The 110,196-nt window shown below is 45.2% G+C and overlaps 2 protein-coding genes and 1 long non-coding RNA gene across 3 annotated transcripts; 1 reads left to right on the top strand and 2 right to left on the bottom strand.

The window, feature by feature from the left end:
• Nucleotides 1-6,130: 6,130 nt before the first annotated feature.
• sf3b5 (splicing factor 3b, subunit 5) lies at nt 6,131-6,496 on the bottom strand. Its single transcript, XM_078405481.1, has one exon. The coding sequence runs from the start codon at nt 6,409-6,411 to the stop codon at nt 6,151-6,153; it is 261 nt and encodes an 86-aa protein (XP_078261607.1). The 5' UTR covers nt 6,412-6,496; the 3' UTR covers nt 6,131-6,150.
• Nucleotides 6,497-18,527: 12,031 nt separating this feature from the next.
• Nucleotides 18,528-28,168, bottom strand: oprm1 (opioid receptor, mu 1). The gene is made up of 3 exons (XM_078405480.1): nt 27,730-28,168; nt 24,733-25,085; nt 18,528-22,973 (listed from the first exon to the last, which is right to left on the bottom strand). The coding sequence occupies exons 1-3, from the start codon at nt 27,966-27,968 to the stop codon at nt 22,447-22,449; spliced, it is 1,119 nt and encodes a 372-aa protein (XP_078261606.1). The 5' UTR covers nt 27,969-28,168; the 3' UTR covers nt 18,528-22,446.
• Nucleotides 27,978-94,452, top strand: LOC144596738 (uncharacterized). Its single transcript, XR_013547650.1, has 3 exons — nt 27,978-28,015; nt 86,764-86,842; nt 94,316-94,452. It is a non-coding gene; the product is annotated as an uncharacterized LOC144596738 (long non-coding RNA).
• Nucleotides 94,453-110,196: the final 15,744 nt, after the last annotated feature.

Below are 110,196 nucleotides of genomic sequence, written 5' to 3'. Positions count from 1 at the left end.
ACTCCAAGTTTGTAAGACACAAAACACCCATACCACTGCAGTCATGCTGATGATCCCTCATAAGTCAGTGCTTTTCCAGATGCGAGTAGATCCTATTCCTTAGCATCTTTTCTTTTAATTTCCCTACCACTGATGCAAGGCCTATAGTTCGTTTGACTGTCCCTATTGCCCTTCTGAAACAAAGGAAAAATATTGGCTACTTTCCAGTTTTCAGGAACTTCATTAATGTCTAGAGAGGATGCAGTGATCTTTGTCAATGCACCAGCAATCTCTTCTCTTGTCTATCTCAATAACCTGGGATACCATCATCCTGGGGATTTATCCATCTCAATGTTCTTCAGGAGACCCCCTTCAGCATGTCCTGCCACCATCTGTGATCATGACTGATCTGCCCCACGCCTCATCGCCTTTTCTGTGCCATTTTCCTATAGTGTTCAATTCCCGGATGTTTCAAAATTTTGTACACTTCCTCCATAAATCTCGAATGATTCAGCCCCTCCACCCTTCGGGAGTTGTTAAGGTCCAGATTGATTCGGGGACAAAGGCATTTTTGGTATTGCCCTTTGTTTATTGTCGTATGTTACAGGATACAGTGAGAAACCTTTGTTTTGTATGCTATCCAGACAAATACCATTCACCAATACAAAAAGAGAGGAAACAAAGTGCAGAATATAGTGTTGCAATCACTGAGAAATTGCAGATTTTAAAAAAAAGTACAAGGGCTGCAATGAGGTAGATTGGGAATGTGGGAATTCTCATCTTGAGACCCATTCAAGAACCTGATAACAGCAGGGAAGATGTGGTTCTTGAATCTGATATGTGTTTTGAACTCTTGTAAGTTTTAGTTTAGTTTATTGTCACATGTACTGAGGTACAGTGAAAAGTTTTTGTTGCGTGGTATCTGCTATCCACTATACCGGCAATTTTGCTGTCATCTGCACACCCATCCAAATCATTAATGTAGATGATAGACAGCAGTGGAGCCAGCACTGATCCCTATTGCACAGTTGGTCACAGGCCTCCAATCTAAATAACAAGCCTCTATTACCACCCTCTGACTCCTTCCACCTACCCAAGTTATATCAAACCGGTTAGTTCCCCCTAAATCCTTGTGATCTCACCTTCCCGATCATTTTACCATGTGTTTAGTTTAGTTTATTGTCGAGTGCACAGAGTTACAATGAAAAGCTTTTGTTGCGTGTGAATCAGCTGAAAGACAATACATTATTAAAATCAAGCCATTCAGTGTACAGATACATGATAAGGGTATAATGTTTAGTGCAAGATAAAGCCAGTAAAGTCTGAGGGGCCCCAAATGAGGTGGATAATATATCAGGACTGCTCTCTAGTTGTAGTGGTATGGTTCAATTGTCTGATAACAGCTGGGAAGAATCTGGAGGTGTGCGTTTTCACACTTCTATACCTTTTGTCCGATGGGAGGGGAGAAGGAGTGGCCAGGATGCGACTCTGGTGTATCTGTAGAAGTTGGTAAGTCATTAGAGACATTCCAAATTTCCTTAACCTTCTTGGCTGTCGTAGCGATATTGTTGGATCAGGTGAAATTGTCGATACCAAAGGAATGTCTGAAGAGAATTGAGGAAAATTTCAGAGTTGGAACAGTTTGGTGTTCTCATTTCAGTTTACAGAGGGTTTATAGGCTGCATGTTGAGCGACTGATTCAATGGGTAGGATAGTTCATTTAGAACTTGGGGTCATGGGCTCCCAATAAAGGATCGCTCATTAAGAGAAGAGATATTTCTAACTTTGTTAATCTTTGAAATTCAGAATGCTATGGTTAATAATAATAATATATTCCTTTATTCGTCCCACACCGGGGAAATTGACAGTTGTTGAGAATATTCAAGAACGAGTTTATTCAAGAGTGAGTTTGAATATGAGATTTTAGTTTGTTGGTAATCAGAGGGGCAAAAGGATGACATAAGAATGAAGATGAGATAGATTAGTTATGAGTTACAGAGAGACTTGGGGTGCTAGTACAGTTTGCTGAAAGTGGCAATACAGGTAGACAGGGTGGTGAAGGTGGTGTACGGCCCACTCACCTTGAGTACCTTTTGTCCGATGGGAGGGAAGGAGGAGTGGCCAGGGTGCGACTCTGGTGTATCTGTAGAAGTTGGTAAGTCATTAGAGACATGCCAAATTTCCTTAACCTTGCAGAGGTAGAAGCATTGGTGTGCATGCTTGGCTGTAGTAGCGATATTGTTGGATCAGGTGAAATTTGGTGCATACCCACAAAATTCAGGATATCACAGAGCATTTATAATGTAATGAGTCATTATGGTCAGAACTACCAAGGTTATGAAATTAATTCTAACCAAATTTCAGGGTAAATATGCTGCTATTCCCTTGCACTCTAATTTCATGAACAGATTCTTGGATTAAATGCCAAGAAATCCCAATTAACAGATGTTAATAAGATTTGAGTGATATGGGGATAGTTACTTTCGGAGTGTGGACTGGAGTCCCGTACTCCAAAGGTATTGGCTGTGCAAGAAGTATACAAAGTTTCATGAGGTGTATAGGTTAGACAGTCAGAAGCTTTTTCCCCCAGGGTGGAAATGTCAGACTAGAAGACAGCATGAAGGTGAGAAGATCAAAGTATAAAGATGTGTGGGCAAGTTTCTTTAACACAGAGAGTAGTTGGTTGCCTGGAACTGCCAGGTGTGGTGATACGAGCAGATTAGAGATATTTAAGGTTTTAGAAAGGTACATGGATATGAAGAGAATTGAGGATCCTTCTAAACCTTTCCTATCCACGTACCTGTCCAAATGCCGTTATTGAACTGCTTCAACCACGTCCTGACAGCTCGTTCCATATATCCACTACCCCCTGTGTAAAAACGTTCCTTTTTTTTTCCTTCTCACCTTAAGAGGTGTAGGTGAGAATCAGACATAAGTATCAGGACATCATTTGGGAACAGAACAAAGGCAGAATTAGCTGCTGATAGGAATTAGCTGCTGGTAGGAAGACATGATAATTATTTATAGTTGCTCGTTTTGGCAATATCAGCCGGCATTTATTACCCGTAGTCAGGATCTAGGGAGTTAAGATTAAACCCCATCTGTGGGTTAGGATTTACGGAACCCAAATTGTGTAGAGTCGCTCCCCAAAGGTGAAACTGTTGGTCTTCAGACTTGCCCTCATTGATACAAAGTTTTTATTCTAGATTTGATCACCTGAATTTAAATTCTCCAGTTGTCGTGGTGAGATTCAGATATACATCAACCCGTCCAACTTCTGCATGCATCCAGTAGCAACCACTGTTCTATCTTTTTCCGCCTATCATTATGGGAGCATAATTACTCCAATGATCATTGTGCTTCAAGGAAGGACTTCTTGGAACAAGGAAAGTTTGTCCTGCCTTCAGAGAAGCAAGATAGACATCAGAATGAAGTATGTTTAGGTTTAAAAATAACTTCCTAACCCTTGTTTAAAAATGCATCAAGCGCAGGCAAAGCACAAAGTGCTGGAGGAACTCGGCAGGTTAGCCAGCATCTGCACAGCGGTAGAGTTGCTGCCTTACAGTGTCAGAGACTCGGGTTCGATCCTGACTACAGGTGCTTGTCTGTATGGAATTTGTATGTTCTCCCCGTGACCTGCATGGGTTTTGTTCGGTTTCCTCCCATACTCCAAAGACGTACAGGTTTGTAGGCTAATTGGCTAAGTATAATTGTAAATTGTCCTTACTGTGTGTAGGATAGTGCAATTGTGCAGGGATTGCTGGTTGGCATGGACTCGGTGGGCCGAAGGGCCTGTTTCCGTGCTGTATCTCTAAACAAAGCTAAACTTGTGGAGGGAATAGAAAAGCAACGTTTTAGTTCAGGATCCTTCTTCTGACCCAAAGCATCGTCTATCCATTTCCTCCATATATGCTGCTTGACCCACTGTGTTCCTCCAGGACTTTGTTTTCATCTGTACCATTTGTTGTAATCATTTCATTGTATAAAGGACATTGATAGATTATAGGGCACCATGATGAGAAATATTCTTGGAGTGCATACAATTGAATTTGCATATTTGACAGAGAAAGGATCGAAAATGCAGGATAGAAATTGTGTGCATAAAAGTTTCATTTTTCCTGTCGATTTTAAGTACTTATTTGGTACTCTCTCTTTGAACTCAAAAATATTTGTCAGACAGGACCAATTTAAATTTAGGGGTTGCTATCTGTACCTAAACTTTCCAACTAGTCTACCTCTGCCTTCTTCCCCCATATATTAACCCACTTTGCTTTTGAAAGATGTTCCCACTATTGAATGATTGTCAAAATAATTGAAAACCATTTATTATGCCAGAGAAAAACATTGGAGCAGTCTACATTTTCACATGTTTCTGCAGCTTCATCGCAAAAATAAATCCACAACTGCAATTAAAAAAAGTTTAAACTGGAGCTGATGCTTGAATCTTGAATGTATCAGCAATGGGTTAATCATTTGGCAAGCAGTCAACACAAATAGCCCTGGAATCCTGACTGCTGAATGGTAAGCCAGCACTGACGCAATGGGCTGACTGGCCTCCTGTGTTGCAGCAAATGAATGGACAGGATTCCTCACCATCCCAGGCATGGTCACTGATGTTCCAAAGTCAGTCAATCAACCAGAGGGAATCTCTGACGAAACACAACGTACTCCAGAAGAGGCCTCTCTGCAGACAAACTGATGGATATTTGAGACCGAAAATTGTTTTCCATTTGCAAAAGTTCAATTATTTTCCACTCACGTTCCACTCAATTAATCCACGTGACATGCCATGTCTCTTTTCCCCAGGCCTTCTGCATCCTACTGGAGTTGTGTATTTAAATCGGGCTTATCAAGCTGAAGGGGGTCTGGTAGAGTTTATTTGCTGAAAAGGGATCTTCTACAGTTTTGCATTCCCCCTCTGATTCATCTACTCACAGAAATCATTTATTCCCAGTTTGCCATCAGGTGATTCTCATCGTGGTCTCTATCAAGGTCTTCGTTCCAGTATCAGGTTTAGATATCAATACATAATCCAATTGGGTAATCTTCCATACTTGAAAAGATTATTTCTGAAAATTAAAATTTCTTATTAAAAGATCCAGTTGCAACATTTCATTATCCTTACAAGCAGCAGATGCGAGATTTTCTTTGTTGGATGCAGTTGTGGGGTTAGCTTGCTGAAATTACAGTAGTGATTCCAATTCTCTGGACAAGAGGCACTGTGGAATATCTTATCAAAATTTAAAGCGGGCAGTCTTTATCCTTGAACAAGTCTACCAATGCTGCCCCTTGCGACACTCCTGTTCTTATAATTTGATGATTGTCTGGTTTTGTCTCTGGGTTAGCTGTGTTTGTGAAAATTACTAAGTCCAGCAAAGAAAATCCATTTGATTTGCTGACCTCATTGTGGTATTTCCGATATTGCAACAAACTGAATCAAGACAAGCTTTCTGTGTGATGGCCCAGAGGAAATAGGAGACCCAGGCAGTAAGAGGCGACTTGGCAGACTCCTTTGCTAGTTGGTTGTGGTTCTGGGGGAAAGAAAGTGGCAGGTAAATCAGTCTAAGGTAGACACAAAATGCCGGAGTAACTCAGCGGGACAGGCAGCATCTTCTGGAGAAGGAATAGGTGTCTATGTTTCTATGTGACATTTCGGGTCCTTCGATTTAAACCAGCATATGCAGTTCTTTCCAACACAGGTACATCAGTCTATTGCCTCACTATAACCAATTACTTGTTAGGTTAGGGCAGGGAATGACTGATAACGTGGAAAATTATAATAATTTAAATCTTTTGATTCTGGTCACTGAGGGAAGGTGAGGAGCAGAATCTTGTCAACAATGGTGGGAAGAAATAGATGGGGAAAGCACTGGGGGAGGAGGTTCAAGTCGCTGGTTGTGGGGTGGGCATCTGTGATCGAGCTACAGTGTCAGAGGTCTCTTGGGGTTTTTCGGCCGATTGGAAGATTTTTGGGGAGTAGATGGTCTGTGACAGAACTGGCTGCTCCCGTCCCTTAAATTTGAAGCCACATTTCCCGGCCTTTGACCCTCACTTGAGTGATTTTCTCACCCCTCAGGCATCGACCGTGTTTCTGCCTCTCCCCCCAACGCCGGGGCCTTTTCACCCTCCCCCTCACTCCTGGGCCTCTCACCCGCCAGGGCGCTCCACGTCTCAGGCGTCATCGGGCTTGTCGGGCGGTGGCCCGCACGGCTGCAGCATCTTCTCCATGAGGTTGAAGCGGACCCGGGCCTTGGTCTCGTTCTCAGCCACGGCGAAGTAGTTGAGCAGGTCGAAATGGCCCATGTAGGAGGCGTACGAGTCGCGGTGCTGGTTGACCAGCCACTCCCACTTGGTGGTGTCGGCGTGGCCCGTCCCGATGTACTTGGACTGCAGGTGCTCCAACTGGCTGTGGATGTTGTAGCGGTCCGTCATGGCGCCGACTGCCGCTCCGCGCTTTCCCTTGAACTGGGCCTGAAGCCGCAGGCCGGAAAAGGCAAGATGGCCGCCGTTACCATGGCCACCGTCGGCCTGCTTCTGGTTCTTTCTTTTTTAAACGCCTGACAAACTGGAATTGTTCCCATCAAATACAGATCGGCATCCAGTTCACTTTAGCAGTAAAACATAATTATCAGTAAATAAGGCTGTTTAAAAAAAAGAAAAGGATGAATTTTAAGAGCATGCGTATTGGGAACGGACCGCGCTCGTTTGCTCTTGGCTGCCCCCTCGGCTGGAAGACCGGCGAGGTGCGGAACTGCAAGGATCCTTCTCAATACCAACAAGGCACAAAGTGCTGAAGTAACTCAGCGAGTCGGTAGCATCTATCTATCTATCGATCTATCTATCTATATAATACTAAAACTCTGCGTTCGTATGTAGGGATGTATGTGTGTATGTACGGAAGTTTAACTTACAAACCCTACTCCTCCAAGACGGTACACCAAAGCGCTACGATTTTTGTACCGCCGTATTCACAATTAACCTGGGCAACTATTGTAAGTACTTTCGTTCAAATTGAAGCTACCTTTTTAAAGCTAGAGAGATATTAAAGTTTAAATTTTCATTTCTAACCCTTTTCTTCAAGGGGCTACATTTGTTTCCAAAAGTTTCCAGAAAAGGATTTAGTTTTCAGCAAGGATTTAGTTTTCAGCTTGTGACGGCTACATTGTTTCGAAAAGCTTCCAAGAAGTCTTTTTTGTTATTGCAAGTCAAGTCAAGTCAAGTCAAGTCACTTTTATTTGTATAGCACATTTAAAAACAACCCACGTTGACCAAAGTACTGCACATCTGATTAGGAAAAAAAATAAACATCTTGGAGAGTAAGAGTGGGGCTGGGGGAGGAGAGAATGGGGGGTGTGGGGACGGGCCCAACGGGCCCTCCCCAACGGGCACACTTGGAGAGTAAGGGTGGGGCTGGGGGAGGAGAGAATGGGGGGTGTGGGGACGGGCCCAACGGGCCCTCTTTTCTAGTATATTACTAAAACTCAGATCTTGTGAATATATCTGTTTCTATATACGTAACAGTGATTACGGCAAAACGGTGAACCGTCGCGCCATAATTTTTGCACCGCCTTAACCGACAATCTCGCGCTCGCTCGGCCGTGATATTTTCATTTAATTTGGTCGCGTGTTTTTTAAGTTACAGAGGATTTAAAGCGCTGCCCCCCCCCTTTTTCAGGGGGGCGCTGCGGTGCAGATTTAGTTTTCAGCTTGTGGCTTGTGACGGCTACATTGTTTCGAAAAGTTTCCAGAAAAGGATTTAGTTTTCAGCTTGTGACGGCTACATTGTTTCGAAAAGTTTCCAGAAAAGCACTGATTGTTTTGTTATTGCAAGTCAAGTCAAGTCAAGTCAATTATATTTGTATAGCACATTTAAAAACAACCCATGTTGACCAAAGTGCTGCACATCTGATTAGGAAAAAAAAAAAAAAGAAGGTTATAGTGGTCACTTGACATACACAGATCAGGAGGACGGCCCCAACGGGCACACTTGGAGAGTAAGAGTGGGGCTGGGGGAGGAGAGAATGGGGGGTGTGGGGACGGGCCCAACGGGCCCGCTTTGAACGGGCACACTTGTTCTAGTATACTATTAAAACTCAGATCTTGTTTATATATATTTTTTGGGTTTGACCTGAATTATTTGATATATTTATTTGTTCGTATCAGCGATTGCAGCAAAACGGTGAACAGTAGCGCGACGGTTTTCGCACCGCCTTAATCGCCAACCTCCCAAACGACCGGCCGTGATATTTTCATTTGATTTAGTCGCATGTTTTTTAAGTTACAGAGGTTTTAAAGCGCTGCCCCCCCCCCCTTTCAGGGGTGCGCTGCGGTGCGGATTAATCTTCAGCTTGTGATGTCACAATGCCCCTGTGAGATGAGCTCGAGCTGCCCCCCCTTCAGCGTGTGATGTCACAATGGACAAGCAGCTGCTATTGGGTGTCTACTCTTTACAAATTTACATCTTTTTATTTTTAACCTTTTTTTCCAAGGTCTGCAGCTTGTGACGTCACAATGCTTGTGTGAGATGGGTTCTACATTGTTGCGAAAAGCAGCTGATTGTTTTTTAAAGTTGTGTTTTTTATTGCAAGTCACTTAACATACACAGGGGCCCCTATGCTCGTGGGCCACCGGGGCAAGTGTTTCGAAAAAAGAAAGGGGAGGTCCCCCTTCCCCCCTCAACCCCTTCCTAACCCACTCCTTCCCACCTCCATCCCCACTCCCTCCCCCCCTCCTCCCCAACTAACTCCCCATCCCTCCCCACCTCCCTCACCCCTCGGGGACGGGCCCAACGGGGAAAGAGGGGTACTGGGAAAAGGGGAGGTCCCCCTCCCTCCCCCCTCCCCCCTCCCCCTTCCCCCCTCCCCTCCCACCCCTTCCCCCTCCCCTCCCCCCTCCATCCGCCTCCCCTCCTCCCTCCCTCCCCCCTCCCTCCCCGCCTCCCGGTTACAATGGAAACCCTACGAGGACGGGCCCAACGGGGAAAGAGGGGTACTGGGAAAAGGGGAGGTCCCCCTCCCTCCCCCCTTCCCCCTCCTTCCACCTCCCCCCCTTCCCCCCTCCCCTCCACCTCCTTCCCTCCCCTCCTCTCTCCACACCTCCCTCCTCCCTCCCTCCCCGCCTCCCGGTTACAATGGAAACCCTACGAGGACAGGCCCAAAGGGGAAAGAGGGGTACTGGGAAAATGGGTGGTCCCCCTCCCTCACCCCTTCCCCCCTCCCTCCCCCATACCCCCTCCCCCCTCCCTCCCCCATACCCCCTCCCTCCCCTTCCCCCCTCCCCCCTCCCCTTCCCCCCTCCCCTCCCACCCCTTCCCCCTCCCCTCCCCCCTTCATCCGCCTCCCCTCCTCCCTCCCTCCCCCCTCCCTCCCCGCCTCCCGGTTACAATGGAAACCCTACGAGGACGGGCCCAACGGGGAAAGAGGGGTACTGGGAAAAGGGGAGGTCCCCCTCCCTCCCCCCTTCCCCCTCCTTCCACCTCCCCCCCTTCCCCCCTCCACTCCACCTCCTTCCCTCCCCTCCTCTCTCCACACCTCCCTCCTCCCTCCCTCCCCGCCTCCCGGTTACAATGGAAACCATACGAGGACAGGCCCAAAGGGGAAAGAGGGGTACTGGGAAAATGGGTGGTCCCCCTCCCTCACCCCTTCCCCCCTCCCTCCCCCATACCCCCTCCCCCCTCCCTCCCCCATACCCCCTCCCTCCCCTTCCCCCCCTCCCCCTACCCCCCTCCCTCCCCTCTCCCTCCCCCTCCCCTCCCCTCCCCTCCTCCCTCCACACCTCCCTCCTCCCTCCACACCTCCCTCCTTCCCCTCCTCCCGGTTACAATGGAAACACTACGAGGACGGTCCCAACAGGGAAAGAGGGGTACTTGGAAAAGGGGAGGTCCCCCTCCCTCCCCCCTTCCCCCATCCTATCCCCCTCCCTCCCCTCTCCCCCCTCCCCCCTTCCCCCCCTTCCCCCCCTCCCCTTCCCCCTCCCTCCCCTCCTCCCTCCACACCTCCCTCCTCCCTCCCTCCCCTTCCCTCCCTCCCATCCTCCCAATGCTTGTGTGAGATGGGTGCTACATTGTTTCGACAACCACCACTAACAGATCGCAGTGAGAAGCACTATGTGACTGCGAATGTTTCAAAACAAGCACTTAAAAAGCACTTATCTTTTTTTTACGTCTTTTTTTTTATTGCAAGTCACTTAACATACACAGATCAGCATTGGGCCTCTATGCTCATGGGCCACCGGGGCAAGTGTTTCGAAAAAAGCACTGAGAGTGTGTCTGGGGGAGAGAGAGAATGGGGGGGGTCTGAGAATGGGGACTGGGGAGGGGGACAACAGGGGTCGTTGCGGAGGGGGCTTGGTGGTGGAGGAAAGAGGGGTACTGGGAAAAGGGGAGGTCCCCCTTCACCCCCTTCCTCCCCCTCCTTCCCATCTCCATCCCCACTCCCTCCCCCATCCCTACTCCCTCCCCCATCCCTCTCCACCTCCCTCAACCCTCCCCCCCTCCCTCAACCCTCCCCCCCTAACTCCCCCCCCTCCCTCCTTCCCTCCATCCCTCCCTCCCCCACTCCCACCCCCCTCCCTCCACCCTTCCATCCCTCTCCTCCTCCCCCCTCCTTCCACCCTTCCTCCCCCCCTCCCGGTTACAATGGAAACCCTACGGGGACGGGCCCAACGGGGAAAGAGGGGTACTGGGAAAAGGGGAGGTCCCCCTCCCTCCCCCTCTTCCCCCCTCCACTCCACCCTCCCCTCCTCCCTCCACACCTCCCTCCTCCCTCCACACCTCCCTCCTCCCTCCCTCTTCCCTCCCTCCCATCCTCCCGGTTACAATGGAAACCCTACGAGGACGGGCCCAACGGGCACACTTGTGCTAGTCTCTAGATAAAATGGAAAGGACCTGTTACGGCAATAGGCGAATCACAGTGGTTCAAGATTGTCTGGGAGGCGAGAGCCAATATGTGTCATGACCATATTGGTGCTGGTCGAGATAGATTCTCGATTAGTACTGGTGTCAGAGGTTATGGGGAGAAGGTAGGAGAATGGGGTTAGAAGGGAGAGATAGATCAGCCATGATTGAATGGCGGAGTAGACTTGATGGGCCTAATTCTACTCCTATTCATCATGATCTTATGACCAGCTCGCGAAGCACTTTAAGAAGGTGGATGTCAGAGCCAACAGATAGTAGTCATTAAGGCATGAAAGAGCACAAAGTGCTGGAGTAACTCAGCAGGTCAGGTAGCATCTCTGGAGAATATAGATAAATGACAGTTCAGATTCTTCTTCAGACTGATTGTTGGGGTGAGAAGAAAGCTAGAAAAGAGGAGAAGGAGGACAAAGCGTGGCAGGCAATAGGATGATTTAGGCGAGGGGGGGGGGGGGGGGGGGGCAGAGGGAGGTTGATAAGCCGATGGTTGCAACAAAGGCCAGAGATAAGAAGCGAGGGAATGCTACTTGTTTTTTTCTTTGCAGCCAAATGACAGTGGTCTTCTTAAAGCAGGTAGGAAACATAGATTGGTGTCGGAAGATGTTTAAAGATGCAATTGAATACTCCTGCCAGCGGCTCTGCACAGGTTCAGAGGTTTGGATTGAACCTGGGCTCTTGGAGCTGTGTGACAGCAGCACTCTCTGTAGATCAGGGGGAATCGATGTGTAGATCAGGGGGACCAATGTCTGTGATGTATTTGCATTTTCAGAGACCTTTCATAAGACCGCACATGGGACGCTGATCAACATGTTTGGCATGCATATAGTTGATGAGGAGGAGTGGGTGAGGGTTGAAACCTACTAGCACGAATAGATAATTGTTCTACCCACAATGGCATCCCCCTCCCTCCCTCCCCCCCCCCCCCCCCCCATCACGAACCTCTGCCTGAAAAAATCTAAAATAACCTTGCATCTAACACCCTTTGGGTAGCACAGTGCTACAGTTAGTAGTCACTGCCTCAGAGCTCCAGCAACACTTGGGTTTGATCTTGATCCCAGGTGCTGTGTGTGTGGAATTAGCACGTTCTACTTGCGACTGTGTGGGTTTCTTCCAGGTGCTCCAGTTTCCTCCCACATCCCAAAGATATGCATATTGATAAGTTTATTGACACCTGTAAGTTTCCCCAAACGTGTGGGTGAGTGGTAGAATCTAGGGTGGATGGGATTTAAAGGGGATTAAGTAGAGGAATCGATGAGATTGATTTGATAATTGCCATAGATGATGGATATACTGTGGCAATGAAGGCGTACTTCATACACCCAACGGATACTCCTACATCAATAAACCACGCTCGGAAGGCCGAGGTGGTGGGATTGCCGTAATTCACCGACAGGACTTCAAGATCAACCTCATCTCCATCTCATCTGCTCCTTCATTTGAACACCTGGCTTTCAAACTCTCTGGCCACACACAATTAGCCATGGCAGTTTTCTACCGCCCTCCCAAACCACACCCATCATTCCTTTCTGACTTCTCTGACTTTCTGACCCAGTTCTGTTCTCTCTCCCCCTCAATCCTCCTCCTCGGTGATTTCAACATCCATATGGACTCCACTGACTCCACAATAACCGCTGACTTCACTGAAATACTCACCTGCTTTAACCTCACTCAACACATCAATTTTCCCACCCATAACCGTGGGCACATTCTGGACCTTGTCTGCTCCACTGGACTAAATCTACATCACCTCTCTGGCTCCGACCCCACCCTCTCTGATCACTTAGCCATCACCATGTCTGTCAACATTCCCACCCCAGCTCCAAAGCAAAAACGCAAAATCAACTTCCGTAAGCTGAACTCTGTTTCACCTACCTCGCTCTCATCCTCCCTCTCTGAAATAATGTCCGCCTCTCCACAGCCCCTCTGACCTCACTGACTACTACAACCGCACTCTCTCCTCCTGCCTCGACCAGCTTGCACCTATAAAAACCAAAACAGTTTCCTTCACCCACTCTGCTCCCTGGTTTACCCCTGAACTCCGCATGATGAAAACTCATGCCCGCCAACTTGAAAGACTCCGCAACAAAACAGGTCTCACAATTCACTCCCAAGCCTACAAAGACCACCTGCAGCACTACAAAGATGCCCTCTCCCGCGCCCACTCCACCTACTACTCTCAAATAATTCACTCTGGCTCCGGAAACCCCAAAACACTCTTCTCTACAATAAACAAACTCCTCAGCCCCCTGGACACCATCTCCCAATCATTCACAGTTGACAAATGCACCACTTTCCTTTCATTCTTCCAAAGCAAAATAGACAACATCTACAGCACCTTAACCACCAACGCACCTGCTCCCCCTCAAACCACCTGCCTCCCCTTATCCTGTCAACCCCTGCCTCAGTTCTCCCCAGTCTCCACCACAGACCTCTCTGACCTCTTCACAGGAATAAAAACTGCCACCTGCTCTCTGGACCCCATCCCCTCCAGCTTTGTCAAGGCCTGCCTTCCTGCTCTCTCTCCACTTATCACTGCAACAATAAACTCCTCCCTGTCCACTAGCATCGTCCCGCCATCCCTCAAAATCGCTGCTGTCACCCCCATTCTGAAAAAACCTGGTCTAAACCCTGACACCCCAAACAACTTCAGACCAATCTCCAACCTACCATTTCTGTCGAAAGTTTTGGAACGTGCTGTAGCTTCCCAACTCAAATACCACCTCTCTACCAATAACCTGTATGAAACTTTCCAATCCGGATTCCGCTCCAACCACTGTACTGAAACTGCGCTCCTCAAAATCACAAACGACATTCTCCTTTCCTCCGACGCTGGCAACCTCAACATCCTCATCCTACTTGAGCTCAGCGCTGCCTTTGACACCATAAATCATTCCATTCTCCTCACCCGACTTGAAACCTCCTTTAACATCACCGGCACAGCCCTATCCTGGTTCAAATCTTACCTCTCTGACAGACACCAGTTCATCTCCATTAACAACTGTAAATCCCCCACCGCTCCCCTCCCCCAAGGTGTCCCCCAAGGCTCAGTCCTTGGCCCCCTCCTCTTCATCCTCTACCTGTTCCCCCTTGGTCAATTAATCCGTCGTCATGGTCTCAACTTCCACTGCTTCGCCGATGATATCCAGCTCCTCATCTCCACCAAGTCAATCTCCCCCACCACACACTCTACACTGACAAACTGCATCACTGAAATAAAATCTTGGCTTCAATCAAATTTCCTCAAACTCAATTGCAACAAATCTGAAATCATCATCATTGGTCCAAAAACGCTCACCAAATCCACCCAAAACTTCATCCTCAACATTGATGGTCTCCCAGTATTCACCTCCCCTCACATCCGGAATCTTGGAATCATCTTTGATCAAACCCTCTCCTTCGACAAACACATCAAACACATCACAAAGACAGCCTTCTTCCACCTCAAAAACATTGCCCGTCTCCGTCCATCCCTCTCCTCCACAGCTGCAGAAACCCTCATCCACGCCTTCATCACCTCCAGTCTGGACTACTGCAACAGCCTCCTCTATGGCGCACCCTCAAAAATCATCAGTAAACTACAATACATTCAAAACTCCGCTGCCCGTCTACTCACCCACACCCCGATCCGTGACCATATCACCCCGTCCTTTACAAACTCCACTGGCTCCCCATCCCCCAGAGAATCCAGTACAAAATCCTCCTCATAACCTACAAAGCCCTCCATAACCTGGCCCCATCCTACCTGACCGACCTCCTCCACAGACACACTCCCACCTGCACCCTCCGCTCTGCTGCTGCCAATCTCCTATCCCCCCACATCCGGACCAAACTCAGATCCTGGGGGGACAGGGCTTTCTCCATCGCTGCTCCCACCCTATGGAACTCACTACCCCAAACCGTTAGAGACTCCTCCACACTCACCACATTCAAAACATCGCTGAAGTCTCACCTGTTCAGTACTGCCTTCAACCACTGAAGGTCATCTCACCTTCTGTCTCCTTTCTCTGTTCGTTTACTTATTTACTTATTTATCTATTTATTCATTTCCCTATGTTCTCTAAATCTCTGTAAAGCGTCTTTGAGTATATGAAAAGCGCTATATAAATGTAATGCATTATTATTATTATTATTATTATTATATGGCCCATTTGCTCAAGTTAGAATGGATAAGGGGGTGTCAGAATAATAAAGCTGGACGTGAGTGACAGCCAACCTTTTTAGTCAGAAACTTGTTAACAAGGAGAGCGCGTCAAGCTGCTCTGCCTTTACCAAGTAGCCCTTTGATACACTACTTGTTTATGACTTGGCTTCAGTGAGTCAGGCAACATATATCAGGCGTTACCTAGTTATCACATAATGTGATTAAACTACCTAGTTATCGCAATGTAATTAAACGACTTAGTATCACAATTCGATTACGCTACCTAGTTAGAATGTGATTACACTAACTAGTTATCACAATGTAATTACATTTCCTTTTTTCACAATGCGATTACTCCACCTAGTTATAACATAATGTGATTACACTACTTAGTTATCACATAATGTGATTGCACTACCTAGTTATCGCAGTGATTACAAGTGGCTAGGCATGTTTAATTTAATTTAGCAGAGATCTTTTACAGAGTCAGAGTTTTATTGCCACAGTTCTACGGTAAGTATAAGATTTGTGTAGTAAAGAGACTAAATCTGTAAACAGCAGTCGAGATACAGTCCCACAGGGGATTGATTGTATTTACAATTTCTTGAATCTTTCATAAGGCCCCACACAGGAGGTTGGTCAACATGGATACAGTGTATAGGATTTTGGGAGAGTGGGGTGATGGTGTAATATACTGGCATGGATTTTAAATTGTTTATTTTCAATGGAGAGAAAGCAAAGAGCAGGAATAAACAAGAGACACGCGAGACTGCCAACACTGAGGCCCGGAGCAACAATCAATCTGCTGGAGGAACTCCTTGGGTCGAGCAGCATCTGTGGGGAGAATGGAATTGTCCCCGTTTTGGCTCCAGAACCTGCATCAGTATTGCATACTGCTGCGGCACAGCGAACAGACCAGAGGTGCAGCCAGCAGAGCCACTGCCTCACAGCACTACAAATCTAGGTTTGATCCTGACCTCAGGCCCTGTCTGTGTGGAGTCTGCACCTTCTCTCTGTGACCAGGTGAGTTTCCACTGGGTGCTTTAGTTTCCTCCCACATAAAGGATTATGCGGGTTGGTAGGTTGATTGGTCATTATAAATTGGCCCCAGTGTGTGGTTTAATCTTGGGAGAGTTGAGAATTTGGGGAGACTGAAATGGATTGATAAAACAGGTGCGTGATGTATAGTGAAGACCCAGTGGGCCGATGGGCCTGTTTGCATGCTGTGTGTCTCTAACTGTGAGGTATGCATAAGGTATGGACCAATCAGTCAGGCAGACATTTCATCCTCTCGCAATGACATGACACTTTAAGGGTGTGACTACTGTGGACGCATGTGGAGATGCTTCTAATTGTGAACTGAGTACCCAGAAAGGATTACCTACAAGCACATGAAGTAGGTAGGAGTGGGCAACTCAGCCTCTTGAACTTGCTGCCCTATTTAATAGGATCATGGTGATCTGCATGTAATTTTTAACATCATTTCCATGTACCCTACCAATATTTCACCCGTCCCTCTGTTTATGAAGAATCTATCATCCTCGGTCTGAACCTGCTCCAAGGGCTTGATGTTGATCTTGACCTCAGGTTGGGTGGAGATGTAAAGTAAGATTTGATTGGAAAGCATACAAAGCTTTTCACTGTATCTTGGTGCATGTGACAATAATAAACCAATTCAATAGACTTGTCATGAAGTGGAATCTTCCTCTTCAGAAACATCCTTCTGTATCTAATGTCTCTCGCTCTTCAAATTGTAGCATCCACTCTCCGGTGCCTGGAAGAGTGTTACCTACATTGTAGTTAGTATATCTCTCTACAAGGCCAGCTGCAAAGTTTGCACCACCAAGGCCAGTTCTGTCAGTTCTGAGAAGTTGCTCTAGGGAACGCCGGATTGAAACCGACTCAGCTCCGTGTTACGCAAAGAACTCTGACTATGTTGTCCGCAAACCACATAACTGAGTTGTTGCTGTTTTAGGAATGGAAAGGGCATTGGGTGTGCCACACAAAGGACAGGAAAATATATTATTTGTGTTCAGTCTCGAAGCTGCATGAAAACTCTGGGGAGGTGCTACATTGTTTAAGTGCGTGTGTGTGCGCAAGTAAAACCAGAAGCTGCTTACATCATAGAAAGCGATCTCTATGTTTAAGCAACATTGTTGGGACAGAGATAGGATGCAGGATATCAAAGTCATGTAAGCAAAATAGAAACTGCTGGAAACACTCAGCAGGACAGACAGCATTTGTCGAGAAACAATCAATCTTATGGGTCTGTTATCCTTTGTTAGAACCCCAAGCATTGACCATTTCTCTCTCGACAGATGCTGCTTGACTTGCTAAGTGTTTCCAGGAATTTCTGTTTTTTGTTTCAGATTTCCAGCATCTGCAATTTGTTGGGGATTGTCCTATACAGTTGTGGGTTAGTGCAGTCTTGCAATTTGTGTTCGTATTCATTCAAGGGATGTGGACTTTGCAGCTGGAGCCAACATTTAACTGCCCATCCCTCATTGCCTTTGACGTGGTGGTGTGTTGCCTTCTTGAACCACTGCAGTCCTTGAGGTGCGCGTAAACCCGCAATGCTGTTAAGGGTGCAGATTGCAGAATTTTGATCCTATGGTGGTAAGTGAATGGTGATGGAATTTCCAAGTCAGGAGGGCAACTTCCCAGTGGAGGTGTTCCTAATGGCCTTTGCTGTCCTTGTCCTTCAAGCTGGTCATGGTGGCGGGTTTGACAGGTGCCTGTAGAAGCCTCAAAGAAGTCTTGGTGCGTTCCTATAGTGTATCTCACCATTCACTACCGGAATGCTATTTCTCCCATTCTCAACTTTTGTTTGAGAAACCTACAAGTGTGACACAATTTCTGTTAAGGCCAGCATCCTTTCTCTCTTGCATTCCATACCTTGCTTTGAAACTGCACATCTTTTCTTTACAATTGATGCAGACTTCCTCATGATGGTCTGTTGGACCATCTTCCCAATCTTGGTTTCTCACATTTTGAAAAACAGTGACTGAACAACGCAAGTATAATTAGTATGGCTTTGTGCAGGGGGAGGTCCTGTCTCACAAACGTGATTGAGTTTTTTGATGGTGAGGAAGGTGATTGATTAGGTGAGGGCAGTGGATGTCTTCTATATAGATCTTAGTAAAGCATTTGACTAGGTCCCACAAGGTAATGTATCCAGAATATTAAGTCACCTAGGATCCTTTGTGGATTGGTAAATTGCATATAAAATAGGCTTGGTCATATAAGACAAGGAGTAATGGCGGAGGGGCGTTTCTCTGACTGGAGGCCTGTGACCAGTGGTGTTTTGTAAGAATCGGTGCTGGCATCGTTGATTTTAATGATATATATGTCAATGGTTTTGATGAAAATGTAGGTGATCTGATGTCAGATTGCAAGGGACATGAAAATTTGAATTGTGGATAGTGACGAAGTTTGTCAAAGAATACAGCACAATATAAATCATTTGGAAAGTCGGGCAGAGAAATGGCTTATGGAGTTTATTTCAAACAAGTGTGACCACTTTGAGAGGTCAAATATAAGACAAAAGTTTATAGTAAATGACAGGACCCTTGAGACCATTTATATACAGAGAGATCTTGGGGTGCATGTCTAAAGCTCTCTGAAAATCTCAACACGTGGATATCGAGTAATAAAGAAGGCAAATGGCATGCTTGTCTTCTGCATTAAGTATTAACATTTGGATGTTATGCTGCAGCTATATAAAACTTTGATTAAGTCACATTTAGAATATTGTGTGCAGTTCAGGTTGCCTGTTCCAGAAAATATATTAAGGCTTCAGAGAGGATGCAGTAGAGATTTACCATTATGTTGTTTGGATGAGAAAGTATAAATTATAACAAGAGGTTGTTTTTTTTTTTGAGCATTAAAGGGCGAGCGAGGTTTGACCTGATAAAAGTATATAACATTATGAGAGGTATAGACAGGGCAGATATTCAGAGTATTTTTAACAGGGTGGAAATGTCAAATACTAGAAGACAGAAGCTTAAGTTTAAAGGGAGAAAGCTTATAGATTTATGAGGAAATTGTGCATTTCTAGTTGTATGAAGGATGTGATTGCACTGTGCTGAAGAGATTCACTAGGATGTTCCTCTTTTGACTGAGTTATAATCATTCATAGACTATACAGCATGGAAACAGCCCTTCAGCTCAACTCGCCCATGCTAATCAAGTTGCCTAACTGATGTTAGTTCCACTTACCTGCACCTGGACTATATCTCTCCAAACTTTTACTCTCCATGCATCTGTCAAAGTTTGAGTAAAAGTCGTGGTCGTACATTCATCACCACGGCAGCTCGTTCCATATATCTTCCACCCACTGTGTACAAACGTTGCCACAGATCCCATTTAAATCTTTCCCCTTTCATTTTAAACCCATACCCTTAAATTTTAGACTCGCCTATCCTGTGGAAAAAAACCCTCAGCTTATCTGTACCCCTAACGATTTTGTAATTTTACACAATATTTTATATAGAGAGCAGTAGGTGCCTGGAACAAGGAGAGTTGATCGAAGAAGATGAACTTGCAGAGAATAGTGGGATATTGATAGGCCATGGGGAGATAGGATTAGTTTGGATCGGCATCATGGTTGGCATTGACATGGTGGGCCAAAGGGCTTGTTTTTGTGCTGTAATGTTCCATGTTAACATGGCAAATTGATTGGCATGGGCAAGTTTGTCTGAAGGGCTGTTTTTATGACTGATTATGGCAGTCTCTCAATGTTAACTAAACTGAACTGAATATGTTCTCTGCTCAGGACTTGGGCATGAACCTTTTCCCCCTTGTTCAACATCTCATCTTTTCATTTCCAATTCAGTACCTATAAAATTTACACTTTCATTCTTGATAATCATTCATTACCACACTTGGGCTAATTTCTTGCCATAATGCCCCATCTAATGTCATCACAGGACAAACCTGGAGGAGGGTCCTTATTTCAGCAGATGATCTTGGACCCTGGAGCGCAATGTGAAGGCACCGTCGCACAATTCCACTGTACAGGAGACAACCTTTGCCCATGTTATGAGTGAATTGTAACAAGGGTACAGCTGTTACAATGGGAGGGAGGATTACACCAGAGGTGATAGCACTGACCCGGGGGTGAATAAATTCAGGTGAAGTGGTGGGCTTGGCAGAGCTGCGCCAGGAGAAGATGGCAGAGTTGAGAAGAACACAATCACGAAAACCAGAGACAATAGAACTACAAAACATTTAGATGCTTTCTTTCCCACGTGATGGTTTTGCGACTGGGAAAAAGATAATGTAACCCATTAATAGATAAGAACAAACTGACACTCTATCAATTCTACAAAAGGCCACATTAAAAATGTTTGAATAATACTCTAGGTGTTGTTTGAGAGCCTTTTCTGCCTATTTTACATGACTCAGATAACGTTGAAAGAACAAAGTGCTTGCTGACTATTTAACCCACACACACAGTGTCAAATCCCTTCACATTAGTTTAAGACAATACCAGAGGGCTGTGTCAGTTTGCAGGTAGCAGTAAACCTCTGCAACTCTTTTTTTCTAATTTTCTTTCCTTTCCAGAAAGTGCTATTTTAAAAAAATATTCATTCAATAGATGTGGGCTCCGCAGTCTGAACCAGTATTTAATTGCCCATCCCTCATTGAAAACGTGGTGGTCAGCTGCTTTCTGGATCTGCTAGTCCTTGAGATATGGCTACACCCACAAAGCTGTGTCGGAGAGAGTTCCAGGATTCTGATCCAGCGACGCTGAAGGAACAGCAATTTCTTTCCACGTCAGGATGGCGTGGGGCTTGGAGGGCAACTTCAATGTGGTACTGTTCCCATGCTTTTTTTGCCCTTGTTATTTCAGCAGGTAGAGGTGGTGGGTTTGGTTGTTGTCTAAGGAGTTGCTATCTAACGAGTCTTGGTGAGTTGCTGTACTTGTTGTAGTGTGGTACCAACTGCTGCGATTGTGCATTGGTGGCGGAGTAAGTGAATGGTTGTGGATGGGGTGCCTATCAAGTGGGCTGCTATGTCCTGCCTCGTATCGAGCTTCTTGAATGTGGTTGAGCTGGAGTCATCCAGATAAATGGAAACCACACCCATTCCTTCTATCCAGAGATGCTGCCTGTCCCGCTGAGTTACTCCAGCATTTTGTGTCTATCCTTTACCCAAATGTTGGCCTTTCACCCACTACCTCCTTTTGTGGTGAGAATTATTTTTGATAATAGTTTTCATATTTGATATCGACACGGAAGGAGGTAATTTGGTCGATCAAGTCAATGCCGGCCCAAAGAGCCCCTACTAATTTTCCCTCTCATCTGTTTTAACAACATTCCTGTCCCCCCCCCTTTTCAGATTCTACCACTCATCTATATTTTATGGGGAATTTAAAGTGATGATTAACATCAACCAACCAAATGTCCTTTGGGAAATGTTACTGTCAATAACACCATATATTGAAGTTGTCATTGGAGTTTGATCCCACATGACCTCTCATGCCCTCACCACGCTCCTTCTCATCTGGGGGCTACAGTCCAGAGGTTGTCCTGATCAGACGATGTTAGGAGATCAACTCACCAGTGCGGAACAGGTCATGGTGAAGGGACGCTGGTCAAATACTGTCCCACTATAACTCGTTCATCAGGAACTGCCTTCTTTATCCACCCCACACGCTCCTTAGCCCCAAACAAATCTTGTGACTCTTGTGACACTAGCTCTACCATCAGTGGCCATTTTCCCCACTTTTCAGGGAATGCAGCCCAACCATCACCTTGGGGGCCAGGGGTGACACGATGAGCTGCCCATCCAACTTAGTGTTAGGTGCTTGGCCAGAAGGCCTCTCACTGAGCAAGGTCTTCCAATGACTTCATTTTAAGGGTTTCCATTCTGTTCCATTCTCTCCTTAATGATCTTAAAGGAAATTTAGCCAACTCCCCATCCAATCCCTAGGGTCCCTCTGGTATTCTGGGACTCTGGCTCCTACTACAACAAGAGAAAGAAACGCCTTGTTTGTTAGAAAGAAACCAGCAGTGACCTATCCCTTCCCAGCGCCGGGTGCTGGGATGGTGATGGTGCACGATAGAATAGTCTGCTGCATTTGCAGTAATAGGAGAATGGGTATAGAGAAGGACAGGGTGTCAGAATGTGATTCCCACCCACAGCCTATCGTAGGGCTGATATGCGAGCGATTGGGATGGGATGAATGTGCCTCATATCTACAAACCATTCTCAAGAGTGTCGAGGTACAAACATGCCGCAAATACAATTGTTAAAGATGTGTTAATCGGCCAGTTCCAGAATGGACCACGCACCAGGCCTGGATCTCTGCTGACCAAGTTCCCTCCTCGCATTGTCACAGTCCTGTGGTGACCTGGGTGAGCTCCGAGTTGAGGTCATCTCCGGGCTGGGGCTCCACCTGCATTCCTAGTCATACCTGCTGGTTAGTCCTGTCGGCTGAGTGGAGGGTGGACAGGTGCTCGCGAGCCTGACTCCTCACCCGGTTGGAACCCTGGAAGGGCAGCGAGGATGCAGAGGGCAGGCAAAACTCTCGGAAGCACCTCTTGAAGTTCTCGTCCAGGTAGGCGTAGAGCACGGGGTTCAGGCAGCTGTTGGTGTAGCCGAGGGCGATGCAGAAGTGCCAGGCCACCGTATCCAGGACTGTGATTGGGATCTTCACCAGAGCCCTCAGGATAACATAGATGTGGATGGGCGTCCAACAGATGATGAAGACCACCACCACCACCAGCACCATCCTGGTGATCCGCCGAAGATTCCTGTCTTTCCCCTTGGAGCCGGACAGTATCCGGACGCTCTTCAGCCGCAGAATCATTAGCCCATAGCAAACTGTGATGATGAGGACAGGCATGATGAAGGCAAAGATGAAGACACAGATCTTCAAGAGGTTGTCCCAGTACCAGTAAGGATGTGGGAATTTCAGCGTGCATTCCAGCTCCCCTAAATGCAGAGAAGGGGGGTGGGGCAGGGATGTGAGAATAAAACAGAGAAGCTTATAGAGTGTTGATCAAATGTATTCACCCCACACACATAAGCTGGTAGACTATCCGACAAAGCATTGCTAATGACCATTGACCCCCCCAGTCTTGGAGTATTGTCAGGAAGGAACCCAAACCTGACCCCTCCTGTGCATTAAATCCGTTCCGACGTGACACCATCCCAATCCAACACAGTCTGTGTTCCCTGATCCTAGGAGCACCCATTTTTCCTGTTGAGTCTGGAGATGTGAAGAATTCAAAGATTAGATGGTGGTGGATGGGGGTCATGGCTGACTTGCAAAGAACCCTGTTCCAAGTGGAGGAGATTCAGCCATGAGGAGCTAACCTTGGATGAGCAACATAAGTAGGGAGCATGTCTGGAGGCCTGCACCAACAAGAAGACAAAATGGATGGGATGCAAGAGCTGCAGGGATACCGTCACCGTTCCAAAACTGGGCCCACAAATGCTGCTTAAGATAAGGCATTTGTCGTGGACTCCTAGCCCTAGGGCTCTCAGATCACCAGGAACAACACCCATTATCTGGACCATCCAATCTCTCACTTGACGGAAACGTGACAGGAGTTTTGGATGGGTGGGATTACATTTTCCAAAGTTTAGAGCAATGAGAGAGGAACTTATTAAAATGTATAAAATTATGACACGGCTGGATAGATGCTGGAGGGAGATTCCCAGTGGTGGAAATCCAGTACCACGAATCATAGCCTAATGATGTGGGGATGGGCTATTTAGTACTGAGATCAGGAGAAACCTCTTCACTCAGAGAGTGGTGAACCTGTAGAATTCTCCACAGAAGGTAGATGAAGCCAAATCATTGAATACAGGAGTTTGATTTAGTTAGAATAACATGTTGCAAACTATGAAAAACTTTGGTTGTATTCGGATCTATTGGTTATAAGGAGAGGTCGGGGACAAACCTGGATTGTTTTTTTATGGAGCTTTGGAGGTCAAGGGATGACCTAACAGAAATATATCAAATTATGTGAGGCATAAATAGGGTCGACAGAACATTTTTCTTTGGGCGGAAATACCAAATACTCGAGGCATTGCTTTAAGATAAAACAGAAGGTTGAAACACATTTTTTACACAGAGTGTTGTGTACCTGGAACACGTTACCAGGAGTGGTGGTGGAAGCAGATATGATATGAACATTTAAGGGGCATTTATACAGGTAGGCAATGGCAGGAAATTGAACCAATGGCGTCTAGTTTTAGCCTCCCCTGCTCTGGGAAAATGATTGTGACTCGACACTATGTCTGTACCCCTCATGGTTTTATAAATCTCTACAAGGTCACGCCTCAGCTTCCGACGCGGTGAAAACAATCCCAGCCTATCCAGTCTCTCCTTATATCTCAAGCACTCTAATCCCACAACATCCTGGTGAATCTTTTCTGTACCAGAAACCTCATCACTTTGAGGGCAGTGAATTTCTGGCATTGTCTCCACAAGGTGGACTGGAGATGTTTGATCATAAGGAACTGAGAACGAGAGGTTTATTGACACCACGCGAGTCAGGGATGGAAAGGAAAAACAAGGGGCAGGAGCAGACACTGATACCGGATGACGGAACTGGTTCAAGGGGCTGAGTGGCCTACTTCTACTTCTATTTCTTAAGATCTTGTGGGCAAGGAGCACCTCAATGACCTCAAATTTGCCCAGAAGATGCCTCACTTCCAAGGTTCCCTCTAGGAGGTCACTTACCATGGTTGAGCATTGTGGTGGCCATGATCATCACGGGCAGGCCAATAGCAGACGACAGGATCCAGATACAGACATTGATGATCTTGGCGTTGTGGAGAGTACGGAAGTCCAAGGCTTTGACCGGGTGGCAGACGGCGATGTAACGGTCCATGCTCATGGTAGTCAAGGTGAAGATGCTGGTGAACATGTTGTAGTAGTCGATGGACATGATAACCTTGCACAACAGCTTGCCAAAGGGCCAGGACCCCATCAGGTAGTTGATGTTCTGGAAAGGGAGGGTGCTTGTGGCCAAGGCATCAGCCAGGGCCAGGTTGAAGATGTAGATATTGGTGGCTGTCTTCATTTTGGTGTACCTGGAAATGAATGCAGATGCTGGTCAGTCCAGTAGGCATCAGTCGTCTAGGAGGGACTTGGGTGAATCCAGGAGGGAACAGGTCAATTCAGGAGGATGGAATGTTGGTTCAGGAGGGTCAGGTCAGTTCAGGAGGCACCAGTCAGCTCAGGAATAGATCCATTAATCCAACAGGGAACTGGCCATTAGAGCAGGCACCAGTCAGTGTAGGAGAAATCCATAAAATCAGCAGAGAATGGGTTAGTCTAGGAGAGTTAGGTTAGTCTCGGAGTAACAGATCAATCCAGGAGGGGCCAGTCAGTTTATGAGAGGCCATTCAGTCCAAGATCACTCCAGAGGGGTGAGTCAGCCCAAGAGCATTGGGTTAGTCCATGACGGATGGATCAGTTAAGGAGACTTGGGTCAGTCCTGGTGGGTCAGTCTAGGAAGAAATAGGTCAGTCTAAGAGGGCATGGGTCAATCCAGGAAATCAGTCCAGCAGGCACAAGTGAAGAGTCTCTTTGCCTCAGAATAACTTTTCTCCAGGGTCTCCCTGGACCCTCAAGATTTAATTAAGAGATTCACAGCATGGGCTGGGTCATATCAATGGTACCCACCCCTACACCGTTCCTCAAAACGATCCCAGCCTAGGGCAGGAACACCATGGATCAGACACAGAGTAAAGCTCTCATCACACTATCCCATCACTCACACCCAGGCAAGGAGATGGCACATGTCCTCTGAGTCAACAGCTTCCTCTGCCAGAATCAGCCAGGGGAAATGTTCAGACTTTTGGTGGTTCAATGGCAAGGGCACTGTCTGCCAGTAGAGATGAGGCATTTGTGTGGAGCGGTCAGTTGATGGTGTGGGTTTGCACCCAGGTAGCAGCTCTCGGCCATAGGACCCTGCAGAGATACCTGTAAGCTGAGCGTCCTCCCAGGTGGCACGTGCTGATGTATTTGCTTCGATGAAGTCACTGTTTCATGAAGTTATGTGACTACCCGTGACAGCCGCCAGCCATGTCTGGAACATGGTTGCTTCTGGCTGGGACTCCCCTCCACTGATGGAGAGCAATGGCCCAGCTGTGAGTGCGGCTGGCTCCTGTCCAATCCCATCAGGTGCCATTACATGGAGTGATTCCGACTGGGCAAAACCCCATGAGCCGGAATCTTCTTCCAAATTGCATAATCTCTGCGTGTGCATGGAGTGGGACCACGAAAAATTCTCTGGAGCTCTTCTTGGGTGGTCGGGCACCGGAGCATGTTCAAGGGCAAAGTTTACATTTAAGATTTGTTGTGCTATCGTGTACCGTTTTGGCTGCATTTCAGGTACGTACAATCAAACCAACAAAGCGACAAACAAACAAGATAAGAGCTTGAGTAATATATAGATAATAATGAAACGAACGGTCATGTATTCTGTTCCCAATGTTGGGGGAGTCCAGAACAAGGGGCCACCGTTTAAGAATAAGGGGTAGGCCATTTAGAACGGAGATGAGGAAGAACTTTTTCAGTCAGAGAGTGGTGAAGGTGTGGAATTCTCTGCCTCAGAAGGCAGTGGAGGCCAGTTCGTTGGATGCTTTCAAGAGAGAGCTGGATAGAGCTCTTAAGGATAGCGGAGTGAGGGGGTATGGGGAGAAGGCAGGAACGGGGTACTGATTGAGAGTGATCAGCCATGATCGCATTGAATGGCGGTGCTGGCTCGAAGGGCTAAATGCACCTATTGTCTATTGTCTATTGTCTAGAAGAGGGATAGGGTAAAGTAATAGGGCAGAGAGTGAAGGTCCTTTTGTATTCTGTAAAATAAATTCAAGACCTAACAGTATCCATTGCCCAGTTCGAGGCCTGGAGCTGTTTGGACACGAAGTAACTGGGAACGTGGTGTAAGAGAACAATAAGGATCTAGAGAAGCACTAGATACTGCAGGTGGGTATGAATGTGAAGGGCCGACCAGTCCGTTTCTATGCTGTACCGTACAGTACTATGATTCTTGAAACCTGAGGCAGCAACTCACACCCCTTCATAAGAATTAACGGCGGAGGTTGTCCAACAGGGTAAAGAGGTCGCAAAGTGCTGGAGTAACTCAGCGGAGCAGGCGACCGACCCGAAACGTCGCCCATCCTTGTTCTCCAGAAATGCTGCTTGACCCACCGAGTTCCTCCAGCACATTGTGTCTCTTGTTTTGTTTTGTTCCTTGTGCCTAGAGTAAAGAGGTTGGGCGGGACATCGAATGAGAGACCAGGGCGTGAGTCAACGAGACCCCAAGAGTTTGGAGAATAATAAAGATGCATCGTTAATGGGAATCGGTATCCCAAGAGTTTGGAGTCACTTCAGGCACTGCATTCCCGCGTTGGACGGCTAGATGGCGGTGCTTCAGCGCCCAATACGGGAGGTGAGCAATCCCAGCTCGGTGGCCTCCGGCGGCGCATTGAACACGGAGGGCAATCCGTTTAACAATCATGCAGCGGGCAGTGTGGAGATTACGCTTGCATTTCACACTTCGCATGAAATAAATGTTCTGGTCAAACTGAATGTCCGAACAACGGTAGGCGGAGAGAAAACTGCACATTCTGCAAACGAGATCATTGTGCAATAAAGTTATTAAAGAGCGAATCGGGGGGAGGGGGAGGGGGTTGGATGTGGGAAGCAGGTTGTCCGGTATCTTACCTGACGATTACAAACATGACGAGAACATTGCCGACCAGCCCCAGCACGCACACGATGGAGTAGAGAGTCGTGATGATGATGGAGCTGATGATTGAGGAGGGACCCTTGTTCAGGGGGCTGTTGTCTGTGCATGGGGCGGAGGAGTTGGCCAGGCTGGAGTTATCGGTGGGCACCGCGCCCTGGCCCAAGGGGGAGGTGTTGGCAGCCAGACCCAGGCAGGTTTGCAGGACAAGATCCATTGCAAATGCCTCTGAAGCAGGGTTACCGCTGGCGACGGCAGGAGCAGGTGGGTGCAGGGCTTGTCGGGGAAAGGGGGGTGCTGCTGGGTGCAGTCTCTACCCAACAACCCCCTAAACTGTGGGCGTGCGGCTATCGGAGCGGGGAATGGGAGCGTGAGCCGGGCAGGACGCGGACATAGCGGCCGCCACTCCACCCTGGGCAAGCGCAAGTTCCGCGCTCGCTGCTTGCACCTCGCTGTTATATTGGAGGGCGTGACGTCAGACCCCCCCCCCCCCCCTCCTTTCCTCGACAACTCTCCCCCCACCCTCACTGTGTGATGAGAGAGGAGGAGCCGGCATCTGGCCAGAGCAAAACGGGCAAAGACCGGGGGGTGGGCGGAGCTGGCCACGGTGCTGAAAGGGAAGCACAGCGCTGGGCGGGTATCACTGGACACAAGCTCTGGACACAAGCTCTGGACACAAGCTCTGGACACAAGCTCTGGACACAAGCTCTGGACACAAGCTCTGGACACAAGCTCTGGACACATGCTTGGGACAGATGAACTAGGCTGGTGCACTTCGTTGATGCGATGGGCTGATTCACTGGGCTGGTGCCCCGGGCTGATGCATTGGGGTGATTCACTGGGGTGGTGCTCTGGGCGTGTGCACTGGACTGGTGCAGTGGATTTGTGGCACTGGGCGGTGAACTGGGCTGGAGTAATGGGTGGTGAACTGGGCTGATGTACTGGGCTGGTGCACTGGCTGGTGATCTGGGCGGATGCACTGGTCTGGTGCATTGGGCGGGTGAAATGGTCTGGTGCAGTAGGTTGGCGTACTGGGCCAGTGCACTGGACTGGTACACTGGGATGGTGTAATGGGCTAGTGCACTAGCTGGTGGCACTGGGGTGGTGGCACCGGGATGATGCACTGGAATGGTGCACTGGCTGGTGGCACTGGGCTGGTAGCAGTGGCTCATGAATTGGGCTGATGTACTGGGCCTTTTGCACTGGACTGATGGACTGGACTGGTGCACTGGCTGGTGACACTGGGGTGGTGGCAGTGGCTCATGAACTGGGCTGATGTACTGGGCTGATGGACTGGGCTGGTGCACTAGATTGGTGCACTGGGCTGATGTACTGGGCTGGTGAACTGGGCTGATGGCACTGCTTTGTTCTTTAAACTGATCACTAGTTCATTGTATCTCACTCAGTAACAACAATGTCAAAGCATCTGCCTGCATTCCTGAGCTGTAATAGTGGAGCAATCTTCAGGACCCCTCACTATTGAATCTGTGCAAACGTAAAACTTTCACTGTGTCTTTTCCCTGGAGCAGCTAGCTGTGGAGTAATCGGATAGAGGTATGTGAGAGGGATAGATAGTCAGAGTCTTTTCCCCATGGTGGAGTTATCAAAAATAAGAGAGGATAAGTTTAAGGTGAAAGGAAGGAGTTTTAAAGGCGATCTAAGGAGAATGGTTTCTACACAGAAAGTGGTTAATATCTGAAACTCACTGCAGGAGGAGGTTGTAGAATTCAATACAATCACTACATTTAAGAGAGACAGAACTTAATATATAGGCACGGCATAGAAGGGAGACACAAAACCTGGAGTAACTCCAGCTTTTTGTGCCACTGAGTTACTCCAGCATGATTTAAACCAGCATCTGCAGTTCCTTCTTACACAAGGCATAGAAGGACATGGAGCTAATCCCAGTAAGTGTGTTGAGCATTGGTAGGCAAAAAGGTAGGCATGGATTTGATTTGATTATAGTAATTTGCAACTCTTTGGTTCTATGACTTTATAATGCAACTTCATTTGGCAGTCTTGAGAAACTTGTAAATGCCTTGATATGTTCCAAAAGACCCACGGAAATCCCCCTTCCATGCCCTTTCTTCAGAAGCCCATTCACAGGATTTGAACGTCGCAGGCATATCCAAAGTTATTGTCCACTACTAATTGGCTGCTGAATTGGCTAATTAATATCTTATTAGGCTGCTGTGGTGGGCAGATAATAGTAATCACAATGGTGGGCTGGCAGTCACATGTAGGGCACTCTTTGCAAGGCCAACATATTTCCTTATCTGGAGGATATTATTGAACTAGATTGACTTTATTACAACCATCCACAGTGCTCTGGTTTCCAGCACTAAAACTGGTTTTATAAACTGGATTTATTTTACTACTTGAATTTAAAATCCCCAGCTGTTCTGAGTGTGAGTCACACAAGACTCTTGATCCAGGATCCAGTTTAGCAATCTAACCGCTGTTGCCTGCAGCTCTTTATTAGTGAAAAAGTAGGTGGAAATTATGTGCATCCCGTTGTTATCTGCGGTTCACATTTATCCTGATTGAAACTTTGTCTTGTATCGGTTGGTTGGAGCCCAAGCTATGATTTGCCCACCTTCCTACCATTCAAATTCCTCCAAATCAACACCGTAAATGCTGGAAACGCTCAGCAGGCCAGGCAGCATCTGCGGAAAGAGAAACAGAATTAACCTTTCCAGTTGAAGACAAAGGTTCTGATGAAGAGTCTTCATCCTGAAAATAGACACAAAATGCTGGAGTAACTCAGCGGGTCAAAAGGAAAAGGTGACGTTTGGGTCGAGATCCTTCTTCAGATTTATTTATTTATTCGTGTCATCACACAACTGTTTGCCAATAACAAGCAAATTTTAGTGCCAGATTGAGAGTAAGTGGAGAGTGAAACTAGAGGTATGAAAAGATACAGAACAATTCAGAGCCGGCACCGATAGTCAAGGAGCCCACAATGATCCATTGTTGGCTGTGGAGGAGGTGATAACGAAGGTAGATGAACAGTGAAACTGGCAGAATGACCAGGCTCGGGGAGGGATGCAGAGAGAGGCAATGCAAGGGTTACTTGAAATTAGAGAAATCAATATTCATACCGCTGGGTTGTCAGATGCCCAAGCAAAATATGAGGTGAAACATTAATTCTGTTTATTTCCACACAGATGCTACCTGATCTGCTGAATGTTTCCAGCAGGCTGGACAGCATCTGTGTCGAGATAAGCAGAGTTTTTAAATGTTCTGTTTTATTTCAGATTTCTAACATCAACAGTTTTCTTCTTTTGATCTTTGTTATTTTTGTATCTTAGACATAGAGAGCCATACAGCATGGAAACAGGCCCTTTGGCCCATCTTGTCTATGCTGATCAAGTTGGCATTCTGGGCTAGTCCCATTTGCCTATTGTGAGAGAATTTAGGAAAGCCTTGGCCGAATGATTGAGCAATGTGTTTCTTTGTGCGTGATGTTGTCTGTTGTCTGCAAAACCAACAACACCTAAGTATGGGTCTGAGTGATGTAATTTTGGCAGTTTTAATCAAATCACACCTCCCCGACTAAGCTGTTTAAGGAACTCAGGCCTGGGCTAGTCTGCACATACACTTGTTTGTTCGGCGGTATATAAACCCGTGCCGTCTGTACTCTTGAGGAACTGTCTCCCAGGGCAGTTCCTCCGTGACATCACGTAATAAAGTCTCGCTCTCCATAAATCCGAGTCCCCGATTGATTTCTCTGACGATCTAAAATTAAGTAAAATTGATTCCTCTGACACCTATCTTTCTCTGAACCCTTCCTACCCACATGTATCTGCCCAAATGTATTTTAAAGCTTGAATGTATCCAGTTTTATAGCTTCCTCTGACAGCCACAAATTTCCCTTTGAGTGAAAAAGTTGCCACGAGGTCTCTCTTACATCTCTCTCCTCTTACCTTAAAGCGATGACCTCTAGTGTTAGAATTCTTTACGCTGTGAAAAGACAGTGAGTGTTCACAAGAAAATCCTAGCCTTTGCAGCTTCTCCCAACGTCAAGCCCATTTGCCCAGGTAACATTCTGCTGAACTTCTTCTGCACCCTTTCCAACTTAATATTTTGTCTCCCTCATATAGAAGGAGGCTGATGGAGTTGCTCTGTTGGGAGCCGATATAGATCTGATGGGCTGAATGGTCTTTTTCTAGTTCTTTTTAACCTCTGGAGCATAGGATGTTGAGGACGTAGAGGTATAGAAAATCACGAGGGGCATAGATAAAATGAATACACAGTCTTTTCCACAGGATAGGTGAGTCCGTCCCAATCTCTCTCTATAAATTAACCCATTTTCTCTCTTTCCCTGTTCTGATGAAAGATCTTTGACCTGAAAGATAGTCCTGTTTCTCTCTCCACAGGTGCAACTTGACCTGCTGAGTAGTTCTTACGTCCACTGTTCATCAGAGTCAGGGCTATGCTGCATGGAAACAGGCCCTTTGGCCCAACTTATCCAAGCCAAGCAAATTGGCTAACTGAGCTCATCCCACTTGCCTATGCCTGGATCATATCCCTCCAATCCTTTCCTATCCATTTACCTGTGCAAGTGTATTTTGAATGTCAAAATGTCCCTTTACTGCTTCCTCTGGTACTCTAGTTCCTCTGATCATGATACATGCCCACACCACCCTTTAAAATCTTCCCCTTCTCACCTTAAACCTTTGCTCAAGTTTTGGTCTCCCTTATCCTGGGGAAAAGACTGAGTATTCACTTTATCTATGCCCCTCATGATTGTATGTATCTCTACCTCCTCAACCTCCTATGGTCCAGGTGGAAAAAAGACCCAGCCTATTCAGCCTCAAATCTTCTAGTCCCATTATCATCCTCATTAATCTTTTTTACACCTTTTCCAGTTTAATGGCCTCTTTCCAATAGGCCAACCAGAACTCCAATGGTGACCTTTTCAATCAACTCCTTGCACAGCTGTAACAGGACGTCCCAAATCCTGAACTCAATACATTGATTGATGAAGACAAGAGTGCCAGATGCATTCTTCACAACCCTATCGACCAGCATTGCCACTTTTATGGAAGTATGTATCCGTTCCCCAAGGTTGCTTTGTTCTGCAATACTCCTTAGGGCCCTAGCATTTACTGGACAAGTCCTGGCCTGGTTCGACTTACCAAAATGCAATGGCCTGGATTTCTCAGAATTAAACTCCATCTGCCATTCCTTCGCCTTTTGGCACAGTTGATCAAAATCCAGTTGTAATCTTAGATAACCTTCTTTGCTGTCTGCTATACCACCAATTTTAGTGTCTTCTGCAAAAGTACTAACCATGCTACCTAAATTCATGTCCAAATTATTAACATAAATAACAAACAACAGTGGAACCAGCACTGATTTCTGTGACAAAGAACTCATTTCAGATCTCCTGTACCATATCTTCTTGCCAATTTTGTATCAATTGGCCTGCCTGGACCTCACATGATCTAATCTTTCAGACTAACCATGTGGTGCCTCTGTTAAACAAAGTTTCCTGCACTTCCCTCATCAATTTTTTGGTCATCTCTCCAAAAAACTCAATCCCTGTTTGAGACCATCTTTATCCGTCCTTGCCTTTCCAAATGCATGTGGATCCAGTCTCTCAAACTCCCCTCCAATAACTTACCCATCGCTGGTGTTTGCCTCACAAGTCTGTAGTTTCCAGGCTTTTCCTTGCAATTTTTCTTAAATAGAGACACAACATTACCCACCCTCCATTCTTCTCGGCCTTCAACTGTAGCTATCAGTTTTATCTCAGATTTCAAGTATTTAGTTTCCTGATTTTCAGTGACCTACTTGAAGTCCACCCTTGACCTTCGCCACAAGTCACCACCTTCCAGGTTTAGAGGGATATGGAGCAAACATGGGCTGCTAGGACTAGTATAGATGGGGCATCTTGGTCATCATGGGCCCAAGGGTCTATTTCCATGTTGTATTACTCTATGATTCAAACTTATTCAAGAAGAGATCATCACTCACCTTGGCTGAGGCACCAGGGAGAACTGCTCTGGTGAATCGCCATTGAAGGAGATACTCTGAAATCTTGTATGACTCCCTGAGAGAGAAGACAAACTTTAATGCCAATAGCACAGTGGAAGTTGGCCCTTCTCACAGTGCGGCTCACTCCCTCTCCAATGCATCTAATGTTAAGTGGGTAGATTCTGTACCAGGTGGAGCACAAAGGGACCAAATGATCCAGGAAACCAAGACCTCCTTTAGGAGATTGCACCAAATGGTGTTGCACTACTGGAATTTCCAGGGATTACAAATAACATGTGGAGTTAGGTCGGTGATTGAGCAATGATCTCTTGTTCTTATGGCTCTGTCATCTGTCCACAGAACCTTATACAGAAGATATACAGCAGAATCTAGTGTACAACTTTGCTTTAATTTATTCATGTTTAGAACTTTGCTACATTAGCTTTGGCACTGTTCTTTGTATAGCCGAGTATGTCATGCTACCTGCACAGGTTTTGTCATTGTATCTGTAACACTGGTTGCTAAGATACTTGTTTCCATGATAACAAGGTATGTATTCTTTCTTTCTTTCCTACTTTCCATCAGGACAGAATGACTATTCAAGGGAGGGAGAGAGCACTGGATTCGGCGAATAGATAAGTTGACACAGTCAACATCACATTCCCCTACACAGTCTTTTTCCCTGTGTAGGGGAATGTAAAACCAGAGGGCATAGATTTAAGGTGAGAGGGGAAAGATTTAAAGGTACAGAGGGGCAACCTTTTCGCTCAGAGGGCGGTGGCAAATGAAACGAGCTGCCAGAGGAAGTAGCAGAGACGGTTACAAAAACAATATTTGAAAGACATTTGGGCAGGTTCATGGATAGGAAAGGTTTAGAGGATTAAATGGCAAATGCAGGCAAATGCTGAGGTAGGCATATTGATCATCATGGGCAAGTTGGGCCAAAGGGTCTGTTTCTGTGCTGGGGAAATCCATGAATCTATTTTCATGTTAGGTTTCAGTCATCAATGTTCAGTTTCAGAAGTAGTGGGTTTTCATGCAATAGATTAAGGAAAGGGGTTATGTGCCTGTATGCAGTGCACGGATGTGTTACTTTCAGACTTCAGATGATTTTCACAGTGAATAGGAGGATACACAGCAAGAGTTGTGTCTCATCAAGGGTTTTGGTTATTTGTACAGTGATGAGGATGTTCTACAGCGAGGGCTGTGTCTCATTGAGTAGTCACGTGGTTGTGCAGTGTCAGGGATGTCTTACAGCAACGCTTCACATGGTTTAAGCACAAGGATTCACAGCATCTGACAGTCTCTGCAGCTTGCTGGTTTGAGTTCACATGTTCCACCAGTGAAGGTGAGGTCTCTTCAAACGTCTCCACTATACCTTGATATATTATGCCCCTCATATTAGTTTGGTTTATTGTCACATGTACCGAGGTACAGTGAAAAGCTTTTGTTGTGTGCTAACCACATATCTCTTCAATTCTCCACCCCCTACCCCTTCACTGAAACCAATGTCTATGTTCGAGCTTTGGTGTAATGTCCTTTAGAACTGGATTTTCAACCTAAAACTTTGAGCATGTTTTTCCCTCTCCCCAGACCCCTGCTGAGCATTCTCAGCTTTTATTTATTCTTCTTCTTCTCTGGCCAGTGTTGATCGTTGTTGGATGATGTTCAAGTAAAACACTTTGGGATTTTTTTCTGTGTTATGGAAATGCAACTTGTTGCTTTACACAGTGTTGTTTTAGCGCCATAGATACTGCACCAAAATAGGCCATTCAGCCCATATGTCAATACTTATCATCAAGTATCCATCAACGCCAATCCCATTTAACAGAACAAAATTCAGCATGTCCTCAATGAATCTTACAATTTCTACAGATGCATCACTGAAAGCACTCTATCAGGATGTATCACAGTTTGGTTTGGCAACTACTCTGCCCAAGACTGCACAAAACCACAGAAAGTCGTAGGCACACCCCAGCCCATCGCAAAGACTCCCCCACCTCCATTGTTTCCATCTACACTTCGCACTGCCTTGGGAAAGCAGCCAACATAATCAAGGTCCACTTACACCCCAGTCATTCCCTCTCCTCACCTCTCGTATCGGGCAGTAGATGCAAAAGCTGGAAAGTATAACACTAGTTTCAAGATTTCTTCCCCACTGTTATCAGACTCTTGAACGGACCTCACATATGCCAATGATCTATCTTACCTCATTGCACCCTTTGCACTTTTTATTTGTACTTTCCCTGTAGCTGTAATGCTATGTTCTGCACTCTGTTTCTTTTTTCTTTTTGCATTACCTGATGTATTCGTGAATGGTATGACCTGCCTGGATAGTACGCAAAACAAAGTTTTTTTATTAAGCTTTTCTCAGTACATCTAACAAGTAAAAATAATAATCCAATACATTTAATAAAGAAATGTTTGATTAAGGAGAACATCAGGGCTGCAGACCAAGATGAAATTACTGAAGGTTCATCAAGGGAGGCTTTATGGATGGAGCTCAGAAATAAGAAGGGGACGATCACCTTGTTGGGATTGTACTAAAGGCCCCCAAATAATCAACAGGAATTAAACAAACCAGTCCTAAGGTCAATATTGTGGTCACTGGTTAGTCCTGTGGTCTGGGTTCAGCCCAGAGTTCAGTCCAGTGGTCTATAGTCCACTCTAAGCTCTATTCACAGGATGTACTGTCTAGGAAGCCATGCTGGAGGTGTGGGGCTGGGATAAGGGGGTGGCTGTACGTTCCCCCATCTTCCCCAGCAGCCAGCTGCACAGCCCTGCAAGCAGCGGAAGCTACTTTGGCTCTACAGTGCCCAATATTGGGTCCTCTGGCCCAGGGGATGGGCCAGACAGGGCCCCTGGTCTCCAGTTTGACCCCCCCCCCCACACTCCTGCTTCCTTCTCCATTGTCTCATTACTGTTAAAATAATCAATTACTATAATCTCTTGGCCTCCCTAGTAACCAGCTGTGGTTCAGCATTATTACACACAAACCCTGAATTCATGCTTAATTATTTAAGAGCCCCATCACTGAAACAGACACAAAGTTCTCCCACACTCTTAAAACGCAATGAACCAGGCACATTGTTAATGGAATAAAACAAACATGTGCAGTGTGGATGAGAGATCTCCTGCAAAGGATGATGGTGTTTTAATATAATTTAACCTTAAGTTGGAAAGTGCTGTTGTATAATGCAAAAGAGTTTTTATTCTAAAATGAAGGCATAGGACAGATTGCCTCTGGCACATTGTGAAACCACATTACATTCAGTGGGTAGGCGATGGCTAGCATTTAAAGTAATAATGCATGCTCTTTAACAAATATCTCGTTTCCAGGCACAAAAACAGAACAAGAATGGGATTAGTGTAGACGGGCAAACAGATTGGCATGGATATGGTGGCCCCAAGGTCTAATTTCTATTCAGTATGATTCTTTGACTCTATAATTGTAGACGAAGCATCTACAGATTGAGAGATGATACTTTTTTAAAACATGCAATATCCTTAGAGATCTAGACAGCTCCGGAATGCTTTTCCTGGCCGAGGAGTCTCGCACGATGGAGCTCAAATTCAAAATAAGGGATAACTTGTTGCAGACTGAGAAGAGGGGAATTTTCTTCAGTAGAGGGTGGTGAATATTTGGAATTTTCCACAGCAGAGGGTTGTGAAGGCTTGGTCATTAACTAGCATCAGCACTGAACATGTTCCTGGTCACAGAATGATTTCAGTGGCCTGATTATTACCCCAGTGTTGCTCCATACTTAATATTTAGATATTTCCCATTCACTGTAGTCATATTCTCTGCACAAACAAGTATGTGAAAGTTATACACCATATTGGTGAGGCTGCATCTGGAGTATTGTGTTCCGTTTTGATCACCCTGCTATCAGAAAGATGCCATTAAATTGGAAAGAGTGCAGGCAAGATTTATGAGAATGTTGCCAGAACTTGAGGGACTGAGTTATAAGAAGAGGTTGGGTGGACGAGAAACTTTATTTCTTGAAGTGCAGGGGGTGATCACATGGAGGCATATAAAATCAAGGGCATGAACAGGATGAATGCATACAGCCTTTTTCCCAGCATAGGTGAATCAAGAACTAGAGGGTCTATGTTTGGGATGAGAGGGAAAAGATTTAATTGAAACCTGATGAGCAACTTGTTTAAACACAGGATGGTGTGTGTATGGAATGATCTACCAGAGGAAGTGGTTGCAGCAGGTTCAATAATACATTTAAAATTCATTAGCACAGGTATAAGGATAGGAAAGGTTTAGAGGGATATGGGTCTAAAGTGGACATATGGGATTAGTTTATGTCTGTATCTTGTTTGGCTTAGACTAGTTGGGCTAGTTTTAAAAACGTTATTACATCTGCTTCAACTACTTTCTCTGGCAGATCGTTCCATGTACCTACTACCCTCTGTGTGGTAGTTTCCCCTCAGGTTCCTATTAAATCTTTCCCCTTTCATTTTAAACCTATGCCATCTTCATCTTGATTCCCCAAGACTAGGAAAAAGACTACGTGTAATAAACTCCTAGCTTGACTAACTTCTCCCGATGACTCAGCCCCTCAAGTCCTGGCAACATCCTTGTGAATCTTTTCTGCACTCTTCCAGTTTAATGCCATTTTTCCCCTAGCTAGGTAACCAAAACAGGATACAATATTTCAAATGTGATCTCACCAATGTCTTGGATAAAATTACATCAAAATTTCTACACCCAGTGCCCTAAGAGATGAAGGCCATTGTGCCAAATGCCTTCTTCACCAAGCTGTCCACCTACGATGCCAGTTTCAAAGAACTACGTGTACTTGGAGTACATGTACAAGTACTACTACATGTGTGCGCAGGAAGGAACTGCAGATGCTGGTTTATACCGTAGATAGACTCAATGTGCTGGAGTAACTCAGTGGGTCAGGCAGCTTCTCCAGAGAAAAGGAACAGGTGACGCTGTGGGTTGGAACCCTTCAATTTAATGTACTTGTACACATATGTCTCTCTGCTCTACAACACACCCTAGGGCCCTATTATTCTCTATGAAGTTCCTGTCCTGATTTGACTTCCCAAAACACAACCCCTCACATTTATCAGAATTAAACTCCATTTGCCATTCCCTGGACCACCTGCCCAGATGATCAAGATCCCACTGCACTTCTCCACCATCTACGATATCATATGTTCCGATGTCATCTGCAAACTTACTAACCATGCCTTGCACATTCTCAACCAAATTGTTGATCTAGATGGAGGTAAACCATAACGTTGGAAATCCCAAATAAAGTCAGAAGATGCTGGAAACACTCAGCTGGTCAGGCAGCATCTGTGGAAAGAGAAACAAAATTACATTTTCAGATTGAACACCATTTATCGAATGATTTCTGTCTAATTTGCTGATCTTTGTTGCACCCATATCCTTAGACTGGAACCGTGTCTGAACAACATTGAGTTGATTCTTACCCCACCTTCACCAAGATCGATGGAGCCCAATTTTATGATTAGACAACTTACGATTCCTAACCCAACTAGTGTAGTTTCAATATCATTACACTGATTAGTAAGTTTGCGAATGACACCAAAATTGATGGGTAGTGAAGGTTGTCTAAAGTTACAACAGGATTTTGATCAACTGGGAAAGTAGCCCAAGCAATGGCAAATGGAATTTAACTCAAAGAAGCATGTGAAATAATGTATTTTCAGAAGTTAAACCAGGGCAGGACATACACACTGAATGGTCGGGTCATGGGGAATATTGTAGAAATGATATAGGGATTAATTATAGGGATACAAGCACATAGTTCCTCTTATAGTGGTGACACTGATAAACTAGATGGTGAAGAATACGTATGCTTGCCATCATTGGATGTGGCAAGTAGAAGAATTGGGACAACATGTCACAGCTGCACAAGACATTGGTGAGGCGCAGTTAAGGGCCTGTCCCACTTGGGCGATTTCAAGGTGACTGCCGGCGACTAGGTTGTCGTCGACAGTTCGCCGGGGTGTCGCGTGCATGATCGTGAGGAGTCTTCCAAGAATCATAGTGGATCTCAGCGCGTCGCTGAGAAATCAACCGGAGTGAAATTTCTCGGCGACAGCTGGTTTGTCGCCAGGTATCGTTGCTTATTGCGGGCGCTGTTGCATGCTGTCCCTAGGATTGGTAGGTTCTCTGAGATGCATTTAGAAGCAACATACTATTAAAATAAGTAAAGTCATTTGAAGATACCATAATATACTTTTGTTTAACCAATTTATTTACCGTCAGGACATTTGACAGGTAGATTGGAGGCGACAGTTTGACGGTCAGGTAAGCGTGGGAATTTTCGCGATGTTTATGGCCATCAGCGATTACATTCAAAGTAGGCTCCCAACCCAGATATGCAACCCAGAAACCAGATATGCATCTCCCGTACATTTTCAAAAATCCATTTAACAACCGGATTGGTTAAAGATGGAGAAAGAGGATTGTTTACCATTTGATATTGGTGCGATCCTCTTAGCTCCAATAAATTTAAATAAAAAAACATATGGAGGTAATCCCATTATACACAGTGTTATCCATACCTGGAAACAATTAAATCTTACGTTAAAATTGAGTAAATTATCTGTTTTCCTTCCTATTGCGAATAACCCTTCTTTTAAACCGTCTGTCTTAGATAGAGGATTTGCTCAATGGAAAAGTTATGGAATTAAAAGGGTGGGAGATCTTTATCATAAGGGAACTTTTCTTTCTTTTCAGGATTTACAGCAGAAGTACGGATTACATGTTAATAATTATTTTAGATATTTACAACTTAGAGATTATGTAAAATCACACATGCAAGAATATAAGTTTAGAGGTCCAGAAACACTTGATGTATGCCTGAATCGACATTATAATTCAAATAAATTAATATCCTTTATTTATAATACTCTCCTTGACACTGACATTCTGTCATCAGAATCTTATAGACGAGCATGGGAGGACGAATTGAATCAACTTATAATGCAAGATATATGGGATGAAAGTTTACAACATATACATCAATGTTCATTAAATACTAGACATTCCTTAATACAATTTAAAATAATACATAGATTACATTATTCGAAGATGAAATTAAATAGGATTTTTCCTAGTATCTCTCCTATTTGTGATAAATGTCAATTTCAAGAAGCTAATTTAACTCATATTTTCGTAACTTGTATAAAAATGCAAAACTTCTGGTTGGAGATTTTTAAAATAGTTTCTAAAGTTATTAACAAAAAAATTAGATATGGATCCAAAATTAATTATATTAGGATTATCAGAACATACTACAAATTTTACAGCAAGTCAGGTACATTTTCTTGATTACAGTCTAATAACTGCGAAAAAATTAATACTTAAATTTTGGAAAAAAACCAATAACCCCCACAATTAAAATGTGGACTACGGAAATGACAGAGACCCTGCATTTGGAAAAAATAAGATTTGCCTTAATCGACAAACCTGAGTTATTTTTTAAAATATGGTCTCCATTTATTGAATTTTTAGAAAAGTAAATGGGTTTGGCACAGGACTAAAATAAGAAATTTAAATTAAAAGTTGAAACTTGAGTTAGGGGTTGGATGTACAACTGTGGTTATTGCCTCCTGGATCTACTCCCTTTAATTTTTATAGTTAGATCCTTTTTTTTTTTTTAACCTTCTTATTCTCTCTCCCCAAGTTTATAGTTTTTTTAATTTTTACTTTCTCTCTTCAAAAATTTAAAAATTGAAGCTATGTAAGAACTCTGTAACAAATGTGTTTTTAAATTTCTATTTGAACATATGCTTTTCAAAAATTAAAATTAAAAAAAAAAAAAAATCCATTTAACCACTTTTAAAATTAAATTTCTTAATACTGCTATTAGTAAACTGGAAGTAAATCCAGTTTGTGCCTTGTTACCGTGAAGCTTGGTTTTCAAGTAACCCGGGCAAGATGTTATATTTCAAAACTCTCAAGTACTTACCGACTTGTCAGTGATTTCAGCGAAAATTAGGACGCCGGAGAAGCATTGACAGCGTGGGAATTTTCGCGATGTTTCCGAAGACAGTGTAATCTCGACCTGACTCGGCATTGTCATGGTCATTGTCGTCGGGTAAAAGAAAATTTTGGCGATCTGCTACGACTTTGACAGTCGCCGGCAGTCGCCTAAAAAATCGCCTAAGTGGGACAGGCCCTTTATGTTCACTAAACTATGTTTATGCGAGAGAGGGTGCAGAAATGATTAAGAAGAATGTTGCCAGGACTGGAAGCCTTGGAATAAAGGAGGCTGAGGAGTGACCTGATAGAAGTTTATAAAATCATGAGGGGCATGGATAAGGTGGAAGGTCACAGTCTTTTTCCTGGGTAGGAAAATCTAAAATGAGAGGGCCGAGATTTAAAGTGAGATGGGAAAAATGGGAAGGCGACCAAAGGGGAATCCTTCTCACACAGAGGAAGGTGGGCACATGGAAGGGGCTGGCAGAGGAAACAGTAGACGTGGAGGAGGGGGGAGGCATTTAAAATGTTTAGAAGACATTTGGAGAACTACATGGGTTGTAAACGTTTAGAATGTTATGGGGCATACACAGGAAAATGGGACTAGCTCGGAGTGGCACCTTGGTCGATCTGGACCAGCTGGGCCCAAGGGCCTGTTTCTATGCTGTGTAAGTTTGGGAGTCTGAATATTATCATCCCTCCTGCCACTTGTTGGCAGTTCAATTGTCATTCCATTGAGATCATCTTCACATGCTCTTTCTGTCTCTCAGACTGCCGAGCAGTCACACTGCGAAGATTATTTTCTCCCACGGTAGACAATTTCTTTTGAATGCGATTGCATTAATCCCAGACACCTGAGCCAGTCACTCTGACCTTTGAGCAGGTTCAGCCAGCGGTGGATACCCACAGGGGCTGCCTGGGAGACAAAGTATTTTCTGTTTTTATTGCAGTTTGATAAATTACCACTCGCAGGAAATGCTGGCATTTTGAAGCCGACTGGATTTTAGAGAGCAGCAGCAATGTGGATAAAAGAATGGAAGAAGGCAGCAGTGGAAAACAGTTTGTCTTTCCGAACAGAGGAACGTTTACAGTGGCGTTCCCCCAAAATCTATGTAAGAACCATTAGCCCACGCTATATATTACTAACCTGGATGAAGGTATTGGACACCAGTCAAAGGTTTTTGATAAAACACCACCCAACGTGCTAGTTTATCCATTAATTTCCCACTAATTCTTCCCCAGAGGGAAAGATTCTTTTTGCACTGCGTGAGGTTTTCAGTTACAGAGTGAAGGGAAGGGTAAGTTATGCTTTAAAGGTTGCTAAAAATAATGGAGGCACAAGAGACTGCAGATGCTGAAATCTTGAGCAACAAACAAACTGCTGGAGGAACACAGTGGGTCGGGCAACATTTGTAGAGAAACATTGGCAGACAATTCGGGTCGGGTCCCTTCTTCAGACTGACGAAGGAATGCAGCTTAAAATATTGTCTGTAGAAGTGTGCGAAAGGAACTGCAGATGCTGATTTTATCCCGAAGATAGACACAAAGTGCTGGAGTAACTGAAGGGATCAGGCAGCATCTCTGGAGAAAAAGGATGGGTGACGTTTCAGGTTGGAACCCTTCTTGCCTGTCCATTTCCCTCCACAAGTGCTGCCTATCCTGCTGTTTGTTTATTAGTGAAATATAAGTTGTATATTGGGGATTCATATGTTGGCACAAAAGTTGGAAATGTATGTGAAAGTTGGTGAGGCAAAGAATAGCAATGCAATGAGTTTACCCTGTGGAAGGGGTAGTTGGTAAAAGTTGAATGTGCAGGAGTGATACCAGGGAACCCTACAAAGGATGAAGGGCCAGGCCGGTGAAGCTGCAACACAGGACTGAATGCAGCTAAACTGCAACAACAACAGGCGATAGACTCACCGGCAGCGAATCAGACCAAGGCTATGTAATCTGACCTATTCCAGTTGTGAATGCAGCTGAACACTCAAAAAGCTGGCGGATAATAGTAGGTGGCTTCATCAAATCTTGTCCCCACAGACAGCGGGGACTAACACATTCAGCCAGATCCATCTCTGCTTCCTCCCGAGCCCCACAGACACAGAATCTCCCCCCAAGTCAACCCAAAAAGGTAACTATCCTTTTTCCTCCACAGATGCTGCTTGATTTGCTGAGTACTTAAAGTGGTTAGTTTTTTTGCTCCAGATTCCAGCATCGGTACTCTCTGTCTCCATTTTGTAATAAGTGCAAAGTTCTTAACCTGACCATAAAGGCCCATTGTCCTGGCGGCGTTGCCCTGAACACAGAACAGAACACAGAACAGTATTGCACAATAACAGTCCCTTCGGATCGCAAAGTCATAGAAACATACAAAATAGGTGCAGGAATAGACCATTCAGCCCTTCGAGCCAGCACCGCCATTCAATATGATCATGACTGATCATCCAAAATCAGTACCCCGTACCTTTTTTTTCCCCCATGTCCCTTGATTCCATTAGCCCAAAGAGCTATATCTAACTCCCTCTTGAAAACATCAAGTGAATTGGACTCCACTGCCTTCTGTGGCAGAGAATTCCACAGATTCGCAACTCTCTGGGTGAAAAAGTTTTTCCTCATCTCAGTTTTTAATAGCCTTCCCTTTATTCTTAAACTGTGATCCCTGGTCATGTGGAGGGCAAACATTGTTAAAACAGTCCTGTTCTTTCTCAGATGAAGGAGTAGAATCAGGGTGTTTCACGGTCGCCAATTCTGAAACGAACTTTTAATTCCGAATTTATTCAATCGATGTGAAGCAGGAGTTGGACGTAAACCTATTGTGCAGTTATCAGGACACAGGTTCCAGTACAGATCCTGGTGTTGTTTTCCTTTGGAAATGCAGACCCTTCCCTCTCTCTCTCGGACATTCTCCTAAAGTCGTTACTAAGTTCAGTCTTGTCACAGTGACCCACACAAGCAGGAACATCAAGTACAATCAGCTCAGAAGGTTACAGAGGGGAAATTAGCCTGGGGCGTCGCTGCACGGCAATAACACATCACTGGACCCCGGCTTTATTTCATTGAAGTTACCGCAATCTTGCAAATAACCTGGAACAAAAAGACAAAGTACTGGAATACAATGTTCTAAAGGAGATGATTTAACGGTGTAAGCTATTCACTGGAACTCATTTTTCCTTCTTACTTGCACTGGTTATGATACAGTTTCGTGAATGAGAAGCTTTTACATCAGTCTGAGAGGCAAAGTGGCATCTGGTTTAATAAATAGTTGTTTCCTTCTTTGGCTGAATACAGCCAGCACCTCATAAGAAGGAAGGTGTACTGGAGTAGGTCAGTGTGCCTGCCCTGTAATTTAGCCCAGCCACCCACCGCCAATGCTTGACCTCGTATCCCACCTCTAAGTCCCAACAATCCGAAAATCATTTGATCTCAACTATAGCTCTCCAAATGGCCTAGGGAAGGTGGGTAACAACAGCTTGGTAAAACATTCACAGCCTTCTGAGTGAAGAAATTAGGGTTAGGGAATTTAGCAGGTGACCTCCGAATCACCTTCTTCATTCACTTATCTCCTCTGAGATGCTGCTTTGGGACATTGGTTCAGAATAACCTGTTTAATTGCTCTGAGTTTTAATGGTAAATTTTTGTCCATTTATTCCATATTTGATGTCATGAGGTCATAAGGAATAGGAGTAGAATTAGGCCATTCGGTCCATCGTCTACTCTGCCACTCAATCATGGCTGATCTATCTCACCCTCCTAACCCCATTCTCCTGCCTTCTCCCCATAACCTCTGTGATACCTGTCCTAATCAAGAATAATGTCAACTATTTCTCGCTCTCCACAGACACTATTGAGGGTTTCCTGCACCAGAATCATAAAGTCAGAATCACAAGCAGAGAAACAGGCCCTTCGGCCCACCAAGCTGACTTTCTTGCCTATCAACAGTAATCCCATTTGCCCCGATATATGTATCCTCCTAGGCCTTGTCCGTTTCAGTATCCATCTAAATGCCTTTCAAACAGAGTGATTGTATCTGATTCCAGTAACTCATCTGGCAGCACGTTCCAGATATCAACCAAACAGTGTAAAAAAGCTTCCCTTCAGCTCCCCTTTTAAAACTCCTTCCTCTCACCTTAAATCTATGCACTTTTGTTTTAATATCCCACTACGAAAAAGATTCTGACTATCTGCCCTATCTACACTTCAAATGATTTAATATACTTCTACCAGGTCACCCCTCTGCCTCCTTTCAGGGAAATCAAGCTGGACTATCTAATCCCTGCTTTTATTTCAGGTTCCCAGCACTTTGAATTAATTTTAGTTTTAATTAATTTTATTTCCATATTGAGTGTTGTCTAATCTTTACTGTGCATGGACAAGATACTCTTCTCAAATGACTTTCTGCTGAAGCTGTTGAGTATTGGACTAGTCACTGTCAGTTACACAATTACCGTGACCACCTTAGCATGCCTGCAATCATCTGAGAAGGGAAGGTCAAGTGGACAGAGAAGTCTAAAGCTGACACTTCAAAATCTCGTTAGTGGAAACTATAGCTTGTCAGTTAAATATGTTAGACAGCTTGAATGGATGGAACAAGCAAACCAGCCCCAAGCAAAAGTGTATTTCATTGAAGGCAGTTAATTATTTCTGGGAGTTTCATGCCTTGATTACTAATGTGAATTTCACGGGGAGAACGTACAAAGTCTGTTCAGACAGCACCCGTAGTCGGGATCAAACCCGCCGGATATGCTGTTAGGCAGCAACTCTACCGCTGTGCCACTGTGCCACCCATGGTTCTTCCTGTGGTTCTTCCACAGTGCCACACCTTTCTTCCTTCTCTCACATTTTCTTGGCCAAGTACCTCTTTTATTCACCCTTGGTTGTGTTGCCAGACCACAGCTGCTTTTGGGAAGGCTGTGACAAGTCTCCTCCTCGAAATGGTGGCGATAATGATCATGACTCAGCTGATGTCTAGGTTTTGTCCTCAGTCAAAGAGTCCTGTAATCAAAGGGTTAACCCACCAAATCTATCTACATCCAGTTCCCTGCGCAAAGTCATCTTTGAAATATCGGATATTACAACTGATAGTTTTACTCACAGTTAATTAGCACCACTGGGATACAATACCTCGGGGACAGGGGATATAATTTCAACCTGATTACATTTACAGTTTTATTCATGTGACACATTTATTACTGAAAGTGGAATTTAATCCATCCACTGTTATCGCTTAGTGAGGAGAGGTTGCCATGGTGAAGCATTGATGGAAGATGCATCCTCTGTAGTCATTTTCTGTCATCTTTGGGCTCCTTCGGATACAGTTCATTTAGCATAGATCCAGGTCATTGGCACAACTCAAGGCAGGTACTATTAGCAGCAACGACCCATTTCAATCTTTCCGAAGGTTCAAAGCCGGAGTACGGCCAAAAGATACACATCGTCTGCTAGAAAGGGAAGGAGTTACTGTGGGTCATTGTGTAACGGAGGTGGAGGAAGTGACGGTGAATTGAATGGCCTGTCGGTGGCATGTTTTACACATCAAAAATCGCGGCTTGTTGAATGGCCATTCAGGCCTCCGAACTTGTTCTGCCATTCAATACTATCATGGTTATCTGAACACCACCTTTCCCCTCATTCCCCACATCCCTGATGTCTTTTGTGACTGGAAATCTAAGTCCTTGTTAAATGTATTCAGTGACCTGGCCTCTCCAGCCCTCTGCAGGAGAGAATTGATGGAGACATTTTTAAATGGACATATTTCTCATCTGAGTCCTTTGCCTTAACTCACACCCCGAGATTGTGACAACCCTGCCATAGATCCCAAGTCAGGAAAACATCCTCCCCCCGTCTGCAGATGCACCATGGAAACCATACTGTCGGGTAGCATCACAGCTTGGTTTGGGTAAAGCTCTACCCAAGATTGCAAGAAATTGCAGAGTGTGTGAATGCAGTCCAGTCATCACACAGGCCGGACCCTCCACCATTGACTCCATCTACACTTCATGCTGCCTTGGGAAAGCTGCCAACATAATCAAAGACTTGTCCCACCCCAGTCATTCATTCTTCTTCCCTTTCCCTTCGGCAGAAAATGCAGAAGCTTGAAAGTGTGCACCACCAGGCTCAGGAACAGTTTATTCCCCTCTGTTATCAGGCTTCTGAATGGTCCTTCCATAGGCTTGCGAACAGTTCCGACTTTCCAACGTAACTCATTGAGGACATTAGACTTTGTTCCGGAACTGTTACGTTACAATGCTGAGAGAGAACATTTTGCACTCTGGTATCTTCCCCTTTGTTCTATGTTTGTAGTTGTGTTTGGTTTGATTGTGTTCATGTACAGTATTTTCTGATTTCATTGGACAGCACGCAGACAAAAGCTTTTCACTGTACCTCAGTACATGTAACAATAATAACCTAAATCTTATCCATACAGTCTAAATCTTGAATGCTTCAATGAGATCCCCACATGCTCAACCCAATCTCTTCTCATTCAACAGTCCTGCCATCTCGGGAATCAATCTGGTGAACCTTGCACCAGGACAACCACTTGAATGGAGCTTCTTCCTTGGAGTGTGGAGAATTCCCAGAGTGGATTTTTTTTTTTAGATTTAGAGATACAGCGCGGAAACAGGCCCTTCGGCCCACCGAGTCCGCGCCGCCCAGCGATCCACGCACATTAACACTATCCTACACACACTAGGGACAATTTTTAAAAACATATTACCCAGTCAATTAACCTACAGACCTGTACGTCTTTGGAGTGTGGGAGAAAACCGAAGATCTCGGTGAAAACCCACGCAGGTCACGGGGAGAACGTACAAACTCCGTACAGACGGCGCCCGTAGTCAGGATCGAACCTGAGTCTCCGGCGCTGCATTCGCTGTAAGGCAGTAACTCTACCGCTGCGCCACCGTGCCGCCCCTATCATTGGATCTATCATTGTGTCCTCCCTCTTCTGAAGCACATTTATCTGGTTCACCTGAAGAAAGCAGGTTGACGAGATGGCTGAGGAGAGGAGGATTGTTGAAGTTTGCAAAATTATGAAAGGCCCGAACATTGTAAGCAGGAATGTCCCAGCCAACTCAGCTGAGAGTCAATACTTGGGGAGCACAGTTGCAAGGGAAGACGGCTGCAGGGGTTGGAGAGGGATTTCTAATGGAGTGGGTTATTGGGATCCAACTGAGCAATAAGCCAGAGCACCGCTTCTGTTTATTTAGTCAGTAGCTGGGTGAGCAGCTCCAGTAGTGTCTGGCAGCTTACTAGGCCAAGCCCTGCGGAGTGGAATCAAGTCTATTTGACCAGGAATAGATTTAATGGGCTGAACGGCCAATTCTATGCTGTAAATTGCTCAGAAGTTTTGACCATTGAGGACCTGGCGTGGTGGTGTGCCTCTTCCACCAGATGAGAGTGGGTAGAAGCAGTCAGATTCTCAGATCCTCAGGCTCTCGAAGAATTCCTCTCTCCACACTCCGTTCTGAAAAAATGACCGGGCCTTTCTCATGTTCCCGTCCTGTTGCTGCGTAACTGATGACCTGACAGGGCTTCATTTCTCCTTCCCCTGGCAGCATCGAGCACTTATCATCAATTATTTCCAGCGCGGGAAGGATCCAGATGGAGTGAAATATGAGCATTGTCGAGTTTTCGGATAAATGAGCTTGTTCATTTATGCTGAATCTCATCAAATTCCCTAGAAACATATCAATTTTGCTCTGGAGAAACTATTTACAAATTCCCCGAAACCTGCTGTCAGATTTGATGTGCGTTCAGCTCGCTTCTCCTACTGCGCCAGGACTCGGGGGGTTTGGTCTCTTGCACTCTAGTGACTGACGAAGAGAGAGGACAATTCACCCATCCAGACTGTACTGACCCCTGTAACATTGTGGGTTTGTGGGGTTGCCCCAGATTCACTCCAATTCTCATCCCACATCCCAAAGATATGCTGGTAGGTTAATTGGCTCCTGTCGGCTATACCTCGAGTGTGTTTTTGTTAGAGATACAGAATGGAAACAGGCCCTTCAGCCCAATGAGTCCACGTCGACCAGCGATCCCTGTACACTAGCGCTATCCTACACACTAGGCACAATTTACAATCATTATCGAAGCAGCTGGCGCGTCATTCTGTAAACCTGCACCTTCTTTTGAAAACATTACGCCTTAGGTACTCTTTAAAACTTAGACACAAGAAACTGCAGATGCTGGTTTACAAAAAAACCACAAACCGCTGGAGTAACTCAGTGGGTTAGCAACATCTCTGGAGAACATGGATAGGTGACGTCTGAAGAGGGTCCCAATCAGAAACATCACTTATCCATGTTCTCCAGTGATGCTGCCTGACCTGTAGAGTTACACCAGCATTTTCTGTTTTCCCTCAAAAACATTCTCCTCTCACTTTAAACATGTCCTCTCGTTTTAGATTTTCCTATTCTGGGAAAAATCACTGTGACCATCTATGCTCCTTGTGATTTTATAAACCTCCGTAAGGTAAACTCATTAATTCCTGGGAAAACAGCCCCAGTCTATCCAAAATCTCAAAACTCAAGACCTCCAGTTATGGAGTTCCATCAGCCCAACATGTCCATGCCAATCAAGAGATCTTTCCTAGCTGGTCCTTTATGCCTGTGTTTGCCCCATATTCCTCCAAACCTTTCTATCCCCAATTGTTGTCCAACTGTCTTTTAAACATTGTAATTGTACCCACCTCCATCACATCCACTGGCAGCTCATTCGATATATCTACTGCTCTTTGTGTGAAAAAATTGCCCCTCCGGCTCCTTTGAAATCCTTCCCCTCTGACTAATACCCTCGCCCTCTAGTTTTAAACGCCCCATATCAAAGAAAAATGCTGTAACTAACCACCTCATCTGTGCCAATTGTGAATTTTATAATCATCTATCAGGTCACCCCCTCAGTCCTCTACCGTCCAACAAAAAAGTCACAGCGTGTCCAATCTCACATTTTAACTCAAATCCTCCAGTTCCGGTAACAGCCTCGTGAATCTTTTCTGCTCCATTTGCAGTTTAATGATATCCTTCCGGTGGCTGGGTGACCAGAATTGCAAACAGCATTCCAAGTGTGGTCTCACCAATGATCTGTACAATTGCAACATGATGTCCCAACTCCCGTATTCAGTGCCCTGACCGATGAAGGCAATGGTGCCAAACGCCTTCTTTGCCATCCTGTCTACTCCTTCCATGGGTTCCCTCCTATATCCCCAGTGGGTTAAATCGTTGTGGTAAATTGTCCCTGGTGTGGGCAGGTGGACGAGAGAGGAATTGATCAGCTTTTGGGGCAGGGAAATAAGTTGGGGGATAGGATTGCTGGGATTGCTCCGAGAGCTGGCATAGACGTGATGGCAAAAGAACTCCTCCTGCATCTTTGTGAAATATGTATATGAGGTAAACACCATCTGCCACCTTTGCTGAGAACAGCAACGTGTGTTCTGTCCAGATCTCGGGAGCCTGCTCTGTGCTAAAGTGTTTTGGCCCAGTAGGGTGTCATGTGTGTCTGAAAACTTTGTCACACTGGTTGACATGACAACGCTATAATATCATACACTTGAGATAATTAAACCAATAAATACCAGTCACACTTCTTTCTGAAATGGAGAAAAATGGCTAGCTGTGAGGGATTCTCTGTATAATTTAATTAAGGGAAATGGGAATGAACGGTTGTACCAAGCTGTGTGAAACATCATTGTATCTCGAGGCAATCATTCCCATGCACATTTGTTTTTTAACTGATAAAGTGATAGTAGTTGGCATTACCTCTTTATAACAAACCTGAACCTTGTTGCCATTTTGCAGGAACATGGGGAGGGAGGGCATCGAGTCTGGAGTCTTCTGATGAACAGCAGGTTGATTATTCTTTGCCCCATCTATCAGACTCACACCCTTTTGAACCCTAGTGACCTAATGCAGTGCCTGGAACTCCACTGTGACTGAGATCAGGAAAGGGTTTAAACAGAGAATACTCCCATTACATTGCAAGTACTACTCTTGCTCTCTCTCAGCCTTCCTCCCCTCTCTCTTCAAGATGGATATTGCAGAGCCGCCTTCCTGCTCCTGGTATAAAAGGATTCTGTGTCAGATCTGTAATTGTCTGTGAAGCGCAGATTCAAGCAAGGCTCGGATTGATGAGACTTTCACATTCTCATCACACCTCAGGCAAGAAGATTGAAATGTAATAATATCTAAATGAATGGGTTTATTACATATTTCAATTAAATTACCTACACCTGATCAAGTTTGTTTTGTTGCTGATTCTAATACAGGATTACCTCAGAGAGAACTTCACCGGAAGCTCTTGCATCAAGCCGTTAAAAACAACAATATGGAGACGTGGCACCTCTAAAAGTCAGTAACTGAGCTCATTTAGAGAGCTACTTGCATCGAGAAGCATAAAGGTACAGTGGGCTAATGTGGGAACATATGACTAGTGTAGATAGGCATCACAGTGGATGAAGGGTGAAAGGACTCAGTTTTGGGCTGTATGAATTGATGTGTCACTAAATCCTGGAACTACCACCCTGAATAGCAGACTCACCTGAAGGACTGTGGTGGTTTCAGAATGCCCCTGTCTCTGCTCTGTCCCTCCAGATAGTTCCATCATGCAGTCAGATTGTGACTGATCTGTGGCCCTTTCTTCTCCAAACCCATTGCTCCAAATGCTTCCACGCAAAATTCCCTCATCCTTGTTCTGTATGGGTTTCCTATCTGTCGCACGAGCCTCAGAATATGAAGGTAGACACAAAATGCTGGAGTAACTCAGCGGGACAGGCAGCATCTCTGGAGAGAAGGAATGGGTGACGTTTCGAGTCGAGACCCGTCTTCAGACTGATTCTCAGAATACTCCTTAGAATATGATGTGGCTTCTGAAAATGCAATTGCTCCATTGAGAATTTGGTTGACACTAGGTCTAAACCTAATATCTTTCTATAAAACAGAGTTCAAATGCCTACCTAGCACGATGGGTGGTGCTGTGATGTAGTGCTTAGCACTGCAGCCTCACAGCTCCAGGATATCGAGATCGATCTTGACCTCCGATGCTGTCTGTGTGGAGTTTGTGCGTCTGGTCCAGATGGTGTACCTGGCCCAGTGCTAAAGATCTGTGCAGATCAACTTGCTGGATATTTAAGGATTTCATCAAACTTTTGCTTCTGTGATTTGAGATTCCCATCTAGCTTAAAAGGGCAACTATCGTACCAGTGCCCAAGAAGAGAATGGTGGCCTATCACAATGACTACCATCCAGGAGTAGTTACATCCACTGCAACCCAGTGCTTAGAGCGATAGATTATGGTGCAAATTAACTCTTGCTTCAGAAATGACTTTCGTCTGCTTCAAGTTGCCCATTGTTTTAATGTCAACATCAGGAGCTATCTCGCTGGCTCTCCACTTTGCTTTGGGCCATCTGGATAACAGGAACATATACGTCAGGCTGCTGTTCATCAACTATAGCTTAGTGTTTCTGTACGTCCCTGTGCAACTGAATCCTTGACTACCTCGTCAGCAGACCTCAATCAGAACTGATCGTTAACAGCATCTCCTCCTCAATGGCCATCAACACAGGTGCTCTTCAAGGCTTCATGTGTAGGCCCCTGCCTACCCTCTACTCTCTTTACACCCGTGACTCTGTGACTAAGCACAGCTCCAATGCCATCCTCAAATTCACCAACAACAAGTCTGTGGGCCGAATCACGGGTGGCAATGATAAAGTGTACAGGAGAGGGATAGAATGCCTGGTTGAGTGGTGCCACAACCACAACGTCTCGCTCAATGTCAACAAGATAATGGAACTAAACATTGATTTCAGAGAGGGGAAGTTAGGAGAGCACTTAACCATGAAGAATATATCACAGCTTAAGGATAAGGGGGAAGTCTTTTAGGACCGAGATGAGAAAGCATTTCTTCACACAGAGAGTGGTGAGTCTGTGGAATTCTCTGCCACAGAAGGTAGTTGAGGCCAGTTCATTGGCTATATTTAAGAGGGAGTTAGATGTGGCCCTTTTTGCTAAAGGGATCAGGGGGTATGGAGAGAAGGCAGGTACAGGCTACTGAGCTGGATGATCAGCCATGGCCTACTCCTGCACCTATTTTCTATGTTTCTATGTTTCTATATGTCAGCGTCTCTATTTTCTTGGAAGTTTAAAGAGATTTGGCATGTGACCAAATATTCTAATGAACTTCTACAGATACAGCTGTGGAAAGTATCCTGACTAGCTGCATCATAGAAACATAGAAAATAGGTGCAGGAGTAGGCCATTCGGCCCTTCGAGCTTGCACCGCCATTCAATATGATCATGGCTGATCATCCAACTCAGTATCCTGTACTTGCCTTCTCTCCATACCCCCTGATCTCTTTAGCCACAAGGGCCACATCTAACTCCCTCTTAAATATAGCCTATGAACTGGCCTCAACTACCTTCTGTGGCAGAGAATTCCACAGATTCACCACTCTCTGTGTGAAAAAAAACGTTCTCATCTCGCTCCTAAAAGACTTCCCCCTTATCCTTAAACTGTGACCCCTTGTTCTGGACTTCCCCAACATCGGGAACAATCTTCCTGCATCTAACCTGTCCAACCCCTTAAGAATTTTGTAAGTTTCTATAAGATCCCCCCTCAATCTACTAAATTCCAGCGAGTACAAGCCGAGTCTATCCAGTCTTTCTTCATATGAAAGTCCTGCCATCCCAGGAATGAATCTGGTGAACCTTCTCTATACTCCCTCTATGGCAAGAATGTCTTTCCTCAGATTAGGAGACCAAAACTGTACTCAATACTCCAGGTGTGGTCTCACCAATGCCCTGTACAACTGCAGCAGAACCTCCCTGCTCCTATACTCAAATCCCCTCGCTATGAATGCCAACATACCATTCGCTTTCTTCACTGCCTGCTGCACCTGCATGCCTACTTTCAATGACTGGTGTACCACGACACCCAGGTCTCGTTACATCTCCCCTTTTCCTAATCGGCCACCATTCAGATAATAGTCTGCTTTCCTGTTCTTGCCACCAAAGTGGATAACCTCACATTTATCCACATTATACTGCATCTGCCATGCATTTGCCCACTTACCTAACCTATCCAAGTCACCTTGCAGCCTTCTAGCATCCTCCTCACAGCTAACACTGCCCCCCAGCTTCATGTCATCCGCAAACTTGGAGATGTTGCATTCAATTGTCCCTAGTGTGTGTAGGATAGTGTTAATGTGCGGGGATCGCTGGGCGGCGCGGACTCGGTGGGCCGAAGGGCCTGTTTCCGCGCTGTATCTCTAAAAAAAAATCTCAATTCCCTCGTCCAAATCATTAATATATATTGTAAATATCTGGGGTCCCAGCACCGAGCCTTACGGTACCCCACTAGTCACTGCCTGCTATTCTGAAAAGGACCCGTTTATTCCTACTCTTTGCTTCCTGTCTGCCAGCCAGTTCTCTATCCACATCAATATTGAACCCACAATACCGTGTGCTTTATGTTTGCATACTAATCTCTTATGTGGGACCTTGCCGAAAGCCTTCTGGAAGTCCAGATATAACACATCCACTGGTTCTCCCTTATCCACTCTACTAGTTACATCCTCGAAAAATTCTATAAGATTCGTCAGACATGATTTACCTTTCATAAATCCATGCTGACTTTGTCCAATGATTTCACCACTTTCCAAATGTGCTGCTATCCCATCTTTAATAACTGACTCTAGTATTTTCCCCACTACCGATGTTAGACTAACTGGTCTGTAATTCCCCGTTTTCTCTCCCTCCCTTTTTGAAAAGTGGGGTTACATTAGCTACCCTCCAATCCTCAGGAACTACTCCAGAATCTAAAGAGTTTTGAAAAATTATCACTAATGCATCCACTATTTCTGGGGCTACCTCCTTAAGCACTCTGGGATGCAGCCTATCTGGCCCTGGGGATTTATTGGCCTTTAATCCATTCAATTTACCTAACACCACTTCCCGACTAACCTGGATTTCACTCAGTTCCTCCATCTCATTTGACCCCTGGCCCCTGCTATTTCCGGCAGATTATTTATGTCTTCCGTAGTGAAGACAGAACCAAAGTAGTTATTCAATTGGTCTGCCATGTCCTTGTTCCCCATGATCAAGTCACCTGTTTCTGACTGCAAGGGGCCTACATTTGTTTTAACTAATCTTTTTCTCTTCACATATCTATAAAAGCTTTTGCAGTCAGTTTTTATGTTCTCTGCCAGTTTTCTTTCATAATCTATTTTCCCTTTCCTCCTCGGCTGGACTCTGAATTTCTCCCAGTCCTCTGGTAGGCTGCTTTTTCTTGCTAATTTGTATGCTTCATCTTTTGTTTTGATACTATCCCTAATTTCCCTTGTTAGCCACGGATGCACTACCTTCCCTGATTTATTATTTTGCCAAACTGGGATGAACAATTGTTGTAGTTCATCCATGCAATCTTTAAATGCCTTCCATTGCATATCCACCGTCAACCCTTTAAGAATCAATTGCCAGTCTATCTTGGCCAATTCACGTCTCATACCCTCAAAGTTACCTTTTTTTAAGTTCAGAACCGTTGTTTCTAAATTAACTATGTCCCTCTCCATCCTAATGAAGAACTCAACCATATTATGCTCACTTTTGTCCAAGGGGCCACGCACATCAAGACTGCTAACTAACCCTTCCTCATTACTCAATACTCAGTCTAGAATAGCCTGCTCTCTTGTTGGTTTCTCTACATGTTGGTTTAGAAAACTATCCCGCATACATTCCAAGAAATCGTCTTCCTCAGCAGCTCTGCCAATTTGATTCACCCAATCTATATGTAGATTGAAGTCACCCATTATAACTGTTTTACCTTTGTTGCACGTATTTCTAATTTCATGTTTGATGCCATCCTCAACTCTACTACTACTGTTAGGTGGCCTGTACACAACTCCCACTAGCATTTTCTGCCCCTTAGTGTTTCGCAGCTCTACCCATATCGATTCCACATCCTCCAAGCTAATATCCTTCCTTTCTATTACTTTAATCTCCTCTCTAACCAGCAACGCTACCCCACCTCCTTTTCCTTTCTGTCTATCCCTCCTGAATATTGAATATCCCTGGATGTTCAGCTCCCAGCCTTGGTCACCCTGGAGCCATGTCTCCATAATCCCAACTATATCATATTCATTAATAACTATCTGCACATTCAACTCATCCACCTTATTACGAATGCTCCTTGCATTGAGACACAAAGCCTTCAGGCTTGTTTTTACAATTATGTTGAAAAGTGGCCCTTTTTGATTTTTGCCCTGGATTTGTCTGCCTGCCACTTTTACTTTTCACCTTGCTACCTATTGCTTCTACCCTCATTTTACACCCCTCTGTCTCTCTGCTCATGCTCCCATCCCCTTGCCACATTAGTTTAAATTGCCCGGATGCATCATTGCCTGGATGCAGCATTTCTAATGCACAGGAATGCAAGAGGTTGCAGAGAGTTGCAGAATCAGCCTGGGCCATCATCGGCACAGCCCTCCACCATCGAAAGCATCGACATGAAGTGCCTCCTCACCCTCTGGACATGCCCTCCTCTAGCTGCTACCATCGAGCAAGAGATGCAGAAGCATGAAGCCCCACACCGCCAGATTCAGGACCTTCCCAACTGCTTTACAACTGTCTGGTTCTTCAACCTCCCAAATCCTACCTCAGGAACGGACACTGCAGACCACCTCTTGCACTGACGTGGATGTTGATCTAATTGACCTTTGCACTGATACCTTTTTTTGTTTAACGGCACTTTTCTTTACACTGTTTTGGTTGGAGAATTTATGTATGATTTACGCTTTTATGTGTTACGTTTCTTTCCATGTAAAGCTGCTACAAGCAAGAATTTCATTGTACCCTGTATACCATCATACATATGCATACGACAGTAAACATGACTGGACATGGCTTGTTTGCAGTCTCCCTGAGATCTCCAAGTAGGGACAGTGTGTGACTCACTTTGGAACCTGCCAGTGGTGGTGTTTCCATACAGCCTATACCCTTGTCCTCATAAAGCCTCAATTACTGGTGTCCTAATAGATAAACCATTCAAAGCTTTCCATTACGCATTGAAAGGTAGTCGCTGGTTCATGAAAATAAAATTCCAATCAACAGAGTGAAGAGTGGTTGAGAGATGAGGACTCTCGTGACTCACGATTTAATCGCAGTTCACTGATCAATCAGTAGTCCTCCTGTTGCATAGTTTATTGAATGGTACTGCTGAGTGCAATTTATTAATATGAACGCACAGGGGGCCGGCATTAAGTGATGTTTTCATTGCTGCAGCGATAATGATACTGTTTATGTGAGAGAGATAATCTACTGGAGCACCAGACTGAGAATGAGGCTAAAAGCACTGAGCTATATCTGACACTCCCCCTCCTGATTCTGCGACTAACCTAGTCCACGCTGAATCTCCCAGGAGTGAGGAGATGTTGTACTACCAGAGGAGACATCAAACATGTCTTTGCAGTGGTCCAGAGGAAGACAATTGAGAGTCCCATTGTTGAGAAATGCTCCTAAACACCCGAGGACAGGACAACACAAGGGGTAACATAGAATAACAATAGATAGTTCCGCAGACTCACAACTCCACCGATCCGGGTTCGATCCCGACCTTTGGTGCTGTCTGTGTGTAGAGTTTGCACATTCTCCCTTTGCACTCGTGGGTTTCCCCCACTGCTCCGAATTCCTCCCACATCCCAAGGACGTGCGTGTCTTCGGTTAATCATTCACTGTAAATTGACGCTGGTGCATAGGTAAGTGGTGGAAGAATTGGAGGGACTTGGGCCCGTGAGAGAGGAGGTAGTGGGATTGGTCAATCTGATCTGAATCTGAAAGTTGACATAGATGGGATCTTCCATAGGACATAGGAGCAGAATTAGGCTATTCAGCCGATTGAGTCTACTCTGCCATTTGCTAGGCAGTACACATTGCAGCCACTGTACCCTGGAGGGAGGGAGTGTTTAGTGGGGTGGATGGGCGGCCCATCAGGTGGACTGTTTGTGCTGGATGGTGTCAAGCATCTTGAGACTTGTTGGATTTGCACTCATAGAGGATTATGAAGAGGCTTTCCTCACATTCCTGACTTCTTGCAGGTACCTTGGAATGTTTTCTGGAGGCTTTGTATAAATTAATCATTGTTAAAACTACCAGTGATGCTGAGGCAGGGTCTGGTTGAGATCTGGGAGCAAAGTTCTGCCAGGTGACCAGACACTTACAACCCCACTGATTATATTAACAGCCTTGGGAAACCTGCCAACATAATCAAGAAACACTAACACCCTTACCATTCCCTCTTCTCTCTTCTCTTGTTGGGATGAAGGTACACAGGTTTGATAACATGTACCACCAGATCCAGTAAAAACTTATCCAAACAAGGAAGTGTAGGTGCTGATTTACCAAGGAACAATTTCTTCCCCCGCTCTTGAATGGACCTCTCATAAACTAAGTATAAGAAAATAACTGCAGATGCTGGTACAAATCGAAGGTATTTCACAAAATGCTGGAGTAACTCAGCAGGTCAGGCAGCATCTCAGGAGAGAAGGAATGGGTGTCGTTTCGGGTCGAGACCCTTCTTCAGACTAAGGGTGTATTCCTGATCTCCTAATCTACCTTGTTGCAGTCCTTCCACTTTACCATCAGAGGGAGGGGAGGAAGAGCTCATGGAGCAAAGTGAGAAGGAGTTAATGGAGAGAGAGAGGAGAGGATTGAGTAGAGAGAGAGAGGAGCAGCCAGTGGAGAGGGGGGAGAAGGAGTCAGGAGAGGGTAGGAGAATCCAGTGGAAAGGGCTGAGGAAGACCTAGTGAAGCAATAGGAGGAGGAGAGTGGATAGAAGGAAGAAGGAGCCAGTTGCAAAATGGGAAGAGATACTTGTGGAAAGAAGGGAAATGGGGGAATCAGAGAGAAGAAAGACATCAATGCCAGAATCGTGAGATGCAAAGCACTGTGAGTGCTATAAATCTGGAATGAAAGAGAACATTGGACATGCCCAGCAGGCCAGGTTGTGTATCTGGAGAGAAAAGCAGAATGAATGTTACAGGAGTGTGAAAAACATTCTCATCCCATGGTTGAATTTTCAGATGTTAAATTTGACATTGTAGGTATCAGCAGGGAACTACCAGAGTGCGAATTATTAAATAGTGTGTAATTAGACACTTGACACATGACTTGAATTGCTTTCCTTGTCTTGTACTGTGTTATCTCAACTTTGCTCTGCTTGAGTGTGATTGCTTTTAGTGGGGCAGACAGCATCCAAGGAGAAGCTGCAGAATCTTCAGCACCCACTGTGAATTTGTCCTCCATGGATTCTTCTTCCCTCACAGCCACCATCACAGCAGAGATACAGTATATCCAAGCCACAAAACCAAGGTCCTAAGAATTAACCTGTTCACTGCCAATTTTTTGATTTTCGCTATTGGCCAAGACCCAAGTATACACAGGGGTAGCACTGAACAGGTTAATTAACAGGCTATTTGCTGCCAATAATTGAAGCATTAAGGGATGAGAATCCCCACGTGAACCGGAGAACTTCCTATACCCAACACTTATCCATGGGAACAGTCAGAGCCTCTTTAATGTCTTTCGATCGAGGAGGCAGACTTAATCTAACTGGTGCTACCCCTCGCAGAACTTTTCCCTCTCCAGAAATTGGAAAGTAGGAACAGAAAGTGATCCCTGGCAATCAGAATAAAACTGCAGGTGCTGGATATCTGAAATAAAAACAGAAAATGCTGGAGCATGTCAGTCAGAATCTTTGAGTCACAGACTCTGCACAAGAACTCAGGAAAGCCAAACCCTACCCATCAGGAATGCTCCAAAGCTCCCCAAAGCCATTGATGCACTTTTAAAACACGTTCAATTGATTCTTACCAATATTTACAGTTACACCGTAGAAAGCATCCGATCAGGATGCATCACAACTTTGGTTGGCAACTGCTCCGCCCAAGAGTGCACGAAATGATAGTTGTGGACGTAGCCCAATCCATTACACAAAGCAACCTCCCGTCTATTGACACCATCTGTACCACATTGTCTTGGTAAAGCAGCCAATATAATCAAGGACCACAATCATTATCTCTTCTCCCCACTCTCATTGGTTAGAAGATACAACAGCTTGAAAGCATATACCACCAGATGCAAGGACAGCTTGTTCCTCATGGTTATTAAACTCTTGAAAGGAACATTATAAGTTAAGGATGTAGTTACGATTCCCCAGTCTACTTCATTGCATGCTTTGTACTCTTTCTTTTATCTGTGCTTTCTCTTTAACTGTAACATTATATTCTGATTCGTTTGATTGTGTTCAGTGATGGGCGTGCTTCCTAGAGAACAGCCAAACAAAAGTATTTCACTGTATCTCGGTACACTTGACAACAGTGATGATGCTCTTTTTGTCTTCAAGGGACTTGGGCTTTACAGGCTGAGCCAACCTTCATATTCCCTGTTCCCAATTGCCCTTGAGAAGTTGATAGAGAGCTGCTTTCTTGAATGACTCCAGTCCTTTAGGTTTGTGTATATCCACAATATTGTTTGCCAGGAAGTTCCAGGATTTTGACCCAGAAATACTGAAGATTAAGTGATACTATTCAGATAGTTTGTGGCTTGGAGGGCAACTTCTAATTGATTGTGTTCTAATGTTTTTGCTGCTCTTACCCTTCTAGCTGGTAATAATCATGGGTGTGGCAAAAGCTGCAGAGCATCCCGTTGAAGGCACAAACTGCTGCTACTGGGCATTAATGGAAGAGTGAGTGGATGTTGAGGATGGTCTGCTTATCAAGTGGGCTGTTGTGTCCTGGATGGTGTTATGTTGAAGCTGTAACCATCTAGGCAAGTGGAGAGTACTCCCTCACACTCCTGACTTGAGTCTTGTAGACAGTGAGCAATCTCTGGGGAGTTAGGAGGTGAGTTATTTTCTGCAGGATTCCTGGCCGGCCTGCACAGCATTCAGCAACCTCTGTAGCAACTCTTAGCCTCTCCAATTAGGAAATGGGGGACGTAGTGTGTGCACTCTGTCCTCATAGACAGGCTGACCCCTTCAGTCTTCGGACTCTACGCTAATGCTCACGTCTTGCCTACAATACTGAGGCATCATCTCCACCCCTTGATGATAAACCACAACCTTTCTTCCTTCCATCCCCTGACTTTGAAGGACATCTCCGGATCCTCCGAGTTCTTCCCCAGCTCTTCCTCTCCCATTTTTCTTCATACGCCCGGTAAGATGGAGAGAGATGGGTGCGTATCATCATGGCAGCAACACCCGCTAAGATTATTGAAGGTGCAATAGAGTCAGGTTTCTAACCTCCCGAGTCTGTTTTTGACAACATTGAGAAAAGGAGCTCATCTGTTAATCCAGCCATCTGGTTCCAGGTTGATGCTATTTCTACTCAGATGACTGACAAAGTTCACACAGATTCAAAGGGCACTGATCCAAAAGCAGCAAGAGTTGCAGACAGTAGAGCTTGTGGGAGAGATGCATAGAGGGACAGTGAGATGAAAGGAGCCAGTCGGGTTGAGTTTATTGTCATAGGTGCAAAGGCAACGAGGTGCAGGTACAGTGAAAATGCAGCAGTACCACAAGCACAGACTCAAACATGCAGAACGTAAATTATACAGACTGTAAATTATACAAGACCGTGAAAAGTCAAATGACTGTGTAAAATCAAGAAAATAATACAATCAGAAAACAAGTGCATGTTGGTGGAAGAGCTGTTCCATTGTGTTCCGATACTGAGATAAGATTGGGGCTGTGCGTGTTCAAGAACCTGATTGTTGTAGGAAAGTGGCTGTTCCCGGATCTGGTGGTGTGAGACTTCTGTACCTCCTGCCCATTGAGAGCAACAAGAACGGGTCTTCACCCAGGTGGTGGGGATCTTTGCTGCCTTCTTGGGACAGCGCCTCATTTTGATGCTTTTGTTGGAAGAGAGGGCTGTGCCTGCAATGGACTGGCTGAGTTCACCACTCTGAACCCTCTTGCATTCCTGTGCATTCCTTATTCTGTAGTCAACAATTATTTTCTTGCTTTTATTGACGTTGAATGAGAGGCTGTTATGGTGGCGCTACTTAACTGAGTGTTCTGGCTCTATCGTGCACTCTGACACATCACCACCCATGATTTGACCAACAGTGGTGTCATCGGAAAATTTGCAGATGGCATTAATGCTGTGCTTAACCACACAGCAAAGATAGTCGATCAGGGATGTAGATGAAAAGAATGGGGAGATGTACAGAGAAAGAGACTGCAGAGAGGAATTGAGGGAGAGCCATAGAGTCAAAGAGGCAGTCAGAGAGTCATACAGCGTGAAAACAGGCCCAGTGTCCTAACTTGCTCGCACCAACCAACAGGTTCGATCTACACTTGTCCTACCTGCCTGTGTTTGGCCCATATTCTTCTAACCCTTTCATGTCCATGTACCTAAATGTTTCTTAAACATTGCGATAGACACTGCCTCATCTACCTCCTCTAGCAGCTCGTACCATATACCCACCACCCTTTGTGTTACCATTCAGGTTTTTTTTAAATGTGTCCCCTCTTACCTTAAACCAATGTCCTCTTCTTCTCTATTCCCCTAATCTGGGCATGGGACCGTGCATTTAACCAATCTATTCCTCTCACATTTTTGTACACTTCTATAAGATCACCCCTCATCCTCCCGCGCTCCAAGGACTAGAGTCCAAGCCTGCTCAACCTCTCTCTATAACTCAGGCACTTTAGTCCTGGCAACATCCTCGTAAATCGTCTCCGAACACTTTCCGGCTTGACAACATCTTTCCCATAACATGGTGCCCAAAACTGAACAATACTCTAAATGTGGCCACACCAACATCTTATATAACTGCAACGACCACCCCCCCCCCAACCTCTAAACTCAGTACTCTTGAATGCAACGCCACTTTCATGGAACTATGTACCTGCACTCCTAAATCCACGAGAGGGATTGGAGAGAGGGAGAAAAGCAGACAAGGAGAGACAGACTCACTAAAGTACTCAGGTATCACATGCAGAGAGAAATACAGAAAATGTTTCAGTTTGATGAAAATCTTCTCACTGTTACAATCACTTCCCTCTAACGCAGGGAAGGTAGTGGGATTGGTGAAGGGAAGCAGAGCATAGGTCATAGGCGTCAAAGGGCAGGTTCTTTGTATGTTGTTAAAATTAAGCCTTGGTGGGCCACAACGTTGCCTGGCTCAGTGAATTATGGATATTGGCACCATTGGTAATATGACACTGCTCTGGGTGATGATAACATGAGGCATTGCAAAAGACAATTGGACAGATATACAAAGGGCTTGGATTTACATAGACAAAATGTAGGCAATTGGGACTAGCCCAAAATGCCATCTTAGTCGGGGTAGGCAAGTAGGATCGAATGACCTGTTGCCATGCAGCATAATGGTATGACTCTACGATTCTATGAGGCAGGCAGTGGGGATAACGTCAACGATGGCCCTCTGATAGGGTGCAATGTGGTCTCCTGTTACTCCAGTGTGAGGAAAGGATAATTATTTCAAAATCATCTCCAGTAATCAAAATGAGAACAACAGCTCTTCGAGCTGATAAAGCAGATAAAGAAGAAGTTGTTGGCATGCTTATCTTCATTGCGAAGAGCATTGAGTACAAAGGTTGGGACATCGTGATGCAGCCATACAAGTCGTTGGTGAGTCAACACTTGGAGAACTTGGTGCAGTTCTGGTCACCCAGGGAGGACATTACTAATTTGGAAAGGGTGCAGAAGAAATTCACTAGGTTGGAACCTGAAATTTCAGATGAGTTATCGAGAGAGGTTGGATAAGTTGGGACTATTTGGGAATAGAGTGTACAAGGCTGCTGTGTAATCTTATTGAGGTGTACAAGATCGTGAGTGGGATGGGATAAAGTGAATGTTCACTGTCTTTTTCCAGAGTAGGGGATTCTAAAAGCAGAGGGCATAAGCTTAAGGTGAGAGGGGAGATCTTTAAGAGAGGTCTCAATACAATACAATACAATACAATACAATATATCTTTATTGTCATTGTACCCAGGGGTACAACGAGATTGGGAATGCGCCTCCCATACGATGCACTAATTTAGGTAATTTAGACAGCAGCAACCCAACGAAACGAACAGTTATAACAGTTTTGGACAGGGTAAAGTGCAAGTTGATCTATGCGTTGTGGCCATCCGGCTCAGCAGGACCGGTTCATAGCAGCTATGGCCCTGGGGATGAAGCTGTTCCTGAGTCTGGAGGTGCGGGCATAGAAGGCCTTGTATCGTCTGCCCGATGGAAGGAGTTCGAACAGCTCAAGGGTAACTTTGTCACTCAGAAGGTCACCTGTATCTGGAATGAGTTGCCAGAGGAAACAATACAAGTGGATTCAATTTCGCCTTTTAAAAGTCATTTGGACAGATATATGGATCGGAAGGTTTTTAAAAACTATGGGCTAAATGCAGACAAATGGAACCAGCCCAGCAAGACAACTTGTTTGGCATGGACAAGGTGAGTGAAAGCACCTGTTTCTGTTCTCTACGGCTGTATGGCTCAATAAATGTAGAGCCACACAGAGTTCTTTCTATACCTGACCTTTATCTTCCACTCCTGAGGTTTGAATATTCACATTTTCCTCTGCTTTCCTTTAAAAGCCTTACCAGCATCACCATGGCAACATTGGCAACAGTGCTTTGTCCCTGGTAATGCTTGGCTCATTCCTGGAACGTAGGTTCTGAGCTCACAGGCTCGCAGGCCACATTAATTCCAACCTTTCCAATGATCCTTTTAAAAAAAAGAGACTTACCTTTACTTTCTTCTGAGCTCAGGATGAAACAGTCACCCGACAGCTGATGAAGAATGCCTGAAGTGTGATTACTGTTGCAAAGGCCACCAACTCCACCACAAGCTCACAGTTACTGAGCACAGTTGTTGATGTTGATCAAGGTCTGAGGTCCAGGATATTGGAGACACTTCCCTCCAGGACAATGCAACCCATTCAAGAAGTCAAACAGTTTCTTGGATCATGAGGGGCATAGTTAGGGCAGATAAAGTCTTTATCCCAGAATAAGAGGGTCTGAAACTAGAGGACATTGAGAGAATTGAAAGGAGAAAAGTTAAAAGAAGATTGGCTGGGTAGTTTTTTCCACAGAGGGTGGTGGATATATGGAACGAGTTTTCAGAGGAGATGCTGGAGGCAGATAAAATGCTTAAAAAATGTTTGCACATGTACTCGGATATGAAAGGAGCAGAAGGATATGGGTCAAATGCGGGAATGTGGGATTAGCATAGTCAGGCTTCACGGTTGCCATGGATGAGGTGGGAGGAGGGCCCATTATGTGATTCTATGGTCCTCTGACCTGGCTAACAGCAGTGAATAACACGAGTAACAGTGCCAATGGCACCAGTGGAGTGTGATTACATTAATGCTGCTTCCCATCCTAAGGTTTTGTAATGTACAACTGCTTGGCCAAACAGCAAACTGAGGATGGAAATCTCTCCTTCCTTAGGCCATTGCAACTGAGGTAAGGTGAGAGAATATTTGAAATTTCATGTGGAGAGTGGTTGGAATCTGGAAAGTACAGTGAAATTCTTTCTTTGCATACAGTTCAGAAAAATTATTGCCATACATAAATACAATCCCAGATTAAGTATAGAAACAGCCCACCAAGACCATATGCAAGAGTCACCAGGTGTTGGCATCATTTTCTAAGTCCCAGATACATTCTGGGCATAAAGACCCGTTGCAGGCATTGCCATGATCGTCCAGCGAACCGTCATCCCTTTCCTCACCCGGCCACCAAGGGCACTTCCCGCAGTCAATCTTGGGGGCGCGGAAGGTAAGACCCCGGGTCTTCTTACTGGCCTTTTGTTCTAGTATCTGCCACTGTCACCGACTCCCTCCACCTTCCTCTCCGATTCTCCGAGACAGGCAGGAGCCGGGCTTGACGGCTTCCCGCTCCAGGTGGTTTCCCGGTTCCGTGACGGGCAAGCCTGGCCTGCTGCCCGCCTGGGTCTGGCAGCGGCCCGTGGCCCGACGGGACCATCTTCCGCTCGGCCCGACTGGACCTGGTGGTGGAGGCAGGCCAACCTCCAGAAGCACCCAGGCAAGCATTTGAATCACCAAGGTATAGATGGCTGGACAAAATACAGGCAAATGGGATTAGTATAGAGAGGTACAATGGTCAGCATGGACGTGGTGGGCCAAAGACAACTCTTGAGTTTCTGAGCTGTAATGCAAAGGAAGCACAACACATGCCACCAAGGACATCTTTCAGCTCCTCTGACAGCGTGAGTCTCCCTCAGCGCTGCTGTAGGGGTGTACATAGAAATGAGCACCCAAAGTGTCCTGACCAAGAGGAGAATTTTACCTAGCGGGCCATAGGGGGGAGGATGGTGAAGAAACCAGTGGAGGGATCAGTATAGTGGGAGGACCACAGGAATAATCCAGGGACAGGAAAGAGGCCAGAGAGCCTCTCCATTTCCAGATGATATTTTTCTCTTCTCTCCAGTCTAGTGAGAAACTAGAATTAATCCCACAATCATGGCTTAAGCATGATCATTACCTTCAAGGTGAATTATATCTCCCTTTAACATGGGTGAGGATATTTTCCAATTATCTGCAGATTTAATGATTCATAGTATTTGAATTCAATCAAGCACTTTGTATGATTAATAACCTATCTTACAGAATTAAAACATAAACCGGGATATAATGAATCACTCTCGTAAATACAATGCAACTCAATTTAAAAAAACACAATAATGTTACGTCAAAACGAGCTTTTATGTTTTAATTATTATTACTTAATAAGGAAATGGTTATTCAATTCAAACAAATTATTGTGATCACAATTGATTCAGTTTTGCTCAGTGTTCTTTCAAAATTGATGTTTAAAATTGATAGATTTTTAGTTATTAAGGCAATCTGAATATTTGGTGAATAGAAGTATCTGGAACTGAGGTTAGATGTCAGCCATAATTGTACAGAATGGTGGAACGAGCACAAGAAGATCCTTTTCCCAATGTTTTTTGTCTTTCTTCTCTATAATTTTACACACAATAAAAGGAATATTTCATCACAGATGAATCACAGCTTGGTGTGACACTCACGGCAAGAAATTGTGCCCAAGGCTAAAAGAAAATGAAGAAAGTTATGAATATAGTCCAGTCCATGTGCAAATCAGCCTAATTCTGACTCCATCTAGGCTTCACGCTGCCTCAAGAAAGCAGCCATCATAATTGAGGACCACTCACATCCAGGTCATTCCATTTCTTCCCTCTCCTATCAGGCAGAAGACACAAAAGCTTGAAAGCTCATACTACCAGATTCAGGAACAGCCTTTCCCCGCAGTTATCAGACTTTTGAATAGACTTTGTGCTAAGAATGTATTCCCGATCTCCCAATCTACACGTTAAGGCCTTTGCCTTAACGTGTAGATTGTATTTTACACAATCTAAAGAGAAAGTATTTTTATCTATACTTTCTCTATAGTTTTGCATTATATTCTTCACTGTTTCCTTTCTCTTTTTCCATTAGCTGTTGTACTCATATATAGTATGATTATAAGAAAATAACTGCAGATGCTGGTACAAATCGATTTATTCACAAAATGCTGGAGTAACTCAGCAGGTCAGGCAGCATCTCGGGAGAGAAGGAATGGGTGACGTTTCGGGTCGAGACCCTTCTTCGATAGTATAATAGTATGATTATACTCATGTATGGTGTGATTTGCATGGATAGCACTGTATCTTAGCACATGTAACAATAATTAGCCAATACCAACATCAACCTTACTTAGCCAACACCAGGAGGGGAGGTTTGTATATCAAGAGGTTATGAGTAAGGAGCTTTAGAGGGAGTCTGAGGAAATATTTTTTCACATGTGCAGTTGGAATCTGGAACTCACTGCCTGAGGTGGTGGCGGAGGCAGAGACTCTCACAATGTTTAAGACGTGTCCCAGATGAGAACTTGAATCATCAAGAAAGGAAAGGGAATGGGTCCCTTTCAGAATGGCAGGCATTGACTATTGGGGTACCCCAAGGCTCGGTGCTGGGACTGCAGCTATTTACAATATACATTAATGATTTGGATGAAGGGATTAAAAGTGACATTAGCAAATTTGCAGATGACACAAAGCTGGGTGGTAGTTTGAACAGTGAGGAAGTTGCTATGAGGTTGCAGGTTGACTTGGACAGGTTGTGTGAGTGGGCAGATGCTTGGCAGGTGCAGTTTAATGTGGATAAATGTGAGGTTATCCACTTTGGTGGTGAGAATAGGAAGGCAGATTATTATCTGAATGGTGTCAAGTTAGGAAAAGGGGAAGTACAAAGAGATCTGGGTGTCCTAGTGCATCAGTCACTGAAAGGAAGCATGCAGGTACAGCAGGCAGTGAAGAAAGCCAATGGAATGTTGGCCTTCATAACAGAAGGAGTTGAGTATAGGAGCAAAGAGGTCCATCTGCAGCTGTACAGGGCCCTAGTGAGACCACACCTGGAGTACTGTGTGCAGTTTTGGTCTCCAAATTTGAGGAAGGATATTCTTGCTATTGAGGGCGTGCAGCGTAGGTTCACCAGGTTAATTCCCGGAATGGCGGGACTGTCGTATGTTGAAAGACTGGAGCGACTAGGCTTGTATACACTGGAATTTAGAAGGATGAAGGATGTTTCTTATTGAAACATATAAGATTATTAAGGGATTGGACACATTAGAGGCAGGAAATATGTTCCCAATGTTGGGGGAGTCCAGAACCAGGGGCCACATTTTAAGAATAAGGGGTAGGCCATTTAGTACAGAGATGAGGGAAAACTTTTTCAGTCAGAGAGTTGTAAATCTGTGGAATTCTCTGCCTCAGAAGGCAGTGGAGGCCAATTCTCTGGATGCTTTCAAGAGAGAGCTAGATAGAGCTCTTAAGGATAGCGGAGTCAGGGGGTATGGGGAGAAGGCAGGAACAGTGTACTGATTGAGAATGATCAGCCATGATCACATTGAATGATGGTGCTGGCTCAAAGGGCCGAATGGCCTGCTCCTGCACCTATTGTCTATTGTCTATTGGCTACAGACCAAGTGCTAGGAAATAGGATTAATGTAGATGGGTGCTTGTTGGTCAGTATGAACAGGGTGGACCAAATGGCCTGTTGTGTGCTGACCTTGTAAGATCTTAAAAAAACATTTTCAGAATCTTTTTCAGATTATCCACGAAGTCAAACAAACAGCGGAGTTTATTTCTCAAGAGATAACATTGGTGAATGTGACGGAATGCTAAACCTGTATTAATCCTTCGATATAGCTCATGGATAAAGCAAATGAGAACATAGAAACAGGCCATTGGGCCCCTCAAGAATACCCTGCCATTTCATCTAATCAGGATACTGCCTGGATTAGAGAGTATTAGCTGTAAGGAGAGGTTGGACAGACTTGGGTTGTTTTCACTGGAACATCAAAGGTTGTGTGGTGACCTGATTAGAAGTTTTCAAAATTATGAGAGGCATAGATAGGGTAGACAGTCAGAAGGACTCTTTTCCAAGAGTGGAAATGTCAAAGACTAGAGGGCATAGCTTTAAGGCGAGGGGGGGTGGGGGGGAGTTTAAAGGAGTTGGTAGGGCAAGTATTTTGCACAGAGAGTAGTGGGTTCCTGGATCACAGTCGCCAGGAGTGGTGATGAATCTGATACAATCATAGCATTTAAGTGGCTTTCAGACAGCACATGGATATAGAAACATAGAAAACAGGTGCAGGAGTAGGCCATTCGGCCCTTCGAGCCTGCACCGCCATTCAATATGATCATGGCTGATCATCCAGCTCAGTAGCCTGTACCTGCCTTCTCTCCATACCCCCTGATCCCTTTAGCAAAAAGGGCCACATCTAACTCCCTCTTAAATATAGCCAATGAACTGGCCTCAACTACCTTCTGTGGCAGAGAATTCCACAGACTCACCACTCTCTGTGTGAAGAAATGTTTTCTCATCTCGGTCCTAAAAGACTTCCCCCTTATCCTTAAGCTGTGACCCCTGGTTCTGGACTCCCCCAACATCGGGAACAATCTTCCCGCATCTAGCCTCTCCAACCCCTTAAGAATTTTATATGTTTCTATAAGATCCCCCCTCAGTCTTCTAAATTCCAGCGAGTACAAGCCCAGTCTATCCAGTATTTCCTCATATGAAAGTCCCACCATCAAAGGGATCAATCTGGTGAACCTTCTCTGTACTCCCTCTAAGGCAAGAACGTCTTTCCTCAGGTTACGAGACCAAAACTGCACACAATACTCCAGGTGCGGTCTCACCAAGGCCCTGTACAACTGCAGCAGAACCTCCCTGGTCCTAAACTCAAATCCTCTTGCTATGAATGCCAACATACCATTCGCTTTCTTCACTGCCTGCTGCACCTGCATGCTTGCTTTCAATGACTGGTGCACCATGACACCCAGGTCACGTTGCATCTCCCCTTCTCCCCGGTCACCATTCAGGTAATAATTTGCTATCCTGTTCTTGCCGCCAAAGTCGATAACCTCACATTTATCCACATTATATTGCATCTGCCATGCATTTGCCCACTCGCCTAATCTATCCAAGTCACTCTGCAACCTCCTAGCATCCTCCTCGCAGCTAACACTGCCACCCAGCTTCGTGTCATCCGCAAACTTAGAGATGTTGCATTCAATTCCCTCGTCCAAATCATTAATATACACTGTAAATATGCAGGGATTGGAGGGATATGGAGCACATGCAGGTCATAGGCATTTGGCATTACATTCAGTACATACATGGTGTGCTGAAGAGTCTGATTCTGTGCTGCATTCTTCTATTCTTCTTTCTTTTTCTTCTTCTTACACCCTTGGCTCCTCTAGGGAGCATAGGCCATTGACAAATGTCCTCCATCTCACTCGGTTGTTGGCGGTTTTTTCGAGATCTCCCCAGTTGAGCCCACTCCCAGACATTTCTGCCTGGATACCTCTTCCCCAGCTGTTCCTGGGGCGACCTCTTTTCCTTTTCCCTTGGGGGTTCCATTTCAGGGCTTGCCGGGTGATGTTTGTGGGAGGTTTTGCAATTTCTTCTATGATCTCTCTTTATGCTCTGAGAAGGTGCCTCCCATTGCCATCCCAGTAATGGCCTCCGCACCCATAGGTGCCATCACATTACAACGCACAAAGTTGACAGTAACTAGATCTCCTCAACTTGGTCAAAAAGGCCCACTTCAAAATGTAATCACTACTCTACTCACTCCGACTTATGAGGGGTTTGCGCAGTAATCATCCAGAACCAGAACCAGAACCAGAACCAGAACCATGGAATCAGTGACACGACATGGCCCCGGCTGAAATTGTAGCCCTTAAATGGATTGGCACAAAAGCAGCTGTTTATCACTGAGGTTAGCGAGTGATTAATTCACCTTTCCGTTTCTAAGCTGTGCATTGCTGCAGACTTTCTTTGTCAACCAGAGAAATTGTCAATTAATGAAGCATTTTACACTGCAGAACGGAGGCGTTTGTGCACTCCCATTTTTTCCTCCAAACGAGACGGTTCTGACAGGAGATGACCTGCTGAATTACAATAGCGAAATGATTGGACTATACAAAGGGCTTATCCGAAGGCTTCAAGTAAGGTGCAAATTGTTTTCTGAACCTTCTTCTGTTCATTCTGTGGTTATCCTGGAATTAGTGACAGCTCCGTTATTACATATCCAGGCAATTAAAAAAAAAAAAACCCCAGCTTGGTTTCTTAATCCCTAAAATGATCAGAAAATGTTAACATTAAGGATGTAGGCTTTGCTGGCAAGGTCAGCATTTACTGCAAGGTCTTGAGAAGGTGGCGTGAGCATTTTTTCTTGAATTGCTGCAGTACTTTTGGTGAAGATGCTCCCAGAGTGCTGATTTCGGAGGGTGATTCACAATTTAGACCCAGCGATGATGAAGAACCAACTACATATATCCATGTCGGAACTTGTGAATTGGGGGAGACTTGTAGGGTAATGGTCTTGCCATGTGCCTCTTGGTAGTAGAAATGTCGTCTGTCCCTTTCCCCCCACAGATGCTGCCTGACCCATTGAGCCTCCATCAGACTTTGTTGCTTAATGATGACATCTAGTGGCCACCTAGGGGACCTCGAAGAATGTTGGCCACAGCAAAGTTTCAAACCCCTCTTCAGGACAAATAGAAAACATACTCTTCGCCAGGAAGTTTGCATGTTCTTTATTTCAAATTGAGGGTAATGCTCTACAAAATGAGAGGCAATTTACCTTGCACCAGTCAAAATTTGGTAAATTAATTTTACAAAACTCTACATGAATTCAGAAATTCCGTTTGTTTTCCTCTAATACTAACAATGGACTAGATCTCACCAAACTTCCATTTGCTTTGCATCTCCAGCTAACATGAGAGCTACCAGTCAAGTTATTCCATAAAGCTTAAAACGTTAGTAACGAAAATAGCCTCACAAGTTTAATAAAGGCAATGGAAAGTGTGCACAGCAGATTTACAGTAAATGGATGACATCTGATTTTGATACCATAACTCTCACAGCTCCCAGTGACCTGGATTCCATCCTGATCTTCAGTGCTGTCTGTTCCAATGGGCAGTAGAAAATGAGACGCAATGAACATGAGATTTCGGATGTTGGATATTGGTGTTGGTTTATTCTTGTCACATTTATAGAGATACCAAGATACATTGCAAAGCCTGTTTTGTATGCTATCAATAGACAATAAACAATGGACAATGGACAATAGGTGCAGGAGTAGGCCATTCAGCCCTTCGAGCCAGCACCGCCATTCAATGCGATCATGGCTGATCACTCTCAATCAGTACCCCGTTCCTGCCTTCTCCCCATACCCCTTCACTCCGCTATCCTTAAGAGCTCTATCCAGCTCTCTCTTGAAAGCATCCAACGAACTGGCCTCCACTGCCTTCTGAGGCAGAGAATTCCACACCTTCACCACTCTCTGACTGAATCCAAGCAGATCATACCACAACATGAGTACAACAGGTAATGCAAATGAGAAAGACAAAAGAGAGCAGAATATAGTGTTACAGCTACTGGAAAAGTGCAGATAAAATATCTGTAAGGGCTGCAACTAGGCAGATTGGGAGATTGGAAATACATTCTTCGTTTACGAGAGGTCCAATCATGAGTCTGATAACACTGGGGAAGGAGCTGTTCTTGAACCTGGTGGTATTGACTTTCAGGCTTTTGTATCTACTGCCTGACAGGAGAGGAGAGAAGGGGGAATGACCAGGACGTGAGTGATCCTTAAGTATGTTGGCTGCTTTCCCAAGGCAGCATGGTATAGATTCTATTTGTCATAAAAATATTATGATAAGACCGTAATTTTGTAAGATGGTATCTGATTAAAATATCTCTAATTTTATTGGATTGCTTTTTTTAACATATTTATCCTCCATGTTTTGACCTGATATTTACTAAGACAAATAAATATCATTAAAAATATAATGTTTTCCTTTTTAGTTTTAGTTTTGGCAGTCTAATTTTATGTTACTGAAATGCAAATTCGCACATTTTTCTTAGAAGTTCCCGTAGTTCATTACCATATTAAATACGCTCAATATAGTTAAAACAGTCATCAGTCAAGATTTTGAAAACATTTGGTATATATGTGTACTTTGTGATTACTGAAACTAATACAAATTAACAGTTTAAAAAACTGCATACATGAATAAATATTGTTGCATACATGCATTTCTTAATATTTATATAAAATTTTTGTAACAAAATGTGTATGTAACAATAAAAACGTATGTGTAAATTTTGTTCATGTCTGGCGGCTCTCAAACATCTGAACTTTATCGTATGTGGCTCTTACATTAAGCAAGTTTGGCCACCCCTGGTATAGAAAAAGAACGGCAACGGTTTGTGGGACACGACGGCTGCAACAGGCTTTTATGGCCAGCTGCCGTTGGAACTGTGAAATACCACCAAAACCTGGCGACCCTTGCATATCGACTTAGTGGGCTGTTTCTATGCATCGGTTGCTTAACTGGGTATTGTACTTATGCATGGCAATGCTGAGTCCTTACTGATCTGTCTGCAAAAAAGAAATCTCACTGTATCTTGGGACACATGATAATAAAGGGCCCATTGAACCATTGAGAGTATAGCGGGAGGCTGGGTTTGTGTGATGCATGGGGCTGTGTTCACAACCCTTCGCAATTTATTGTGATCTTGGGCAGAGCAGTTGCCATACCATGCTTCTGTGAATCTGTTTAGGTTGCTTTCTGTAATAAATCATAATTAGAAATAAAAGACAAGTCTATGGCAGTTCAAGAGGTGGTCCGTAGTGTTCTGTTGCTGAGGTGGGATGCAGGTAGGAAAATAGCTATTTCTGAACCTGGTGGTGTGGGACTTTCTGTATCTCCTGCCTGATGTGCAGAAAAATGGTGCAGGGTAGAAGATCAGCCTTGACTGATGAATGGTGAGGCAGAGTCTTTAGTCTGGATGTCTGACTCTTGCTGTTATTTCATTTGTTCTTCAGGTAAATTGATGCATAAAATGCAACAGAATGAAAATCCCAAATCTGCAGATGCTGGAATCTCTCAACAGGTCAAGCAGCATCTCTGGAAAGAAAAATAGTTAAGGTATCAAAAAATAGTTAAGGACCATTCATCGGAATCTCGCTTCTCACTTAGATCCCAAAACGATATGTCCTTCTCCATCTCCATCTCAATGAATTCCAACCTCTTCTTGCCTCACCTCCACTTCTGTGCCCAGGTTTCATCATCCCAGACTGCTTACACTTTCCCCTCAGCTCCAGAACTCCCAATCCATCAAGACACCACCCTCTGACCACCTACCCTCTCAAGCTATTTGTAGAAAAATCAACATAATGGGACATTGGCTGCTATGAGTTTTCCACTTCCTTCATTCGTTTTAACTCAACCTTGTTCAGAGGAGACATGAACTCTTAACTAAAAACAAAATGATGGAAGAATACAGCATCTGAGGAGGCAAAAGATGTATGTCGATGTTTTGGGTTGAGACCCTACAATAGGAACGTTAACTATTTCTCTTTCCACAGATGCTGCCTGACTTGCTGGTTGTTTCCAGCATTTTCTGTTTTTACGGTTAAATGGTGGCACGGTGGTACAGCAGTAGAGTTGTTGCCAGACTGCGACAGATACCCGGTTTCGATCCTAACTACGGGTCTTGTCAGTGGGGAGCTTGTACGTTCTCCTCGTGACCGCGTGGGGGTTCCCCGGGTGCTCTGGTTTTCTCCCACACTCCAAACACCTGCAGGTTTGTTGGTTCATTTGGCTTTGGTTAAAATTGTAAATTGTCCATAGTGTGTAGGATAGTGCTAATGTCAGGGGATTGCGGAAGTAGGCCCTTCGGCCCACCGAGTCCACTACCGTCCAGTGATCCCCGCACACTAACACTATCTTACACACAGGAGGGACAATTTACAATTTATACCAAACTAATTAACCTACAAACCTGCACGTCTTTGGAGTGTGGGAGAAACCAAAGATCTTGGAGAAAGACCCACGCAGGTCACAGGGAGAATGTACAAACTCCATTCAGACAGCAGCTGGTAGCTCGGGTAGTCAGGATTGAACCCGGGTCTCTGGCGCTATAAGACAGTAGCTCTACCGCTACGCTACCGTGCTGCCTCATCTGTACGGAGTTTGTACATTCTCCCCGTGAACGCGTGGCTTTTCTCCGGGTGCTCCAGGTTTCCCCCAACACTGCAAAGAAGTACAGGTTTGTAGGTTAATTGGCTACGGTAACAAAAATGTAAATTGTCCCCAGTGTGTAGGATAGTACTTTTGTGCAGGGACCGCTGGTTGGCGCGGACCCGATGGGCCGAGTGGCCTGTTTCCACGCTTGAAATTCTAAACTAAAGTAACCTAAATTAAATCCGCCAAGTCTTTTCCCTGTTCTCTCTCCAGGCACCAGTCTCGAGAAAAGGTTCTTCTTCCAACAGGAGCAGTTCTGACATTCTGTGCAGTGAGAACGTTTTAATAAACTGAGAATTAGAAAGAGCCGTGCGATCGATGTGAGCGACTTGGAACTCATTCCTCGGCATCACGGAGATTTATTAACATTCTTCCAGATGAAGGAAGATAAATTAGCCTATCATCTAGTTACAGAGGAAACAACAGAAACAATTTGTTTTGATTTATCACCCTTGAGAGCATTAGGTCAACACAAAGTGATTTAGAATCAATCTTTAAAAAGTGTAGTCATCACTGCAGCATAGAGAAGCGTGGCTGGGGATTTATATGCGACAACACCAATGGGATTTGAACTCGTGTCACTTGCCTGGCAATCAGATGTTGATTCATGGCCAGAAAATGATTCTTTTTAACATGGGCTCATGGAATAATTCCTTGGCCACACACTGGGGAGAAGTGGCACCTCATCAAGATCGTGCCCTGAGTTTAACAACTCAAATAAGGCAGGCTCTGTGACACTGTCTCTCAGTGCGGCACTAGCTCAGAACTGGGCAGTGCCAGCAATGTTGCTCATTTCCCTGCAGTAACTCCAAGGCCCACCAGGGAGCGTGCTCTCCACAATGCTGCTACATGGATCACTCGCTGCTCTTCCCACACCAAAACAAGCTCAACAATATAGGTCAGCATGGCGGTGCAGGCGTTAATGCTGCTGACTCACGGTTCCAGCGGCCCAAGTTCAATCTTGACTTTGGGATCTGTTTGTGTGGAGTTTGCAAGTTGTCCTGTGACTGTGGGTGATCTGGTTTCTTCCCGAAATCATGATGCTCGTTGCTTAATTGTCCGCTTTAAATGGGTGACTTGGGGCAGCCAGTGGCTTGGGGCGTCACGGTGGCGTAGCGGTAGAGTTGCTGCCTCACGAGCGCCAGAGACCCGGGTTCGATTCCGACGACGGGTGCTGTCGGTATGGAGTTTGTGCGTTCTTCCCATGACGTCGTGGGTTTTCTCCAGGTGCTTCGGTTTCCTCCAAAGACGTATAGGGTTGTAGGTTAATTGGCTTCGGTAAAGATAGTAAATTGTCCCTATGAGGGTGAACAGGGATCGCTGGTCGGCGTGGACTTGGTGGGCTGAAGGGCCTGTTTCCGTGCTATATCTCTAAATCACGGTTTCATATAAATCATATGTATGTGACAACACAATCAAAGTAGAGTTAATGAGTCTGTGGGTGTAAATAAGTTGCAGGGTGGATGATTAACAGTCAGCATGGACTTGGTGAGAGGAAGGGCCTGTTTCCATGCTGTATCTTTCTGTGACTCCATGATTCTGGCTGTTGGGAAATATGAAAAGGACTGATAGGGTTACTCTACTAGGTTTAGCATTGGTGCGATGAGCTGATTAGACTCCTTCTTTGTCATAACAAGTAAGCAGTGTGGGATTCCATATAAATACTTAAAATATATGTGGCTTTCAATATTCTAGTTATGTTCCAATCCCAGAAGAATATGCAGTGTCACATTAAAAGGAACCCATTGTTGAGCTCTGCTCTGCTAAAAGGGGCAACTTTCTCATTCGATGGTGCAGTTCATGGAACAAACAAACAGAGGAAGCTGTGGAGTACAATTACAATTGAAAAGGTGCAGAGGGATAGGGACCAAACAGAAGCAACAGGGACTAGCTCAGAGAGAGAGATCATAGTTGGTATGGAGCAATTGGGCCAAAGTGCCTGTGTTTGTGCTGCATTGAAATCCAACAATTTCACATAATCAGCCTTCCATTTTGTGTCGGATTTGGCCAGAATCTGTTAGGTCATCCACCTTAATTAAGTTTTGCTCTTTACACAGGTGCTGCCTAACCTGCTGAGTATCTTCAGCTTCCCAGCAACTACTCTTCTCTGGTTCAGACAGTTGAACGAGGGCTGTTATCTAACTGCCCTCATTCATCTACAAGAACATAAGAAGCAAAAGCAGGAGTCAACCACTCGGCTCCTTGAGCCTGATGCATTATTTAATATGACCACGGCAGATCTAATCTTGGCCGCCACTCTCATTCTCTCCTCATCCTCTGTGATTGCCCTGCAGTTCAATCCACTATTAATCTCTCTGTGGAATAAATTCAGAGTCCTTCCCTCCACAGATCTAAGGGAGAATTCCAAATGTTGAGACCTTCTGACAAGAGAAATTCTGCCCCATTTCTGTCAAATTTGTTTTTGTAAGATCACTCTCATTTTTCCACATTCCAGTCAGCATTTCCAGCACATTTTGCTTTTGTTTCACTGCCGCGGTTTGCCTGCTTGTTGTTGCACTGCAGTTTGATTGCATCTTTTCAAAAGATGCTGCAAAGTGTTGCGAATGACCTGAGTTGGTGAAAGGAGTGAAAAGTTCTGAGTTCCTTCTTCACTTCCCACTGCCCAGTTCTGGCCCCAGGTACCAATGCCTTGCGTAATCTAATCCTACACGATGTGACGCCAAGGGTCATATGGCTCAGAAACAGGCTCTTTGGTCCACCATGCCCATACCAATTATCAAGCACATATCTATACTAATCCCATTTACCAGTATCTGGTCCTCAACCATTTATACCTTGACGATTCAAATCCTCATCTGGATACTTAAAATGTTATGAAAATCTCTGCCCCTTCCATCCCCTCGGGGAGTGGGTTCCAGATCTAAACCTTCCACAGGTGAAAAAGTTCTTCCTTAGATCCCTTCTAAACGTCTTTCCCCTCATCTTTAATGTATCCCCCATGGTTTTAAACACCTCTCCCATGAGAAAAGTTTCTCACTATCTACCCTGCCCATGCCCCTCATAATTTTGTACACCTCTCAGATTCCCCACTCAGCCTCTTCACTCCATGAAAAACTAAGCCAGTCTCTCCTCTGGTGAATCTCCTTTGCATCATAAGATCCCTCCTACAAAATAGTAATCAGAACATAGTCATTGAGCCGTACATCGGAATTACGCCAAACTTGTCTATACCAAATTGGTAAATCAAGCTATTCCCACTCACCTGCACCTGCCAATATTCCTCCAAACCTTTCCTATCTACGTGGCTCCCCAAGTGTCTTTTAAATGTCCTAATTGTACCAGCCTCTACCATTCCTCTGACAGCTCATTCTTTGTGAAAAACCTGCCCTCAGGTGCATTTTAACGATTCCTCCTCTCACCTTAAACCTATGCTCGCTAGTTTTTAGACTCCCCTCCTTAGGAAAAAGACATTTTCTATTCATCTTATCCATGCTCGCCATGATTTGATAAACCTCTGTAAGGTCACCCTTCATCATCCGGTCACCCTTCATCATCCGTCTCAGAGAAAAAGGACCCAAACTATCTATTCTCTTCTTACAACACAAACTTTCCAGATTCAATAATATCCTTGTCAATCTTGTCTATTTCCTTTCCAGTTTAATGATATCCTTCCTTTAGCAGGTCGACCAGAACTGCACATGGTACTCCAAATGTGGTCTCAACAATGTCTTACACATCTGTAACATGATGTCCCAACTCCTGTACTCAATAGTATAAGAAAATAACTGCAGATGCTGGTACAAATCAATTTATTCACAAAATGCTGGAGTAACTCAGCAGGTCAGGCAGCATCTCGGGAGAGAAGGAATGGGTGACGTTTCGGGTCGAGACCCTTCTTCAGACCCTTCCTGTACTCAATATCCTGATTGATGAAGGCAAGCAGTGGGATAACTAATATTCTATATACTTGCAAGTTCAGCATTCACGTGTAGCCTAGGGATGGCACAATGACATGCAGTGCTAGATGGATGGACAATCCTCCAACGCTCCCAAGAAATGGCCTGGACCGAGATTCCTGGATTGAATGGCAGGGCAGAGAGGAGTACGGGCTTACTGAGATGACACTGGGGGCGTACCTCTGACCTTGACACCCAGCAGGTCAGAATGGCTGACCAGAGCAGCTCGGTTTACTTTGTCTCTCCTCCTCTTTCCACCTCCCCCCTCCCCGATGAAAGCCAAATGAGTACATTCAGAGAAGCACTGAGGTCATTAGAAGCTCAGTGCAATGAGCAGATAAGTGGCTCGAGAACATTTTCTACACATATGCTGGTAATCGGTGGAGAGTTACCAGGGAAACAACGTTTTGATGTTCACAGGATTCAGTCTAAGAAACGCAGGATTGCTTAACTCCAACATCGCCAGAGAGCTCTTCAATTGTCTGGATCTGCAGGTTGTGATGCAAAGTGTTTCTCCCACAATGTCTCTCAAATCTCTGCCATCTCCAAGAACAAGAAACGTGGCCTGTCCAACAAGGTTAATTGAATGGGATTAGGGCTATTGGTTTGGTGTATTGGTCTGGCAGAGGACATTGATTTTTAGACCTTAGATTTTAGACTTTAGGGATACAGTGCGGAAACAGGCCCTTCGGCCCACTGAGTCCGCACCGACCAGTGACCTACACTAACCTACACATCCAAGGGACAATTTTTAAAATATACCTTACCAAAGCCAATAAACCTACAAACCTGTATGTCTTTGTAGCATGCGAAGAAACCAGAGCACCCAGAGAAAACCTACACAGTCACAGGAAAAATGTACAAATTCTGTATTGACAGCACTTGTAGTCAGGGATCACTGACTTGGTCCAGAAGACCAAGAGTTTGTGCCAGGGGACACAGTTTCGAAGTGACGAGTGAAACAGCACCTAACCATGTTCTCCATAGATGCTGCATGACCCTTTGAGTTTCTCCACTTTGTATCATTTTGTATAGGAAAAGTGCCATTAAGCTGGAATGAGTGCAGAAAAGATTGACAATCACGACAGGACTTGAGGAGCTGAGTCATTGGGAACGGTTGGGCAGGCTAGGATTTTATCCCTTGGAGCGTAGGAGACTGAGTGGTGATCTTATAGAAATGTGTAAATTATGAGGGGCATAGATAAGATAAATGCATGCAATATTTTTCCCAGCATACATGAATACAAATTATAGGAATATAATTAGGCCATTCGGTCCATCGAGTCTACTCCACCATTCAATCATGGCTGATCTGTGCCTCCTAATCCCATTTTCCTGCCTTCTCCCCATAACCCTTGACACCCGTTCTAATCAAGAATTTGGCTATCTCTGTCTTAACAATATTCATTGACTTGGCGTCCACAACCCCCTGTGGCAATGAGTTCCACAGATTAACTTCCCTCTGACTAAAGAAGTTCCTCCTCACCTCCTTTCTAAAAGAGCAGCATTTAATTCTGAGGCTATGACCTCTGGTCCTAGACTCTCCCACCAGTGGAAACATCCTTTCCACATCCACTCTGTGACTTTCATTATTCTGTAAGTTTCAATGAGGTCACCCCTCAACCGTATAAACTCCAGTGAGTAGAGGGCCACTGCTGTCAAACGCTCATCATATGCTGACTCACTCATTCCTGGAATCATTCTTATAAACCTCCTGTGGACCCTCTCTAGAACCAGCACGTCCTTCCTCAGACATGGGGCCCAAATTTGCTCACAGTACTCAAGGTGAGAGGGGAAACATTTAATAGGAACTCAAAGGGCACTTTTTCTCACAGTTTTTCCTCACATTTCACCAAACTATCAGAGGATGTAGTTGAAGCAAATACAATAACAACATTTAAAAGACCTTTGGACAGTTACATGGATGGAAAAGGTTGAGAGTTAAATGCAGGCAAATGGGACTAGCGGACAGAGGCATCTTGGTCAGAAACCATCCTTTAAATCTCCTTCTTCTCATCGTAAAACTATGCCTCTTCTCTTTGATACCACTACCATAGCAAACAGACTCCAACTATCTACCCTGTCTATCATTCTCATAATCTTATATACCTCTACCAGGTCACCCTTTAGTCTCCTTCACTCGAGGGAAATCTAGCCCGGCCGTTCCAATCTCTCCCTCTAACATTCTCCAAACCTAGCCAGATCCTGGCAAATCTCCTCTGTACTCTTTCCAGCTCAATCACAACTTCATATGGACCAGAAATACACACAATGTGGCCGAATCAGTCTTTTAGAAATTTACAACATAAAGCTCAATGTATATTCTACGCCTAGGAGTGAATAGGAAGGAACTGCGGAGCTGGTTTACACCAAAGATAGCCTCAAAAAACTGGAGTAACTCAGCGGGTCAGGCAGTATCCCTGGAGGAAAGGAATAGGCGATGTCCAAGATGGCTGCGGCTCGCCGGCAGTCTGTTTGTCTTTTTTCTTTTTTTGTCTATGTGTTAGTGTTAGATGTGTGTAGTAGTCTATTTTTAGCTGTGTATATGTGGGGGGTGGTGGAGGGGGGGGGGGGGGAAACCTTTCTTTTTTAAAACATCTCTTCCTCGACGGAGATGTGACCCTTTTCCGTGGCGCTGCGGCCTAACACTGTGGAGTGGGCGGCCTCCAGCTGGGATAGATCCTGAGGGCTCCAGTCGCAGGGCCAGGACTTACCATCTCGGAGCTGGCCGACTTTCGGAGGCTGCAGCTTTACCTCCGGAGGCTCGGCCATGGGCCCTGTGGACTGCAACATCGGGAGCTCGCAAGTCCCTGGCTGGCGACCGGCTCCAGCCGTGGCGGCTTCGACCACCCCATCGGAGGGCTTGATCGACCCGCTTGCAGGACCGTGGCCCGGCGGGGCTCGGCTGCGGGACTTTCCATCGCCCGGCGCGGCTCGGCCGCGGGACTTTCCATCGCCCGGCATGGCTCGGCCGCGGGACTTTTCATCGACCGGCGCAGCTCGGCCGCTGGACCTTCCATCTCCTTGCGTGAGTCGGGAGCCTCGGTCGCCTCGGCAGAAGTCGAACTATCTGTCCGTGGGAGAAGCATGGGGGAAGAGAGACGAAATTTTCTTGCATCACAGTGTGTGGGTGTCTGGAGGAGTCACTGTGATGGATGTTTGTGTTAAAATTGTGTGTCTTGCGTCTTTTACTCTGTACTGTTGTGGCTGCTTGGCAAATAATTTCCGTTCAATTCATTTTGAATGACAATATAGGTCATTCAGATTCAGAGTCAGATGTTTCGAGACCCTTCTTCAGATTATGTTATTTTCTATGAAGCCACGTGTACCTTCTGCCTTCACCACCCTATTCACCTCTGTTACCACGCACAGGAAACTCTGAACCCCAAGATCCCTCTGTTCATTAACATTCATTGGAGCTCTACCGTTTATTATATACATCCTACTCCTATTTTATTTCACAAGACGTATTAGCTAAACATGGTTAAAAATTATTAAATTGCACACTACAATTCTCCACCCAACTTTCAATTGACCTCTAGCATTAGACAATTTTCTTCACTATCCACAACAGACCAATTTTTATGTTGTCCATAAATTTATTAATCACACCTCCTACATTCACAACCAAGTATTTAACATCGATCACAAACAACAAAGGTCCCAGCACCGATCACTGATCAAAGACTTGCAAACAGAAAAGTATCATTCCACCATTACCCTCTGCTTCGGAATACCAGCCCAATTTCAAATCCAATTAATTAGCTTGCCTTGGATTCCATGTTCTTTAATATTCTGGACTAGCCCACCATGCAGGACTTTGTCAAATGCTTTACTAACATTAATATAGTCTGCTGCCCTACCTTCATTAATCTTCTAGGTTATCTCAAAGTAATGAGGCAGGATTTCCCTGCACAAAGTCTTGCTGACTGTCCTCAGTTTTTGGGATTGTCAGATTACTGATGTAATCTGAGTTGAGACTAATGAGATTCCGTCAGATTAAGCAGTTTAGGGATGTCTTGGGAAATCGGAGGATCTATCTCCGAGTTCCCTCCTTTGTCTTCTTCCTTCCAGAACCATGAAACCTTGAACATCAGAACGCAAGAAAATAGAAGCAGGAATAGGCCAGTTGACCCCTCAAGCCTGCCCCGCCATTCAGTGTGATCATGGCTGATCTGCCCCACACCTATTCTGTGCCAGATCCCCATATCTTTCTATTCCCTAAACTTGAAAAATATATATATACCTCCTCCTTTAATAGCTCCAATGATCCAGCCTCCACAACCATCTGCCTGGGACAGGAGTTCTAGCGGTTCACCTTTGCAGCACAGGATGAAGCTAGTAGAGCCGATGTCTCACAGCATCAGAGACCCACGTTCTCTCTGTGACTGTGGGTTTCCAATGGATGCTCCAGTTTCCTCCCATTTCCCAAAGATGTGTAGGCTGGTGGGTTAAGTGGCCAGTGTAAACGACCTCTAGTATGTAAGTGAGGGGTAGAATCTAGAAGTAGTTAATTTGGGGAGAATAAAATGGGATTAATGTTACCGGATTGTTGATGGTCGTTGTGGACTCAGTGGGCTGAATCTATTCTGTGCTGTGTCTCTCTACAGCTCAATAACTGCAAGAAGAGGTCACTGCATATCACCATTTTTATGGCCATCCTGCAACATCCCCAGGATCTCACAACACCTAATCCTCCCACAATCAATCTTTAAATGTTCTTCATACCGCCAGGACTATTTCCTTGTTCATTGCAATGACATAAGCAGCAAATCATTACATAATATTTTTTTCTTGCTGCACAATGTCATCTCTGGAGATGAGTCAGAGCAACTTGGGAGCACTTGAATAATTTTCTTCAGAGTTCTGTATAAATTGATATTGGTATTGATAGTGATTTATTATTGCCACATGCAATGAGAGATAGAGCGAAAAATTTGATTTGCTTGCTACCCAGGCAAATCATACCATACATGAGTACAACAGATATTGCAAAAATGGAAATAAACGGAGTGCAGAATATAGTGCTACAGTTCAGAGAAAGTGTAGATTTTTTTTAAATGCAAGGGTCTCAAAAAGGTAGATTGGGAAAGATACGCACAGAGTGCTGGGGTAACTCAGCATGTCTTAGTTTATTTTAGTTTAGCGATACAAGGTGGAAACAGGCCCTTTGGCTAGTCCATGTCGACTAGCGGCACGGTAGCGCAGCGGTAGAGTTGCTGCTTTACAGCGAATGCAGCGCCGGAGACTCAGGTTCGATCCTGACTACGGGTGCTGCACTGTAAGGAGTTTGTACGTTCTCCCCGTGACCTGCGTGGGTTTTCTCCGAGATCTTCGGTTTCCTCCCACACTCCAAAGACGTACAGGTATGTAGGTTAATTGGCTGGGTAAATGTAAAAATTGTCCCTAGTGGGTGTAGGATAGTGTTAATGTATGGGGATCGCTGGGCGGCGCGGACTTGGTGGGCCGAAAAGGCCTGTTTCCGGCTGTATATATATGATATGATATGATATGATATGATAGCGATCACCCATACACTAGTATGATCCAAGACACCACTGAAGTCAATTAACTAACAAACCCGTGTGACTTTGGAATTTTGCAGGAAACTGGAACACCCAGAACACATCCATGTGGTCTCAGGGAGAACATGTAGCATACAGACAGCACATGTAGTCAAAATCAAACCCGGGACTCTGGCACTGTAAGACAGCAACTCTACCGTTGTGCCTCTGTGCCACCCAAGAAAGACACAAAATGCTGGAGTGACTCTGTTGGTCAGGCAGCTTCTCTGGAGAGCATGGATAGGTGATGTTTTTCGTGGGACCCTTCTTCAGGCATCCAAAATACCTTACTCCTTTTGAACAAACCAAAAATTCTAGAGGTACTCACAAGGCCCGAGGCTTCTGGAGGCAGAAAGGGAGTTTCAAATCGATGATCTTTGATCTGGACTCGGAAAGGTGAAGCATTTCTTGGGGAATTATGGAGGCACAGAAAGTGCGGAGAGGAGGAAAGGATGAATGGAAGGCAGAAAAAAAGAATAAGAGGGATGTGGGCACAAGGCAAAAGGGGAGTGCAATGAGACAGGCAGAAACAGGGGAGGTATAAATCTAGCAACAAAACCATAACTAACTACTGGGAATACCTGCAGTGCCTGCTGATTGTTGAGCACAGAAAGCTACAAAATACTTCCCAGCAAGGTTTTTGCTGGCCTGTGAATCTTATCTCAGGCTACCAATGAATTCAATCAAAAAGTTTCAATGCAACTGAGATTTTAACACAAGAGACTGGATATACTGGAAACTGGAGCAAAAATAATAAACAAGAATAATACAAAATAATAAATAAATGCAGGTCATGCAGCATCCATGGTGCAGGGGGACGGTCGATGTTCCGGGTCGAGAGCGCAGAGGAGAGATAGTCAGTGTAAAGAAGTGAGAAAGAGTGGCGATATGATTGATGGGTCTCAGTCGTGAAATGATGAGCATCCGTTTGCCTTCACAGATGCTGCTTAACCTGCTGAGATTCTGAACATCCAGATTTTAAAAGAATGCTGCTACTGGGCCGGATGTGGTGCTATTTGGTGAGTTTCTTTACGTGGATGTCATGCAAGGTCAAGGGGCAGAGGCGCTAGGGTGTGGGGTGGTTAGCAGAGTTAGCAGAGACGTAAGTAGTTCCAGTGATCTGTGTTCAATCCCAACCTTTGGTGCTGTCTGTGCGATATTTTCATGTTCCTATTGTAACCATGTTGGATTCCTCTGGGTAATATGGTTTCCTCCCACATCCCAAAAACATGCTGGTTGGTACATAACTTCACCACTGTAAATTGCCCAAATGTCAATGTTAATGGTAGAATCTGGGGGGGGGGGGGGGGGGGGGGGGGGGGGAGGGGGGGAGTTGATGGGAATGTGGGAAAATAGAATGGGATTATTTCAAAATGGCTCTTTGATGGTCGGCACGGACTCTTTGGACTGAAGAGTCTGCTTCCAAGCTGTGTAATTCTTTATAAAAAATAAAATTAAAGCCCATGGGAAGCTCTGGTTTATTACTCCAGCACCTCTCTCTGCAACTGGATTCTTGATTTCCTGTTCAATAGACTGAAATCAGTAATGATAAATGACAAGAAATTCTCCACGATCATTCTCAACACCAATGCCCCCCACAAGACTGTGTTCTCAGCCCCTTACTATACTCCCTGTACACTCACAACGGTGCAGGCAAATACCTGCTCTAAGTTTACAAATGTGCAGATGACACCACTGTGGTGGGCCGCATCTCATACAATGATGAGATGGAGTACAGGAACGTGATAGAAGCTAGGTAACATGGTGTCAAGACAGCAATCTCTCAATGTTATCAAAATGAAAGAGCTGGGCATCCACTTCAGAAAGGGGATTCGTGCACATGGCCCAGTCTATATCAATGTGCTGAAGTGGAAATAACTGAAAACATCAATTTCCTAGGTATAAATATCAATCCCTCTGGAACTGTAACACTAAATGCTGCATCCTGTTTTTTTTTCTCTTTTGCACTACTGATGTCTTCATGTCTGGTATGGTCTGCACCGACAGCATGAAAACAAAGTTCTCACTGTACTGTATATGACAATGATAAACCAATGCCAATACCCTGTTTTAAGGAAGAGTCATTGACCTGACACATTCCTTGCTAACATCTCCCAGAATATTCCACTGTTACTGTAGTTTCCTGACATTTGTGCACTGCAACTGGCTTTGTTATCTCAAGATTGTTCGGAGAGCCATGTCGTTGTACACAACAGAAATGGACCCTTTGGCCCTCCATTTCAGTGCTGAATTTTTTGCCCACCTGCACTCATCCAATTTCCCACATTATCCTCCTATGTCTTGCCTATTTCGGTATCTGTCTAAATGCCTCAAACATAGTAATTCTATCTGATTCCACCACCCCCTCTGCCAGTGAGTTCCAGACATCAATCAATCACAGTGTAAAAAAAAAAAAGTTTAAATCCCCTTTAAAACACTCTCCTTAAATCTATAGCCTCTTGTTTTTGATATTCCCACTGCTACACTATCTATGCCTCTTATCATTTTAGATACCTTCTCATTGCGCCTCCTTCATTCCAGGGAAAAGAAGCCATACCTTTCCAATCTCACCCCATCAATAAAGACCTCTAAACCAGGCAGGATCCTGGATTTACCTTGGGAAGATGACTCTCCACGCTGCACAACCATTCCTCACCAGACCAAGGTCCAAACGATGACCTCGGCTTCTTGACGCAGGACTTGTGCAGTATTTTTATTTGTTGCTGGGGTACAGCTGTTGCTGGAAAGGCCATCATTCATTGCCACTCCCTAATTTATCCTGAAGAGATTGGGGGTGATCCGCTTTCTTGAAGTGGTGCCTCCTGGTGAGGAGAACGCACATAGTGCAGTTGGGGGAGGAATTCTAGGATTTAGAAAATAAAAGGAATGGCAATATATTTCCAAGACAGGATGGTGCAGGGTTTGGAAGGGAACCTGCAGGGTTCCACTGTGCCCCTCCTCCTCGACCTTCTTGGTGGCAGAGGTGGCAGGTTTGGAGACGTGCTGTCGGAGTAGCCACCCCGATTAACTGCAGTGTATTTTGTGGATGGTGCACACTGCAGCCAGTGTGCGCCATTGGCAGAGAGGATGAACATGTAGAGTAATGGATGGGGTACCGATCAAAGGAATTATTCCATCACGTTCTGCGGGATTGCTCAAGTCTGTGCGATGAAGGATGGAAGGATGGAATAAAAGTTTTATTTGACTTTCTCCCAGAGAAAATGCAGCCAAAACTTCAAAGGCATGACAACGAGGGTTGTAGAGATGTCCCTGGATATGAGTCATCCCAGTAGATATCACCCCCTGGGTTTAGAGTCAACCAGTAGTTCCGCTCTCTAGGAGGTGGGGAAGTGGTGTGTGCAGGCAAAGCCAACTCTCCATCCATAAATCCACTCCCCAAGACGGCTCTCAGCGCGTCCCGATGGGAGAAACCTGGGATGTTCCACTGGTATTTTAATGGACTGAATGAACTTCGCCGGAAAACGGTGTTGCAGCCATTCGTCAGAACTTCCCATTATTTTTAACTTTGCTGCATTTGTGCATTAATTACCCATTACATTCACCGTGGGAAGTAAGTCTGCCACATAACAGCAGGTTCTGAAATGATTATTATCCACCAACCCAGAGAAACAAGGACCTGACTTGTTCTTGCGCAGTGAACATTGATGTTTATTTATTTATTACATTTCATTCTCAGTGAATTATCGAGCCCTTCAGGCCACCATGTCTGTGACTGCCATGTAGCATTCTTCTACACATAATCCCATTTACCAGCACTTAGTCAGTAGCCCAAGCCTCGATGATTTACGTGCTTGCCCAGATGGTTCATAAATATTGTGAGGGTCTCTGTCTCTCAAGACCAAATCCACCCCATCGACCCAGACAGTGGGTTCTCGATTACAATAACCCTCTTAGGAAAAAAAATCTTCCTCGAATCCCCTCTAAACCTCTTATCTTAAACCTATGCTCTTGGGCATTAGGCACCTCCAAAGCTACAAGACAAAGATTACTCTCATTCATTTTATCTATACCCCCCCCATGAATTTGTATATATCCATCTGGTCATTTCTCAGCCCCTCTGCTCCAAGCCCAGTTATCCAACCTCTCCTGAAACACCAACCCTGGAGAATTATGTACACACAAATTAGGAGCAGGAATGAACGACTCAGTCCTCAAACTTGCTTCTTTCTCTTTCTTTATCAGCTCAGTATTTTCCCTCCATTGCTCATTGTCCTGTACCTGTCTTATCAACCACCTCTTTTTCTACCACCTGTCAGTTCCTTCCACAATCTTTGTGAATGTCCATACCGGTATTTTCTAAAGATGTACCATAACTTCTCTTACTTTGTATTCTGTGCCATGTCTGATGAAGGCTATCATCCGGTATGCCTTCTTTACCACTCTATTACCATCTTCATGGACATTCCAACGTACACCAAACAGCTTCTTTCCACATCGCAAAGGTGTGCGGGTCAGTGGGTTAATTGGCCAGTGTGAATTTCCTCATATGCGTCGATGAGAAACATGGGGTGAAATTTAGGGTTGATGGGAATAGGGAGGATAGATTGTCAAGTTGAGATTATTGTCATATGAGCCGAAGAGCAAGTGCGGTGAGATACAGGAGCAATCAAAATTTTGCTTCCAGCGGCATCCACAAGCATCTACAGTAGATAACACAGAAAAACATCAATTATACATAACCTTTACATAAATGATTCAGTCATTCTTTAAGAAACTAAAAGAACAAAAAAAAGACTGTGCCTAACCCAAGTTGGGCGGAAAAAAATGAGTGCAAGGGATGTTTTGTTGTGTTCCTTTGCTGAGGTAGGTTTAGGGTTGCGCAGGTCGGTTCAAGAACCGGACAGTTGCAAGAAAATAGCTATTCTTGAACCCAGTGGTGTGTGAATTCGGGCTTCTGTAACTCTTAACTAATGGTAGCAATGAGCAGAGGGCATGGCCCAGTTGGTGGGGATTCTTGATGATAATGGCTCCTTCCTAAGACAGAGCCTCACGTAGGTTACAGGGAAGGGAGGTAGTAAATGGATTCACTCTGTGAGTCGGCATGGACTCAATAGGCTGAAACAGCTTCCTACTATTTCATATGAAAATATCGAATAATGAATAGTTTCCATCCCTAAACTGCTCACTACTGTAAAAATATTAATACTAACTACACAAGCGACATGCAATAATACCAAACAAGTTACCCTGAGCTGGGCCCACACACTGCGAGCCCCAGCGTTTCAGCCGTTGGCACTTCTCCTGAGGTAAGCTGTGCTGGCAGTACCCCTGCAGAGAGAGGAATGGTGTTGATATACCTGGCCCTTGACCTCTCAACAATACAGACATTCGTTTGGATGCATTATCAGTTAATTCCATACATTCTCTTGCTCCTTTAACATTTACAATCCCACAGTGGGCGTGGACTTTAGTCCAATACAAGATCGCCTGTAAAGAACTTGCGGGACTGGCTTTTAAACACATGTGAGGGGAACAGCACGGATGGGAATAACAGATTCGATGAAAGTCACACAACACAACACGTCTGCTGAAGCTGTTTCCATGGTGACAACGTTGCAAGGAATGAAGCTTCTTTTAATATTCAGGCTTGGCCTGGAGCTAGCCAGCTGTGCAATATTAATGAAGCCAGAGAAGAATACAGAACACAACTGAGGAGGCCGCTTGGCCCATCCTGCTGATGTATGCACTTTGTGAAGTCTCTCCAATTTGTTCTGTCCCCATATTCTTTCCTCTGCTCTTTTCACAATTTAAGCACTGCAAATAATTATCCAGCTCCCTTGACACCACTTCCAATGCTCCTTCAAGCATGCATTTCACAAATGGGGTGGAAGATCTTCAGGACACTTACTCCTTCAGGACTTCAGTGCCGATCACAGGCCCAAACAAACATCTCTTTATCCCAAGCACCTGACTGAAAGCTTCAGAACTGGGATTGGGACAGATTCCTCTACTTCCAATCTGTGGAATACTTACCTACTTATGACACAGAGGAAGGCCATTCAGCTGAGCGAGACTATGCTAGCTCCCGGCAGAGCAACCCCAAATGTCCCATTCCCACCCCTTTATTTCCCTGTATTCCGCAACTGCTCTCTCACAAATGTATAAAGCCATCCCGATTTTCCTAATACCCAGCAACTCGGGACAATTTGCAGCAGCCAATAATACCGGCAAAGTGCACTTACGTGCGATCTGGGAGGAAACAGGAACGTCCTGGGAACATCCAGGAGAAAGAGCATGCAAACTCTACAAAGCTCCCGAGGTCAGGATTGAACCTGAGCTGGAAAGTTGTTGAGTTCTAGCTTTCATGTTCTAGTGAAAAGCCAATGACCTGAGGATGAAAGATTTTTGGGGACTGAGATCAATGATTCAAAGCTTGGATGGGAAGATGGGTAAAGGAAGTCAGGAGGAACGATGGAGGAAGGTCAAGGGGCCCAATGGCCTCCTCCTGCTTCTAATCACAGCTGGGTCTGAATCCTGGTATCCACTCCCCATCAGCACTGGCAGTGCCTTCCCTGGAGGAACCACAGCAGTTTGTCCCTACCTTCTCAAGAGCTATTAGGGATGGGCAATAAATGCTGGCCTGGCCCTGGGCGGCACGGTGGTGCAGCGGTAGAGTTGCTGCCTTACAGCGAATGCAGCGCCGGAGACTCAGGTTCGATCCTGACTACGGGCGCCGTCTGTACGGAGTTTGTACGTTCTCCCCGTGACCTGCGTGGGTTTTCTCCGAGATCTTCGGTTTCCTCCCACACTCCAAAGATGTACAGGTATGTAGGTTAATTGGCTGGGCAAATGTAAAAATTGTCCCTAGTGGGTGTAGGATAGTGTTAGTGTGCGGGGATCGCTGGGCGGCGTGGACCCGGTGGGCCGAAGGGCCTGTTTCTGCGCTGTATCTCTAAAATAAAATCTTGCCAGCAATGCCCAAATCTCAAAAGAAAAGTATTAAAACTATCGATGTTCCCATGAAACTCACATCACAGCCCAGCAATGGACCCGACTACTCTTTGCTTTTTCACATCCAGATTAGAAGCAGGATTATGCCACTCAACCATTGGATCCTGCTCCACTTTTCAAGTAGATCTTGCCTGATCTGATATTAACCTCCTGCCAATCACCAGTAACCTCACAGCCGCTTTGCCTACCAGGCATCCATTCACCTCCGCCTTTAAAATATTTTGCTTCCATTTCTCTTCGATGATAATGAAGTACTTTGAAAGATTGGTAATGGTCCTCGTCTGTGGCAATCTTCTGGACAATATTGGCAATATGCATTCAGGAAAAATAGCTATGCGGAGGACGCCATTCTCCTTGTAAAACATCCAGCTCTGGATCACCTCGATAATAAGAATACTTATGTCAGGATGCTATTCATTGATTACAACCCAATCTTCAACACCATCATACTGAATATGCTCATCCCTAAACTTCTGGATCTTGCCCTTGGGCTTCCATCTGCAACTGGCTTCTGGACCTCCTGACCTTAGAATTGATCAGCAAGATGAAAAACTTTGCTGTTGACCTAAGAATGAGAGGAGGTGAACTCAACCCCAGCCTCATCATCGGAACTGCTGCAGACATGTTAGTTCAGGTTCAGGTTCATAAGCATCCATATCACCATCAACCTAACCTGATTACATCATATTGATACAGTAATCAAGAAAGCACATCAGCATATATAATTCCAAGATATTGGCATCCAAGAAGATTTGGCATGTCCAAGAGGGTTCCCTTGGACACCTACAATTGCAGGATGGAAAGTATTTTAATAGGATACGTCTTCGCCTGGTGTGGCAGCTACTTGGCTCTTGACTGTCTGAACCTGCTGGGAGCGGTGAATGTAGCCCAGACCATCACAGGGTTGTCACTTCCTTCCATACTTCACAATGCATTACGTCAGGTTGGCTGGAAGTATCATTAAGGTTGCCTGCCACCGTGCCCTTTCCCTTTTCTCTCATCTACCTTTCTGGGAGAAGAGACCGAAGCTTGAAAGGTCAGACACCCAGACATAAGAACAGCCTCTTCTCCATTGCTATCAGATTCCTGAACTAATGATCTCTTTCACACCTCATTTGCAGAAGTGCTGCCATATACTCTTAATTCTACCTCTTTCAGTTATTCGATCATTATGCTCTAATGATCTTTTGCACCACTCGGATCTTGCACTACAATCTTGCACCATTCTCTTGTTTTGTATCTCTCATTATATTTGTTATGGCATTTATCATTATTGTATGTATAATATTTAGTCTGTGAATTTTTTGTGACCCAAAAAATTTTTTTTGCACTTATATATAACAGCAAACTAATCTAATCTAATCTATAAGAAAATAACTGCAGATGCTGGTACAAATCGAAGGTATTTATTCACAAAGTGCTGGAGTAACTCAGCAGGTCGGGCAGCATCTCGGGAGAGAAGGAATGGGTGACGTTTCGGGTCGAGACCCTTCCTCAGACCCTTTTTTTTCTTCTTCAAGATGTGGTCGTAGAGCAGGAGGGCAGGAGAAATCGCAGAGGGGGAGCAACGAGAGGGCATGTTGCTAAACTCTCGTCGAAGAGAGGAGGAGAACTTCTTCAAAGTGGACATACCTTGAGGAGAAATCGCAGTGGTGCAACAAGTAGTATAATAAAATAACTGCAGATGCTGGTACAAATCAGTTTGGGGGGACCTCATTGAAAATTACCGAATATCTAATCTAATCTAATCGTTGGGGAAGAGAGATCCAAAGTCCCATGACCATTTCAGCTTAACTTTGCCATTTGCCTTTGTGACACATTTTTAAAAAGCGACCCCCTAGTTCTAGTTTCTCATACAAGCCCCATTCACTCCACAGGAGCTTCTGCTTTGTCTCATCTCACTCCAACACTGCATGCCTCCTCATGTTTCTAACCATCTTCCCCTTAAATGGACATATAGCGTGTTGAATGCGATTCTATATTATCCATTATCCTCCCTCACTGGGCTCGTAGATTCATAGAGTTATACAACATGGAAAATGGTCCCTTGTCCCAACTCATGAATGCTGGCCAAGATGCTTATCTAAACCAATCCCATTTCTCTGTGTTTGGCCCATATCCCTCTGAACGTTTGTTATCCACATACCAGTCGAGATGATGTACTAGTGCCTGCTGCCACACCTCCTCTGGCAGCTCATTCCATATGCCCAGCCCTTTCTGTGTGTAAAACCTGCCCCTTGGATCCCCTTTCAATCTTTCCCCTCTCACCTTAAATTAATGCCCTCCATTGAGACTAGAAAGGCTGCGACTATCTATCCTATCTGTGCCTCTCATAATTTGATAAACGCCTGCAATGTTATTACCTCATCTGGTCAAAAACTTTTGGTTGTTGCTGTTGTTCATCGTTCTCGAGTAAAACTTTGACATCTCGTCTTGAGTGTTGCCATGTATACAGAGTTGGCTCATTAGACCAATCAGCTGATTGAGCTGATTAGAGTCCAAACGTTCAGTCCACACAAACGCAGAGGTCATGATGTAGTCTCAGTTGTTCTTGATTTTCTAGATTCTCTTTTCCCCTTTCCTCCCTCCATTCTAGCTTCCACATATGAGTGAGTGCTGTTTTGTACAGGCTTGTTGTTCTCACTAATGCGTGTCGCTGTTGAAATTCTGCAGGGATGTTGTAAGAGAGTCTTTGAATCTCTTGTTCTGCCCACCGGCTGATTGTTTGCCCTCAGTCAGCTTTCCATAAAGTGGCTGCTTTGATATTCTGTCATCAGCCCTGCTTTTGACATGTCCTACACATGTGGTCTGTGTGCATTTAATATTAACACAGCCAAACTACAACGGGTGGGAAAAAGGGTCCAGAGGAGGTTTCCAAGAATGTTCCCAGGAATGAGTGGGCTAGCATATGATGAGCGTTTGGTAGAGCTGGGCCTCTGCACGCTGGAGTTTAGAAGGATGAGGGGGGACCTCATTAAAAATTACCGAATAGTGAAAGGCTTGGAGAGAGTGGATGTGGAGAGCATGTTTCCACTAGTGGGAGAGTCTAGGACCAGAGGTCATAACCTCAGAATAAAAGGTTCCTTTAGGAAGGAGATGAGGAGGAATTTCTTTAGCCAGAGGCTGGTGAATCTGTGGAATTCTTTGCCACAGTAGGCTGCGGAGGCCAAGTCAATGGATATTTTTAAGGCAGAGATGGATAGATTCTTGATTAATGCGGGTGTCAGGGTTTATGGGGAGAAGGCAGGAGAATGGGGTTGAGAGGGAAAGATAGATCAGCCATAACTGAATGGTGGAGTAGACTTGATGGGCCAAATAGCCTAATTCTGTTCCTGTCACTTGTGAACTTATTAAAAAGATTAGAAGTTGGATTTGCCAGTCAGATTTGGAACTTTATGCTGTCACCTTGCTGAGAGTGTGGGTTGGAGTCTGGACTGGAGTGTTTGGTCATTGTATGATGTCAAATTGACTGATCCCCATTGCTGGGTTAGGCTCGATTTCCAACAGAGGTGGCTGGAAGCTCATCGATGAATGCCAGATGCAGCTGTAAGTCTGAGCCATTACCGAGAAGCAGGACAATTATCTAAGCTACTTAAAGGCACCTCCTGTGGCCACATCCGCATTGTCAATTAAGGCTGGCATGTGGGAGTGAAAGGCAAGGGAAAATCAATGAGCTCAAGGAAGGCAAGAATTGATTGTTTTTGTCTTTGTGGGGGGTGTGCTTGCCGCATGAATGAATCACTTTCCTTCCCTGGGAGCATGGTTCTGTTCTCACCATGTCACTGGGCAAAGAATCTGGCAGCAAAGAGTCCAATGATATTGCACTCCTCTATCAGATCCTCCCTCAAATCTTGAGAGCATAGGTTTAGGGCAAGGGAGAGGAGACGTACATAGAACATAGAACAGTACAGCACAGGGACAGGCCCATTACATAGAACATAGAACAGTACAGCACAGGGACAGGCCCTTCTGCCCCCTATGTCTATGCAAAACATGAAGCCTAGGTAAACTAATCTCAACTGCCTGTGCATGATCCATTCTTTAGACTTTAGACAAGAGATACAGTGTGGAAAATTGGCCTTTTGGCCCAATGGGTCTCTGCCGTCCAGTGACCATCCTGTACACTAGCACAATCCTACACACTAGGGACAATTTACAGCAGCCAATTAAACTACAAACCTGTATGTCTTTGTACAGAGGGAGGAAACCGGAGCACCCGGAGCAAACCCATGTGGTCACAGGAAGAAAGTACAAACTCTGTACCGGCAGCACTTGTAGTCAGGATCACAGCTTGGTCTCTCGGGCTGATAGGTAGCAACTCTACAGCTGTGCCACTGTGCCGCCCCTGCTGCTGTGTCACTGTGCCGCCACTACTGCTGTGCCACTGTGTCACCCCTACTGCTGTGCCACTGTGTCACCCCTACTGCTGTGCCACTGTGCCGTCCCTACTGCTGTGCCACTGTGCCGCCACTGCTGCTGTGCCACTGTGCCCCCCTACTGCTGTGCCACTGTGTCACCCCTACTGCTGTACCACTGTGCCGTCTCTACTGCTGTGCCACTGTGCCGCCACTACTGCTGTGCCACTGTGCCATGCCTACCGCTGTGCCATTGTGTCACCTCTACTGCTGTCCCCCCTCTACTGCTGCGCCACTGTGCCGCCACTACTGCTGTGCCACTGTGCCATGCCTACCGCTGTGCCATTGTGTCACCTCTACTGCTGTCCCCCCTCTACTGCTGCGCCACTGTGCTGCCCCTACTGCTGTGCCACTGTGCCACATCTACCGCTGTGTCACTGTGCCGCCCCCACCGCTATGCCACTGTGCCTCCATTACCGCTGCTCCACTGTTCCGCGCCTACTGCTGTGCCACTGTGCCGCCCCTACTGCTGTGCCACTGCCGCCCCACTGCTGTGCCACTGTGCCATGCCTACCGCTGTGTCACTGTGCCGCCATTACTGTTGTGCCACTGTGCCGCCCCTACTGCTGGGCCACTGTGCCATGTCTACTGCTGGGCCACTGTGCCGCCCCTACTGCTGTGCCACTGTCTCTAAATGCCACCATCATATTTGCCTCCAACACACCCTGGCTGCGTTCCAGTCATCCACCACCCTCAGTGTAAAAAACTTATCGCCTTTATCTCCTTTAAACTTTTTCCCTTTCACCTTAATATTATGGGGCCACACAGTGGCACGACGGTAGAGTTACTGCCTTACAGCGTCAGAGACCGGGGTTCGATCCTGACCGTGGGTGCTGACTCCCTATCCTATCTATGCTTCTCATAATTTTATATACTTCTATTAAATCTCTCCGCAACCTCTGGCATTCCAGAGAAAACAATCCACGTTTGTCCGACCTCTCCTTATCACTAATGCACGTCTTTGGAATGTCGGAGGAAACCGGAGCACCTGGAGAAAACCCATGCTGCCACAGGGAGAATGTACAAACTCCGTATCGACAGCACCCTAGGTCAAGATTGAGTCCAGGGCTCTGGCAATGTAAGGCAGCAGCTCTACCACTGCACCACTGTGCCGTCCCTTTAAACATCAAACATGGTCTTGAGTAGATTCCTGTCGTGTGACCCAGGGTCCTTTAGTTTAAGAACCAACTTTGTATCGAGTTTGAGATTAGTCCAGTTCACCTTGAGGAGCCAGTACCATCATTATGCCACTCCACATTCTGTCAGTCCAACTGGAAGTGCAGATCCATCTATCAGAACATGTATCTGTCTTTCCCACTCAGTTACCCCTACCTACCTGTCTCTGTTCTTTGAACCATTGTGCTGGAGACTGAAGAATTTCTGGAGAGTTCAGTGTCTTGCCGAGGCATGGAGTCATAGTTATACAGCACGGTAACCGGTCCTTCAGCCCAACTCATCCCTGCCTGACCAAGATGTCCAACGCCTGAATGTGGGGTGAATGGCTTTGTCCTTCTTCAACAAGAACATATAGAACCTGTATAGCCTCTAACGCCTGTCCCCTACATGGTTGTTCTGAGCATGGTCTCAATTTCACTTTCCAACCATAACCCCATAACTCTTTGATGGCCCATTGTGGGCACATGGTCTGAAGAAGGAACTTGACCCGAAACATCACATTATCCATGTTCTCCAGAGATGCTGCCTGCCCCACTGAGTTCCTGCATTGGTGGAAAAGCAACGAACTAAGTCATATTTGCAACGAAAGCATTTCATTACAATGGTCGAGTAAACTCTTTACAAAGTCACCACTGTTGACTTTGCTGTACTCCCGTTAAACTGTATGTTTGGTGCGTGGTTCTGTCATTCAGACTGTAGTTAAACATTCTAGCGAAAACAATCTTCAAATTAATCTTGAGCCCAGTATGTTTAAGGCAGGCAATGCTATCCAGAAATGTGTGACCAGTACAGATTGTCCCTAGGCTAAATTATGGAGTGCAACAGATGTTCTACTGCAATTAATTACTCACCATAAACAAGCAGTCGGCCATGAAGTGGTTTTTAGCAAAGTTACTCAGAATCTGGCATCTATCTGTGACAGTTAGAATAAATCAGAACATTTTGGAAACACTCGACAGTCATAGAGCTATATTGCATGGAGCCAGACTCTTCAGCCTCACTTGTCAATGCCCACCAAGTTGTCATGCGGGGGCTTGTTCCATTTGCTTGCATTTGGCCCAAATATCTCTGAACCCTTCCTATCCATATATCTGTCTAAACGTCTTATGAAAGCATTATTGTATCTGCTTCTATAGCTTCCTCTGATAGCTCACTCCAGAACAGACTACACTCTGAGTGAAAAAGTAGCTCTTGGTGTTGTCTTGAATTTCTCTCCTCTCACCTTAAGCCTGTGCCCCCTTGTTTTGGTATCATCTATACTGGATAACAGATAGTGACCGTGGGCAAGTCAGGCTCTTGGGTGTGGAAAGAGAAACAAACGTAACATTTCAGATCAAAGACCCAGCTGATCGAGTATTGTTGAAGGCTCTTTTCAGTTCAGTTTAGAGTTTAGCTTAGAGGTGCAGTCTGGAAACAGGCCCTTTAGCCAGCAAGCCCATACAACCCCCAATCATCCGTTCACAGTAGTTATACGTTATCCCACCTTTATTCATTAGGGGCAATTTTACGAAGCCAATTAACCTACAAACACACGTATTTGGGAGGTGAAAGGGAACCAGAGCACCTGGAGGAAGCCCATGTGGTCACAGGGAGAATTTCATATTTCATATTTATTTCATATTTCAGATTTCAGATACAGCGCGGAAACAGGCCTTTTCGGCCCACCAAGTCCGCACCGCCCAGCGATCCCCGCACATTAACACTATCCTACACACACTAGGGACAATTTTTTTTTTTTTTTTACAATTTACCCAGTCAATTAACCTACATACCTGTACGTCTTTGGAGTGTGGGAGGGAACCGAAGATCTCGGAGAAAACCCACGCAGGTCACGGGGAGAACGTACAAACTCCACACAGACAGCGCCCATAGCCAGGATCAAAATTGGGTCTCTGGCACAGTCAGGGCAGTGACTCTACCAGCTGTGCCACTGTGCTGCCCATGAGTCATAGAGCCATATGGAACAGAAACAATTCAGCCCAAGTTGAATTCAGAATAGAAGTTGGGAGGTCAGGTTATAGTTGTATAAGATGTTAGTGAGGCCACATTGAGAGTATTGTAAGATAAGAGTATTGTGTTCAGTTCAGTTCTGGGCACCGTGTTATAGGAAATATGTTGTCAAGCTGGAAAGGGTACAGAGAAGATTTACAAGGATATTGCCAGGACTAGAGGGTTGGAGCTATAGGGAGAGGTTGAGTAGGCTAAGACTCTATTCCTTGGAGCGCAGGAGGATGAAGGGTGACCTTATAGGGTGTATAAAATCTTGAGAGGAATAAATCGGATAGATGCAGAGTCTCTTGTCCAGAGTAGGTGAATCGAGGATCAGAGGACACAGGTTTAAGGTGAAGGGGAAAAGATTTAATAGGAATCTGAGGGCTAACTATTTTGCACAATGGGTGGTGGGTGAATGGAACAAGCTGTCAGAGGAGGAAGTTGAGGCAGGAACTATCCCAACATTTAAGAAGCAGTTAGACAGGTACATGGACAGGTTTGGAGGGATATGGACCAAATGCTGGCTGGTGGGACTAGTGTAGCTGGGACATGTTGGGCAAGTTGGGCCAAAGGGCCTGTTTCCCCACTATATCACTCTATGACTCTATGACTGTATGACTCAATGGCGCCAGTCTGACCATCAACCACCAATTTACACTAATCCTGCACTAATCCACTTTTATCCTCTCTGCATTGCATTAACACCTCCCAGATTCCACAACCCACCGACACACTAGAGGTAGTTTAGAGCAGCCAATTAACCTACTAGCTTGCATTCTTTGGGATGTGGGAAGAAACCGGATCTCCTGGGGGAAACCTACACGGTCACTCGGAGAATATGCAAACTTCACACTGATGGTATTGGAGGTCAGTAGCGAACCCGTCACTAGCGCTGTTAGGCAGCAGCTGTACTAGCTGCTCCACTGTGACACCCTCAAAACTGTGTTTCTCTCTCCCCAGACACTGCCTGATCTGCTTTTTCCAGCATTCTCGGTTTCTATTCCAGTTGTCCAACAATTGCTTTTAATTTAATTTTCATGAACAATAAGTTGGGTCCTTTGCCACCAAGTTGGGTCCTTTGCGTTTTGAGGTGCAATCCTTTCCAAGAGGAGCATTGCAGCCAGTTTAAGCAGAGCAAGCTCCAGAAAGCAGGAGGTGATATTGACCAGACAGGCTTGTTTTTTAGCTGGTGATCAAGGGTTGAATATTGGCCATAATGCCTCTTCTTTTCTTCACCATATTCCCAGGAAATGTTACTGTCCCACTGAAAGTGGTCTCATTTCATGTCTCATATGAAAGATATGATCCTTCTCGTCATTTTCCTGTTAGTAAGCACAGCCATACAGCCAAGGTGACATGATTTAAGGTGATCAAACTATTCCTTGTCAGAACCAGATAACCTCAATGTTGCATTATAACTGGAGCTGCAAATTTCAGATGCATCTATTCAACATGTGTGAAAAGGTTAGCTGCTTCAAATTCATGTTCATAAGTTCTAGGAACAGAATTACGCCATTTGGCCCATCATGTCTACAGCGCCATTCAATCATGGCTGATTTATCTTTTCCGCGCAACCCCATTATCCTTCCTTCACCCCATAACTCCTGATACCCTGACAAATCAAGAATGTGTCAATCTCTGCCTTAAAATTATCCATTAATTTGGCCGTCACAGCCCTCTGTGGCAATGAATTCACAGATTCTCCACCCTCTGACTGAAGAAATTCCTTCTCATCGCCTTTTTAAAGGTATGTCTTTTATTCTGAGGCCATGCCCTCTGGTCCTAGACTCTCCTACTAGTGGAAACATCCTCTCCACATTCTCTCTATCCAGGCCTTTCATTTTTGTTGGATGTTAACATCTCAGATAACTTGTCCGGAGCCCAGCACATAGATGTAATCACAAAAAGGCACACTAATGCCTCAACGTTCTTAGAAGTTTAAAAAGGTTCAGCATGTCATCGATTATGAAATTAGGCAAGTCACCATATACTCCAACAAACTTCTATAAATGGACTGTTAGAAGTGTCATGAGCTGTGTTAGCAATTCCAATGAGCAAGAACTTAAGAGGCTGTGGAGAGCGATGGATTCAGAGGCACAGCCATTCCCTCCATTGAAAGCATCAACATGACGTGCTGCTTCAAGAAGGCAGCTTCCATCATCAAAAATCTCAAACATCTGACCCACGCCCCCTTCTGGCTGCTACCATTGGGCAGGAAGTACAGAAGCCTTACGTCCCACACCACCAGGTTCAGGAAGAGTTACTTTCATACAACCATCAGGGTCTTGAACCGTCCTGAACGATCCTAATCCCATCTCCACCCCGGAACATTGTGGACCACTACAGATCTCTTGCAGCACCATGGACTTGTTTTCTAATTGTGTTTAGTACTAATGTCTTGTTTTAGCATGGTCTTATTCTTTTCACTGTCTTGTATTTTTTACATATGTTTATGTTTATGTTTTTGTGTATCCTTTGAGTCGATGTGCGTGAAATGCTGCTGCAAGCAAGATTTTCTTGTACCTGTACCTCACCGTACTTGTACATATAACAATAAACTTGACTTGATTTATGGATGAGAGGTGGCACTGTTCTACATTAAAGTTTAGCCAACACATGTCTGTCACACTCACCAACCCATCCTTGCTCCCTTCAATGTATTGCCATCCTCCTTACAGTTCACCATCCTTCCAAACTCCACAGCCTCACTATTGGAAACTGTGCCACACAAGTCCAAGTGTAATTCAGGTACAGGGAGGAGCAAGCACACAACCCTGTGGGAAAATACATTGCACTTCCCAGCCTCACAAAAGCACAGAAAACATCCCACGAGTAGACTCCTCATCCCACCAGTCTGAAGAAGGGTCTCGATCCGAAATGTCACCCATTCCTTCTATCCAGAGATGCTGCCTGTCCGCAGAGTTGCTCCATTTGTGTCTATCCACGAGTAGACAAATAGTCCACCTGATCTCCTGTTATCTGGTGAGTAACAGATTGTCAACGGCCGCAAAGGTAAAAGATGACGCACAAACCAGGCTCTGTTTTATTCTTGGAAAGAGAAACATAATTAATATTTCAGGAGAAGCCATCTGGTTGAAAGTTGAAAGTTTAATGGGAAAAAATACAATTTCTCTGTCCATATCAGAACTTGTCAGTTCCGTTCTAAGTCATCCAACTGTAATGTTGACTCAGTTTCCTCTTTCCCCTCTCATGACCTGTACATATGTTGTCTCTTTCCAGCTCCCTCATACCGTCAATAGATACTTTCAATAACCAGATACCGTCAATAACAGATTATCACCACAGTAACATGTTGCTGCTACAGATGCTGGTTTACAAAAAAAGGGCATAATGTGCTGGAATAACTCAGAAGGTTACGCAGCATCGCTGGAGAACATTGAGAGGTGACGTTTTGGCAATAGAAACATAGAAACATAGAAAAATAGGTGCAGGAGTAGGCCATTTGGCCCTTCGAGCTAGCACCGCCATTCAATATGATCATGGCTGATCATCTAAAATCAGTACTCCATTCCTGCTTTTTCCCCATATCGCTTGATTCATTTAGCCCAAAGAGCTAAATCTAACTCTCTCTTGAAAATTAATATGAATTTTGATTCTGATCTTGATTCTGCTCCTCTGTTTATAGAGTCCATGTACCCATGAACCTTTTAAAAACCTCCATCTATTGAACTTGGGCTCTTTATTAAACAAACTGTACTGTATGCACATGACCCCAGAATTCCCCTGTTCCTGGCAATAAAGCCAAAAAGATAGAGTCATAGAGTTATACAGCAGGGAAATGGGCCCTTTGGCCCAACTCGACCATGCTGGCCAAGATGTCCACCTGAATTAGTTCTATTTCCCTGCGGTTTCCAAATATTGTTTAAATATCATAATTATACCTTTCTCTACAACTTCCAGATCCATGTACGGACCACACTCTGTAGAAAAAAGTTGCCTCACAGGTCCCCTTTAAATCTTTTCCTTTGCACTTTAAAACCTTTAGTTTTAGACTTCCCTACCCTGGGGAAATGATAGTGACCATTCACCTTACCCATTCCTCTCATGATTTTGTACACTTCTATAAAGTTACCCCTCAGCTTCCCGAGGAAAAAAAAGTCCAGCCTTTCCTTAAAAGTCAGATGCACACTCCAGTATTGTCCATCCCCTCTACCCAAAGTCATCCCTATGAGTAGCTTATCTGCTCCACACTGAGTGAATGCTTCTTGGCATCTCCAAGGTATGATAATCACCCCTTCCGACAGACCCATGCACTGTTCTCCCCACCCCGTACCAGTAACGAGAGCCAGTTGCCCTGGACCTCCAGCCTGCGAACCCAGTTCAGTGAGGGCCTGTGCTGCTGGACTACTCCCCTGGAGTTCCGGCTGTCCCAGGCGGTGAACTCCATCCCTTGGTGTGAAAGGAGACACCAAATTAGACACAGCAAGACCCCACAATGAGATCACATCCAGATGATGGGCAGAAGGTGCCTCCCTACAAAACAACAACCGTGCAATCTCTCAAACAAATAACAAAGTGCGAGAGGAACTCAGGGGGTCCGGAGGAAATGGATAGACAAGGTTTCAAGATTTGAATCCTGCTTCAGACTGATGGTTAAGGGGGAGAAACCTGGAAATGAGAGGTGGGGGGGCGAGGCAAAGTCTATCTAAGTGATAGGTTGCTACGTGTGGTGGGAAGTCATTGACAAATAGGTGGAGATAATATCAAAGGGTCGACGTTAAAATGAGTCAACAGGGTGTCAAACAAGGAAAGAAGAGGAGGAGTGAAATGTAAATGGATATGGGTGGAAGGGGACAAGGTGGTAGGGGGAAAGGGTGGGAAGAGAAAAAATGGGAAATAAAAGAAAAATGAAGTCTTAGAGAAGGAGGGTGGAAAGAGGAGGGGAGAGGAACATGGTAATGGGCATAGTGGGAGAAAGGTTTGCACACTAGGGGAGGGGGTGACAAATTAGGTGGTCAATGTTTCTGCCAAAGGGTTGTAGGCTTGCCAAGGAAAAAATGAGGTGCCGTTCTTCCAGATGGTGTGTGGTCTCACTCTGGCAATGTAGGAGGCCCAGGGCAGAAAGGTCAGTGTGTGATTGGGAAGAAGAGTTAAAATGGCCAACAAATGGGAGTTCCAGCAGGCCTTGGTCGACGGAGCAGGTGTTTGGCTCTCATCTCTGGTGGAAAGGCCCCAATGACTCAATAGGGGGAAGATACATCCAGCAATGCAGGGCTCCCACACCATGAACCTCCAACAACGTAGCACTACATCAGTTCTGTCCCTCCCACAGTGCAGCATTCCTTCAATACTGCCCTTCTCACAGTGCAGCACATACTGCACCTTGTCCCGTATTAGGCCCGGACAGTGTAGGCTAACGGAGTATGTTTGGGGAGTGAGGCCGAGTGTGTTCGGGGAGCGGGGTAGAGTGTGTTCGGGGAGCGGGGCCGAGTGTATTCGGGAAGTGGGGCTGAGTGTGTTCGGGGAGCGGGGCCGAGTGTGTTCGTGGAGTGGGGCCGAGTGTGTTCGGGGAGCGGGGTAGAGTGTGTTCGGGGAGTAAGGCCGAGTGTGTTCGTGGAGTGGGGCCGAGTGTGTTCGGGGAGCGGGGCCGAGTGTGTTCGGGGAGCGGGGCCGAGTGTGTTCGGGGAACGGGGCCGAGTGTGTTCGGGGAGCGGGGCCGAGTGTGTTCGGGGAGCGGGGCCGAGTGTGCTCGCCTAACGAAGGTTGCGTAGCAACCCGCCTCCTGGCCCGGGCGGCCATCATTGGTGGAACGGGAGCACGTGGACGCTGGCTGGGTGAGGTCACGTGCGGCGCGGACGGTGACATCACCTTGTCCCGTATTTGGGAGTTCGAAAGTTGGCAACCCTACCTCGAACAATGCAGCATTCCATCAGCACAGTGCTACACTCCCTTAGTATGGCTCTTCTCACAGTGCAGCACTCCCTCAATACAGCGCGTACAACAGTGCCGTGCTCCTTTAGTACTCCTTCAGAATCCATGACCAGACATAATCCCACAGCTGTCTAACAGCAAATCCATGTGACCTTGCAGGAATTTGCACGTGATGTCAGAATGGACTGTGTTCTTTAGACTTTCGAGAGACAGCACAGAAGCAAGCCCATCGAGTCCGTGCTGACCAGTGATCATCCCATACACCAGCACTATCCTACACATTAGGGACAATTTACACCTTTACTGAAGCCAATTAACCTACAAACCTGCACGTTTTTGGAGTGTGGGGGGAAACCAGAGCACCTGGAGAAAACCCACAGGGTCACAGGGAGAATGTACAAACTCTGTACAGACAGCACCTGTATTCAGGATCAAACCCAGCTCTCTGGCACTATGCCAGCAACCATATAGCTGCGCCACTATGCCGCCCACTTCTGCACTACATGACTGACAGTTTTGCTCACGGAGAGCTGAATTGTCAGCAGGGACGATTATTTCACACCAGCGGCTGAAACTCAATTCGTCACCTCGAGCCCAGGACAGCGGCAATAACCCAATACTTCACAGTGTTAGTCGGAGTGTTAGTTGGCAATGTGGGAGACAGATGTTTGGTGCCTCCATGTGCCCACCTACAGTATTACAGACAGTAGCGATGAGCATCTATCTGAGTGTATCGATGCTTTGTAAGGGAGAGACCTCTATGGTTAGGCACTCACCTGGAACTGACTTCACTAACCAAGTAAGCACTTGGAGGGAGGGGAGGCGGAGGGGTGGTGGTGTGAGACTGGTGACCTTCAACCACTAATCTTGGCGGGAACCCAGGTGTAGCGGGTGAACATTAATATGGAGGAGGTACATGGAAGGCCAGCTGTGCTGAACCAAGTCACCAGGTTCAGATGGAATGGATGCTCCAGGAGGATGTGGGGTGGGGAGGTGTACAGGTTGTAGAATTGCTGGTCATATTCTTCCAACTAAAACCCCACCCTCTTTCCCACCCGCTGATATACAACAGTGCAAGGGAACAGGCAAATATGAAACCCTTGTTGTTTTTAGAGTCATGGAGAGTCATAGAGTCCACAGCATAGAAACAGACCCGTCTTCCCAACTTGCCCACGCAGATCGACATGGCTCATCCACATTACCTGCGTTTGGCACAAATCCTACTAAACCTATCCTATACATGTACCCTACTAAATGTTTCTTAAACGTTGCGATAAATTTGTTTAAATTCATTTTTTGGGATCTGGGCAATTTATTTTCCATGCATAATTGCCCTTGGGAAGGTAGTGGTGAATAACCCACTTGTGGCGCTGCAGTCCTTCTGATGATGGTGCCCCTCACTGTGATGTTGGAGAAGGAGTTCTGCCATTTGGATCCGTGCCGATTAATGGAATGATGATATATTTCCAAGTTAGGATGGAGCACGATTTAAAGGGAAACCTGCAAGTGGTGGTGTTTCTCTTTGCCGGCTGCCCTTGTGCGTCTTGGTGGTAAAGGTGGTGGGTCTGGTTTGAGTAGCCTGGGTGAGTAACTGCAGATCCCCCTCCCCTCCCCCCACTCACCATCAACAACACCATAGTCACATCTGTGGAGTCATTTAAGTTCCTTGGAACCATCATCTCCAGGGACCTTAAAGGATCGTTCGCACAGCTGAGAAGGTTGTTGGCTGCAACCTTCCCCCCATTGACGAACTGTACATTGCAAGGGCCAGGAAGCGAGCGGGCAAGATCATCTCTGACCCCTCTCACCCTGGCCACAAACTCTTCAAAACACTTCCCTCTGGAAGGCGACTCCAGACTGTCAAAGCAGCCACAGCCAGACATAAAAACAGTTTTTTTTTCCACGAGTGATAGTTCTACTCAATAACCAAAGTCTGTAGTCTCTTTTTTGCTCTGGTTTATTTTCACCCACATGTTTAGATCGTAATGGTTTATCCTTAGTGTTTTGATGTGTTTATGCTTTATTCTTAATTGTTAACTGTATGTTTGTGTTGTCATTTGTGAGCGGAGCACCAAGGCACATTGCTTGTATCAGCATACTTGGCCAATAAACTTATTCATTCATTCATTCATTCATTCATTCATTCATTCATTCATTCATTCATTCAATGTATTTTGTAGACTGTACACACTGCAGAACTGTGTATAGGTGATGGATGGAGTGAATATTTAAGGTGGTGGATGGAGTGTCAGTATAGCTTCTTGAAACTTGTTGGAGGTGCAATCATGCAGGAAAATGGAGATAGGGTTTGTTGAGTGGGCCCAGGTGTGATTGGATCAAGGACTATCCATAAAATTATCAACTCCATTTACACTTTACGCTGCCTCTAGAAAGCAGCCAACATAATCAAGGACCACTCAAATCCCATTTATTCCCTCTTACCTAATCTCCCTGGGAAACAGACAGCAAACGTTTACTTTATCCATGCCTCTCATGGTCTTTTACACCTCAATAAGGTCATCCTTCAGCGTCTGGCTCTTCAAAGATAAATGTACCAGCCTTTCTAACATATCCCTGTAATTTAAGCCAACAAGCCAGGTAATATCCTGGTGATTCTCTTCAGCACCCTTTCCAGCTCATGTATGGTACGATCTGCCTGGAATTTTTCTCTGTATCTCAATGCACGTGACAGTATTAAACCAATACTGAGAAAGCTTGGGTCCATGCGAGTGCTGACACCTACACCTTTGATCTGGAGAGACTTTGAGAGTTTAAATAATGAAAGACCTGGATAGAGTGGATGTGGAGAGTCTAGGACCAGAGGCCATAGCCTCAGAATAAAAGGACGTACCTTTAGAAAGAAGATGGGGAGGAATTTATTTAGCCAGAGGGTGGTAAATCCTTGGAATTCATTACCACAGGTAGCTGCGGAGGTCAAGTCCTTGGATAGTTTTAGAGCAGAGAATGGAGTTGAGAGGGAAAGATAAATCAGCCATGTTTAATGCCCCGATGGGCCGAATTCTGCTCCTATGAACTTATGAACTTATGAGAGGTTTAGCTTTGTTTAGTTTAGAGATACAATGTCCACTGAGTCCACTGGCAAATATTGGTTGTGGGTATGAGGAGCGCCTGATGATAAATTTGTTCCTGAAATGAATCTTCTACTCCTTACCTTAAATCTATATCTTCTGGGTTTTTTTCCCCTCAAGATTCCAGCATCTCTTGAGCCTCCACATCTTTCTTAAAATGCAATGACTCATCCTAACCAATACTTTGTAAAGCTGACATCCCAACTTTTAGTTTCCTGGTGTACAAGTCCAAGGATACATGCAACTGGCAGCGCAGTAGGTAAAATGAAGAAGAAGGCTTGCAGGATGGGGAACAGAAGATAAGAGACTTATAGTACAATTTTATTCAAATAGATTGAGCTCGTCCCTCCGGTACGCCACTGGAGTATTGTGTGCAGCTGTGGTCACCACTCTATATAATGTCATTGTACTGGAGAGATGCAGAGGAGATTCACCAGGATAATGACTGGGACCGAATGTTTCAGTTATGAGGAAAGACTGGATTGGTAGGGTTTGTTTTCCTTGGGGTGGAGGAGGCTGGGGTCTGACAGAAGTGTACAAAGCTATGTACACCATATGCAGGTGAGGTAGCGAAAAACATATCCCCATTGAATGGGGATTCCAAACCTAAAACCAAGAGGCATAGGTTTAGGGTAAACTGTCCTTGCCCCTCTCTCTGGTTCTCTTCATCCCTGTACTCGCCCCATTGCCCCTCTCCTGCACTCTTTCCTCCTCCCTACTTCAATACCTCCCTTCCCCTTCCCTCATCCCCTCACTCTGAGACAGTTCACCCTTTCAGCCTCACACCATAGGGAGAATGTGGTTGCACTTGAGAGAGTATGGAGGAGATTCACCAGG

This window comes from Rhinoraja longicauda, chromosome 9 (genome assembly GCF_053455715.1).
Source record: "Rhinoraja longicauda isolate Sanriku21f chromosome 9, sRhiLon1.1, whole genome shotgun sequence".
Taxonomy (NCBI): Eukaryota; Metazoa; Chordata; class Chondrichthyes; order Rajiformes; family Arhynchobatidae; genus Rhinoraja; species Rhinoraja longicauda.
The sequence above is the reverse complement of the archived record's forward strand: the minus strand, read 5'-3'. Positions and strand labels throughout refer to the sequence as shown.

Bases quoted from the DNA above. Each gene is read 5' to 3' on its own strand.
- sf3b5 (XM_078405481.1), bottom strand. From the start codon at position 6,411: ATGACGGACCGCTACAACATCCACAGCCAGTTGGAGCACCTGCAGTCC.
- oprm1 (XM_078405480.1), bottom strand. From the start codon at position 27,968: ATGGATCTTGTCCTGCAAACCTGCCTGGGTCTGGCTGCCAACACCTCC. The intron at 25,086-27,729 runs GTAAGATACCGG...ATTCATTTCCAG, and splicing joins GTCATGTTTGTAATCGTCAG to GTACACCAAAATGAAGACAG. The intron at 22,974-24,732 runs GTAAGTGACCTC...CTCTGCATTTAG, and splicing joins CACCACAATGCTCAACCATG to GGGAGCTGGAATGCACGCTG.